The sequence below is a fragment of the Phyllobates terribilis genome, unplaced genomic scaffold, assembly GCF_046119375.1.
Source record: "Phyllobates terribilis strain yellow unplaced genomic scaffold, ASM4611937v1 Scaffold_36__1_contigs__length_13169755, whole genome shotgun sequence".
NCBI classification, from domain to species: domain Eukaryota; kingdom Metazoa; phylum Chordata; class Amphibia; order Anura; family Dendrobatidae; genus Phyllobates; species Phyllobates terribilis.
This window is the reverse complement of record NW_027362796.1, coordinates 11,605,109-11,749,287: the sequence shown is the minus strand read 5'-3', so window position 1 is coordinate 11,749,287 and position 144,179 is coordinate 11,605,109. Positions and strand designations below refer to the sequence as shown.

Below are 144,179 nucleotides of genomic sequence, written 5' to 3'. Positions count from 1 at the left end.
AATGTACAATTTTCATAGTCATGAAAATATAGAAAAATCTTTAAGGTGTGTCCAAACTTTTGGTCTGTACTATATAAGAACAGTTTTTCTCTTCAATGAAGCTTAACAAATCAGCATTATGGTCAAGACTTACAGATGAACATCTTCGTGCAACATTGCGATTGGCCGACACTCATGATTTCAAGCCCAATCTTGACATTCTCGTATCTGGCAAATGCTACCAACTGAGCAGCCAGACTGAATTCTGCGACACTTGAAGTGGAAAACTGGATTGTTAAAATAAGCATGTGGAGTAAGCCGGCAAATTTCCGTTAAGTTTAAACCTAGCAGTATTATAGTAACGTAATGGAGAATTGTTATAGTAGTTCAAATAGATAATTGTTTAACAATAATTTTGTACTGTATTAAATTTGAAAGGAATGCGGCCCGCCAGCTTACAATTTTTTTTAAGTGCGGCCCATTTACTCTATCGAGTTTGAGACCCATGTACTAGTGGAGGTCACGAGTGCAAGGGTTCATGGGCGCCAGTAGTGGAAGACATAGTGCGCGAAACCGAAGAATAAGTAAGCAGACCTGCTGATCAGCACTGCAGTCCTGAGGCCGAGTTATGGCGAAATAGGGAGCGACAGTGCGCCTCCCCAGTCCTGGAGTATATTACAGAGGAAGGAGACTGTGTGGAAAATGCTTCATACTGTAAAGGAAACCTCCAGAACACTTTGTGCCCCCCGATATCCCTTGTATGCCGGGACGTTGCTAGGGTCCTAAAAGATCAGGGGCCAAAGCCCCAAAGTAGGTGTTTCCCCATACAACCTCCCCGCCACTTAAAAGAGGACCTATACATATATAATTACAGTACACCATTGTTACTAACATAAAATACACAACTGAAAGACCAATATTCCCAAAATTACTTCTACACAATGCAATAATAATCCCGCTACACAATGTCCTCTACCATCAACACTACACAGTGAGTACATAGTATTATGATATGACCATTGCCTCTACATAAAAAAACACCCTGTACAAAGACCATCTGACTTCTCACATTTCTATTCCCACCCTGCACAACCTCCCCATGCTGCCTGCTCTTCCGATGTGGAATAGGAACCACAATACTTCAAAAATTATGTCATTACTATGATTACCCTCCACCAATTAATGCTACAAAGACTGTATGCCAGATAGAGGGGACCTATAAAAATAATAGCGTCCCATAGAAAGTAGTAAAGACCCCACTGTGCTGCCTAGCAAGTAATAATGCCAGATATGCTCTTATGAAAGTTTCAATATCTGAAGTGTTCCCTCCAAGCAAAAAATACCGTTGAGTATCCCCTTTAAGTAATAATGCCCCCTTAAATCCACAATCAAACTACACCCAACTACAAAGTTCTTCTTCAAGTCTATGGACGATGATTTCTGGGAGGTGAAAGAAGAAATTTCTGATGATGCACCCATTTAAAATAAATAATGTCCTTAGTGCCCCCATAGCACCCTGTATATTGTATGATAGTCCAACAGCTCACTACACACTGTATGATGGTCCCCACAGCTCCCTATGCACTGTATGATGGTCCCCACAGCTCCCTACGCACTGTATGATGGTCCCCACAGCTCCGTATGCACTGCATATTGGTCCCCACAGCTCCATATGCACTGCATAATGGTCCCCACAGCTCCCTATGCCCTGTATGATGGTACCCACAGTTCCATATGCACTGTATCATGGTCCCCACAGCTCCCTATACCCTGTATGATGGTCCCCACAGCTCCGTATGCACTGCATAATGGTCCCCACAGCTCCCTATGCCCTGTATGATGGTACCCACAGTTCCATATGCACTGTATCATGGTCCCCACAGCTCCCTACGCTCTGTATGATGGTCCCCACAGCTCCCTATGCACTGTATGATGGTCCCCACAGCTCCCTATGCACTGTATGATGGTACCCACAGCTCCATATGCACTGGTATCATGGTCCCCACAGCTCCCTACGCTCTGTATGATGGTCCCCACAGCTCCCTATACACTGTATGATGGTCCCCACAGCTCCCTAGACACTGTATGATGGTCCCCACAGCTCCTTAGACACTGTACGATGGTCCCCACAGCTCCCTAGACACTGTATGATGATCCCCACAGCTCCCCCATGCACTGTATGATGGTCCCCACAGCTCCCTATGCATTGCATAATGGTCCCCACAGCTCTCTATGCTCTGTATGAGGGTCCCCACAGCTCCCTATGCTCTGTATGATGGAACCCACAGCTCCCTATGCACTGTATGATGGTCCCCACAGCTATCTAAGCTCTGTATTATGGAACCCACAGCTCCCTATGCACTGTATGATGGTCCCCACAGCTATCTACGCTCTGTATGATGGTCCCCACAGCTCACTATGCACTGTATGATGGTCCCCACAGCTCACTATGCACTGTATGATGGTCCCCACAGCTCCTTGCTCCTTAGATACTGTATGATGGTCCTCATACTTCCCTATACACTGTATGATGGTCCCCACAGCTCCCTACACACTGTATGATGGTCCCCACAGCTCCTTAGATACTGTATGAGTGTCCCCACAGCTCCCTATGCTCTGTATGATGGTCCCCACAGCTCCCTATGCTCTGTATGATGGTCCCCACAGCTCCCTATGCTCTGTATGATGGTCCCCACAGTGCCCTATGCACTGTATGATGGTCTTCACAGCTCCCTATGCATTGTATGATGGTCTCCACAGCTCCCTATGCATTGTATGATTGTCCTCATAGCTCTCTACGCACTGTATGATGGTCCCCGCAGCTCCTCATGCACTGAATGATGGTCCCCATGGCTCCTTATACACTGTATGATGGTCCCCATGGCTCCTTATGTACTGTATGATGATCCCCGCAGCTCCCTACGCTCGGTATGATGGTCCCCACATCTCCCTATGCACTGTATGATGGTCCCCACAGCTCCTCAGGCACTGTATGATGGTTTCCACAGCTCCCTATGCATTTTCTGATGGTCCCCACAGCTCTCTACGCATTGTATGATGGTCCCTGCAGCTCCTTATGCACTGTATGATGGTCCTCACGGCTCCTTATACACTGTATGATGGTCCCCACGGCTCCTTATACACTGTATGATGGTCCCCACGGCTCCTTATACACTGTATGATGGTCCCCACGGCTCCTTAAGTACTGTATGATACTCCCCACAGCTCCCTACGCTCTGTATGATGGTCCCTACAACTCCCTATGCACTGCATAATGGTCCCCACAGCTCCATATGCACTGCATAATGGTCCCCACAGCTGCCTACGCATTGCATAATGGTCCCCACAGCTCCCTATGCACTGCATAATGGTCCCCACAGCTCCCTATGCACTGCATAATGGTCCCCACAGCTCCCTATGCACTGCATAATGGTCCCCACAGCTCCCTTTGCCCTGTATAAAGGTCCCCACATCTCCCTATGCACTGCATAATGGTCCCCACGCTCCCTATGCACTGCACAATGGTCCCCAAAGCTACCTATGCACTGTATGATGGTCTCCACAGCTCCCTATGCATTGTCTGATGGTCCCCACAGCTCCCTATGCACTGTATGATGGTCTCTATAACTCCTTATAACTGGCATGATTGTCCCTACAACTCCCTATATCCTGTATAATGGCCCTCACAGCCCCATATATACAGTACTGTATGATGGCCCCCGCAGCCCAATATATACTGTATGATGGCCCCCACACCCACTTGTACACTATATTATGGCCCTTACAGCTCCCTTTATACTGTATGATGGCCCCACGGCCCCTTATAAACTGTATTCTGGCACCCACTCCCCATTTTATATAATATGATGGCCCCACTGCCCCTTATATATAGCATGATGACTCCCATAGCCCCTTATAGTATGATGGCACCCACACCCCTTATATATACAGGTGCATCTCACTAAATTAGAATATCATTAAAAAGTTTATTTATTTTAGTTCTTCAATGGTGAAAATGAAACTCATATATTATATAGAGTCATTACAATCAAAGTGATCTATTTCAAGTGTTTATTTCTGTTAATGTTGATGATTATGGCCAGGGGCGCACATAGAAATCATGACGCCCCATAGCAGAAGCTCTAATTGGACCCCCCCACCAAAAAAATAAAGAAATATTTGTCTGTGTCACAGAAGAGCCGATCTCACAACTTTCCAGCCTTTACTTCGCTTTTCTAATGTTCCTCCTACTGAAGTCCTAGATCCCTCTTTCATTGCCCCCATGAAGTATGATGCCAATAAAAGTGCCCCCCAAACACAGTATGATACCCCATGGTGCATTCCTCCACATTAGCCTCTACATGAACAGTATAATTACCTTATTGTACCCCACTTCAACTCCCAAGGCAAAGTATGGTGACCCTAACACAGTATGATTCCCCCAACTGTGACTCCCACACAGCCCTCCATACAGTATAATGGGCCTACATACAGTATAATGGCCCACACTAGCCCTCCAAACAGTATGATGGACCCCACACAAACCTTCACACCGTATAACTGCTTTCATACAGTATAACGGCCCCCCACATAGCCCTCAAAATATCATAATGACCCCACATAGACTTCCATATAGTATAATATGCCACCCATAATCCTCCATATAGTATAATGCACCCTCCAAAATCCTCCATATAGTATAATGCACCCCCCATAATCCTCCATATAGTATAATGCACTCCCCATAGTCCTCCATACAGTATATTTCACACCCCAAAGGGTAAAACGCAGCCCTCATATAGTATAATGCACCACACAGTCCTGCAGTATTATGGGCACCACATACTCACTGATTTTAAAATACCATATGTTTTAAATAAGACGACCCGAGTATAAGCTGAGGCCCCTAATTTTACCACAAAAAAACTGGGAAAACGTATTGAGTGGAGTATAAGCCTAGGGTAGGAAATGCAGCAGCTACTGTAAAATGTCACCATCCTGGTATGTATGGCTCCATCATCACCAATCCTGGTATGTATGGCACCCCTCATCCCTCAATCCTGGTACATATGGTACCCCTCATCCCCCAATCCTGTTATGTGTGGCCCCCTCATCCCCCAATCCTGGTATGTATGGCTCCCTCATCACCAATCCTGGTGTGTATGGCACCCCTCATCCCCCAATCCTGGTACATATGGCACCCCTCATTCCTGAAAACCCCTTTAATCTGACTTTATAGAAAAAGTCTATATCCGGCTACTGTCCTCCCCTCATGAATCACAAAATATGCCAAGTGTGAACAACTTCTGTCCCCAAATGAGGACTTGCAGGCGATCAGTTGATAGTCGGGGATCTGGCAGTGAACACCCTCAGGCCCCACCACTGCTATGTAGCACGTGAGCCTCGGGGGAGCGAGGAGGATAGGTGAGTATTGGGGGGTGGGAGGTTGCGGCGGCAGAGGAGCGGGCACACTCAGTAGCGGCTGCTGTAGCTACCACGTGTGCCCGCTGCTAAAGGGACATGAATATTACCTCTTCTCCACTTCCATGGGCGTGGAGAAGAGGGAATATTCATTCTCTTTAGTAGCGGGCACGGAGGAGCGCTGAGCCGTGGCTCCTGCTTACAGTGCCCGCTACTAAAGAGAATGCATATTCACTCTTGTCAACGCTCATAGTCCCGGCGTGGAGAGGAGTGAATATGCCAACAGGTGAACGGCTCAGCGCTCCTCCGTGCCCGCTACTAAAGAGAATGAATATTCCCTCTTCTCCACGCCCATGGAAGTGGAGAAGAGGTAATATTCATGTCCCTTTAGCAGCGGGCACACGTGGTAGCTACAGCAGCCGCTACTGAGTGTGCCTGCTCCTCCGCCGCAGGAACCTCCCACCCCCCAATACTCACCTATCCTCCTCGCTCCCTCGAGGCTCACGGGCCCCATAGCAGTGGTGTGGCCTGCCATCATTGGCGGTACGCCACTCATTATGGCTTATAGCCAATGAAATCACAAAAGTCATTATCTCAGTAAATTAAAATACTTTATAACATCAGCTTGAAAAATGTTTTTAAAATCCGAAATGTTGGCCTACTGAAATGTGTGTTTAGTAAATGCACTCAATACTTGGTCAGGCTCCTTTTGCATCAATTACTGCATCAATGCGGCGTGGCATGGAGGCGATCAGCCTGTGGCACTGCTGAGGTGTTATGGAAGCCCAGGTTGTTTTGATGGCAGCCTTCAGCTTGTCTGCTTTGTTGGTTTGGTGTCTCTTATCTTCCTCTTGACAATACCCCATAGATTCTCTATAATAGATTCTCTATGGGGTTAAGGTCATGTGAGTTTGCTGACCAATCAAGCACAGTGATACTGTTGTGTAAACCAGGTATTGGTACTTTTGGCAGTGTGGACAGGTGCCAAGGCCTGCTGGAGAATGAAATTTCCATCTACAAAAAGCTTGTCAGCAGAGGGAAGCATGAAGTGCTGTAAAATTTCCTGGTAGACAGCTGCGCTGACTTTGGTGTTGATAAAACACAGTGGACCTACACCAGCAGATGACATGGCTCCCCAAACCATCAGTGATTGTGGAAACTTCACCCTAGACCTCAAGCAGCTTGGATTGTGGCCTCTCCACTCTTCCTCCAGACTCTGGGACCTTGATTTCCAAAGGAAAATTGGAACTCTGGGACCTTGTGGATGGTGTCAATGACTGCCTTCTTGGCATTTGTCAAGTCAGCAGTTTTCCCCATGATTGTGGAGCCTACTGAAACAGACTATGGGACATTTTTAAACACTTAGGAAGCCGTTGCAGGTGTTTTATGTTAATTATTCTAATTTACTGAGATAATGACTTTTGTGTTTTCATTGGCTGTAAGCCATAATCGTCAACATTAAAAGAAATAAACACTTGAAATAGATCTCTCTGTCTGTAATGACTCTATATAATATAGGAGTTTCACTTTTTGTATTGAAGAACTCAAATAAATTAACTTTTTGATGATATTCTAATTTAGTGAGATGCACCTGCATATGATGACTGTTGCCCCCAGTGGAATATGTGCGGTGTCTATTTTGGGATATTTTAGTACACCCATGATGATACTATAGACAGCCATTATACCTGGAATGGCCCCTTCCTTGCGTGCCGTGCTTTTTTTGGCTTACATGTCTAACAATCACATATGTGTTGTGTCCCTTTCCCCATCATCTTATTTTTCTATTGCTGAATAAATATGATAGATTTTATACTCCCTGGACTCCTTTGATGGTCTTTTACCCTGCGGGGTTTTCTTACATATATGGAGTCACTGTGTGGTGGTGATGGTAGAGGACATTGTGTAGCAGGATCATTTTGGCCTTGTATAGTAGTAATTTTGGGAATATTGGTCTTTGTATAGTGTATTTTAGATTAGTAACAGTGGTATACTGTAATTATATATGTATAAATCCTCTTTTAAGTGGCAGGGAGGTTATATGGGGAAACATGTACTTTGGGGCTGGGGTCCCTGATCTCTTAGGACCCCAGCAACGCTCCTGCACTGGGGAAAAGCAGGGTCTGGAGGCCACTTTAATATCATCATTTTATGGATATGACGCCAAAGAAACTAATGAAGTGCTTTGCAAAGTGCCATAATTAAAAAAATAATATGGCGCAATTTTACAAGACCCGTAGCGTCTCCATTTTTCGGGATCTGGGACCGGGTTTATTTTTTGCACACCGAGCTGAAGTTTTTATTGATACCATTTTGGGGTAGATCCGATGTTTTGATCACCCGTTATTGCATTTTATTGCAATGTTGCGGCGACGAAAAAACATAATTCTGGCGTTTAGAATTTTTTTCTCGTTACGCCGTTTACCGATCGGATTAATTCTTTTTTATATTGATAGATCGGGCGATTCTGAACACGGCGATACCAAATGTGTATGTGGGTGGTATTTTTAGAATTTTATTTTGAATGGGACGAAAGGGGGGTGATTTAAACTTTTATATATTTTTTATTTTTTTTTAATATTTTCAAAAACATTTTTTTTTTTACACTTTTTGCTTGCTTCTATAGTCTCATTAGGAGACTAGAAGCAGCAACTGTCCAATCACCTCTGCTACATAGAGGTGATGAGCAGATCAGCTCTATGTAGCAGAAATGCTCCTGTGCTATGAGCGCCGACCACTAGGTGGCGCTCATAGCGTCAGTACATGACAATCACTGGGGTCTGCTGCAGACCCAGAGTTGTCATGCCCACCCATCAGTGACCCGCGATTACGTGACGGGGTCACCGATGGGCGGGGTAAGTGATGCGCTTCCGGCGCAGCGCTGTTAAATGCCGCTGTCAGAGATTGACAGCGGCATTTAACATGTTAACAGCCGCGGGTGGATTGCGATTCCACCCGCGGCTGTTGGGGGCACATGTCAGCTGTATAAATCAGCCGACATGTGCCCGGTTCAGTGGGGGCTCAGCGCCGGAGCCCTCACTGAACCGGGGGTGATAGCCTAGTGCGTACTATTACGCCCCATGCTTTAAAGGGGTTAAATGGAGTATAATATTTGACAGTTCCCAAAAATTTCAGGATGTTTACGGCAGTAATATGGGATCACGTCTGATGACCACGGTTTTAGGCACTGGCCTTGTAGTGTGGTATTGGTCTGCGACCAAGTGTGAATAGGTTCAAGAAAACACAGCTGGCAGACTTTAAATGGAGAGTAGTATTTGGCACGCTCCACAAAATGTCACGGTTATTAGGTAAGGTGTGTATAGGAAAATGTTATTTAAGGAAATAAAATGTACATTTTATTGGGGATTCCACCGCAGTCAGTGATTTTAGTCCAGTGTTTTCCTGTAACTCACATAGCAGTAGAAGACAAAGACAGAAACACAATACACAAATCCCCTGCAGTAAAATAAACCGCAATAGTGCATGAAAATAACAAAGGGGACTTAGTTAACAGAATTGTGATCAAAATAATGTGAAAGCCATCGGTAAAGTTTTAAATATTAGAGTTAGGACTGTCCCATAAGGGTCGCCGTGACGAGGCGGGATGGCTTTCGCATTATTTCAATCAAAATTATGTTAACTAAGTACGCTTTATTATTTTCATGCACTATTGCGATTTATTTATTTACTGCAGGGTGTTTGTGTATTGTATTTCTGTCTTCGTTTTTTTTCTGGCTAGTGGCCATGTGTGAACATGCTCTTACATGCTGCATGCACGACAATTAAAATTCCAGTTCAGGTCTCGAGTGTTTTTCATATAGCAGTAGATTATATGGATTAAAATAAAGGTTCATTTAAATAGCTGTCATGAATTATAACATGGGGCTGTGGGATATTTGCAGTCTGTGACTTTTTTGTTTAGTAATTTATTTCCTGAAGTGTAAACTTGATACATAAAACAGCAGTGTCCGTTATGATGACATCACAAAGCACATGACAGCACCGAGAACATGACATCATAGACCTCACATGACATCATAACTGCTACAGAATGTACAAAGTTCTATTCCTGAGCCATCTTGTGTCACAGCTTGAAGAGGACCAGTCCAGGTAAGTAGCTCATCACTGAACGCTGGGGATCGGGTCACATCGGAAAGGGAGGAGGACTGGCTGCACAGCATTGTGTCACAGCACAAACAGCAGAGTAGGATCAGGAAGAGATCTGCAGTGTGTGCTGTATGGACTGTGTCCTCATCCCCATGATATTTCCAGATGATTATTAGCTGCATTGTTTTCTTTCTTCCTGACCTTCCTCAAGGCTGTTCTGAGATCTGTGGAGTAACTATCATACGTCTGGCAATTATCAAGTGAGTAGACTTTTTGGGATTCAGCAAGAAGGTAGGTGTGCGTGCATGTGACTGTGTGTGTAGGCACAGCATTGAAGGTTTGTGTGACCCCAGATCTAAAGGGAAGTGTGTCTGTGACCCCAGCACTAAAAGGATGTGTGTCTGTGACCCCACCAATAAAGGCATGTGTGTCTGTGACCCCAGCACTAAAAGGATGTGTGTCTGTGATCCCACCAATAAAGGGATGTGTGTCTCTGACCCCACCAATAAAGGGATGTGTGCCTATGACCCCACCAATAAAGGGGTGGCTGTGTGATGGTTTGTGTGTCCCTGCACTAATGGGGTGTGTGTTTGTGTCCTCAACACTGCAGCACTGAAGGGGTGTGTGCACGTGTGTTTGGCACATGTGTACATGTCCCTGAAATGCAGCACTGAAGGGATGTGTGTGTGGCCCCAGCACTGAAGGTGTGTGACTGTGTCTGTTTGTGTGACCTCAGCACCAAAGGGATGTGTGTCTGTGACCCCAGCAATAAAGATGTGTGTCTCTATGGCCCCATCAATAACGGGGAGGCTGTGTGATGGTTTGCGTGTCCCTGCACTAATGGGGTGTGTGCTTGTTTCCTCAACACTGCAGCACTGAAGGGGTGTGTGCACGTGTGTTTGGCACACGTGTACATCTCCCCTGAAATGCAGCACTGAAGGGCTGTGTGTGTGGCTCCAGCACTGAAGGTGTGTGTCTGTGTCTGTTTGTGTGACCTCAGCACCAAAGGGATGTGTGTCTGTGACCCCAGCAATGAAGGGCTGTGTCTCTATGGCCCCATTAATAAAGGGGTGGCTGTGTGATGGTTTGTGTGTCCCTGCACTAATGGGGTGTGTGTTTGTGTCCTCAACACTGCAGCACTGAAGGGGAGTGTGCACGTGTGTTTGGCACACATGTACATGTCTCCAGAAATGTAGCACTGAAGGGCTGTGTGTGTGGACCCAGCACTGAAGGTGAGTGTCTGTGTCTGTTTGTGTGACCTCAGCACCAAAGGGATGTGTGTCTGTGACCCCAGAAATGAAGGGGTGTCTCTGTGACCCCATCAATAAAGGGGTGCATGTGTGATGGTTTGTGTGTCCCTGCACTAATGGGGTGTGTGCTTGTTTTCTCAACACCGCAGCACTAAAGGGGTGTGTGCACGTGTGTTTGGCACATGTGTACATGTCCCTGAAATGCAGCACTGAAGGGATGTGTGTGTGGCCCCAGCACTGAAGGTGTGTGACTGTGTCTGTTTGTGTGACCTCAGCACCAAAGGGATGTGTGTCTGTGACCCCAGCAATAAAGATGTGTGTCTCTATGGCCCCATCAATAACGGCGAGGCTGTGTGATGGCTTGCGTGTCCCTGCACTAATGGGGTGTGTGCTTGTTTCCTCAACACTGCAGCACTGAAGGGGTGTGTGCACGTGTGTTTGGCACACGTGTATATTTCCCCTGAAATGCAGCACTGAAGGGCTGTGTGGGTGGCCCCAGCACTGAAGGTGTGTGTCTGTTTGTGTGACCTCAGCACCAAAGGGATGTGTGTCCGTGACCCCAGCAATGAAGGGGTTGTGTCTCTATGGCCCCATTAATAAAGGGGTGGCTGTGTGATGGTTTGTGTGTCCCTGCACTAATGGGGTGTGTGTTTGTGTCCTCAACACTGCAGCACTGAAGGGGTGTGTGCACGTGTGTTTGGCACATGTGTACATGTCCCTGAAATGCAGCACTGAAGGGATGTGTGTGTGGCCCCAGCACTGAAGGTGTGTGACTGTGTCTGTTTGTGTGACCTCAGCACCAAAGGGATGTGTGTCTGTGACCCCAGCAATAAAGATGTGTGTCTCTATGGCCCCATCAATAACGGGGAGGCTGTGTGATGGTTTGCGTGTCCCTGCACTAATGGGGTGTGTGCTTGTTTCCTCAACACTGCAGCACTGAAGGGGTGTGTGCACGTGTGTTTGGCACACGTGTACATCTCCCCTGAAATGCAGCACTGAAGGGCTGTGTGTGTGGCTCCAGCACTGAAGGTGTGTGTCTGTGTCTGTTTGTGTGACCTCAGCACCAAAGGGATGTGTGTCTGTGACCCCAGCAATGAAGGGCTGTGTCTCTATGGCCCCATTAATAAAGGGGTGGCTGTGTGATGGTTTGTGTGTCCCTGCACTAATGGGGTGTGTGTTTGTGTCCTCAACACTGCAGCACTGAAGGGGAGTGTGCACGTGTGTTTGGCACACATGTACATGTCTCCAGAAATGTAGCACTGAAGGGCTGTGTGTGTGGCCCCAGCACTGAAGGTGAGTGTCTGTGTCTGTTTGTGTGACCTCAGCACCAAAGGGATGTGTGTCTGTGACCCCAGAAATGAAGTGGTGTCTCTATGGCCCCATTAATAAAGGGGTGGCTGTGTGATGGTTTGTGTGTCCCTGCACTAATGGGGTGTGTGTTTGTGTCCTCAACACTGCAGCACTGAAGGGGTGTGTGCACGTGTGTTTGGCACATGTGTACATGTCCCCTGAAATGCAGCACTGAAGGGCTGTGTGTGTGGCCCAGCACTGAAGGTGTGTGTCTGTGTCTGTTTGTGTGACCTCAGCACCAAAGGGATGTGTGTCTGTGACCCCAGAAATGAAGGGGTGTCTCTGTGATCGCATCAATAAAGGGGTGCATATGTGATGGTTTGTGTGTCCCTGCACTAATGGGGTGTGTGTTTGTGTCCTCAACACTGCAACACTGAAGGGGTGTGTGCACGTGTGTTTGGCACACGTGTACATCTCCCCTGAAATGCAGCACTGAAGGGCTGTGTGTGTGGCTCCAGCACTGAAGGTGTGTGTCTGTGTCTGTTTGTGTGACCTCAGCACCAAAGGGATGTGTGTCTGTGACCCCAGCAATAAAGATGTGTGTCTCTATGGCCCCATCAATAACGGGGAGGCTGTGTGATGGTTTGCGTGTCCCTGCACTAATGGGGTGTGTGCTTGTTTCCTCAACACTGCAGCACTGAAGGGGTGTGTGCACGTGTCTTTGGCACACGTGTATATTTCCCCTGAAATGCAGCACTGAAGGGCTGTGTGGGTGGCCCCAGCACTGAAGGTGTGTGTCTGTTTGTGTGACCTCAGCACCAAAGGGATGTGTGTCTGTGACCCCAGCAATGAAGGGGTTGTGTCTCTATGGCCCCATCAATAAAGGGGTGGCTGTGTCATGGTTTGTGTGTCCCTGCACTAATGGGGTGTGTGTTTGTGTCCTCAACACTGCAGCACTGAAGGGGTGTGTGCACGTGTGTTTGGCACATGTGTACATGTCCCCTGAAATGCAGCACTGAAGGGCTGTGTGTGTGGCCCAGCACTGAAGGTGTGTGTCTGTGTCTGTTTGTTTGACCTCAGCACTAAAGGGATGTGTGTCTGTGACCCCAGCAATAAAGATGTGCGTCTCTATGGCCCCATCAATAACGGGGAGGCTGTGTGATGGTTTGCGTGTCCCTGCACTAATGGGGTGTGTGGTTGTTTCCTCAACACTGCAACACTGAAGGGGTGTGTGCACGTGTGTTTGGCACACGTGTACATCTCCCCTGAAATGCAGCACTGAAGGGCTGTGTGTGTGGCCCCAGCACTGAAGGTGTGTGTCTGTGTCTGTTTGTGTGATCTCAGCACCAAAGGGATGTGTGTCTGTGACCCCAGAAATGAAGGGGTGTCTCTGTGACCCCATCAATAAAGGGGTGCATGTGTGATGGTTTGTGTGTCCCTGCACTAATGGGGTGCGTGTTTGTGTCCTCAACACCGCAGCACTAAAGGGGTGTGTGCACGTGTGTTTGGCACACGTGTACATATCCCCTGAAATGCAGCACTGAAGGACTGTGTGTGTGGCCCCAGCACTGAAGGTGTGTGTCTGTTTGTGTGACCTCAGCACCAAAGGGATGTGTGTCTGTGACCCCAGCAATAAAGATGTGTGTCTCTATGGCCCCATCAATAACGGGGTGGCTGTGTGATGGTTTGTGTGTCCCTGCACTAATGGGGTGTGTGCTTGTTTCCTCATCACTGCAACAAGGGGTGTGTGCCCGTGTGTTTGGCACACGTGTACATGTTACCTGAAATGCAGCACTGAAGGGCTGTGTGTGTGGCCCCAGCACTGAAGGTGTGTGTCTGTGTCTGTTTGTGTGACCTCAACACCAAAGGGATGTGTCTGTGACCCCAGAAATGAAGGGGTGCATGTGTGATGGTTTGTGTGTCCCTGCACTAATGGGGTGTGTGCTTGTTTACTCAACACCGCAGCACTAAAGGGGTGTGTGCACGTGTGTTTGGCACACGTGTACATGTCCCCTGAAATGCAGCACTGAAGGGCTGTGTGTGTGGCCCCAGCACTGAAGGTGTGTGTTTGTGTCTGTTTGTGTGACCTCAGCACCAAAGGGATGTGTGTCTGTGACACCAGCAATGAAGGGGTTGTCTCTATGGCCCCATCAATAAAGGGGTGGCTGTGTGATGGTTTGTGTGTCCCTGCACTAATGGGGTGTGTGTTTGTGTCCTCAACACTGCAGCACTGAAGGGTTGTGTGCATGTGTGTTTGGCACACATGTACATGTCTCCAGAAATGCGGCACTTAAGGGCTGTGTGTGTGGCCCCAGAAACTGAAAGTGTGTGTCTGTGTCTGTTTGTGTGACCTCAGCACCAAAGGGATGTGTGTCTGTGACCCCAGAAATGAAGGGGTGTCTCTGTGATCCCATCAATAAAGGGGTGGATGTGTGATGGTTTGTGTGTCCCTGCACTAATGGGGTGTGTGTTTGTGTCCTCAACACTGCAGCACTGAAGGGGTGTGTGCACGTGTGTTTGGCACACGTGTACATGTTCCCTGAAATGCAGCACTGAAGGGCTGTGCATGTGGCCCCAGCACTGAAGGTGTGTGTCTGTGTCTGTTTGTGTGACCTCAGCACCAAAGGGATGTGTGTCTGTGACCCCAGCAATAAAGATGTGTGTCTCTATAGCCCCATCAATAAAGGGGAGGCTGTGTGATGGTTTGCGTGTCCCTGCACTAAGGAGGTGTGTGCTTGTTTCCTCAACACCGTAGCACTAAAGGGGTGTGTGCACGTGTGTTTGGCACACGTGTACATGTCCCCTGAAATGCAGCACTGAAGGACTGTGTGGGTGGCCCCAGCACTGAAGGTGTGTGTCTGTTTGTGTGACCTCAGCACCAAAGGGATGTGTGTCTGTGACCCCAGCAATGAAGGGGTTGTGTCTCTATGGCCCCATCAATAAAGGGGTGGCTGTGTGATGGTTTGTGTGTCCCTGCACTAATGGGGTGTGTGTTTGTGTCCTCAACACTGCAGCACTGAAGGGGTGTGTGCATGTGTGTTTGGCACACATGTACATGTCTCCAGAAATGCGGCACTTAAGGGCTGTGTGTGTGGCCCCAGCACTGAAAGTGCGTGTCTGTGTCTGTTTGTGTGACCTCAGCACCAAAGGGATGTGTGTCTGTGACCCCAGCAATAAAGATGTGTGTCTCTATGACCCCATCAATAACGGGGTGGCTGTGCGATGGTTTGTGTGTCCCTGCACTAATGGGGTGTGTGCTTGTTTCCTCATCACTGCAACACTGAAGGGGTGTGTGCACGTGTGTTTGGCACACGTGTACATGTTCCCTGAAATTCAGCACTGAAGGGCTGTGTGTGTGGCCCCAGCACTGAAGGTGTGTGTCTGTGTCTGTTTGTGTGACCTCAGCACCAAAGGGATGTGTGTCTGTGACCCCAGCAATGAAGGGCTGTGTCTCTATGGCCCCATCAATAACGGGGAGGCTGTGTGATGGTTTGCGTGTCCCTGCACTAATGAGGTGTGTGCTTGTTTCCTCAACACCGCAGCACTAAAGGGGTGTGTGCACGTGTGTTTGGCACACGTGTACATGTCCCCTGAAATGCAGCACTGAAGGACTGTGTGGGTGGCCCCAGCACTGAAGGTGTGTGTCTGCTTGTGTGACCTCAGCACCAAAGGAATGTGTGTCTGTGACCCCAGCAATGAAGGGGTTGTGTCTCTATGGCCCCATCAATAAAGGGGTGGCTGTGTGATGGTTTGTGTGTCCCTGCACTAATGGGGTGTGTGTTTGTGTCCTCAACACTGCAGCACTGAAGGGGTGTGTGCACGTGTGTTTGGCACACATGTACATGTCTCCAGAAATGCAGCACTGAAGGGCTGTGTGTGTGGCCCCAGCACTGAAGGTGTGTGTCTGTGTCTGTTTGTGTGACCTCAGCACCAAAGGGATGTGTGTCTGTGACCCCAGCAATGAAGGGCTGTGTCTCTATGGCCCCATTAATAAAGGGGTGGCTGTGTGATGGTTTGTGTGCCCCTGCACTAATGGGGTGTGTATTGTGTCCTCAACACTGCAGCACTGAAGGGTTGTGTGCACGTGTGTTTGGCACACATGTACATGTCTCCAGAAATGCAGCACTGAAGGGCTGTGTGTGTGGCCCCAGCACGGAAGGTGTGTGTCTGTGTCTGTTTGTGTGACCTCAGCAGCAAAAGGATGTGTGTCTGTGACCCCAGAAATGAATGGGTGTCTCTGTGACCCCATCAATAAAGGGGTGAATATGTGATGGTTTGTGTGTCCCTGCACTAATGGGGTGTGTGTTTGTGTCCTCAACACTGCAGCACTGAAGGGGTGTGTGCACGTGTGTTTGGCACACGTGTACATGTTCCCTGAAATGCAGCACTGAAGGGCTGTGCATGTGGCCCCAGCACTGAAGGTGTGTGTCTGTGTCTGTTTGTGTGACCTCAGCACCAAAGGGATGTGTGTCTGTGACCCCAGCAATAAAGATGTGTGTCTCTATGGCCCCATCAATAACGGGGAGGCTGTGTGATGGTTTGCATGTCCCTGCACTAATGAGGTGTGTGCTTGTTTCCTCAACACCGCAGCACTAAAGGGGTGTGTGCACGTGTGTTTGGCACACGTGTACATGTCCCCTGAAATGCAGCACTGAAGGACTGTGTGGGTGGCCCCAGCACTGAAGGTGTGTGTCTGTTTGTGTGACCTCGGCACCAAAGGGATGTGTGTCTGCGACCCCAGCAATGAAGGGGTTGTGTCTCTATGGCCCCATCAATAAAGGGGAGGCTGTGTGATGGTTTGTGTGTCCCTGCACTAATGGGGTGTGTGTTTGTGTCCTCAACACTGCAGCACTGAAGGGGTATGTGCACGTGTGTTTGGCACACATGTACATGTCTCCAGAAATGCAGCACTTAAGGGCTGTGTGTGTGGCACCAGCACTGAAAGTCTGTGTCTGTTTGTGTGACATCAGCACCAAAGGGATGTGTGTCTGTGACCCCAGCAATAAAGATGTGTGTCTTTATGGCCCCATCAATAACGGGGTGGCTGTGTGATGTTTTATGTGTCCCTGCACTAATGGGGTGTGTGCTTGTTTACTCATCACTGCAACACTGAAGGGGTGTGTGCACGTGTGTTTGGCACACGTGTACATGTTCCCTGAAATGCAGCACTGAAGGGCTGTGTGTGTGGCCCCAGCACTGAAGGTGTGTGTCTGTGTCTGTTTGTGTGACCTCAGCACCAAAGGGATGTGTGTCTGTGACCCCAGCAATGAAGGGCTGTGTCTCTATGGCCCCATTAATAAAGGGGTGGCTGTGTGATGGTTTGTGTGACCCTGCACTAATGGGGTGTGTATTGTGTCCTCAACACTGCAGCACTGAAGGGTTGTGTGCACGTGTGTTTGGCACACATGTACATGTCTCCAGAAATGCAGCACTGAAGGGCTGTGTGTGTGGCCCCAGCACGGAAGGTGTGTGTCTGTGTCTGTTTGTGTGACCTCAGCACGAAAAGGATGTGTGTCTGTGACCCCAGAAATGAAGGGGTGTCTCTGTGACCCCATCAATAAAGGGGTGGATATGTGATGGTTTGTGTGTCCCTGCACTAATGGGGTGTGTGTTTGTGTCCTCAACACTGCAGCACTGAAGGGGTGTGTGCACGTGTGTTTGGCACACGTGTAAAGGTCCCCTGAAATGCAGCACTGAAGGGCTGTGTATGTGGCCCCAGCACTGAAGGTGTGTGTCTGTGTCTGTTTGTGTGACCTCAGCACCAAAGGGATGCGTGTCTGTTACCCCAGCAATAAAGATGTGTGTCTCTATGGCCCCACCAATAACGGGGAGGCTGTGTGATGGTTTGCGTGTCCCTGCACTAATGAGGTGTGTGCTTGTTTCCTCAACACCGCAGCACTAAAGGGGTGTGTGCACGTGTGTTTGGCACACGTGTACATGTCCCCTGAAATGCAGCACTGAAGGACTGTGTGGGTGGCCCCAGCACTGAAGGTGTGTGTCTGTTTGTGTGACCTCAGCACCAAAGGGATGTGTGTCTGTGACCCCAGCAATGAAGGGGTTGTGTCTCTATGGCCCCATCAATAAAGGGGTGGCTGTGTGATGGTTTGGGTGTCCCTGCACTAATGGGGTGTGTGTTTGTGTCCTCAACACTGCAGCACTGAAGGGGAGTGTGCACGTGTGTTTGGCACACATGTACATGTCTCCAGAAATGCAGCACTTAAGGGCTGTGTGTGTGGCCCCAGCACTGAAAGTGTGTGTCTGTTTATGTGACCTCAGCACCAAAGGATGTGTGTCTGTGACCCCAGCAATAAAGATGTGTGTCTCTATGGCCCCATCAATAAAGGGGTGGCTGTGTGATGGTTTGCGTGTCCCTGCACTAATGGGGTGTGTGCTTGTTTCCTCAACACTGCAACACTGAAGGGGTGTGTGCATGTGTGTTTGGCACACGTGTACATGTTCCCTGAAATGCAGCACTGAAGGGCTGTGTGTGTGGCCCCAGCACTGAAGGTGTGTGTCTGTGTCTGTTTGTGTGACCTCAGCACCAAAGGGATGTGTGTCTGTGACCCCAGCAATGAAGGGCTGTGTCTCTATGGCCCCATTAATAAAGGGGTGGCTGTGTGATGGTTTGTGTGTCCCTGCACTAATGGGGTGTGTGTTTGTGTCCTCAACACTGCAGCACTGAAGGGGAGTGTGCACGTGTGTTTGGCACACATGTACATGTCTCCAGAAATGTAGCACTGAAGGGCTGTGTGTGTGGCCCCAGCACTGAAAGTGTGTGTCTGTGTCTGTTTGTGTGACCTCAGCACCAAAGGGATGTGTGTCTGTGACCCCAGCAATAAAGATGTGTGTCTCTATGGCCCCATCAATAACCGGGAGGCTGTGTGATGGTTTGCGTGTCCCTGCACTAATGGGGTGTGTGCTTGTTTCCTCAACACTGCAGCACTGAAGGGGTGTGTGCACGTGTGTTTGGCACACATGTACATGTCTCCAGAAATGTAGCACTGAAGGGCTGTGTGTGTGGCCCCAGCACTGAAAGTGTGTGTCTGTGTCTGTTTGTGTGACCTCAGCACCAAAGGGATGTGTGTCTGTGACCCCAGCAATAAAGATGTGTGTCTCTATGGCCCCATCAATAACCGGGAGGCTGTGTGATGGTTTGCGTGTCCCTGCACTAATGGGGTGTGTGCTTGTTTCCTCAACACTGCAGCACTGAAGGGGTGTACGCACGTGTGTTTGGCACACGTGTACATGTCCCCTGAAATGCAGCACTGAAGGGCTGTGTCTGTGGCCCCAGCACTGAAGGTGTGTGTCTGTGTCTGTTTGTGTGACCTCAGCACCAAAGGGATGTGTGTCTGTGACCCCAGCACTGAAGGGGTGTGTCTCTATGGCCCCATCAATAAAGGGGTGGCTGTGTGATGGTTTGTGTGTCCCTGCTCTAATGGGGAGTGTGTTTCTGTCTTCAACACTGCAGCACTGAAGGTGTGTGTGCACGTGTGTTTGGCACATGTGTACATGTCCCCTGAAATGCAGCACTGAAGGGCTGTGTGTGTGGCTCCAGCACTGAAGGTGTGTGTTGGTGTCTGTTTGTGTGACCTCAGTACCAAAGGGATGTGTGTCTGTGACCCCAGCACTGAAGGGGTGTGTATCTGTGACCCCTTCAATAAAGGGGTGGCTGTGTGATGGTTTGTGTGTCCCTGGACTAACGGTCTGTGTGTTTGTGTACTGAGCACTGCAGCACTGAAGGGGTGTGTGCACGTGTGTTTATTGTATGTGTATAGAGGTGAGTGTGTATTTGTGTCTGTGTGTTTGTGTGTGTATGTATGTGTGTGTTGAAGTGAGTGTGTATGTGTGTGAATGTTCATGTATGTATTAAAGGTAACCCATCACTTCATTTCAGGCCCCTAAACCACCACCATTGTGAAATACCACTGTGTAATGAGTTTATAAAGATGCCCCTGTATAAATCATTCATTTCTGCATTGTGTAGACAATGAGCTTATAATGAACCAACAGTTTATACAAGGACATATTTATTATTCTGTTGGTGCCTTGGTGGTGATTTCATTCCCAGTCCCCTTAAAGGGTTATTTGGGACTTAAGAATTGATGACCTATCTGTAAGATAGCTGATCAGTATGAGATCGGAGGGTCTGACACCTGGCACCCCCACGATCAGCTGAAATCTGCTCCGGCAGGTGCCAGACACATGATAAGCATACTTGATAGGACGCTGCTTCTGGTCTATAGGACGCACACAATACTGAGCAAGATTTTTTGTTGTTAAAAAGTGCGTCATATAGTCTAGAAAATACAGTTAATGACGGTCACTCTTTAACTAAGAAATGCATCTTAACTTATGAAGGACTATATCCATCATAATTCTGCTCCCCGCATTTCTTGCAGGCTCACACGCCGAGTCTGCATCTTTCTCGGCAGATGATGGCTGTGTTATTCAGCCATCATATGCCTGTAACAGTCGCAGGTTGAGCGGAGCTCTGCCCACGACAGTTAGCCTATTAAATCTTGCTATCAGTCTGTGACAGCGGCTGTAACGGGTCCGGGAGGCGGACTGTAACGGGTCCGGGAGGCGGAACCTCTGAGCTACTATACAAGGGGGCGGCCCTTGTAAGGGAGCGGGTGGCAGTCTCTGGGTGAACGGACAGGGAGTTACGGCAAGTGATCAGGGCAGTCTCTGGGTAAGGGGTAGGTACGACCTGTGATGGCAGAGCCTCCGGGTAGGCTAGCAGGCAGGTGGTAGATGTGTGCTCCCAGGTGAGCAAGCGAGAGTCTCTGGAATAGCTGATGGTCACCGCACGTGACAACGGGACCTCCGGGCTGGCAAGCAGGCAGGTAACGGAGATGCGCTCCCAGGTGAGCGGGCAAGAGTCTCTGGAATAGCTGATGGTCACCGCACGTGACAACGGAACCTCCGGGCTGGCAAGCAGGCAGGTAACGGAGATGCGCTCCCAGGTGAGCGGGCAAGAGTCTCTGAGATAGCTGGTGGTCACAGCACGTGACAACGGAGCCTCCGGGCTGGCAAGCAGGCAGATAACGGAGAAGCGCTCCCAGGTGAGCGGGCAAGCTGGTCCATAGACAGACTGACCGGAGTAGTAAGGCAGACCGTCGGACCTCAGGCAAGCAGGCAGGTAGCTGACATGCGCTCCCAGGTGAGCGGGCAGGCTGGTCCTTAGACAGACTGACAGGAGAAGTAAGGCAGACCGTCGGACCTCAGACTGGCAGACAGGTAACAAGTATTCAGGCAGGAATCAGGCAGGTAACTGGCAGGTACTGGCAGGTAACTAGCAGGAAACTGGCAGGTAACTGGCAACGGGACCTGAGGGCTGAAGCACAGGTGAGACACAGGTGCAAACAACATTGCTCGGGCACCTCCATTTTGGAGGAGGTGCCTTTTATATGATGAAGTCCTCCGGCCATTGGCCGGGGACTCTTTAGGGCGGCGCGCGCGGCCCCTTTAAGAGGAGGGGAGCGCGCGCGCGCGCGCCCTAAGCACAGGGGCCGGGAAGGAGCGCGCGCCGAGAGCAGAGCAGGAGGAGGACGCCGGGACGGAGCGCGCGCTGACAGCAGAGCGGGGAGAGGACGCCGGGCAGGAGCGCACGCTGACAGCAGAGCGGGAAGAGGACGCCGGGCACGGAGCAGAGCGGTGAGGGGAGCAGCGTCCCTGCCTAGCAGAGGGCAGGGACGCCAGCGCTACAGCGGCATTTAATGTGCGCCAGCAGGGGGTGCACCATTCCATCTCTTCATTGGCGCACCCGTGACTTGATCACTGAAGATCCCTGTGTCTGTCATCACTGGATTCCTGTGACAGCCAGCCTGTTGCTAGTGTTCATAGGAGACCGTGATTTCTGCTATATATAGCAATGCTGTATATAGCACAAGCAATCAGATGATTGCAGGTTCAAGCCCCCTAAAGAGACGAACAAATACAGTGAAAAGTAAAAAAAAATGAAAAAGTATAAAAGTTCAAATCATCCCAGTTTTCCCCCCCATTAAAAATTAAGAAATATAAAACATTTAAACAATACACATATTTGGTATCGCTGCGTTTGTAAAAGTCAGATCCATCAAAATATAAAATAAATTAATCCATTTAGTAAACGGCGTAACTAGAACATTACATAAAATGCCAGAATTACAGATTTTCAGTCGTTGCAACAAGAAAAAAAAATATAATAACAGACAATCAAAACATTGTATATACCCCAAAATGATATCAATATAACCATCACTTTGTGGTGCAAAAAACTAGCCCTCACGCAGCCCCATTCCCGAAACATGGAAACGCCGCGGCTTTCAGATCTCGGAAAGTGGCGACACAAGCAAATTATTTTTCAGCACTTAAATATAAATCCTATAAATCGTCACTTACGTAGAACAGATGAAGCTTTACTACCTCCTGCTCCAGCTCCAGCACTTCACCGCTGCCGCTGATCTTTAGTCACAGGCTTCAAGGGTGACATCATGACTGCAGCTCTGCAGCCAATCACTTGGCTCAGTGGGCCACGCTGACAGAGCTTCTAAGCTCAGTGATTGGCTGCAGCAATGATGTGTGCTGAAGTTGAGCCATCACCCCTGCAGCCTGTCACAATAGAGCACAGGAAGCGCTGAAGATCCGGAGCTGGAGCAGCAGGAGAAAGTAAAGCTCTGTGTGTTTTCTCTACCACTGGGAACCTCCTATATATTACATAAAAACATTCCTGAAAACCCCTTTAATCTGACTTTATAGAAAAAGTCTATATCCGGCTACTGTCCTCCCCTCATGAATCACAAAATATGCCAAGTGTGAACAACTCCTGCCCCCAAATGAGGACTTGCAGGCGATCAGTTGATAGTCGGGGGTCTGGCAGTGAACACCCTCAGCAATCAGCTGTGTTTTGCTGGACGTAGCGGCCTCTCCAGGACACATGTGGTATTACATGGTGCTCTTTCAGAATAATATGTAATATGTAATACATGATATCTTGAAGTCTTCCAGAAGAAGATATTGGCAGACAGGTAATGACTTATTACCTACCAGCCATTGTCTCCTTTATCACTCGCTAGTTCTTATACACATTTGGATGATGTCACATCTTCGGTGGAAGCCGTATTAGGAACCTCCATCGCAGATTTTATCATACAGGACGAGTTTTCAGCCAACAGCTATTTGGCCATTGTTCACATGACGTAAGCCTATGTTATATACAGCGATATGCAGCAGGATACACGAGATCCAGGGAAATATCCGATCGCCAGAAATGGGGTCAGGAAGGAATTTTTTTCCCCCCTGAATCAGAATTCTTTTGGGGGGGTTTCTTTGCCTTCTTCTGGATATTTGGGTCCCAATGACCCTCAGGTGGTCCCCAATGACCGCAGCTCGTTTTGTGGTCTCCACCGGGGCCAATCTGAGAGTGACTGTGACCATAGTTTAATTTCTTAAAGGACCAGTAATATTTTCATTACAATGTTGCTTATTGCTATTTCAATAAAAAAAATAATTTTATATATATATATATTGTTTTGTGGTTTTTTTTTTCCTGGATTTCACCTTACACAGTGAGAATGATAAGAGTAATCACAAAATATGGGGGCTCCATACACAGAGAGAACTCTGGTACCAAATTCCATGACAATTGTTCTGGGGTTCAGTCTGTGATGGAGCAGTAACATTGTATCCAGGACGTCGTACACACCATGCTACAGAAAGAAGACTGAAGAACGGGACGCAGCCGCAGAATACAGGAGACACAGGGTCTTGTGTAACAGTAAAAAACAGGAAAGATGTTCAACAAGTGGCCGGGGGGCTTCAGGACCAAACCAGGAGGGAGGCCTCAGTCATCAGTGGCCAATATTCCCATGAAGTGGCCACATTTACCAACCGTTCTGCAGCCACTCGTTACCTTTGTCCAACACCTCCGTCGGTCCTTGCAGTTATTAGGCCACCACTGAAATGCTTTTCTGACTACACACAGACACGTACATAGAAACCGTGCATGCCGCCATCACCGGACACAACCAGAGTCCTGGTCCAGACCAGTGGCCTTTCCAATTCAAGTCTACTTGGGTTTAAACAAGGGCACTGTCTCTAAGAGAACCATGTGCTTGCCACTTGGAACAGCAGTAATACAGTAACACCAGGTTAATATTCTTCGGGCACAGAGATGCACAGACAGTGAACCCTCTTAAAAAGAAGAATTGGACTGACATTCCCTAAGCAATAAGTACCCACACAATTGGAGGGACAGATTGCTAGCCCTTGCTGCACCATGGTGTGTGCCCAGTGGTGGCCACTCTTAGTCTAAGTTGGCTCTTCAGATTGCATGGTGATAAAGAACCTGAGGGCCATATACCTTCAAGAAAAAGATCTCATAAGGACACGTTTCCTTGAATTGTGAAGAACACAATAATGTTTTCCATACAATTCTATTGTGTTCTATTCAGGATAAATTTAAAAAAAGTCTGGTCCTTAGAAGTTATAAAATGAGGTCAATACAACCTCAGGTGAACAACAACACATCACAAATTACACAAGGTCATCGAATATTCACCAAAAAATAGACTGAAATGCAGAAACAGTGTGAAAAATTAAAGGGGTTGTCCAATGAAAACAAGCTCCAATCTACAGGAACCCTCATCCCCTTTAGATTGGAACGGTGGTCCGCATGCTAAAATGCTGCTCCATTCATTCTATATGAGGCGGCCATGAAGTGCGCCCGACTTTTTTGGACAGATGAGACAGAGTGGCCTTACAGAGAAGGGTCCTTGGATTGGACGCCGAGTTACGGACCCCAAAGCAGCACTGAATATGATGTACTAGTGGGAGTCACCAGTGCAAGGGTTCAAGGGCGCCAGTAGTGGAAGACATAGTGCGCGAAACCGAAGAACAAGTAAGCAGACCTGCTGATCAGCACTGCAGTGCTGAGGCCGAGTTATGGCGAAACAGGGAGCGACAGTGCGCCTCACCAGTCCTGGAGTATATTACAGAGGAAGGATACTGTGTGGAAAATGCTTCATACTGTAAAGGAAACCTCCAGAACACTTTGTGCCCCCCGATATCCCTTGTATGTCGGGACGTTGCTAGGGTCCTAAAAGATCAGGGGCCAAAGCCCCAAAGTAGGTGTTTCCCCATACAACCTCCCCGCCACTTAAAAGAGGACCTATACATATATAATTACAGTACACCATTGTTACTAACCTAAAATACACAACTGAAATACCAATATTCCCAAAATTACTTCTATACAAGGCAATAATAATCCCGCTACACAATGCCCTCTACCATCAACACTACACAGTGAGTACATAGTATTATATGACCATTGCCTCTACATAAAAAACACACTGTACAAAGACCATCTGACTTCTCACATTTCCAGCACCGTCCCCATCTATTCCCACCCTGCACAACCTCCCCATGCTGCCTGCTCTTCCGACGTGGAATAGGAACCTCAATACTTCAAAAATTATGTCATTACTATGATTACCCTCCACCAATTAATGCTACAAACACTGTGTGCCAGATAGAGGGGACCTATAAAAATAATAGCGTCCCATAGCAAGTAGTAAAGACCCCACTGTGCTACCTAGCAAGTAATAATGCCAGATATGCTCTTATGAAAGTTTCAATATCTGAAGTGTTCCCTCCAAGCAACAAATACCGTTGAGTATCCCCTTTAAGTAATAATGCCCCCTTAAAGACACAATCAAACTACACCCAACTACAAAGTTCTTCTTCAAGTCTATGGACGATGATTTCGGGGTGGGAAAAGAATAAATTTCTGATGATCCACCCATTTAAAAGAAATAATGTCCTGAGTGCCCCCATAGCACCCGGTATATTGTATGATAGTCCCACAGCTCACTACACACTGTATGATGGTCCCCACAGCTCCCTATGCACTGTATGATGGTCCCCACAGATCCCTACACACTGTATGATGGTCCCCACAGCTCCCTACGCACTGCATGATGATCCCCACAGCTCCCTACGCACTGTATAATGATCCCCATAGCTCCCTATACCCTGTATGATGGTCCCCACAGCTCCGTATGCACTGGTATCATGGTCCCCACAGCTCCCTATGCCCTGTATGATGGTACCCACAGTTCCATATGCACTGTATCATGGTCCCCACAGCTCCCTACGCTCTGTATGATGGTCCCCACAGCTCCCTATGCACTGTATGATGGTCCCCACAGCTCCCTATGCACTGTATGATGGTACCCACAGCTCCATATGCACTGATATCATGGTCCCCACAGCTCCCTACACTCTGTATGATGGTCCCCACAGCTCCCTATACACTGAAGGATGGTCCCCACAGCTCCCTACACACTGTATGATGGTCCCCACAGCTCCTTAGATACTGCACGATGGTCCCCACAGATCCCTAGACACTGTATGATGGTCCCCACAGTTCCCCCATGCACTGTATGATGGTCCCCATAGTTCCCTTTGCATTGCATAATGGTCCCTACAGCTCCCTATGCTCTGTATGATGGTCCCCACAGCTCCCTATGCCCTGTATGATGGTCCCCACATCTCCCTATGCACTGCATAATGGTCCCCACAGCTCCCTATGCACTGCATAATGGTCCCCACAGCTCCCTATGCACTGTATGATGGTCTACACAGCTCCCTATGCACTGTATGATGGTCTACACAGCTCCCTATGCATTGTCTGATGGTCCCCACAGCTCCCTATGCACTGTATGAAGGTCTCTACAACTCCTTATAACTGGCATGATGGTCCCTACAATAACCTATATCCTGTATAATGGCCCTCACAGCCCCATATATACAGTACTGTATGATGGCCCCCGCAGCCCAATATATACTGTATGATGGCCCCCACACCCACTTGTACACTATATTATGGCCCCTACAGCTCCCTTTATACTGTATGATGGCCCCACAGCCCCTTATAAACTGTATTCTGGCACCCACTCCCCATTTTATATAATATGATGGCCCCACTGCCCCTTATATATAGCATGATGACTCCCATAGCCCCTTATAGTATAATGGCACACACACCCCTTATATATACTGGTGCATCTCACTAAATTAGAATATCATCAAAAAGTTTATTTATTTTAGTTCTTCAATGCTGAAAATGAAACTCATATATTATATAAAGTCATTACAATCAAAGTGATCTATTTCAAGTGTTTATTTCTGTTAATGTTGATGATTATGGCCAGGGGCGCACATAGAAATCATGAGGCCCCATAGCAGAAGCTCTAATTGGACCCCCCCACCAAAAAAATAAAGAAATATTTGTCTGTGTCACAGAAGAGCCGATCTCACAACTTTCCAGCCTTTACTTCGCTTTTCTAATTTTCCTCCTACTGAAGTCCTAGATCCCTCTTTCATTGCCCCCATGAAGTATGATGCCAATAAAAGTGCCCCCAAACACAGTATGATACCCCCATGGTGCATTCCTCCACATTAGCCTCTACATGAACAGTATAATGACCTTATTGTACCCCACTTCAACTCCCAAGGCAAAGTATGGTGACCCTAATACAGTATGATTCCCCCAACTGTGACTCCCACACAGCCCTCCATACAGTATAATGGCCTACATACAGTATAATGGCCCACACTAGCCCTCCAAACATTATAATGGCCCCACACAGCCCTCCAAACAGTATGATGGACCCCACACAAACCTTCACACCGTATAATTGCTTTCATACAGTATAACGGCCCCCCACATAGCCCTCAAAATATCATAATGGCCCCACATAGACTTCCATATAGTATAACATACCACCCATAATCCTCCATATAGTATAATGCACCCTCCAAAATCCTCCATATAGTATAATGCACCCCCCACAATCCTCCATATAGTATAATGAACTTCCCATGGTCCTCGATAGAATATAATGCACTCCCCATAGTCCTCCATACAGTATATTTCACACCCCAAAGGGTAAAATGCAGCCCCCATATAGTATAATGCACCACACAGTCCTGCAGTATTATGGGCACCACGTACTCACTGATTTTAAAATACCGTATGTTTTAAATAAGACGACCCGAGTATAAGCCGAGGCCCCTAATTTTACCACAAAAAAACTGGGAAAACGTATTGAGTTGAGTATAAGCCTAGGGTAGGAAAGGCAGCAGCTACTGGAAAATTTCACCACCCTGGTATGTATGGCACCCCTCATCCCCCAATCCTGGTACATATGGCACCCCTCATCCCCCAATCCTGGTATGCATGGCCCCCTCATCCCCCAATCCTGGTATGTATGGCCTCCTCATCCACAAATCTTGGTATCTGTGGCCTCCTCATCCCCCAATCTTGGTATGTGTGGCCTCCTCATCCCCCAATCCTGGTATGTATGGCCTCCTCATCCCCCAATCCTGGTATGTGTGGCCTCCTCATCCCCCAATCCTGGTATGTGTGGCCTTCTCATTCCCCAATCCCCTGGTATGTGTGGCCCCCTCATCCCCCCAATCCTGGTATGTATGGCCTCCTCATCCACCAATATTGGTATCTGTGGCCTCCTCATCCCCCAATCTTGGTATGTGTGGCCTCCTCATCCCCCAATCCTGGTATGTGGGGCCTCCTCACCCCCCCAATCCTGGTATGTGTGGCCCCATCACTGCACACTGTCTGTCATCAATGTATTCCTGTGACAGCCAGACTGTTGCTAGTGTTCATAGCAGACCGTGATTTCTGCTATATATAGCAATGCTGTATATAGCACAAGCAATCAGATGATTGCAGGTTCAAGCCCCCTAAAGAGACGAACAAATACAGTGAAAAGTAAGAAAAAAAATGAAAAAAGTATAAAAGTTCAAATCATCCCAGTTTTCCCCCCATTAAAAATTAAGAAATATAAAACATTTAAAAAATACACATATTTGGTATCGCTGCGTTTGTAAAAGTCAGATCCATCAAAATATAAAATAAATTAATCCATTTAGTAAACGGCGTAACTAGAAAATTACATAAAATGCCAGAATTACAGATTTTCAGTCGTTGCAACAAGAAAAAAATATATAATAACAGACAATCAAAACATTGTATATACCCCAAAATGATATCAATATAACCATCACTTTGTGGTGCAAAAAACTAGCCCTCACGCAGCCCCATTCCTGAAAAATGAAAACGCCGCGGCTTTCGGATCTCGGAAAGTGGCGACACAAGCAAATTATTTTTATTATTTTTTTTTACAAATTTCTGAATTTTTTTTCATCACTTAAATATAAATCCTATAAATCGTCACTTAAGTAGAACAGATGAAGCTTTACTACCTCCTGCTCCAGCTCCAGCACTTCACCGCTGCCACTGATCTTTAGTCACTGGCTTCAAGGGTGACATCATGACTGCAGCTCTGCAGCCAATCACTTGGCTCAGTGGCCCACGCTGACAGAGCTTCTAAGCTCAGTGATTGGCTGCAGCAATGATGTATGCTGAAGTTGAGCCATCACCCCTGCAGCCTGTCACAATAGAGCACAGGAAGCGCTGAAGATCCAGAGCTGGAGCAGCAGGAGAAAGTAAAGCTCTGTGTGTTTTCTCTACCACTGAGAACCTCCTATATATTACATAAAAACATTCCTGAAAACCCCTTTAATCTGACTTTATAGAAAAAGTCCATATCCGGCTACTGTCCTCCCCTCATGAATCACAAAATATGCCAAGTGTGAACAACTCCTGTCCCCAAATGAGGACTTGCAGGCGATCAGTTGATAGTCGGGGGTCTGGCAGTGAACCCCCTCAGCAATCAGCTGTGTTTTGCTGGACGTAGTGGCCTCTCCAGGACACATGTGGTATTACATGGTGCTCTTTCAGAATAATATGTAATATGTAATACATGATATCTTGAAGTCTTCCAGAAGAAGATATTGGCAGACAGGTAATGACTTATTACCTACCAGCCATTGTCTCCTTTATCACTTGCTAGTTCTTATACACATTTGGATGATTTCACATCTTCATTGGAAGCCGTATTAGGAACCTCCATCGCAGATTTTATCATACAGGACGAGTTCTCAGCCATCAGCTATTTGGCCATTGTTCACATGACGTAAGCCTATGTTATATACAGCGATATGCAGCAGGATACACCAGATCCAGGGAAATATCCAATCGCCAGAAATGGGGTCAGGAATGGTATGTGTGGCCTTCTCATCCCCCAATCCTGGTATGTGTGGCCCCCTCATCCCCCAATCCTGGTATGCATGGCCCCCTCATCCCCCAATCCTGGTATGTATGGCCTCCTCACCCCCCAATCCTGGTATGTGTGGCTCCATCACTGCACACACAAAAAATAAACACTTATACTCACCTTCCTTCCTCACCTCTGCTCCAGAGCTGCTGTGTTCTGTCTGCCAGCAGCTCATGTTGGTATCTGAGCAGCGCGCGCTCTCAGTTGTCGAGGTGAGCTGCTGCTGCTGCCGGCATATTCACTTCTCTCCACGCCGGGACTATGAGCGTTGACAAGCGTGAATATGCATTCTCTTTAGTAGCGGGCAATGTAAGCAGGAGCCACGGCTCAGCGCTCCTCCATGCCCGCTACTAAAGAGAATGAATATTCCCTCTTCTCCACGCCCATGGAAGTGGAGAAGAGGGAATATTCATGTCCCTTTAGCAGCGGGCACACGTGGTAGCTACAGCAGCCGCTACTGCGTGTACCCGCTCCTCCGCCGCCGCAGCCTGCCACCCCCCTCCCCCAATACTCACCTATCCTCCTCGCTCCCCCGAGGCTCACGGGCCCCATAGCAGTGGTGTGGCCTGCCACCATTGGCGGTACGTCACTGATTATGGCTTACAGCCAATGAAATCACAAAAGTCATTATCTCAGTAAATTAGAATACTTTATAACATCAGCCTGAAAAATGTTTTTAAAATCCGAAATGTTGGCCTACTGAAATGTATGTTCAGTAAATGCGCTCAATACTTGGTCAGGGCTCCTTTTGCATCAATTACTGCATCAATGCGGCGTGGCATGGAGGCGATCAGCCTGTGGCACTGCTGAGGTGTTATGGAAGCCCAGGTGGCTTTGATAGCAGCCTTCAGCTCGTCTGCTTTGTTGGGTTTGGTGTCTCTTATCTTCCTCTTGACAATACCCCATAGATTCTCTATAATAGATTCTCTATGGGGTTAAAGTCATTTGAGTTTGCTGACCAATTAAGCAGAGTGATACAGTTGTGTGTAAACCAGGTATTGGTACTTTTGGCAGTGTGGACAGGTGCCAAGTCCTGCTGGAGAATGAAATTTCCATCTCCAAAAAGCTTCTCGGCAGAGGGAAGCATGAAGTGCTGTAAAATTTCCTGGTAGACGGTTGCGCTGACTTAGGTGTTGATAAAACACAGTGGACCTCCACCAGCAGATGACATGGCTCTCCAAGCCATCACTAATTGTGGAAACTTCACACTAGACCTCCAGCAGCTTGGATTGTGGCCTCTCCACTCTTCCTCCAGACTCTGGGACCTTGATTTCCAAAGGAAAATTGGAACTCTGGGACCTTGTGGATGGTGTCAATGACTGCCTTCTTGACATTTGTCAAGTCAGCAGTCTTCCCCATGATTGTGGAGCCTACTGAAACAGACTATGGGACATTTTTAAACACTTAGGAAGCCGTTGCAGGTGTTTTTTGTTAATTATTCTAATTTACTGAGATAATGACTTTTGTGTTTTCATTGGCTGTAAGCCATAATCATCAACATTAACAGAAATAAACACTTGAAATAGATCACTCTGTCTGTAATGACTCTATATAATATATCAGTTTCACTTTTTGTATTGAAGAACTCAAATAAATTAACTTTTTGATGATATTGTAATTTAGTGAGATGCACCTGTATATGATGACTGTTGCCCCCAGTGGAATATATGCGGTGTCTATTTTGGGATATTTTAGTACACCCATGATGATACTATAGACAGCCATTATACCTGGAATGGCCCCTTCCTTGCGTGCCGTGCTTTTTTTGGCTTACATGTCTAACAATCACATATGTGTTGTGTCCCTTCCCCCATCATCCTATTGTTCTATTGCTGAATAAATAGGATAGATTTTATACTCCCTGGACTCCTTTGATGGTCTTTTACCCTGCGGGGTTTTCTTTCATATATGGACTCGCTGTGTGGTGGTGATGGTAGAGGACATTGTGTAGCAGGATCATTTTGGCCTTGTATAGTAGTAATTTTGGGAATATTGGTCTTTGTATAGTGTATTTTAGATTAGCAACAGTGGTGTACTGTAATTAAATATGTATAAATCCTCTTTTAAGTGGCAGGGAGGTTATATGGGGAAACATGTACTTTGGGGCTGGGGTCCCTGACCTCTTAGGACCCCAGCAACGCTCCTGCACTGGGGAAAAGCAGGGTCTGGAGGCCACTTTAATATGATCATTTTATGGATATGACGCCAAAGAAACTAATGAAGTGCTTTGCAAAGTGCCATAATTTTCACAATTCTGAAAAAAAAATTGTAAGTTTAGTTCCACTATAAGTGATGTTAATTCTGTTATGAGAGCTAACCTGAGACAATTTATCAATGCGGTGTGTGAATTGTCACATTAAGCTTTGCTACATCTATACATAGTGAAGTTCAGGATCAAAATGCTGCAGGTCCCATCTCTTCTACATAACAATCCCATGGAAATAAAGCTGATCATTTTATCAGATGGGATCATTAGAACTTACCTGGTTGGATCCTTTGTTTCTGGTGGTTTCTTTCCCAGGTCGTCATTAAGGCCCTTTACAATAAGCTCCAAAAACTCATCGGACTTTCTGAATCTTTCAAGCGTTTTCTCCATCACAGAAAGGACAGAAAGGAGGCGCTTATCCTGGCAGAAGAGAATCACAGATATATTGTTCTACATCTTCCAGATGTTTGGATTTATCTACAGACTAATGATTAATCTCGCATGAAGAATGATAATATTATAACAGATCACAATTTTTGGGTAAAATTATTCAATTTTAAAAAAATATATATAGCAATTACATTATTCTGACAAGAGCAATTTTTTGTTTTTTCCTCCCTTTTTCCCAAAAAATATAACTTTGTTTTTTCATTAACAGACTGAGGGCTTGTGTTTTGTGGGACTAGTTGTTGTCTGGAATGACAACATTCAATTTACCACATAAAGTATTGAAAAATGGGGAAAAAAATCAAAGTAAGGTTATTATTTTTGTTTGGGTTTTTTTTATGAACATTTAAAAAAAATGTGGTTTGTGAGACCATTTTCATCTTGCGAAGACCTAATTTTATAAAATGATCCCATTGATGGAGTTGTCGGCTTTCTCTTGTGGAGAGATCAGTAGTTACAAGTTTCTGATTGCATTTTTGGGAGGGTAGTAGAGTGACCCCAAAAACCACAACCATGGCACTTTACTGTCCTTTACAGCATTGACCCGACGTGTAATAGATTTATATATTATGAAAGATTGGACTTATGTCAATGCAGCAGAAACAAATATTGTTTTACGCTTTTTCTTTTTTATAGTTGGCCAGAAAACCGCAGAACCTTAAGCAGAAAATGACATGAATGAGAACATCTGCCCGGCTTGTACCGGATCCGGGGGTGTTACGTACAAGGCGAAGGTCCCAGAATAAGGATTTGCTTCATTTTGGTGCAGAGTTTCTAGTAGTTTCTGGTTACTACTGTTACAGGCAGATGCCGTCTGCATAATACAGCCAGCACCGCCTCAACCCCTCCATGCATGTGGACCCCGGCACAAACACTCAGGTCCATCCTTTTATGCTAAGACATTAATAATTCTACAGTTATCACACACAACTTATACACAGAAACCTCCCAACCGTCCCCGATCCAATGGGACTGTCCGGCTGTCGCTGGAGGTCGGGGCTGTGTCCTGACGAGCTGTGTTCTGTCAGGACAGTCAGTGTAGTACAAGAATGTCTCATGCCGAGCTGCTGTGATCGCTCCTGGAGAGGGGCAGCATCCGCTCCGTACACCTCGTACACACGCGGCTCCGCTCCGCACGCCTCGTACAAGCCCGGCTCCGCTCCGTAAACCTCGTACACACGCGGCTCCGCTCCGTACACCTCGTACACGCCCGGCTCCGCACGCCTCGTACACACGCGGCTCCGCTCCGTAAACCTCGTACACGCCCGGCTCCGCTCCGTACACCTCGTACACGCGCGACTCCGCTCCGCACGCCTCGTACACGCGCGGCTCTGCTCCGTACACCTCGTACACACGCGGCTCCGCTCCGTACGCCTCGTACACACGCGGCTCTGCTCCGTACACCTCGTACACACGCGGCTCTGCTCCGTACACCTCGTACACGCGCGGCTCTGCTCCGTACACCTCGTACACGCGCGGCTCTGCTCCGTACACCTCGTACACACGCGGCTCCGCTCCGTACACCTCGTACACACGCGGCTCTGCTCCGTACACCTCGTACACACGCGGCTCTGCTCCGTACACCTCGTACACACGCGGCTCTGCTCCGTACACCTCGTACACACGCGGCTCTGCTCCGTACACCTCGTACACGCGGCTCTGCTACATCCACACTGTAAACCCCTCCTGACCCCACACATAAACTTCAGCTCATCCAGCACCATGACAACCAGCACAGCAGAGTCCTGCATCCACTGAGGCCCCTGATCATGTGACCCGTGACTCCTCCCCTCCTGTGACCTCATCACAGCTCCTGTGCGCACAGAGCAGCCATATATGTGGTGGCGGCTCTGCAGGTGGAGGTATGTGGAGATCCCCCATTACTGGGCGCAGGGGGCATTAACCCCTTCAGCACGGAGGCTCTTTTGGGGTCTTGTGTTGCCCCTTTATAAGAATCATAAGGTTTTTGTTCTGTTTCCTGTAATAGATACATACGACCCAACTATGGAGACAGGAAGGGAGGAAACGTATTGTTCTCATAGTACAGGACCCCTTTACTGCCCCACAGTGTAATGCCCCCATTATGCCCCTTATGCAGGATGTATGATGCCCCCACACAGTGTAATGCCCCCATTATGCCCCTTATGCAGTATGTAGCCCCCCACAGTGTAATGCCCCCATTATGCCCCTTATGCAGTATGTATGATGCACCACACAGTGTATGCCCCCATTATGCCCCTTATGCAGTATGTATGATGCCCCCACACAGTGTAATGCCTCCATTATGCCCCTTATGCTGGATGTATGATGCCCCCACACAGTGTAAAGCCCCCATTATGCCCCTTATGCAGTATGTATGATGCATGGCCCCCTCATCCCCCAATCCTGGTATGTATAGCCTCCTCACCCACCAATCCTGGTATGTGTGGCCCCATCACTGCACACACAAAAAATAAACACTTATACTCACTTTCCTTCCTCACCTCTGCTCCAGAGCTGCTGTGTTCTGTCTGCCAGCAGCTCATGTTGGTATCTGAGCAGCGCGCGCTCTCAGTTGTCGGGGTGAGCTGCTGCTGCTGCCGGCATATTCACTCCTCTCCACGCCGGAACTATGAGCGTTGACAAGCGTGAATATGCATTCTCTTTAGTAGCGGGCACTGTAAGCAGGAGCCACGGCTCAGCGCTTCTCCGTGCCCGCTACTAAAGAGAATGAATATTCCCTCTTCTCCACGCCCATGGAAGTGGAGAAGAGGGAATATTCATATCCCTTTAGCAGCGGGCACACGTGGTAGCTACAGCAGCCGCTACTGCGTGTGCCCGCTCCTCCGCCGCAACCTCCCACCCCCCCAATACTCACCTATCCTCCTCGCTCCCCCGAGGCTCACGGGCCGCATAGCAGTGGTGTGGCCTGCCACCATTGGCGGTACACCACTGATTATGGCATACAGCCAATGAAATCACAAAAGTCATTATCTCAGTAAATTAAAATACTTTATAACATCAGCTTGAAAAATGTTTTTAAAATCCGAAATGTTGTCCTCCTGAAATGTATGTTCAGTAAATGCACTCAATACTTGGTCAGGGCTCCTTTTGCATCAATTACTGCATCAATGCGGCGTGGCATGGAGGCGATCAGCCTGTGGCTGCTGAGGAGTTATGGAAGCCCAGGTTGCTTTGATAGCAGCCTTCAGCTCGTCAGCTTTGTTGGGTCTGGTGTCTCTTATCTTCCTCTTGACAATACCCCATAGATTCTCTATAATAGATTCTCTATGGGGTTAAGGTCATGTGAGTTTGCTGACCAATTAAGCAGAGTCATACTGTTGTTTTTAAACCAGGTATTGGTACTTTTGGCAGTGTGGACAGGTGCCAAGTCCTGCTGGAGAATGAAATTTCCATCTCCAAAAAGCTTGTCGGCAGAGGGAAGCATGAAGTGCTGTAAAATGTCCTGGTAGACGGCTGCGCTGACTTTGGTGTTGATAAAACACAGTGGACCTACACCAGCTGATGACATGGCTCCCCAAACCATCACTGATTGTGGAAACTTCACACTACACCTCAAGCAGCTTGGATTGTGGCTTCTTCACTCTTCCTCCAGACTCTGGGACCTTGATTTCCAAAGGAAAATTGGAACTCTGGGACCTTGTGGATGGTGTCAATGACTGCCTTCTTGACATTTGTCAAGTCAGCAGTCTTCCCCATGATTGTGGAGCCTACTGAAACAGACTATGGGACATTTTTAAACACTTAGGAAGCCGTTGCAGGTGTTTTTTGTTAATTATTCTAATTTACTGAGATAATGACTTTTGTGTTTTCATTGGCTGTAAGCCATAATCATCAACATTAACAGAAATAAACACTTGAAATAGATCCCTCTGTCTGTAATGACTCTATATAATATATCAGTTTCACTTTTTGCATTGAAGAACTCAAATAAACTTTTTGATGATATTGTAATTTAGTGAGATGCACCTGTATATGATGACTGTTGCCCCCAGTGGAATATATGCGGTGTCTATTTTGGGATATTTTAGTACACCCATGATGATACTATAGACAGCCATTATACCTGGAATGGCCCCTTCCTTGCGTGCCGTGCTTTTTTTGGCTTACATGTCTAACAATCACATATGTGTTGTGTCCCTTCCCCCATCATCCTATTGTTCTATTGCTGAATAAATAGGATAGATTTTATACTCCCTGGACTCCTTTGATCGTCTTTTACCCTGCGGGGTTTTCTTTCATATATGGACTCGCTGTGTGGTGGTGATGGTAGAGGACATTGTGTAGCAGGATCATTTTGGCCTTGTATAGTAGTAATTTTGGTAATATTGGTCTTTGTATAGTGTATTTTAGATTAGCAACAGTGGTGTACTGTAATTAAATATGTATAAATCCTCTTTTAAGTGGCAGGGAGGTTATATGGGGAAACATGTACTTTGGGGCTGGGGTCCCTGATCTCTTAGGACCCCAGCAACGCTCCTGCACTGGGGAAAAGCAGGGTCTGGAGGCCACTTTAATATGATCATTTTATGGATATGACGCCAAAGAAACTAATGAAGTGCTTTGCAAAGTGCCATAATTTTCACAATTCTGAAAAAAAATTGTAAGTTTAGTTCCACTATAAGTGATGTTAATTCTCTTATGAGAGCTAACCTGAGACAATTTATCAATGCGCTGTGTGAATTGTCACATTAAGCTTTGCTACATCTATACATAGTGAAGTTCAGGATCAAAATGCTGCAGGTCCCATCTCTTCTACAGAACAATCCCATGGAAATAAAGCTGATCATTTTATCAGATGGGATCATTAGAACTTACCTGGTTGGATCCTTTGTTTCTGGTGGTTTCTTTCCCAGGTCGTCATTAAGGCCCTTTACAATAAGCTCCAAAAACTCATCGGACTTTCTGAATCTTTCAAGCGTTTTCTCCATCACAGAAAGGACAGAAAGGAGGCGCTTATCCTGGCAGAAGAGAATCAGAGATATATTGTTCTACATCTTCCAGATGTTTGGATTTATCTACAGACTAATGATTAATCTCGCATGAAGAATGATAATATTATAACAGATCACAATTTTTGGGTAAAATTATTCAATTTTAAAAAAATATATATAGCAATTATATTATTCTGACAATACCAATTTTTTGTTTTTTCCTCCCCTTTTTCCCAAAAAATATAACTTTGTTTTTTCATTAACAGACTGAGGGCTTGTGTTTTGTGGGACTAGTTGTTGTCTGGAATGACAACATTCAATTTACCACATAAAGTATTGAAAAATGGGGAAAAAAATCAAAGTAAGGTTATTATTTTTGTTTGGGTTTTTTTTATGAACATTTAAAAAAAATGTGGTTTGTGAGACCATTTTCATCTTGCGAAGACCTAATTTTATAAAATGATCCCATTGATGGAGTTGTCGGCTTTCTCTTGTGGAGAGATCAGTAGTTACAAGTTTCTGATTGCATTTTTGGGAGGGAAGTAGAGTGACCCAAAAACCACAACCACAACCACAACCCTGGCACTTTAATGTCCTTTACAGCATCGACCCGACGTGTAATAGATTTATATATAATGAAAGATTGTACTTATGTCAATGCAGCAGAAACAAATATTGTTTTACGCTTTTTCTTTTTTATAGTTGGCCAGAAAACCACAGAACCTTAAGCAGAAAGTGACATGAATGAGAACATCTGCCCGGCTTGTACCGGATCCGGGGGTGTTACGTACAAGGCGAAGGTCCCAGAATAAGGATTTGCTTCATTTTGGTGCAGAGTTTCTAGTAGTTTCTGGTTACTACTGTTACAGGCAGATGCCGTCTGCATAATACAGCCAGCACCGCCTCAACCCCCTCCATGCATGTGGACCCCGGCACAAACACTCAGGTACATCCTTTTATGCTAAGACATTAATAATTCTACAATTATCACACACAACTTATATACAGAAACCTCCCAACCGTCCCAGATCCAATGGGACTGTCCGGCTGTCGCTGGAGGTCGGGGCTATGTCCTGACGAGCTGTGTTCTGTCAGGACAGTCTGTGTAGAACAAGAACGTCTCATGCCGTGCTGCTGTGATCGCTCCTGGAGAGGGGCAGCATCCGCTCCGCACGCCTCGTACACTCCCGGCTCCGCTCCGCACGCCTCGTACATGCCCGGCTCCGCTCCGCACGCCTCGTACACGCCCGGCTCCGCTCCGTACACCTCGTACACGCCCAGCTCCGCTCCGCACGCCTCGTACACGCCCGGCTCCGCTCTGTACTCCTCGTACACACGCGGCTCCGCTCCGTACACCTCGTACACGCCCAGCTCCGCTCCGTACGCCTCGTACACGCCCAGCTCCGCTCCGCACGCCTCGTACACGCCCGGCTCCGCTCCGCACGCCTCGTACACACGCGGCTCCGCTCCGCACGCCTCGTACACACGCGGCTCCGCTCCGTACTCCTCGTACACACGCGGCTCCGCTCCGTACGCCTCGTACACACGTGGCTCCGCTTCTTACGCCTCGTACACACGGCTCCGCTCCGTACACCTCGTACACACGCGGCTCCGCTCCGTACACCTCGTACACACGCGGCTCTGCTCCGTACACCTGGTACACACACGGCTCTGCTCTGTACACCTCGTACACACGCGGCTCTGCTCCGTACACCTCGTACACACTCGGCTCTGCTACATCCACACTGTAAACCCCTCCTGACCCCACACATAAACTTCAGCTCATCCAGCACCATGACAACCAGCACAGCAGAGTCCTGCATCCACTGAGGCCCCTGATCATGTGACCCCTGACTCCTCCCCTCCTGTGACCTCATCACAAGTCCTGTGCGCACAGAGCAGCCATATATGTGGTGGCGGCTCTGCAGGTGGAGGTATGTGGAGACCCCATTACTGGGCGCAGGGGACATTAACCCCTTCAGCACGGAGACTCTTTTGGTGTCTTGTGTTGCCCCTTTATAAGGATCATAAGGTTTTTGTTCTGTTTCCTGTAATAGATACATACGACCCAACTATGGAGACAGGAAGGAAGGAAACGTATTGTTCTCATAGTACAGGGCCCCTTTACTGCCCCACAGTGTAATGCCCCCATTATGCCCCTTATGCAGTATGTATGATGCCCCCCACACAGTGTAATGCCCCCATTATGCCCCTTATGCAGTATGTATGATGCCCCCCACAGTGTAATGCCCCCATTATGCCCCTTATGCACTATGTATGATGCACCACACAGTGTAATGCCCCTTATGCAGTATGTATGATGCCCCCCACAGTGTAATGCCCCCATTATGCCCCTTATGCAGGATGTATGATGCCCCCACACAGTGTAATGCCCCTTATGCAGTATGATGCCCCCCACAGTGTAATGCCCCCATTATGCCCCTTATGCAGTATGTATGATGCACCACACAGTGTAATGCCCCCATTATGCCCCTTATGCAGTATGTATGATGCCCCCACACAGTGTAAAGCCCCCATTATGCCCCTTATGCAGTATGATGCCCCCCACAGTGTAATGCCCCCATTATGCCCCTTATGCAGTATGTATGATGCCCCACACAGTGTAATGCCCCCATTATGTCCCTTATGCAGGATGTATGATGCCCCCACACAGTGTAATGCCCCCATTATGCCCCGTATGTAGGATTTATGATGCCCCCACAGTGTAATGCCCCCATTATGCCCCTTATGCAGTATGTATGATGCCCCACACAGTGTAATGCCCCCATTATGTCCCTTATGCAGGATGTATGATGCCCCCACACAGTGTAATGCTGCCATTATGCCCCTTATGCAGGATGTATGATGCCCTCATTATGCCCCTTATGCAGGATTTATGATGCCCCCCCAGTGTAATGCCCCCATTATGCCCCTTATGCAGCATGTGTGATGCCCCACACAGTGTAATGCCCCCATTATGCCCCTTATACAGTATGTATGATGCCCCAACACAGTGTAATGCCCCCATTGGGTTCATGGATAACTGGGCCGACTTCTCAGTTGGCTACAGGTTCTACGCTAGGGACGGGCTGCACCTCAATGGGGAAGGTGCAGCTGTGCTGGGGGAGACAATGGCTAGATGGTTGGAGGAGTGTTTAAATTAGGGATTGGGGGGGGGATTCATTTTATTGGTGGGGAAGATAGTGCAGATAGTGACCTGGGCACAAATAAAGAATTTGGGGGTGGGGTTAGGACAGTCAGTATAGTAAGAAGGAATAGAGGTACAGAGAGATACATAAAATGCATGTACACTAATGCCAGAAGCCTCACCAACAAAATGGAGGAATTAGAATTAATTTTGTTGGAAAATAATTATGACATGATGGGGATATCTGAGACATGGCTGGACGAGAGCCATGACTGGGCAGTTAATTTACAGGGCTATAGTCTGTTCAGAAATGACCATACAAACAAGCGAGGGGGGGGAGGTGTTTGTATGTTAAATCATCCTTAAAACCCTTCTTGCGGGAGGATATATGTGAATCTAATGGAAATGTAGAGTCCCTGTGGGTGGAGATAAGGGGAAGGGGAAAAATTAATAAATTGCTGATAGGGGTTTGTTATAAGTCTCCAAAATTAATGGAAGCAGCGGAGAATATCCTCATAAAGCAAATAGATGAAACAGCGACTTAAGGAGAAGTCATTTTTATGGGGGACTTCAACTACCCTGAAATACATTGGGGGACAGAAACCTGTAGTTCAAGCAAAGATAATATGTTTTTGACAACCATGAGAGATAATTACTTTTCACAACTGGTTCAGGACCCAACTAGAAGGAGGGCACTGCTAGACCTAATATTAACCAACAGGCCAGACCGCATATCAAATATACGAGTTGGGGGTCACTTGGGTAATAGTGATCACAAAATAATAAGTTTTCATGTATCCTTTAATAAGATAAATCCTCTTTTAAGTGGCAGGGAGGTTATATGGGGAAACATGTACTTTGGGGCTGGGGTCCCTGATCTCTTAGGACCCCAGCAACGCTCCTGCACTGGGGAAAAGCAGGGTCTGGAGGCCACTTTAATATGATCATTTTATGGATATGACGCCAAAGAAACTAATGAAGTGCTTTGCAAAGTGCCATAATTTTCACAATTCTGAAAAAAAATTGTAAGTTTAGTTCCACTATAAGTGATGTTAATTCTCTTATGAGAGCTAATCTGAGACAATTTATCAATGCGCTGTGTGAATTGTCACATTAAGCTTTGCTACATCTATACATAGTGAAGTTCAGGATCAAAATGCTGCAGGTCCCATCTCTTCTACAGAACAATCCCATGGAAATAAAGCTGATCATTTTATCAGATGGGATCATTAGAACTTACCTGGTTGGATCCTTTGTTTCTGGTGGTTTCTTTCCCATGTCGTCATTAAGGCCCTTTACAATAAGCTCCAAAAACTCATCGGACTTTCTGAATCTTTCAAGCGTTTTCTCCATCACAGAAAGGAGGCGCTTATCCTGGCAGAAGAGAATCAGAGATATATTGTTCTACATCTTCCAGATGTTTGGATTTATCTACAGACTAATGATTAATCTCGCATGAAGAATGATAATATTATAACAGATCACAATTTTTGGGTAAAATTATTCAATTTTAAAAAAATATATATAGCAATTATATTATTCTGACAAGACCAATTTTTTGTTTTTTCCTCCCCTTTTTCCCAAAAAATATAACTTTGTTTTTTCATTAACAGACTGAGGGCTTGTGTTTTGTGGGACTAGTTGTTGTCTGGAATGACAACATTCAATTTACCACATAAAGTATTGAAAAATGGGGAAAAAAATCAAAGTAAGGTTATTATTTTTGTTTGGGTTTTTTTATGAACATTTAAAAAAAATGTGGTTTGTGAGACCATTTTCATCTTGCGAAGACCTAATTTTATAAAATGATCCCATTGATGGAGTTGTCGGCTTTCTCTTGTGGAGAGATCAGTAGTTACAAGTTTCTGATTGCATTTTTGGGAGGGTAGTAGAGTGACCCAAAAACCACAACCATGGCACTTTAATGTCCTTTACAGCATTGACCCGACGTGTAATAGATTTATATATAATGAAAGATTGTACTTATGTCAATGCAGCAGAAACAAATATTGTTTTACGCTTTTTCTTTTTTATAGTTGGCCAGAAAACCACAGAACCTTAAGCAGAAAGTGACATGAATGAGAACATCTGCCCGGCTTGTACCGGATCCGGGGGTGTTACGTACAAGGCGAAGGTCCCAGAATAAGGATTTGCTTCGTTTCTAGTAGTTTCTGGTTACTACTGTTACAGGCAGATGCCGTCTGCATAATACAGCCAGCACCGCCTCAACCCCCTCCATGCATGTGGACCCCGGCACAAACACTCAGGTACATCCTTTTATGCTAAGACATTAATAATTCTACAATTATCACACACAACTTATATACAGAAACCTCCCAACCGTCCCAGATCCAATGGGACTGTCCGGCTGTCGCTGGAGGTCGGGGCTATGTCCTGACGAGCTGTGTTCTGTCAGGACAGTCAGTGTAGTACAAGAACGTCTCATGCCGTGCTGCTGTGATCGCTCCTGGAGAGGGAGCACGCCTCGTACATGCCCGGCTCCGCTCTGTACTCCTCGTACACACGCGGCTCCGCTCCGTACACCTCGTACACGCCTGGCTCCGCTCCGCACGCCTCATACACGCGCGGCTCCGCTCCGTACGCCTCGTACACGCGCGGCTCCGCTCCGTACGCCTCGTACACGCGCGGCTCCGCTCCGTACGCCTCGTACACGCGCGGCTCCGCTCCGTACGCCTCGTACACGCGCGGCTCCGCTCCGTACGCCTCGTACACGCGCGGCTCCGCTCCGTACGCCTCGTACACGCGCGGCTCCGCTCCGTACGCCTCGTACACGCGCGGCTCCGCTCCGTACGCCTCGTAAACGCGCGGCTCCGCTCCGTACTCCTCGTACACGCGCGGCTCCGCTCCGTACGCCTTGCACACCCGCGGCTCCGCTCCGTACTCCTCGTACACGCGCGGCTCCGCTCCGTACGCCTCGTACACGCGCGGCTCCGCTCCGTACGCCTCGTACACGCGCGGCTCCGCTCCGTACGCCTCGTACACGCGCGGCTCCGCTCCGTACGCCTCGTACACGCGCGGCTCCGCTCCGTGCGCCTCGTACACGCGCGGCTCCGCTCCGTACGCCTCGTACACGCGCGGCTCCGCTCCGTACGCCTCGTACACGCGCGGCTCCGCTCCGTACGCCTCGTACACGCGCGGCTCCGCTCCGTACGCCTCGTACACGCGCGGCTCCGCTCCGTACGCCTCGTACACGCGCGGCTCCGCTCCGTACGCCTCGTACACGCGCGGCTCCGCTCCGTACGCCTCGTACACGCGCGGCTCCGCACGCCTCGTACACGCGCGGCTCCGCACGCCTCGTACACGCGCGGCTCCGCACGCCTCGTACACGCGCGGCTCCGCTCCGTACGCCTCGTACACGCGCGGCTCCGCACGCCTCGTACACGCGCGGCTCCGTACGCCTCGTACACGCGCGGCTCCGCTCCGTACGCCTCGTACACGCGCGGCTCCGCTCCGTACGCCTCGTACACGCGCGGCTCCGCTCCGTACGCCTCGTACACGCGCGGCTCCGCTCCGTACGCCTCGTACACGCGCGGCTCCGCTCCGTACGCCTCGTACACGCGCGGCTCCGCTCCGTACGCCTCGTACACGCGCGGCTCCGCTCCGTACGCCTCGTACACGCGCGGCTCCGCTCCGTACGCCTCGTACACGCGCGGCTCCGCTCCGTACGCCTCGTACACGCGCGGCTCCGCTCCGTACGCCTCGTACACGCGCGGCTCCGCTCCGTACGCCTCGTACACGCGCGGCTCCGCTACGCCTCGTACACGCGCGGCTCCGCTCCGTACGCCTCGTACACGCGCGGCTCCGCTCCGTACGCCTCGTACACGCGCGGCTCCGCTCCGTACGCCTCGTACACGCGCGGCTCCGCTCCGTACGCCTCGTACACGCGCGGCTCCGCTCCGTACGCCTCGTACACGCGCGGCTCCGCTCCGTACGCCTCGTACACGCGCGGCTCCGCTCCGTACGCCTCGTACACGCGCGGCTCCGCTCCGTACGCCTCGTACACGCGCGGCTCCGCTCCGTACGCCTCGTACACGCGCGGCTCCGCTCCGCACGCCTCGTACACGCGCGGCTCCGCACGCCTCGTACACGCGCGGCTCCGCACGCCTCGTACACGCGCGGCTCCGCTCCGTACGCCTCGTACACGCGCGGCTCCGCACGCCTCGTACACGCGCGGCTCCGCTCCGTACGCCTCGTACACGCGCGGCTCCGCTCCGTACGCCTCGTACACGCGCGGCTCCGCTCCGTACGCCTCGTACACGCGCGGCTCCGCTCCGTACGCCTCGTACACGCGCGGCTCCGCTCCGTACGCCTCGTACACGCGCGGCTCCGCTCCGTACGCCTCGTACACGCGCGGCTCCGCTCCGTACGCCTCGTACACGCGCGGCTCCGCTCCGTACGCCTCGTACACGCGCGGCTCCGCTCCGTACGCCTCGTACACGCGCGGCTCCGCTCCGTACGCCTCGTACACGCGCGGCTCCGCTCGTACGCCTCGTACACGCGCGGCTCCGCTCCGTTCCGTACACGCGCGGCTCCGCTCCGTACGCCTCGTACACGCGCGGCACCGCTCCGTACGCCTCGTACACGCGCGGCACCGCTCCGTACGCCTCGTACACGCGCGGCACCGCTCCGTACGCCTCGTACACGCGCGGCACCGCTCCGTACGCCTCGTACACGCGCGGCTCCGCTCCGTACGCCTCGTACGCCTCATACACCCGCGGCTCCGCTCCGTACGCCTCGCACACGCGCGGCTCCGCTCCGTACGCCTCGCACACGCGCGGCTCCGCTCCGTATACCTCGTACATACGAGGATCCGCTCCGTACACGCGCGGATCCGCTCCGTACGCCTCGTACACACACGGCTCCGCTCCTTACGCCTCCTACACGCCCGGCTCCGCTCCGTACGCCTCGTACACACGCAGCTCCGCTCCGTACGCCTCGTGCACGCGGTTCCGCTCCGTACGCCTCGTACACGCGCGGCTCCGCTCCGTACGCCTCGTACACGCGGTTCCGCTCCGTACGCCTCGTACACGCGCGGCTCCGCTCCGTTCGCCTCGTACACGCGCGGCTCCGCTCCGTACAACTCGTACACGCGCGACTCCGCTCCGTACAACTCGTACACGCGCGGCTCTGCTCCGTACACCTCGTACACGCGCGGCTCCGCTCCGTACACCTCGTACACGCGCGGCTCCGCTCCGTACACCTCGTACACGCGCGGCTCCGCTCCGTACCCCTTGTACACGCGCGACTCCGCTCCGTACCCCTTGTACACGCGCGACTCCGCTCCGTACACCTCGTACACGCGCGGCTCCGCTCCGTACACCTCGTACACACGTGGCTCCGCTCCGTACACACGTGGCTCCGCTCCGTACACCTCGTACACACGCGGCTCTGCTCCGTACACCTCGTACACACGCGGCTCCGCTCCGTACAGACGCGGCTCCGCTCCGTACGCCTCGTACACACACGGCTCCGCTCCGTACACCTCGTACACACGCGGCTCTGCTCTGTACACCTCGTACACACGCGGCTCTGCTCTGTACACCTCGTACACACACTGCTCTGCTCTGTACACCTCGTACACACGCGGCTCTGCTCCGTATACCTCGTACACGCGCGGATCCGCTCCGTACACGCGCGGATCCGCTCCGTACACGCGCGGATCCGCTCCGTACACGCGCGGATCCGCTCCGTACACACGCGGCTCTGCTCCGTACGCCTCGTACACGCGCGGCTCTGCTCCGTACGCCTCGTACACGCGCGGCTCTGCTCCGTACGCCTCGTACACGCGCGGCTCTGCTCCGTACGCCTCGTACACGCGCGGCTCTGCTCCGTACGCCTCGTACACGCGCGGCTCTGCTCCGTACGCCTCGTACACGCGCGGCTCTGCTCCGTACGCCTCGTACACGCGCGGCTCTGCTCCGTACGCCTCGTACACGCGCGGCTCTGCTCCGTACGCCTCGTACACGCGCGGCTCCGCTCCGTACGCCTCGTACACGCGCGGCTCCGCTCCGTACGCCTCGTACACGCGCGGCTCCGCTCCGTACGCCTCGTACACGCGCGGCTCCGCTCCGTACGCCTCGTACACGCGCGGCTCCGCTCCGTACGCCTCGTACACGCGCGGCTCCGCTCCGTACGCCTCGTACACGCGCGGCTCCGCTCCGTACGCCTCGTACACGCGCGGCTCCGCTCCGTACGCCTCGTACACGCGCGGCTCCGCTCCGTACGCCTCGTACACGCGCGGCTCCGCTCCGTACGCCTCGTACACGCGCGGCTCCGCTCCGTACGCCTCGTACACGCGCGGCTCCGCACGCCTCGTACACGCGCGGCTCCGCACGCCTCGTACACGCGCGGCTCCGCTCCGTACGCCTCGTACACGCGCGGCTCCGCTCCGTACGCCTCGTACACGCGCGGCTCCGCTCCGTACGCCTCGTACACGCGCGGCTCCGCTCCGTACGCCTCGTACACGCGCGGCTCCGTACGCCTCGTACACGCGCGGCTCCGCTCCGTACGCCTCGTACACCCGCGGCTCCGCTCCGTACGCCTCGCACACCCGCGGCTCCGCTCCGTAAGCCTCGTACACCCGCGGCTCCGCTCCGTATGCCTCGTACACGTGCGGCTCTGCTCCGTACGCCTCGTACACGCGCGGCTCCGCTCCGCTCGCCTCGTACAAGCGCGGCTCCGCTCGCCTCGTACACGTGCGGCTCCGCTCCGTTCGCCTCGTACACGCGCGGCTCCGCTCCGTACGCCTCGTACACGCGCGGATCCGCTCCGTACACACGCGGCTCCGCTCCGTACGCCTCGTACACGCACGGCACCGCTCCTTACGCCTCGTACACGCTCGGCTCCGCTCCGTACGCCTCGTACACGCGCGGCTCCGCTCCGTACGCCTCGTACACGCGCGGATCCGCTTTGTACGCCTCGTACACGCGCGGATCCGCTTCGTACGCCTCGTACACGCGCGGATCCGCTTCGTACGCCTCGTACACGCGCGGATCCGCTTCGTACGCCTCGTACACGCGCGGATCCGCTTCGTACACCTCGTACACGCGCGGATCCGCTTCGTACACCTCGTACACGCGCGGATCCGCTTCGTACACGCGCGGCTCCGCTCCGTACACCTCGTACACGCGCGGATCCACTCTATACACATGCGGCTCCACTCCGTACGCCTCGTACACACACGGCTCCGCTCCTTACGCCTCGTACACACACGGCCCCGCTCCTTACGCCTCGTTCACGCCCGGCTCCGCTCCGTACGCCTCGTACACACGCGGCTCCACTCCGTACGCCTCGTACACACGGCTCCGCTCCGTACGCCTCGTACACACGCGGCTCCGCTCCGTACGCCTCGTACACGCGCGGCTCCGCTCCGTACGCCTCGTACACGCGCGGCTCCGCTCCGTACGCCTCGTACACGCGCGGCTCCGTTCACCTCGTACACGCGCGGATCCGCTTCGTACACCTCGTACACGCGCGGATCCACTCTATACACATGCGGCTCCACTCCGTACGCCTCGTACACACACGGCCCCGCTCCTTTCGCCTCGTACACACACGGCCCCGCTCCTTACGCCTCGTTCACGCCCGGCTCCGCTCCGTACGCCTCGTACACACGCGGCTCCGCTCCGTACGCCTCGTACACACGGCTCCGCTCCGTACGCCTCGTACACACGCGGCTCCGCTCCGTACGCCTCGTACACACGCGGCTCCGCTCCGTACGCCTCGTACACACGCGGCTCCGCTCCGTACGCCTCGTACACGCGCGGCTCCGCTCCGTACGCCTCGTACACGCGCGGCTCCGTACGCCTCGTACACGCGCGGCTCCGTACGCCTCGTACACGCGCGGCTCCGTACGCCTCGTACACGCGCGGCTCCGTACGCCTCGTACACGCGCGGCTCCGTACGCCTCGTACACGCGCGGCTCCGTACGCCTCGTACACGCACGGCTCCGCTCCGTACGCCTCGTACACCCGCGGCTCCGCTCCGTACGCCTCGTACACGCGCGGCTCCGCTCCGTACGCCTCGTACACGGGCGGCTCCGCTCCGTACACCTCGTACACGGGCGGCTCCGCTCCGTACACCTCGTACACGCGCGGCTCCGCTCCGTACGCCTCGTACACGCGCGGCTCCGCTCCGTACGCCTCGTACACGCGCGGCTCCGCTCCGTACGCCTCGTACACGCGCGGCTCCGTACGCCTCGTACACGCGCGGCTCCGTACGCCTCGTACACGCGCGGCTCCGTACGCCTCGTACACGCGCGGCTCCGTACGCCTCGTACACGCGCGGCTCCGTACGCCTCGTACACGCGCGGCTCCGTACGCCTCGTACACGCGCGGCTCCGTACGCCTCGTACACGCGCGGCTCCGTACGCCTCGTACACGCGCGGCTCCGTACGCCTCGTACACGCGCGGCTCCGTACGCCTCGTACACGCGCGGCTCCGCTCCGTACGCCTCGTACACGGGCGGCTCCGCTCCGTACGCCTCGTACACGGGCGGCTCCGCTCCGTACGCCTCGTACACGGGCGGCTCCGCTCCGTACGCCTCGTACACGCGCGGCTCCGCTCCGTACGCCTCGTACACGCGCGGCTCCGCTCCGTACGCCTCGTACACGCGCGGCTCCGCTCCGTACGCCTCGTACACGCGCGGCTCCGCTCCGTACGCCTCGTACACGCGCGGCTCCGTACGCCTCGTACACGCGCGGCTCCGTACGCCTCGTACACGCGCGGCTCCGTACGCCTCGTACACGCGCGGCTCCGTACGCCTCGTACACGCGCGGCTCCGTACGCCTCGTACACGCGCGGCTCCGTACGCCTCGTACACGCGCGGCTCCGTACGCCTCGTACACGCGCGGCTCCGTACGCCTCGTACACGCGCGGCTCCGCTCCGTACGCCTCGTACACGCGCGGCTCCGCTCCGTACGCCTCGTACACGCGCGGCTCCGCTCCGTACGCCTCGTACACGCGCGGCTCCGCTCCGTACGCCTCGTACACGCGCGGCTCCGCTCCGTACGCCTCGTACACGCGCGGCTCCGCTCCGTACGCCTCGTACACGCGCGGCTCCGCTCCGTACGCCTCGTACACGCGCGGCTCCGCTCCGTACGCCTCGTACACGCGCGGCTCCGCTCCGTACGCCTCGTACACGCGCGGCTCCGCTCCGTACGCCTCGTACACGCGCGGCTCCGCTCCGTACGCCTCGTACACGCGCGGCTCCGCTCCGTACGCCTCGTACACGCGCGGCTCCGCTCCGTACGCCTCGTACACGCGCGGCTCCGCTCCGTACGCCTCGTACACGCGCGGCTCCGCTCCGTACGCCTCGTACACGCGCGGCTCCGCTCCGTACGCCTCGTACACGCGCGGCTCCGCTCCGTACGCCTCGTACACGCGCGGCTCCGCTCCGTACGCCTCGTACACGCGCGGCTCCGCTCCGTACGCCTCGTACACGCGCGGCTCCGCTCCGTACGCCTCGTACACGCGCGGCTCCGCTCCGTACGCCTCGTACACGCGCGGCTCCGCTCCGTACGCCTCGTACACGCGCGGCTCCGCTCCGTACGCCTCGTACACGCGCGGCTCCGCTCCGTACGCCTCGTACACGCGCGGCTCCGCTCCGTACGCCTCGTACACGCGCGGCTCCGCTCCGTACGCCTCGTACACGCGCGGCTCCGCTCCGTACGCCTCGTACACGCGCGGCTCCGCTCCGTACGCCTCGTACACGCGCGGCTCCGCTCCGTACGCCTCGTACACGCGCGGCTCCGTACGCCTCGTACACGCGCGGCTCCGTACGCCTCGTACACGCGCGGCTCCGTACGCCTCGTACACGCGCGGCTCCGTACGCCTCGTACACGCGCGGCTCCGTACGCCTCGTACACGCGCGGCTCCGTACGCCTCGTACACGCGCGGCTCCGCTCCGTACGCCTCGCACACCCGCGGCTCCGCTCCGTAAGCCTCGTACACCCGCGGCTCCGCTCCGTATGCCTCGTACACGTGCGGCTCCGCTCCGTACGCCTCGTACACGCGCGGCTCCGCTCCGCTCGTACAAGCGCGGCTCCGCTCGCCTCGTACACGTGCGGCTCCGCTCCGTTCGCCTCGTACACGCGCGGCTCCGCTCCGTACGCCTCGTACACGCGCGGATCCGCTCCGTACACACGCGGCTCCGCTCCGTACGCCTCGTACACACACGGCACCGCTCCTTACGCCTCGTACACGCTCGGCTCCGCTCCGTACGCCTCGTACACGCGCGGCTCCGCTCCGTACGCCTCGTACACGCGCGGATCCGCTTCGTACGCCTCGTACACGCGCGGATCCGCTTCGTACGCCTCGTACACGCGCGGATCCGCTTCGTACACCTCGTACACGCGCGGATCCGCTTCGTACACCTCGTACACGCGCGGATCCGCTTCGTACACCTCGTACACGCGCGGATCCGCTTCGTACACGCGCGGCTCCGCTCCGTACACCTCGTACACGCGCGGATCCACTCTATACACATGCGGCTCCACTCCGTACGCCTCGTACACACACGGCCCCGCTCCTTACGCCTCGTTCACGCCCGGCTCCGCTCCGTACGCCTCGTACACACGCGGCTCCGCACGCCTCGTACACACGGCTCCGCTCCGTACGCCTCGTACACACGCGGCTCCGCTCCGTACGCCTCGTACACACGCGGCTCCGCTCCGTACGCCTCGTACACGCGCGGCTCCGCTCCGTACGCCTCGTACACGCGCGGCTCCGTACGCCTCGTACACGCGCGGCTCCGCTCCGTACCCCTCGTACACACGCGGCTCCGCTCCGTACCCCTCGTACACACGCGGCTCCGCTCCGTACCCCTCGTACACACGCGGCTCCGCTCCGTACCCCTCGTACACACGCGGCTCCGCTCCGTACCCCTCGTACACACGCGGCTCCGCTCCGTACCCCTCGTACACACGCGGCTCCGCTCCGTACCCCTCGTACACACGCGGCTCCGCTCCGTACCCCTCGTACACACGCGGCTCCGCTCCGTACCCCTCGTACACACGCGGCTCCGCTCCGTACCCCTCGTACACACGCGGCTCCGCTCCGTACCCCTCGTACACACGCGGCTCCGCTCCGTACCCCTCGTACACACGCGGCTCCGCTCCGTACCCCTCGTACACACGCGGCTCCGCTCCGTACCCCTCGTACACACGCGGCTCCGCTCCGTACCCCTCGTACACACGCGGCTCCGCTCCGTACCCCTCGTACACACGCGGCTCCGCTCCGTACCCCTCGTACACACGCGGCTCCGCTCCGTACCCCTCGTACACACGCGGCTCCGCTCCGTACCCCTCGTACACACGCGGCTCCGCTCCGTACCCCTCGTACACACGCGGCTCCGCTCCGTACCCCTCGTACACACGCGGCTCCGCTCCGTACCCCTCGTACACACGCGGCTCCGCTCCGTACCCCTCGTACACACGCGGCTCCGCTCCGTACCCCTCGTACACACGCGGCTCTGCTACATCCACACTGTAAACCCCTCCTGACCCCACACATAAACTTCAGCTCATCCAGCACCATGACAACCAGCACAACAGAGTCCTGCATCCACTGAGGCCCCTGATCATGTGACCCCTGACTCCTCCCCTCCTGTGACCTCATCACAGCTCCTGTGCGCACAGAGCAGCCATATATGTGGTGGCGGCTCTGCAGGTGGAGGTATGTGGAGACCCCATTACTGGGCGCAGGGGGCATTAACCCCTTCAGCACGAAGACCCTTTTTGGGTCTTGTGTTGCCCCTTTATAAGAATCATAAGGTTTTTGTTCTGTTTCCTGTAATAGATACATACGACCCAACTATGGAGACAGGAAGGAAGGAAACGTATTGTTCTCATAGTACAGGACCCCTTTACTGCCCCACAGTGTAATGCCCCTTATGCAGTATGTATGATGCCCCCCACAGTGTAATGCCCCCATTATGCCCCTTATGCAGGATGTATGATGCCCCCACACAGTGTAATGCCCCCATTATGCCCCTTATGCAGTATGATGCCCCCCACAGTGTAATGCCCCCATTATGCCCCTTATGCAGTATGTATGATGCACCACACAGTGTATGCCCCCATTATGCCCCTTATGCAGTATGTATGATGCCCCCACACAGTGTAATGCCTCCATTATGCCCCTTATGCTGGATGTATGATGCCCCCACACAGTGTAAAGCCCCCATTATGCCCCTTATGCAGTATGATGCCCCCCACAGTGTAATGCCCCTTATGCAGTATGTATGATGCCCCACACAGTGTAATGCCCCCATTATGTCCCTTATGCAGGATGTATGATGCCCCCACACAGTGTATTGCCCCCATTATGCCCCGTATGTAGGATTTATGATGCCCCCACAGTGTAATGCCCCCATTATGCCCCTTATGCAGTATGTATGATGCCCCACACAGTGTAATGCCCCCATTATGTCCCTTATGCAGGATGTATGATGCCCCCACACAGTGTAATGCTGCCATTATGCCCCTTATGCAGGATGTATGATGCCCTCATTATGCCCCTTATGCAGGATTTATGATGCCCCCCAGTGTAATGCCCCCATTATGCCCCTTATGCAGCATGTGTGATGCCCCCATTATGCCCCTTATACAGTATGTATGATGCCCCAACACAGTGTAATGCCCCCATTGGGTTCATGGATAACTGGGCCGACTTCTCAGTTGGCTACAGGTTCTACGCTAGGGACGGGCTGCACCTCAATGGGGAAGGTGCAGCTGTGCTGGGGGAGACAATGGCTAGATGGTTGGAGGAGTGTTTAAATTAGGGATTGGGGGGGGGGGAATTCATTTTATTGGTGGGGAAGATAGTGCAGATAGTGACCTGGGCACAAATAAAGAATTTGGGGGTGGGGTTAGGACAGTCAGTATAGTAAGAAGGAATAGAGGTACAGAGAGATACTTAAAATGCATGTACACTAATGCCAGAAGCCTCACCAACAAAATGGAGGAATTAGAATTAATTTTGTTGGAAAATAATTATGACATGATGGGGATATCTGAGACATGGCTGGACGAGAGCCATGACTGGGCAGTTAATTTACAGGGCTATAGTCTGTTCAGAAATGACCATACAAACAAGCGAGGGGTGGGGAGGTGTTTGTATGTAAAATCATCCTTAAAACCCTTCTTGCGGGAGGATATATGTGAATCTAATGGAAATGTAGAGTCCCTGTGGGTGGAGATAAGGGGAAGGGGAAAAATTAATAAATTGCTGATAGGGGTTTGTTATAAGTCTCCAAAATTAATGGAAGCAGCGGAGAATATCCTCATAAAGCAAATAGATGAAGCAGCGACTTAAGGAGAAGTCATTTTTATGGGGGACTTCAACTACCCTGAAATACATTGGGGGACAGAAACCTGTAGTTCAAGCAAAGATAATATGTTTTTGACAACCATGAGAGATAATTACTTTTCACAACTGGTTCAGGACCCAACTAGAAGGAGGGCACTGCTAGACCTAATATTAACCAACAGGCCAGACCGCATATCAAATATACGAGTTGGGGGTCACTTAGGTAATAGTGATCACAAAATAATAAGTTTTCATGTATCCTTTAATAAGATGTGTAGTAGAGGGGTTACAAGGACACTAAACTTCGGGAAGGCAAATTTCCAATGGTTGAGAGATGATCTTAGTGCAATAAACTGGGATGATATCCTGAGACATAAAACCACACAAAGCAAATGGGAGACATTTATTAGCATCCTGAATAGGACCTGTGCACAATATATACCCTATGGGAATAAACATGCTAGAAATAGGAGGAAACCACTATGGCTAAATAGAGCTGTAAGGGGCGCAATAAGTGACAAAAAGAAAGCATTTAGAGAACTAAAGCGAGTAGGTAGTGATGAGGCAGTAAATACAGAAAATTAAATAAATTCTGTGAAAACCAAATCAAGGCAACAAAGATTGAGACAGAAAGGCTCATTGCCAGAGAAAGTAAAAATAATCCCAAAATATTCTTTAACTACATAAATAGTAAAAAAACTAAAAAATGATAGTGTTGGCCGCCTTAAAAATAGTCTGGGTGAAATGGTGGATGAGGATGAGGAAAAAGCCAATATGCTAAATTATTTTTTTTCAACCGTATTTACACAAGAAAATCGCATGACAGAAAACATGATCAGTATTGACAAAAATTCTCCATTAAATGTCACTTGGATAACCCATCAGGAAGTACGGCGGCATCTAAAAATCACTAAAGTTGACAAATCCCCGGGCCCGCATGGGATACACCCGCGAGTACTGCAGGAATTAAGTAATGTCATAGATAGACCATTATTTTTAATCTTTAAAGATTCCATAATAGCAGGGTCTGTACCACAGGACTGGCGTATAGCAAATGTGGTGCCAATATTCAAAAAGGGGACAAAAACTGAACTTGGAAATTATAGGCCAGTAAGCTTAACCTCTACTGTGGGTAAAATCCTGGAGGGTTTCCTAAGAGATGCTATACTAGAGTATCTGAAGAAGAATAACCTTATGACCCAATATCAACATGGGTTTACGAGGGACCGTTCCTGTCAAACTAATCTGATCGGCTTTTATGAGGAGGCAAGTTCTGGACTGGACCAAGGAAATGCAGTGGATGTTGTGTATATGGACTTTTCAAAAGCTTTTGATATGGTTCCACACCAAAGGTTGATACATATATTTTCCCCTATCCCCATTGTTCTCATTTTATGTATGTGTCTTAAGAACTGGCTCAGTGATAGGAAACAAAGGGTGGTTATTAATGGAAGACACTCAGACTAGGTCTCAGTTAACAGTGGGGTACCACAGGGGTCAGTATTGGGCCCGCTTCTTTTTAACATATTTATTAATGACCTTGTAGGGGGCATACAGAGTAATATTTCAATATTTGCAGATGACACTATACTCTGCAGGGTAATCAATACAGAGGAGGACAATTTTATATTACAGGAGGATCTATGTAAACTTGAAGCTTGGGCTGATAAATGGCAAATGAGCTTTAATTTGGATAAATGTAAGGTAATGCACTTGGGCAGAGGAAATAAAATGTATAATTATATGCTTAATTGTAAAACACTGGGTGTATTGGTGGACGACAAGCTCACGTTTGGTGGCCAGTGTCAGGCAGCTGCTGCAAAGGCAAATAAAATAATGGGATGCATTAAAAGAGGCATAGATGCTCATGAGGAGAACATAATTTTACCTCCATACAAGTCACTAGTGCATCCACACTTAGAATACTTTGTACAGTTCTGGTCTCTGGTGTATAAGAAAGACATAGCTGAACTAGAGCGTGTGCAGAGAAGAGCGACCAAGGTTATTAGAGGACTGGGGGGTCTGCAATACCAAGACAGGTTATTACACTTGGGGTTATTTAGTTTGGAAAAACGAAGGCTTAGGGGTGATCTTATTACTATGTCCCAGTATATGAGGTGACAATACAAAGAACTTTCTACTGATCTGTTTACTCTGAGGCCTGAGACAGAGACAAGGGGGCATCTTCTACGTCTGGAGGAAAGAAGGTTTAATCATAATCACAGACTCGGATTCTTTACTGTAAGAGCAGTGAGACTATGGAGCTCTCTGCCGCATGATGTTGTAATGAGTGATTCACTACTAAAATTTAAGAAGGGCATGGATCCCTTTCTTGAAAAGTATAATATTACAGGTTGCACTAACAGCCTGTAGTACTGTAGTATGGCTGAAGGGGATTGGCTATTGATAAACTCAAAACAATATAAAATACTAAGCAAAATAAACGGGATCAGAGATTCTTTTGAATCCTCCCATACAGAGCACTGTTGTCTCCGTCTGGTTCCCTGTTGATTTGCGCAATCAACATAATAATTTGACACTCACTTGGTCAACCGTGAAGGGCCATTGCCCTCCCTCAACAATATATACTAGATTCCTTGATAGGGCGTTGATCCATTGAACTAGTCTGATTGTCGTATGGAGTCAGGAAGAAATTTTTTTTAATGTCGAGCTTAGTGTTTGCCACATGTTTTTTTTTTTTGCCTTCCTCTGGATAAACATGTTAGGCTATGGGTTGAACTAGATAGACTTAGTCTTATGCTTCTACTAGGGGTTCAGTCTCTCTGCCCTTATCCATATGTATGTCACTTGACAAATGGTAAGGTTTTTAATATTAGTTAGGACTGTCCCTTAAGGGTTGCCTTAAAATGGCGGGATAGCTTTTACATTATTTTGATCAAAATTATGTTAACTAAATACCCTTTATTATTTATTATTTTTTTGCACTGTGCGATTTATCCATTTACTTTCAGTTATTTGGGTATTTTGCTTGTTTTTGGTTTTTCTCTGTCTAGTGGCCTTATGTGAACATGCATTTACATTTTGCATGCACATCAATTTACATTTCAGTTCAGACTCGCAGGTTTTTTTTCTGGATCAACATGTTAGGCTATGGGTTGAACTAGATGGACCTAGTCTTCCTTCAACCTTAAACAAAAAAAACAAAAAAACTATGTTACAGAAAACGGTGCAAAAATAAAAATAAGAACTATTCTTGTACTGCTGTCTGTTTGTTCATTCTACCTTACAAAAATCGGAATAAGGTTCAACTCACATTTATCCTGCGCTCTCCACTGAGACCTTACGTCGGGATTTCCATGTAAATTACCCAAAACCGAGATTCAGACAAAACCCCGGACGGAACCACTCACTTATGAGGCCGATGAAGTCACTTTGGACTCGTCTCTGTACCAGTGGTCTTCCATTATTTTAAGCTTCTTTTTAGCGCACAAGTGTGGGCGACCACAGATCTGTGCACACCTAAAAAGATGGATACCACCGGAGCTGATGCCAAACAGAGCGCAAAGTGTCTCCATCTGCCTCTTTATGGTGGGTGGGTCTATTAAGGGTTTCGTTTGAATCGCATTTTTGTGGAATTTACACGGAAACCCCGCGGTAAGTGCTCAGAGTTGAGCACAAGTTTGTGATTACAGCCTTATTCTGGAAGCTATCAAAAAATCTATTATGTGTCCCAAAATGTTACCAATAAAAAACCCTAATTTATCCCGCACAAATCCAGCCCCACTGAGGTCCATTATCTGTCACTGGAACTAATAGGGGGTTCCCACGTTACTGGTAGAACAAACTCTGAAAAGCGACATGGCTCCCTTCCCCCTCGATTAAAATCCATTGGATTCTGCTCTCCCAAATCCAAATGCCCCTCCTTCTGAGCCACACTGTGCCTAAACCACAATAAGCGGCCACATGTTTGACATTGTCATAGTGGGGGGAGAGCACTTAACAGTTTATGGGTGCGTATCGCCAGAAGCACAAGCTGGGCACAATGTATGAGGGCGCTACAATATATGGAGGCACTACACTGTATGGGGGCACAATGTGTGGGCATTAAACTGGAAGATTTGCAATTCTCCAAAAAAAGCCTGACTTGGATTTTACAAAATAGTCACTGCAGCCGTAGATGAATTCATTGAGAGGTGCAGTTTCTACATTGGGGTTACTTTTGGGGTTTTTCTGCTGTTCTGACACCTTCAGGTCTCTGCAAATGTCGCCTGTAAACTATTCTACCAAAATCTGTGCTGCAAAAGCCAAATGGCACTCCTGCCTTCTCAGCCCTGACGTGTGGCCTTAAAGTATTTCTGATGACATATGGGGCATCACTGTGTTCGGACGAAATTGTGCAATAAATTATGGGGTCCAGTTTCACCTATTAACCCTTGTGTACCTGAAAATTTGAAGCAAATACAATAATAATATTTTTACCACTAAAATATAATTTCCATGTTTCAGTGTTGTATCATTGCGTTCGGAATAAATTATGTAGCAAATTATGGGATCCATTTTCACCTATTATCCATCGTGAAAATTACAGATTTGGGGCTAAAACAATATTTTTGTGAAAAAAATGACAATTTTCCAAATGACGACCTAATGTTATCAAATTATGTGTAGTACCTGTGTGTTCAAAATGCTCACTATACCCATGGATAAAATCCTTGAGGGGTGTAGTTTCCAAAATGGGGCCACTTGTTGGGCTTTTCCACTGTTTAGGCACATCAGGGGCTCTCCAAACGCGAAATGACACCCGCAGACAATTCCATCAAAGTCTGCATTCCAAAACGTCACTCCTTCCTTTCTGAGCCCTGCCGTGCGCCCAAACAATAGTTTTCCTCTATATAGGGGGTATCAGCATACTTGAGAGATTGAACAACAAATTTTGGGATTCAATTTCTTCTGTTACCCTTGTGAAAACAAAGACATTTGGGGCTACAATTATATTTTTGTTGAAAAAGTTGAATTTTTTTATCTTCACTTCTCTATGCTCTAAACTTCTGTGAAGCACCTGGGGGTTCAATGTGATCACCACATATCTAGATGCATTCCATGAGGGGTGTACTTTCCAAAATGGGGGGACTTATGGGGGGTTTCCACTATTTAGGCACATCAAGGGCTCTCCAAACGCAACATGGTGTCCGGTCTTATTTCCAGCCATTTTTGCTTTCAAAAAGTCAAACTATGCTCCTTCCCCTCCGAACCCTGCCGTGCACCTAAACAGTGGTTTTCCTCCACATATGGGATATCGGCATGCTCAGCAGAAATTGCACAACACATTTTGTGGTCCATTTTCTATTATTATTTTGTGAAAATAAAAAAAAATTGGGTCTGAAGTAAAATTTATGTGAAAAAAGTTAAATGTTTATTTTTTACTTCCACGTTGCTTCAGTTCCTGTGAAGCATGTGACATAACTCTGATTTAGGGGCATAAGAATTCAAAGTTTGAAAATTGCAAAATTTTCTTCAAATTTCCAATTTTTTTTTACAAATAAACGTAAGTCATATCGAATAAATTTTACCACTATCATGAAGTACAATATGTCGCTAAAAACAATCTTTGAATTAGTAGGATCAGTTGAAGCGTTCCGGAGATAATGCCTCATAAAGTGACACTGGTCATAATTGTAAAATTTGGCTTGGTCAATAAGGTCAAAATTGGCTCCGTCACTAAGGGGTTAAACAACTCTCTTTAGTGCGATCATACAACATACAAGCCTCTGCTTTCTCAGATGATGCACTCTTCTACTGTAGTGCTGTGTACTATCACTGCTTGTCATGTAACCCTACCGGCCCCATACACAAGAGATAAGTGTTGGCTGAATGGTCATTTGGCAGACGGCTATCTCTCCTGACTCTCCCATACACACAAATATTCCAGCTTTCCTGTGATCTGTATGAGAGTCGCCTCCAGACTCCTCTAGTGGAGGATTTTTTACAGGAAGAACAAACGGATTAGCCTCTGAAATTCAGGATGCCAAATCCTTCTCTGCCCTGACATCAGCTGTCAGGAGGCCCCCAAATACATTATATAGTCAACCAAACCCCGAAATCAGTGCTTTCATGCAACTTCAGTCTAATGTGCTTATATTTGACCACATACAGTACAGACCAAAAGTTTGGACACACCTTCTCATTTAAAGATTTTTCTGTATTTTCATGACTATGAAAATTGTACATTCACACTGAAGGCATCAAAATTATGAATTAACACGTGGAATTGTATACTTAACAAAAAAGTGTGAAACAACTGAAAATATGTCTTATATTCTAGGTTCTTCAAAGTAGCCACCTTTTGCTTTGATGACTGCTTTGCATACTCTTGGCATTCTCTTGATGAGCTTCAAGAGGTAGTTGCCAGAAATGGTTTTCACTACACAGGTGTGCCCTGTCAGGTTTAATAAGTGGGATTTCTTGCCTTTATAAATGGGGTTGGAACCATCAGCTGTGTTGTGCAGAAGTCTGGTGGATACACAGCTGATAGTCCTACTGAATAGACTGTAAGAATTTGTATTATGGCATTAAAAAAGCAGCTAAGTAAAGAAAAACGAGTGGCCATCATTACTTTAAGAAATGAAGGTCAGTCCGTGCGAAAAATTGGGCAAACTTTGAAAGTGTCCCCAAGTGCAGTTGCAAAAACCATCAAGCGCTACAAAGAAACTGTCTCACATGAGGACCGCCCCAGGAAAGGAAGACCAAGAGTCACCTCTGCTTCTGAGGATAAGTTTATCCGAGTCACCATCCTCAGAAATCGCAGGTTAACAGCAGCTCTGATTAGAGACCAGGTCAATGCCACACAGATTTCTAGCAGCAGACACATCTCTTCAACAACTGTTAAGAGGAGACTTTGTGCAGCAGGCCTTCATGGTAAAATAGCTGCTAGGAAACCACTGCTAAGGACAGGCAACAAGCAGAAAAGACTTGTTTGGGCTAAAGAACACAAGGAATGGCCATTAGACCAGTGGAAATCTGTTCTTTGGTCTGATGAGTCCAAATTTGAGATCTTTGGTTCCAACCACCGTGTCTTTGTGTGACTCAGAAAAGGTGAACGGATGGACTCTACATGCCTGGTTCCCACCGTGAAGCATGGAGGAGGAGGTGTGATGGTGTGGGGGTCCTTTGCTGGTGACACTGTTGAGGATTTATTCAAAATTGAAGGCATACTGAACCAGCATGACTACCACAGCATCTTGCAGCGGCATGCTATTCCATCCAGTTTGCGTTTAGTTGGATGATCATTTATTTTTCAACAAGACAATGACCCCAAACACACCTCCAGGCTGTGTAAGGGCTATTTGACCAAGAAGGAGAGTGATGGGGTGCTACGCCAGATGACCTGGCCTCCACAGTCACCAGACCTGAACCCAATTGAGATGGTTTGGGGTGAGCTGGACCGCAGAGTGAAGGTAAAAGGGCCAACAAGTGCTAAGCATCTCTGGGAACTCCTTCAAGATTGTTGGAAGACCATTTCCGGTGACTACCTCTTGAAGCTCATCAAGAGAATGCCAAGAGTGTGCGAAGCAGTCATTAAAGCAAAAGGTGGCTACTTTGAAGACCCTAGAATGACATATTTTCAGTTGTTTCAAACTTTTTTGTTAAGTATATAATTCCACATGTGTTAATTCATTCAGTTTTGATGCCTTCAGTGTGAATGTACAATTTTCATAGTCAAGAAAATACAGAAAAATCTTTAAATGAGGTGTGTCCAAACTTTTGGTCTTTACTGTATATTAATTGGGTACTGCCAAATTACATAGACATCCAAAAAGACAGAGCGTATATAAACCCAATAGAGTAAAACGTAAATGTTTATGAATCAAACTTTACAAAGACAAAAATATATTAAAATTCAAGAGTAGGGGATACAAAACAGAGTGACACCTCACCCAGTATAAATTAGAAATGGTACCCCTGAGTATGTCACAATTACAAAAATTCATGTGATATAAAAAGAGATTAGTTACTTACCGGTAACGGGATTTCTCGGAGACCATGACAGCACCACGAGAGTGGGAATCCGCCCACCAAGGACAGGAAACCTACAGGCTTAAAAGGGGGCGGCCCTCCCTCTCGCCTCAGTTTGGATTACAGAGCATTGAGAGGACCGCCCGGTTAGTAGACATAGCAATATAATCATGAAACAAACAGTATATACATTTTCTTACAACACCAATGTGTGAGAATAAAGAATGAAAACAGATAAGAAGTGCTCCCAAAAAGGGGTGAAGGGAGGGAATATAAGGGTGCTGTCATGGTCTCCCGAGAAATCCCGTTACCGGTAAGTAACTAATCTCTTTATCGGTCGACCATGACAGCACCACGAGAGAATTGCAGAGATGAAGATTCTAGGTAGGGACCACCGCTTGGAGCACCCTTCTCCCAAATGTGAGGTCAGACAAAGCACCCAGATCTAGTCTATATTGCTTATAGAAGGTAGATGGAGAAGACCAGGTAGCAGCCTTACATATGTCCTCCATCGAGACGCCAGACCTCTCTGCCCATGAGGTTGCCACCGCCCGGGTAGAGTGAGCTTTCAGGCCACGCGGTGCTTCCTCTCCGCTGGATACATAGGCTAGTGTAATGGCCTCCCTAGTCCATCTAGCTATGGTGGATCTAGAGACCTTAAGCCCCTTCCTAACCCCATGATAGGAGATAAACAGGGAACTATCTCTCCTAAAGGGCTGAGTGACAGCAATGTACCTAACCACACACCTTCTCACATCTAAAGCATGGAAATCTGCTTCTCTCTGATTACTAGGGTTCGGGCAAAAAGAGGGTAATATTACTTCCTGAAGTCTATGAAACCGGGAAGCTACCTTAGGCAAGTATGCTGGATCTGCTCTAAGAATTATTCTGTCGTCCAGGACCTGGGTGAAGGGAGGGCCAGAGGACAGAGCCTGAATATCACCAATCCTCCTAGCAGATGTTAGGGCTACAAGAAGTGCTGTTTTGAGGGTAATAGATCTCAGGTTTAGGTCCCATGGAACGACATTAGTTTTGGTAACCGGCCTGGACCTACCTACTGCTTTTATAAAGCGGGAAATCCAATAGTTTTCTGCGAGGACACAGTTATAGAGAGCACCTAGTGCCGACACTTGGACCTTCAAGGTGCTCGTTGCTAACCCCAGCTCGAAGCCCCTTTGTAGGAACTCTAAAATCTTCCCAATTGGCGCTCCCTTATCCACTTAAGATTTAGAAAAGGATAAAAACTTGTTCCAAATTTTTGCATAAATTTTGGTAGTGACAGGCTTTCTACTACGTAATAAAGTAGATACTAGACTCTGGGAAAAACCTTTTAGTTCTAGCAGGGACCTCTCAAATTCCACGCCATCAAGTGGAGGCCCGGAGCTCGCGGATGGAGCACTGGACCCTGGCTGAGGAGATCCGAAACGTGGGGCATGACCCAAGGGTCCGAGACGGACATGATCCTCAGGCATGAGAACCAGGGCCTTTTGGGCCAAAAGGGGGCGATCAAGAGGACCCTTGCCTTGTCCTCTCTGATCTTTCTTAGCACCATAGGCAGAAGGTTTAACGGTGGGAAGGCATAGGCCAGACTGAAGTTCCAAGGGATTTGGAGAGCGTCTTCTGTCAGGGGCTTTTCTCTCGGATCTAGGGAGCAAAAAACCTTTGTCTTCCGGTTTTGCTTTGTGGCGAAGAGATCCACCACCGGAAGACCCCATTTCCGGACTAATAGGGAAAAAATGTCCTGTTTTAGTTCCCATTCGCCTTGCCTTAAAAAATGACGGCTTAAGAAGTCTGCCTTTGAATTTTCTTTCCCTTTGATGTGGAGGGCTGTCAAAGAGAGGAGATGGCGTTCCGAGATCTGAAAGAGATGATCCGCCACTCTCATTCGCGATCCAGCACGAGTACCCCCCTGATGGTTAATATAAGCTACTGCTATATTATTATCGGACAGGATCCTAATGTTCTTATTGTGAAGGAATGGTAAGAAATGATTAACAGCCCTATCAACTGCCAGTAGTTCCCTGGTATTAGAGGAAAGAGCTCTCTCAGCGTCCGACCAGAACCCCTGGGCAATCATATCCCCCAAGTGAGCTCCCCGTCCATGTAGACTTGCGTCAGTTGTAATTATTTCAGATATTCTGACCACCCAGGGAACTCCTTGAGATAAATTTTCTAAATTCACCCACCACTGTTGAGAGTCAATAGACAAAGGAGATAAGAACATCCGTCTCTCCAAGTGCCCACGTAACGAGACCTCATTCTGCAGGACGTCCCACTGTAAAACTCTGGAGTGGTATTGTGCCCACATTATCCCCGGCAGACAAGATATTAGGGTACCAAGTAAGGACATTGCAGCCCTAAGGGACATGACCAGGTTCGCAAGAGCTCCTTCCACCAGCCTTTTGACCTTCTGTTTTTTGGCTTCTGGAAGGAAACACATCTGGAGGTCTGAGTCTAGCATGATACCTAGGAACTGCTGTACTCTCGAAGGGACTACCCTGGATTTCTCCAGATTTAGAATCCAGCCCAGGTCTTCCAGAATATAGGAGACCAATTTAAGATGGGAGACACATTGAGAGGCTGAGTCCCCAATGATCAAAAAATCATCTAAGTAAGGGATAATTAATACATTATGTTCCCGTACATGAGCCATCACCTCCGCTATCACCTTCGTAAATACTCTAGGGGCTATAGCGAGACCGAATGGCAAGGCCGCAAATTGGAAATGTCTGATTTCATCCCCTATGACCAAGGCCACTCTAAGGTATTTTTGGAAGCTTCTGTGTATAGGTATATGGTAATGTGCATCCTTTAGATCCAAAACTACCATGTGACAGCCTGAAAACAATAGTTTTCTAGTAGACTTAATGGACTCCATTTTAAAGGTGGGAATTAACAAAAATTTATTCAGGGCCTTAAGGTTAATAATACACCTAAAGGATCCGTCAGGTTTAGTGACCAAAAATAACGGTGAGTAGAACCCCAGTCCCTTTTCTGCTATCGGGACCTCGACTAAGACGTCCTTATGGACCAGATTCAGGACCTCCACTTGTAGGGCCATCTGCTCCCGTGTTGAGGACCGGTTTGGGGTCAGGACTAACCTCCCACGAGGGACTCGCTGAAAGTCGAGTTTCAGGCCGGAACCTACCAGACCAAGGATCCAATTATTAGAAGAAATATTTGTCCAGGCAGATAAGAAGCCCAATAACCTCCCCCCTACCTGGGCCGCGAGTCATTGGCTCGCTTTTCGGGGGCCTTGGCTAGCAGAAGAGGATCCGAACAGGAGCCCTTTACCTTTCGGTCTACGGTCTTCCCATTTATCCTGACCCTTCTGGCGCTTATTACATAGAAACCTTCTTTTCTGAAAAGGACGTTTGTACGTGGGGGCAGATAGGTTAGGAAAGCCCCTTTTTTTGTCACTTGCTCTATCGAGTAGCTCATCCAGAACCGACCCAAAAAGATGTCCCCCTTCACAAGGGATAGCGCAGAGTCTTGTCCTCGCATGAATGTCCCCCGGCCAACATTTTAGCCACAAGGCTCTCCGGGCCGAGTTAGACATGGCGGCCGACCTTGCTGCTAATCTTGACAGAATCTGCCGATGCGTCCGCTAGAAAGGCTGCCGCCCCCTGAAGAAGAGACATGTCCGCCAAGATTTCCTTTCCGGGGGTATTGTTTTTAAGATGGGCTTCAAGCTGGTCCAGCCAGATCATTAGGGAACTGGCGGTACAAGTAGCTGCCACCGCGGGTTTTAGGGCTCCCGCCGAAGTCTCCCAGGTCCCTCTAAGGAAAGAATCAGCCTTTCTATCCAGGGGGTCTTTAAGAGCTCCCATATCATCAAACGGAAGGGAGGAACTCTTAGAGACTTTGGAAATGGCCACATCTATCTTGGGGGCTTTTTCCCAGTAGGAAGAGGCCGATTCCTCAAAGGGGTACTTCCTTTTGAAGAATGGAGGTAGAGCGCCCTTCCTTTCCGTTTTTTTCCATTCACTAAGGATTAAGCCCTGAATCTTTTCGTTCAACGGAAAACTCCTTATCTTCCTTTGACCCAGCCCCCCGAACATAACGTCCTGGACTGACTTCTCCTGCCTGGCCTCTGTGATGCCCATAGTGGACCGAACCATTTTAATCAATCCGTCCACTTCACCAAGGGGGAAGCAATTTTGTCCCACACCACTATCAGAGGAGGAAGCTGAGGAAAAGGCTGCATTATCTGAATCCGACTCATAGGGAGAGGATAGGGGGTCATCCAAGACTAAGGGGATCTGACAGTCTGAGTTCACTTTCTCTTTAACTCTCTTGGAGAGGACCTTGCGAATCTCTGTTTTAACTAAGGTTTTTAAACCAGAAGTTAGAGCAGGACCCTCTTCTGCCAGTGTCTGGTTTATGCATAACTGACATAGCTTTTTAAGGTATCCGTCAGGAAGAAGAGACTTGCATAGCGCACACTGTATATGCCTTGCCTTGGCTTTACATTTCTTCCCCTGTTAAAATTTAGAACGGGAGAAGGGATACCATATTACTAAGTGAACCTACTCGAAGATCACTTACCCAGGCGGCTCAGGAAGAAAAAACAGCTGGTACCTGATTGGAGGAAGGACCCTTCTCAGCCGGGGGACCTTCCCTAGAGGCTGCAGATTCGTCCGTTCTACCGGAGGTATGGTGACCAGACCTTGCCCCCGAGCTCCGTTTTCCTGAGGACCGGCTACCAGAACCACGTGCGCGATGCGTTTTTTGGGGCTTCCCAGACAGCCGCTGAGATGGTGAAGATGGCGGCTGCTCCACCTGCTGCTGCTGCAACTGGACACCTTCAGACTCCATAATGAAAGAGTGAAGCTTTGGGAAGCACTGAGCCATGTTACCTGATAGTTTAAATAGGTATTGACTCCTCCCCTCTAGCAGCGCATCAGCACACTTTTTCCATTTTTTATTTTTTTTGAATTTCGCGCTCTTTTGCCACCGTCACATGATCGCCGAGTCGCGGTGACGTCATCGGGCCGCGACTTACCGAAACCCGGAAGTACGCGCCGCACGAGCTTCGCACAGGACGCATGCTGTCAGCGCTCCCTCAGGTAAGCTGCGCTTTAGCGATGCCCCGCGCTGCGTTCACCCAGGGCAGGGCGAGGGGACACAATCGCCTTGGCCCTCGCCCCCCCTCCCCATACTTACGGAGGGTGATGGTGGGCTGTCACCCCCACTCGGGATGCAGACCCCACCGCACTTTTGGGGCTCAGCCAGGGCCTACACTCCCACTGGAGGTGCACCTGGCTTGAGGCAGAAAAGGGGATGCCACCCCAGACAGGGGCGCAGCCCCACTGCAAAAGGAACCCCCAGTGCTCAGGATGCTGTGCCTCTCCCATATAGGGGCGCACGAGCATAGGCCAACGCTGGAGCTGCCGTCCCCAGACGGGCGCAGGATCGACAGCCGTCGCTATCCACGTTCTTTCGCCTGCGACCGGCTTCCTCCATCAAGGACAGGAAACCAAACTGAGGCGAGAGGGAGGGCCGCCCCCTTTTAAGCCTGTAGGTTTCCTGTCCTTGGTGGGCGGACTCCCTCTCTCGTGGTGCTGTCATGGTCGACCGATAAATAATAAATAATTATAGTGTAGCCACCAAGTGGATAGTATATAACATTGTGGTTCTATTACAACATATTCCTAGTACAATGAAATATATAAAAATTAATCAGACCCACAATGGTAACAGGACAATGGATCATGCACTACTAGAGTAGTTTAAGTAACAAAAAAACAGAATTAAATCTATAAGGAATATGTATATATTAATAAGTAAATGCTTATAATACAGCATATAGATAAATGCATAAAGTGTCTTGCGTGCAATAGACATACCAGCTAAAAAGCTGAAGGGGTTAAAAGAACTACCATATAAATCTATAAGAGCATAGATAAATGTATCTAGGATAGTCGCAGCCACTGGGTAGGAGGAAGCCCCGATGCGCACCTTCTTCCTGGGGGCGTGTGTTTTAGTCTAATGTGTTTGGAGGCGTTAAAAAGTAACTTATTGGACGTTGCCTCTGACCCGGCCTATTAGACTTTCGTACATTGCAGGCCCAGACACCATTATTAGGCATTTAAGTATCGTAGTAACGAGGCAGCCCCATACTATTGAGTACTTGGAGAGGAGGGGCATTGAGCCGAACTCTGTCAAACATTCTTAGATGCCATGTTTGCATTTGCAGCAAGTGGTTAAACTGCCAGGGTTGGTGTAGCAGCCATACCTGTGCCATCCCTGCGGTGTACATCTGTTCTGGTGCTCAAAAGGCAAATTTTTAACATGTTAAAAAGTAACAAAATGTGTCTTGTGCTTTTTGCATGTTTTTTTTCTAATTACAAGAATTGGAAATGTATGTGAAAAAGGAGATGATACAGAGGGGATTAAGGCTAAAAAAAATGGCCTCAACCCTGTATGATGAGACATTTCAAGCAGAGTGGAACTGCATCCTTAGCGATTGTTCATTGAAGTTGATGGGTTAATCCTGAAATATGAGGAGCTGGAACTTACTTTTTATTTCTGTTTTAGTTTTTGTATCCAATCCTCATTGGAAAAATTTGTGCACAACAAGGATTTGACTAGCAGTAATGACAAACTGAAAGCTAATTTAGCGAAGATGGAAGATTTTTTTCTGAACATCCACAAAATACATCTACTAGCATGCCAGAAAACGGAGGAAGGGGGTCCACAAACACAAGCGGAAACAGATATACCACCCGGAACAGAAACCACCGCTATTTAAGCTACCAATTTGGAATTTGTCCAGTTTTGTGTTATCAGAGGAACAATTCTGACTTTTAGTGAAAGGCCTAAGTTTTGCCCCTACCAATGAGTTTGATGTATTTAGAGCAATTTTGGATGTTTATAGACTGGCGCGGACCCTTACTGTGAAATGTCATTTTGATAGCTCTGATAATGATGTTGAAAATATTACTGATGTTGCAACAGTTAATTCTGATATTACTCCTAACAAATCTTTTTCAGAACAAAAGGTGTTATTATAATTGAAATCATTGGAGAGGGAATCTATGAAGTCTGATACCTCTCTGAATAGTCTGTTTCATAGGGGAAATCCATCCTTTAATCCACTTCAATCACGTTCCATGGTTTTAGACCACTTTCAGGATCTTATTGAAAACGATTTGGTTTCTCTAAAAAAATGAAATCACTCATAAGGGAAATAAAAATAACAATCTAACTAGAAAAGAAAAAATTGCCCTGAAGGAACTCAAAACTAATATGAATTTGACAGTGCGACAAGCAGACAAGTGGGGCACAATAGTGGTATTAAAATCTATTTAGCTCAAGCTCAATTTGATTGCTTTAAGAAAAAAGAAACACGGATGTGTATTTGGAACTAACCAGAGACCACACCAATGATTTCAATATGGAATTATATATATTGCTACAAGAAGGATTGAGTACAGGAGCCTTGGATAAAAAAAACTTGCGGAACAGCTCTATGTGGAACAACCTTTCATACCTATATATCAATTTCCTAAGATCCACAAAAACATATTTCCACCACCACTCAGACCAATAGTAGCGGGCTTAGGTTAGAGACTTAGAGACTGGGTGTGTGGATAGATTTCTATCTTCAACCACTAGTGCACGAAATTCCCAGCTACATTAGGGACTCTAAATTTGTGGCTACTGTATTTGAAGATTTTTCTATAGCAAGAAAATTATCACTGGCTATCATGCGATGTTATACCCACGTGGTCAAAATTGTTAGTACCCCTCGTTTAATGAAAGAAAAACCCACAAAGGTCACAGAAATAACTTGAATTTGACAAAAGTAATAATAAATTAAAAATCTATGAAAATGAACAAATGAAAGTCAGACATTGCTTTTCAACTCTGCGTCCACAGAATTTTGAAAAAAATTAAACTCTTGAAATAGGCCTGGACAGAAATGATGGTACCCCTGAAAATAATGTGACAAAAGGGACATGTTAAATCAAGTTGTGTCCACTAATTAGCATCACTGGTGTCTACAATCTTGTAATCAGTCAGTGGGCCTGTATATAGGGCTACAGATACTCACTGTGCTGTTTGGTGACATGTTGTGCACCACATTCAACATGGACTAGAGGAAGCAAAGGAAAGAGTTGACAAGCATAGGAAAATTTATGACAAATCAAAGAGACGGATAATACAAATGGTAACAAAAGAGCCCAGGATAACTTCTAAATAGATTAAAGGTGAACTTCAAGCTCAAGGAACATCAGTGTCAGATTGGCCCATCCGTCGTTGTTTGATCCAAAGTGGACTTCATGGGAGACGATCAAGGAGAACACCATTGTTAAAAAAAAAAAAAATCATAAAAAAAACCAGACTGGAATTTGCCAAACTACATGTTGACAATCAAGTAGTGCAAAAGCAGAAATAAAGGTAGCACTCACCAGTGGTTCCAGGGATGTCCTTTATTTGTACTCACAGTACATATTAACTAGCGAACCCTTTGAAGCTCCGGAAGGGAGCGAAACGGCCATCGTCCTCTCTCTCACTCCCCCGCACACCCTCAGGCATCTCCGTCCGATGCCGCTAGTTAATATGTACTGTGAGTACAAATAAAGGACATCCTTGGAACCACTGGTGAGTGCTACCTTTATTTCTGCATTTGCACTACTTGATTGTTCACTTGGACATGCACCACCATATATCCAGGAGTTTCACCATATTGAAGGAAAAGTGTATTTAAAGCAGAGGTGGTGCCAGATATCTTCTCTACTATTACCTACATGTTGACAGGCCACAAAGTTTCTGGGAGAATGTCCTATGGACAGATAAGACAAAAAATGAACTTTTTGGCAAGGCACATCAGCTCTATATTCACAGACGAAAAAATGAAGCATATCAAGAAAAGAACACTGTCCCTACTGTGAAACATGGAGGAGGCTCTGTTATGTTCTGGGGCTGCTTTGCTGCATCTGGCACAGGGTGTCTTGAATCTGTGCAGGGTACAATGAAATCTCAAGACTATCAAGGGATTTTAGAGAGAAATGTGCTGTCCAGTGTCAGAAAGCTTGGTCTCAGTCGCAGGTCATGTGTCTTGCAACAGGATAATGACCCAAAACACACAGCTAAAAACACCCAAGAATGGCTAAGAGGAAAACATTGGACTATTCTGAAGTGGCCTTCTATGAGCCCTGACCTAAATCCTATTGAGCATCTTTGGAAAGAGCTGAAACATGCCGTCTGGGAAAGGCAACCTTCAAACATGAGACAACTGGAGCAGTTTGCTCATGAGGAGTGGGCCAAAATACCTGTCGAGAGGTGCAGGAGTCTCATTGACAGTTACAGGAATCGTTTGATTGCAGTGATTGCCTCAAAAGGTTGTTCAACAAAATAATAAGTGAAGAGTACCATCATTTCTGTCCAGGCCTATTTCATGAGTTTAATTTTTTTTAATTCTGTGGAAGCAGGGTTGAACAACAATGTCTGACTTTCATTTTCAGAGATTTTTAATTTATTACTTTTGTCAGATTCAAGTTACTTCTGTGACCATTGTGGGTTTTTCTTTCATTAACCCCTTCATGACCGGTCAATATGGCCATGTGAGGGCTTATTTTTTTGGGAACGAGTTGTACTTTTAAACACCATTACTAGTTTGACCCTATTGTGTACTGGAAAACGGGGAAAAAAATTCCAAGTGAGGTGAAATTGCAAAAAAAATGCAATTCCACAGTTGTTTTTTCTTTTTTTTCTTTCCACATTCACTGAATGCTAAAACTGACCTGCCATTCTTATTCTCCAGGTCATTATGAGTTCATAGACACTAGTGTTGAGCGAGCACTAAAATGCTCGGGTGCTTGAAGCTCGGGCCGAGCTCACCGTGATACTCGGGTACTCGACCCGAGCAACGAGCCCAATGTTAGTCTATGGGAGACCCGAGCATTTTTTGCGGCGGCACCCCCGGCAGTCTGTAGAAAGCCTAAAAAGTGACCAAAACGATAGTGACCGTGCTCAAAAGACAGGGGGGCAGCAAGGGGATCGTCCCTGGAAGCATTTCTGACCCCCAGGTCACTGCTGTCAATAACGTGGTCAGAGGTATTAAGCCACTTTTACGGGCTCACAATAAAACGTTCAAAAACTAAACTCAAACGGTTTTCCTGTGAAATATGTTAAGGAATTTCCTTTCCAGGGTAAAGACTTGTGTATAAGGTAAAATAAATAACCAAAGACAAAAATACTCCTCCACACCTTGGGCTATGTTCACAAGTAGCATTTTTCATGCGTTTTTGCACTTTTGCATTGCTTTCAACCGTGACAAATGCATTCACCGGGAAATGTCATTTTAACATTTTACAACCTTATCTGGCCATGTGCTGTGTGACACATGCATACAGTGCTGAAAAGACATGGGAACAGCATGGAGAAGACCCCTGGAAGCATCTCTGACACCCATGTCACTGCCTAAAAGTGTGCCCATCAGAAGTCATCCTTGCCGCATCAGAAGATGCAGACTTGCAACTATCCCCGTGCAAGTCCTTGTCCCAGGGCAGTGTTCAGTTGTACCTCCCACATTCCTTGCAATGCAAGCACAAATATGCAGCCAACCACCCACCCACTCGCATGCTGCAATACCATACTGCTAGCTTGCTTGCACTTGAAATTGGGCCTTTTAGGCATGTGGAGACAGACACCGGCCACCATGTCATGGCTGCGTCAGCGGCCCTTTTATCCATACTCAGTCCCCAGCCGCCCGGCGGCCGGGTGTCCACACTCAGGCCCCAGCCGCCCCGCGGCCGGGTGTCCACACACGGTCCCCAGCCGCCCCTATTTGTCCCGGTGCGCCTTATACACAAGAGCGCATACCAAAACATTACCTGTGCCCTCCCCAGTGCATTTAGTGGGAAGGACAGCCTAACCACAAACAAGTGGACAAGTGAATGTGGCCAGGGATGGTCCATCTCACTGACCATAAACGGTCCCCAGCCGCCCCTATTTCTCCTGTTACCGACCCACACACTTTTCTTAGACTGGCCTGCTTTAGGGCCGCATTGGACGAGCCCACCAGAGAACCCGACTCCTCCTGTGGGCCCTTGCTTCTCCATCAGAGGAGTTGAGAGTGCCAAGGTGAGGAGCATGATGATGATAGAAGTTAGCATCTGCTTTGTTTTCTTGGAATGCAAGCGCATGTATGTAGCAGCGGCTAGGCCTGAGGTGGTCAGCGTTTTGGCGCATATCTTACCTCCTCCGAGGATTGCTGGATGTTTTCCTGCTACTATCCCAGTTCTATGACTCCCGTTAAAACAAAGCTTCAGGTGATAAATGATGGATGAGGTGGTGGCAAAGGAGAAAGAGCAGGACGAACAGGGACCATTCACATCAATATCAGGCCAGTCAACCACACATGTCTTGTAGGATATGTTTCTGTAACAAACTGAGCTGTTCGGCTACACAGTTATAGGGCATACAGTGAGTGCAATGCCCATTGCCTACCAAAAATTTCGAGGCACTCCAATGCCCCTTTGAAGTGACATGGAGGTCAGAGGGCCTTAACTAAACCGTTTTTGCCATTTATAGCAACTGGGTCTCCTGTACACTGTTGGCCTAAGCAGTGCATGGAAGGCTTTCCAAAAATTATGAGGAACTGCAATGCCCCTTGAAACACGTGGATTACAGCATGCTAAAAACCTTCTACCCATTATTGGGGAGTGGGTCTCCCTTAGTTTTCACCTTTGCATTGAAAAGCAAAAGCTGACTAAAATTAGGAGGAAATGCAATGCACGTTGGAAGAGTCGTGGAGGTTAGAGGTAATTAAAAACAACATTTCAATGCCCCTTGGAAGAGCTGTGGAGTTCAGAGTGGTTTAACAAGACGCTTTTAATGCCCCTTTGAAGAGACGTGGAGGTCACAGTAGCTTAACAAGATGGTTTTAATGCCCCTTGGAAAAGTGGTGGAGGTTACAGTGGAATAAAAAGACAATATCAATGCCCCTTGGAAGAGTGGTGGAGGTCGCAGTGGAATAAAAACACAATATCAATGCCCCGTGGAAGAGACGTGGAGGTCACAGTAGCTTAACAAGACGGTTTTAATGTCCCTTGGAAAAGTGGTGGAGGTCGCAGTGGAATAAAAAGACAATATCAATGCCCCTTGGAAGAGTGGTGGAGGTCGCAGTGGAATAAAAAGACAATATCAATGCCCCGTGGAAGAGACGTGGAGGTCACAGTAGCTTAACAAGACGGTTTTAATGCCCCATGGAAGGGTGGTGGAGGTCACAGTAGCTTAACAAGACGGTTTTAATGCCCCTTGGAAAAGTGGTGGAGGTCACAGTAGCTTAAAAAGACGGTTTTAATGCCCCATGGAAGAGTGGTGGAGGTCACAGTAGCTTAACAAGACGGTTTTAATGCCCCTTGGAAGAGTGGTGAAGGTCGCAGTGGAATATAAACACAATATGAATGCCCCTTGGAAGAGTGGTGGAGGTCACAGTAGCTTAACAAGACTGTTTTAATGCCCCATGGAAGAGTGGTGGAGGTCGCAGTAGCTTAACAAGACGGTTTTAATGCCCCTTACAAGAGCCATACAGTACAGCATCTTAAAAATATTATTCCCATTATTGGGGAGTGGGTCTCCCATAGTATTTGCTTATGCCTTCCAAACAAAAGCTGCCAAAAATTAGGACGGAGGAACTCGCAATGCTGGCAACACGGACCACTGTCACCCTGGTAGTATAGTGGTGGTGGAGGCTGAGGATAAGGAGAAGAGCAAAAAACAGCTGAAATGAGGAAGCGTATACCCATGTGTGGGTGTGAAGTGGTGCATGAGAATACACCTCCCGAAATAACACCGTGGATTTGACTTTATGTTACTCTGCTGTCATTTGGTGGTGATGAGAAGTCTGGCCCAATCCAGCCCTTGTTCATTTTGATAAGGGTCAGCTTGTCAGTATTGTTATTTGACAGGCGAGTACGCTTATCAGTTATAATTCCCCCAGCTGCACTAAAAACACGCTCCGATAACACGCTAGCGGCAGGGCAGGCCAGGACCTCCAAGGCGTACAGATCAAGTTCATTCCAAGTGTCCAGCTTGGATACCCAATAATTAAAAGGCACAGAGGAATCACGGAGGACGCTGGTACGGTCGGCAAGGTACTCCCTCACCATCTTTTGAAACTTTCCACTCCTTGTGAGAGTACCCCGCGCCTCAGGGTCTGTCCGAAGGGAGGGTCTGAGAAAACTGTCCCAGAATGTTGACAGTGTTCCCCTGCCTCTGCTGGATTGGAGTTGCTTCTCTCTCGCATGTACGCCTTGGTTGGGCAACGAACTGTGACCTCTGCCGCTAGCGTGTTCAGATGGGAATTTTTTTAACAGTTCTGCAGCAAGGGCCTTCTGGTACTGCCCCATTTTTGTAGACCTCTCCTCCTCAGGAATAAGAGAGTAAAAGTTCTCCTTGTTCTCCTTGTAGCGGGGGTCTAAAAGTGTCGCCAACCAGTAATGACTGTCACCCAACATTTTGACAACGCGAGGGTCACAGTTAAGGCAGCGTAACATAAAGTCAGCCATGCTTGCCAGACTGGTAACGGGCAAGACTTCCGTGACCTCACCAAGTTGACGACTGACCATGCTCTCCTCCTCCTCCTCCCCCTGTCCTCAGGCCACCCACGCTGAACCAACGGTATGACAGTTGTACAGGTACTACCATCTACAGCGCATGATACCAGCTCCTGTTCTTCCTCCTCCTCCTCTCCCTCATTGTCCCCCAATGCACATTGGGATGAGATGAGGCTGGGCTGTGTGTAATCGCCCGCTACAGCTTCTTGATCCATACTCTGGCTGCAATGCCTCCTCTTTAATTCTCTGCAGAGAGCGTTGCAAAAGACAGACAAGTGGGATGCTGACGCTAATGATGGCGTCATCGCCACTCACCATCTTGGTGGACTCCTCAAAGTTTGTCAGGATGGTACATATATAAAAGGGGAAGAGCGAGAACTCAAAAAATTGATGATCCATCACAATTGTATATAAAGGTATAAATTTTATTAGAACATCACAATTGGGGTGAATAAACAAAGGCTGGTCGCCGAAACGCGCGTCGGGGTTGGTGCGCACGTGACAGTCTATTCTGAGGTAATTCCTGCTGTATATGGTGATATCCACCTGCCCACAGGCTGATTATTGTAATGTGATATATGTGATAGACATGATTTATATTAAGTACTGTAATGTGATATATGTTTCATAGCATTAGTGTGCAGGGCAATGTGAACAGATGCCTACCATGTTAGGAATACCTACTACACTATGAATATTGGTAATCTGATTATTGTACATCTCATGACAATCATAGTTGTATGAAATTTCTGTCTCCACTGTGTGCATCATTTTAATCCACAGTGTGACTTTGTATGTGTTTATTCACCCCAATTGTGATGTTCTAATAAAATTTATACCTTTTATATACAATTGTGATGGATCACCAATTCTTTGAGTTCTCGCTCTTCCCCTTTTATGCATGTCATTGTTTGGTCCGAGGTGGGTGATACAATACAATGGAATATAACATATATAATAAGTGTATTACATATTTACTGCCCAAATCTGTCAGATTTCTCTTTCTAGGATGATACATATGTCAGACATCCAGGTCCACTCCTGAGGTCTTATGTGTGGAGTCTGACCTGAATATCGACGGCCTTGTTGCAGCTGGTACTCCACAACTGCTCTCTTCTGCTCACAAATCCTTTGCAACATGTGGAGGGTAGAGTTCCAACGTGTGGGGACATCACACACCAGTCGGTGTGCCGGAAGCTGCTAACGCTGCTGCAATACAGCAAGGGCGGCGGAAGTTTTAGCTGACTTGTGAAAATGAGCTGACAGGCGGCGTACTTTGACGAGCAGATCTGGCAACTCTGGGTACGATTTAAGAAACCGTGGAACCACGAGGTTAAGCACATGAGCCAGGCATGGTACGTGTGTGATCTCGCCTCACCTCAGAGCCGCCACCAGGTTACTGCCATTGTCACACACGACCATGCCTGGATGTAGGTTCAGCGGTCTCGGCCACAGATCTGCCTGCTCTTTCACAGCTGTCCACAACTCACAAGCAGTTTGAGGTTTCTCACCTAAGCTTATGAGTTTCAGCACAGCCTGTTGCCGCTTGGCGGAGGCAGTACTGCAGTGCTTCCAGCTTGTAACTGATGTGGTGATATCTGAGATGGAGGCTGAACATGAGGAGGAGGAGGATGATGAAGCGCAGGAGCTGTACACTGTGGGGGCAACTCTGACTGACATAGGGCCCGCAATCCTCGGTGTGGGGAGGATGTGTTCCGTCCCAAGATCCGACTGGGTCCCGGCTTCCACTATGTTTACCCAGTATGCCATCAGGGAGATGTACCGTCCCTGGCCACAAGCATTTGTCCACGTGTCCGTTTTCAGGTGGACTCTCCCAGTAACTGCGTTGTTCAGGGCACGGCAGATGTTTTGGGACACGTGCTTGTGTATTGCGGGGATGGCACACCGGGCAATATAGTGTCGGCTGGGGACCGAGTACCGAGGGACGGCCACCGCCATAAGGTTGCGGAAGGATTCCGTCTCCACCAGCTTAACAGGCAGCATTTCCAACGCAAGCAGTCGTGAAATGTGCAAATTTAGGACTGTGGCCTGTGGGGCGTTGGCTGCGAATTTCCGCTTTCGTTCAAAGGTCTGGGATATGGACAATTGAACGCTGCGGTGGGACGTGGACGTTGATGCTGTTTCTTGAGAAACTGCCATAACAAGTGAAGACAGAGTAGGGGGCATCTTTGCATGCAGTATGGACAGGGGATTGCCTTGCACACACAACAGGGGGTTCTATTGCACGCACAACAGTGGAAGAAGCAGTGGTGACACCCGCTGACACTGGTCGTGGACCCTGGGGTTCACCCCACAAAGTCGGGTGCTTTGCTGCCATGTGCCTGATCATGCTGGTGGTGGTCAGAGGGGTAGTTTTGTCACCCCTGCTGATGCTGGCCTGGCAGGTGGTACAAATGGCTTTTTTGGGGTTATCAGCAGAGTCTTTAAAAAAATTCCAGACTCTGGAAGACCTACAGGTTGTACTGGCAACGTCCTTTATGTTGGTGTTATGGGGAACTGTTGCTTGCCTTCTGTATGCGGCCACCACACTGCTTCTTCCTGCCTGTTGGGGTACTCTGCCTCCCTCACCCTGTGTGCTGCTGGCCTCGCTCTGCATGTCCTCCTGCCACGTTGGGTCAGTTACTAGATCATCCACCACCTCCTCCTCTTCCACTTGCGCACCACGATCCTCCTCCTCACTTTCTGGCAATTGTCTCGTCATCGTCCACCTCTTGTGACAAATTGCCAGCGTCGACTTCCTGTGGCCGTGGCTGTTCAAATATTTGGGCATCGCTAAATGGGATCTCCCCTTCCACAACTTCAAGCGGAGCAGGCGAGGGGCACAAATCTGGAAATGGACCAGTGAACAGCTCTTCAGAGTGTCCCAGTGTGGGATCAGTTGCTGTCTGACGACACTCGGCATGGTGGGAGGAAGGAGCATCAGGGTGAGGAGGAGTATGCGGTCGAGACTCACGGCGACTAACATTTGACCGTGTGGAAGACCGACCTTAGCTGGTGGTGGCCAGGTAACTGGAAGTATTATCTGCTATCCAATTAATAACCTGTTCACACTGATAAGGTCGCAATACTGGTGTTGTTCTGTGTTTCCCTAGTAATTCGGTCAAGAACTGGGAGTGAGAAGATGTGGCTGTTGGTTGTGGCACATTTTCACCTATCAACGGAAAAAGGGTAATAAAAAGTAGATTACAACCGTGGAAGAGGAAAACCACAGTTCTATTTCTCTGGCCTACACCCGACTCTTTTAAACAATCTGAACAATCAGGGAGGAACCGTTACTGTTTTTCTTAATGGAAAAAATACCAAAAGCTGGATAATAGAGATTTTTTACCATGGAACGGCAAAACAACAGTTATAATTTACTGGTGTATACCAGACTTTTTTAAATATATATACTTGCGGCTGAACAGTGTGCGACACACTCAAACGGTTTTTTTTTTATGTAAAAATGGCCCAAAAGTGGATAATACAGAGGTTTGAACTGTGGAACTGCAAAACCACACTTCTGTTTCTCTGGCCTACACCAGACTCTTTTAAACAGATATATTTGTGTCTGAACTGTCACAGACACACTTTTTTTTTTTGGGGGGGGACACCAAAAGGTTAATAAGACGGGTATTTGTACAGTGTGAAGGAGGGAAAAAAAAGAGGATTTAGATGAGAAAAAAGGATTTTTCCTGGCCCCCCGAGACCTGGAGCTAAGTCCAGAAATTTCAGCAACAGGAGCACACAGGACTGTAATGCAGCTGGTATAACCACTCCGTCTCCTATACAGCCTGCCTGCCTGATATCTGAGATGGATATTAGTCCTGAGAAGGACTGTTTGTTTGATCTGGCAGCCTTTAGAGACCCTACACTAACTATTTTGCAGTATAAATCTCTCCCTAGCTCAGCAGCACTTTCCCTACACTAGCTAATCCCGGGCGTCTGTGTCCAAGATGGCAGCGCCCGGTTTTAAATACTCGAGGTGACGTTGTGCGGCCAGCCAATCACTGTAATGCCCACAAACAACATGGCTGCGGCATTACAGTGACTGGCTGGCAATCCCTGCATGTTCATTGGCTCTGTAAAGAGCGCCAAACATGCTGGGTGGAGACCCGAGCTCCCGCCCGAGTAACCCGGAAATGCTCGGTGCTCGCCGAACATCCCGAGTAGCGTGATGCTTGGGCGAGTACCGAGCAGTGTCGAGCATGTTCGCTCAACACTAGTAGACACCAAACATGTATAGGTTCTTTTTTATTTAAGTAGTGAAATTCCAAATTCCAAAAAAAAAAGGCGCAATTTTCCGAGACCCGTAGCGTCTCCATTTTTCGGGATCTGGGGCCGGGCGAGGGCTTATTTTTTGCCTGACGTTTTTATTGATACCATTTTGGGGTAGATCCGATGTTTTGATCGCCCATAATTGCATTTTATTGCAATGTTGCGGCGACCAAAAAAGCGTAATTCTGGCTTTTGGAATTTTTTTCTTGTTAAGCCGTTTACCGATCGGATTAATTATTTTTTTATATTGATAGATCGGGCGATTCTGAACGCGGCGATACCAAATATGTGTGTGTGGGGTTTATTTTTTATTATTTTATTTTGAATGGGGCAAAAGGGGGGTGATTTAAACTTTTTATATTTTTAAAAACACTTTTTTACACTTCTTGCTTGCTTCTATAGTCTCTATAGGAGACTAGAAGCAGCAACTGTCTGATTGTCTCTGCTACATAGAGGCGATGAGCAGATCACCTCTATGTAGCAGAAATGCTCCTGTGCTATTAGCGCCGACCACTATTTGGCACTTATGGCAATCTTTTCATGACAACCACTGGTGTCTGCTGCAGACCCTGGGTTGCCATGCCCACTCATCAGTGACCCGCGATTACATGACGGGGTCACCAATGGGCTTGGTAAGTGACACACTTCCGGCGCGGCCCTTTTAAATGCCGCTGTCTGAGATTGACAGCGGCATTTAACTGGTTAACAGCCGCGGGTGGATCGCGATTCCACCCGAGGCTGTTGCGGGCACATGTCAGCTGTAAGAATCAGCTGAAATGTGCCCGGTTCAGTGCGGGCTCAACGCCGAAGCCCGTGCTGAACCGGGGGTGATGGCCTGGGGCGTACTCATATACCCCAGGCCAGTAAGGGGTTAAACGAGGGGTACTAACAATTTTGACCACATGTGTAGCTCTATATTCATCCATACCACACAGTGTAGCATTAACTAGCCTGAGCTATTACTTGGATACCTATAGCACGTATACAGTAGAAATAAAAGATTTCATTAACATGTCAGTTAAATTTCTTCTGGATCATAATTATTTCTGCTTTGACAATCAAATTTTTTTTTTTCTTACAAAGGAGGGGAGTAAGTATGGGCAGCAAATTTTCACCGTCATTGGATTAATGTCCAAATGGGAGGAGCAACACATTTACCTTGAGAGCAATATTTACAGCCCAAAAAATCATATGGTACGGTCGATTTATCGACGAACTCCTCCTGATATGGGGAGGCACACAGGAGGAGGCGTTGAAATTTGCACAAAATCTCAACAGCAATGATTTCAATTTGAGATTCACACTTTGTTTTGAAACCCCATAAAACACTGTACATGGAAATTGTGGTATCAAATAACTCCTGTCTTTGTGTTCTTACAAACAAGCTTTTATAAATGCCTCAAACTTCGAAGTGTGAATCAGACCTGAGATCTAACGTGATAGAAGATGACAGTCCGGTGAAGACGGGAAACATATAGACGGCCGGTTGTGATGTAGTCAGTGACAGACTCTGGCCAAATATGTATCTAGAGCCGTAGTGGAAGATGAAGATTTTGTCTTAATCATAAAGTAGTTATTTCTCATATCACGTGTAATCAATATCTCCTGCAGTATTGCTAATGCCGATTCCAGTGTTGGTAAATGAGATTAGAATTAGCAATAAGGAAGATGAGTCTATGGGAAAGGTATTCACTTGCAGATTCTGAGGAAGAAACTACTTGTTGTCTGTGGCCTAAAATATATAGGCTTTATTAGTAGATGTAAAGAAGAAAACTAGATACTGTAAAACATAAATCTCCTCAAATGTTTCCCTTATTATCTCCAGTAATTGTATTATTACACAGGGTTTTTGTGCCGTTACATCTGCTCAACTTCACATTCAGGTCTCTACAATATCGGATCCTCTCAGTGAATATCTTCTATATAAGAGAATTTTCCAGAATTACGCATCAAAGATGAATATGGACACAGACAAGATGGCTGAGAAAATAATGCACCTCACCCTAGAGATCCTCTTCTGGGTTACTGGAGAGGTGAGAGATTCTGATGACATCACATTACATCATTCTTATGTATGGAAATAACAGACAGAACTGGAGAGGTGAGGATTCTGGAAATATTCGTAGTGAGATTTATGAATGTGTCTCTCCATAATCAGGATTACACAGTAGTGAAGAAGACCTCTAGTGAACGCTGTCAGGACCCTGTGTCTGAGGGATGGAGAAGACCCCTGAGCCCAATCACGGAGCTTCCACCTCACCACCTGATACATGAGGACATCAGTGACCAGAAGATCCTAGAACTCACCTACAAGATGATTGAGCTGCTGACTGGAGAGGTGACACTGCTAGGAATGAGGAATGCTGGGACATTTTATAGTAAAGCTATGAAGGGATTGGAGGGATAACTATCATTGTATGTGTCAGGTTCCTATAAGATGTCAGGATGTCGCTGTCTATTTCTCCATGGAGGAGTGGGAGTATTTAGAAGGACACAAAGATCTGTACAAGGACGTCAAGATGGAGGTTCCCCAGCCCCTCACATCACCGGGTAATAGACAGGACTGAATACACACAGCCTTTAATTGTCTATATGTAAAGAATGAATTCAGTCCCTGTATGTGCTTCCTCTAGATCTATCCAGTAAGAGGACAACACCAGAGAGATGTCCACATCCTCTTCTGCCACAGGACTGTAAACAAGAAGATCCCAATGTTCCTCAGGATCATCAGGTAGATGGAGAGAAGGTGTCATGAGATCTCCCCTGTGATGTGTATACGGCTGTGAAGGTCTTGTGTTCGGTCTTGTTTTATCCACCAGAGTTGTATGGTTTGTACTTGTATAATGAGAATGGTGGAGATGGCTGGATTAGAGCTGATCATTAGTGATGAGTGAGTGTATTCGCTATACGCACGGATAGTACAGTGTTCAGGTTACTTGTTATATTGCGAGCATTTGTGTTCGCCTCGCTATATTCGAATGTCCTGCTCTGCAGTTTTGGCGCCTCCTTTGCAGCCACTAAACATTCTGGGCTTCATAACCATTCACAGTAATGCTTCAGACATCTTGGTTGTGGCATTACTGTGATTGGCTGGCCACCCAGCTTCATAGGGTCTATTCAAGCCCTGTCGTCGCCATTTTGTGCACATTGCATCTGGAGCCTGCATTCTATAAGCATGCGGAGAGATTGCTGAGCTGCTAGGGAGAGTGTTTAGGCCTCTTGATAAAACAAAAGCCCTTTTAAGGGCTACCTGCAGTGTATGCTAGTTCTGTGTTTAAAGGAGCCGCTCACTAGCTCCATAGTACCTTCAAAAAAATAGCTCTTTTCAGAGCTGAAGACACACAACAAAGTCAGAGTACAAGGAGGGAGAGATTGTGTATTAGGTAGGGAGTGTATTAAGTAGCGTTCTACCAGTGTCCATATTAAAACAGCTCCTGTCAGAGGCAAAGCAATATTTTGCCAGCACACACAGAAGTAGCATTTTGTGCTGCCTTTTTTTTTTTTTTTTTTTTTTAGCACCAGTCTGTTTTCCCTGCTGTTTTAGGGGTCAGAGCCTGCCTTCTGTCCAAATTAGTCCACTAAAAAAAGTGTTTTGTGCCCTACACAAAGCAGTAGTCCAAACATTTCCTACTGCCTGCAACAAAGCACGCACCAGGCCATTTGAACCACTATTTTGGCTGTGACAGCTAGCTTGGCTTGTGCCATCAACATCTGAAAATCTGTCAACAAAACCCAAAATGCCAAAAAAGTCTGTTGTTAAGGGATGTGTCAATGGTGCGTGAGAAGGCACTCAGTCTGTGTCAGGTCAGAAGCAGCTTGATGCATCCACTATGTTCCTGGAAAAATTTCCCAGTCTGGAACGTAAACGTGTGTGGAAGCCACAAGAGTGAGAGCAGATTCTGAAAAGAGAGCAGATAGCAGAAAAGGCCTCTAAGCATTTGTCAGGCAACAACAAATCTTCCACGACCACACAGTCTACTGTGGATACACAGAAGACTGGCCCATCCAATCCTGAAGCTGGTTCTCCTTCCTCCAACCATTATCAGTCACAGGAGACATATGACCCCAAGCTTGGCCACTCCGAGGATCTGTTTGGTATGTATCCTTTGGTTGGCTCTGGACTATCACTGTGCAGCATTGAAGAGGGACAAGAGGAGGTGGCGTGCATTGATGCTTATGTATTTGAGGACCTATGGCCAGAAGAAAGACACTTGGCGGAACATTATTTTTTGTCTCCAGAGGTGGAGGCTGATGATGATGAGACACAGTTGCTATCAGGTCAGCCTACAATGTCAACTGGGAAGGAGGATGAGATGGAAGACGAGGTAGTCGATGATGAGTCCACTGATCCGACCTGGACCATTGGCATGCGTAGCCATGACAGCAACACAGAGGAAGATGGATATGTAGCACCAACACAGGCACCAAGGGGTCATGGTTTGCCCAGAGTGAGAACTGGGTCAACTGTTCCCAAGAGCACCCCCGCTGTCCGCCAAGTCAGGGTAAGGGGGTGTTCAGCTGCTGTGTGGAATTTTTTTTTCTGAAAGTCCTTCAGAGAAAAACATTGTAGGCTGTAGCATCTGCCATACCAAGTTGAGCAGAGGCCAGGGCAAAGGCAACCTACATTCTCACAAGGCTCAAGTTCGATGCTTGCAAACCTATTCAGGAGACATAAATACAAAACAAAAGACATCAGCCCACCACCTGGATATAGGAGTACTACCGGACTAAGGCACCCTGAAGGAAAAGCCCCTCCAGAGACGGGCCGCCCTCTGGGAAGCCAGTCTTTCATACTCCAGAGAACGTACCTTCACCAGGTCACCTAGGATGTTCCTACAAACTTCATCTGCACTTAGGATTTTACTCTGCGTCAAAACTAAAACTCGTGCTTTCCACGTGAAATACTTGACCACTACACTTATTATGAATAAAGTGGTTCGGTACCTTCTCCCATGGTCTCCGAACGCTCCATAGGCCCACCCGGCATAGGACAGAGTAGCCAGCCGTGACCAACCAATGGATCTCCTGCCCTGTTGTACACCTCTGTATTAAAGCGACAATGAAGCAGGAAGTGCTCCATGCTTTCCAGCATGTTAGCACAAGCCTCACAGGGGGCAATTCCTCGGAGCTCCTGTACTTCAAATTGCCCCTTACACACAGCTTACCTTGGAAGCAGCACCAAGTCAAGTCCCAGTACTTCTTGGGGATCCTGCTAGAATTTAACAAACTCAACCCAACCTCCAGATCCCGACTTGGGCAGTTCTTGAGGACCAATGGACTCTGAAAATGAGAAAGCAAGACCCTCCTATCAAGGAGTTTCCTCGGGAGGGACCTCACTCCCCATATTCCCAGACCCCACCGGTGGATCATTTTGAGAACAGGGATAACATAAGCCGGGAGATGCCCATGCAGTGTGCGAGGATCTTTCAATCTTCCCCCTGAAGATTGATGGCTAAAACCATCCCTTGCAGGATAATACCCATGGAGGAGCCCTCTCCTTCCAGAGGTTTGCCACGTTAACTTTCAAGAAGGTGTTCACTAGGAACACCACGGGGTTCACCATATCCAACCACCCTAGTCTCCTTGTGCGGTAAGTGACCTCCCGCTTGACTAGGTTCAGTCTATTCCCCCATAACATCTGGAAGAACAGACTGTAGACCCGTGTCCAGAGAGGCTTTGGCAAGACACAGACGCTGCCCAGGTAGATTAGCAAGGGGAGCAGGAAAGCTTTGCACAGGTCAACCCTTTCCCTCAGGCTCAAAGACCAACCCTTCCATTGGTCCACTCTTTGGGCGACATCTTTGATTCTGGCCTCCCAGTTTTTCATGAGGTAATCACCCTTGCCGAATTCAGTGCCCAGGACTTTGGCGTGTTCTTGGGGTTCGGGGAGGGTGGCCAGAAGATCAAACATGGGATCTCCGCCTCCCAGCCAGAGACTTTCACACTTATCCTGGTTGACCTTGGACCCGGATGCCTCAGAGTAGCGCTCCACTTCTGACATCACCACCATTGCCTCCTCTTGCGAAGAAACAAATACGGTAATATCGTCCGCATAGGCCACTACCCTCAAGATAGCCTCCGGCGCCGCCCTGCCCATCCGCACCCCTGCCAACGATCCACAATCGATCCTTCTGAGGAAGGGATCAATTGCAAAGGCGTGAAGCAAAGGGCTAAGAGGGCAGCACTGACGGACACCAGATCCTACCCTGAAAGGTTGTCCAATCCACCCATTTGTTTCAATTGACATTTCTCGTGTTGGAGCCATGATTCATGTCAGTCCACTTGGTGCAACAGCTCTCCAAGGTGTGATCACTCCTTTTTAGATGCAGACTAACGAGCAGATCTAATTTGATGCAGGTGTTAGTTTTGGAAATGAACATTTACAGGGTGATTCCATAATTTTTTCCTCAGAATTGAGTGACTCCATAATTTTTTCCCTCTGCTTGGTCTGAAAAAAATTACCCTTACTGAGTACCACATTTTTAATCTTGATTTCTTTTAGTGTTCCTTAAAAGCCTAAAGTTGCCATTTGAAATGAATTTAGTTTTGTGCCATGTCTATGATCTGCTTTTTTTCAACATTAAACAACTGAATGAACATCCTCCGAGCCCGGTGATTCCATAATTTTTGCCAGGGGTTGTACAATGGTATCGTTTAAGAGGGCCTTTGTGGATCAGTTGCTGAAAATATCACCTTCAGATAATGATGGTGGCATAGGTACCAGCTCTTTTCAACACCAAGGGATAATGGGGAGATACACGAACCCAAGCTCCAACGGAGGTGGGGGGAAAATGTGCCCAAATTGGCCAATTTTAAATAAACCAGCAAAACTGCAAGGGCTATCTGTGCCTATAAAAATGCCAAGGAGGGATAAGTTGCAGAACATGGTCAAGGATTACTTTTAAGTGACCATACGTGTGTCCTTTCTGACGCTTCAGTTCCCTTTAATTATTGGGTGTCTAAGCTGAACACTTGGCCCGACCTCTCTTTATATGCCTTGGAGGTGCTGGCCTTCCCGGCTGCTAGTGTGGTGTCTGAGCGTGTTTTCAGTTCCGCTGGGGAAATCATCACTGATAGGCGCACACGCCTCTCCATGGAAAATGCAGACAGACTTACTCTGATTAAATTCAACAAGGACTGGATATCTCCACAGTTTGTAATCCCTCCAGATGACAGCAAGCCAACCTAAATTCACCAAACATGCAGATTCATGCTACTGCTGTTAACCTCACCCCCTTCTCATAAAAACCAGATTCCTTCCTTTGTCAACCATGACTCAGCCCATAGGGCTAATTTTTACAAACTATGCACATTGTGCAGTGGACAAACCAGGACAGTATTCCTACTCCAGCCTAACTACTATTTGTGATTGGAGACCCTTGGGATGGTGGCTTCCTGCGTCAACCATGATTCAGCCCATTGGGCTAATTTTTACAAACCCTATGCACATTGTACAGTGGTCCTACCAAACTAATATTTGTCATTGGAAGTTTGAGGCCCTAGTCACAGGTTGTGCCGCATTGTGACTGAGATAGGGAATACATATTCAATAGAAATGTACTGTCAGTCACCCCATTTGGCAAAAAACATGCCTGGCTTGTGCCACATTGTGACTGAGATAGAGGATACATATTCAATAGAAATTTACACTGACTGTTGATGACCGACTGATGGCCCTCTGAAAATTTGAATTGAGGGCCATAACTACTACAGTACTCCATTGTAGATAATGTTTGACAAGGGATGCCCTTGTCAAGGAATGTCCCTGCACTTATGACACAGCCCCCAGGAGTAATTTTTGGAAGTACGATGCACATTCTGCACTGGACCAAGTAGTACAATATCAAGAAGTCTTCTCCTTCTATATAATCTGGGGAATATTAACAATCAAAAATAACTGAGCCATTTGGAGAAGCTTCACCAATCCATCCTCGAGGGAAGCACCATATATCCTTTGTCCATTGACTTGCACAAGTGATATACAGTGCCTACAAGTAGTATTCAACCCCCTGCAGATTTAGCTGGTTTGATAAGATGCAAATAAGTTAGAGCCTTCAAACTGCAAACGAGAGTAGGTTTTATGAACAGAAGCATAAATCTTACAAACCAAAAAGTTATGTTGCTCAGTTGAATTTTATTAAATTTTAAACATAAAAGTGTGGGTCAATTATTATACAACCCCTATGTTTAATATTTTGTGGAATAACCCTTGTTTGCAATTACAGCTAATAATCGTCTTTTATAAGACCTGATCAGGCCGGCACAGGTCTGTGGAGTTATCTTGGCCCACTCCTCCATGCAGATCTTCTCCAAGTTATCTAGGTTCTTTGGGTGTCTCATGTGGACTTTATTCTTGAGCTCCTTCCACAAGTTTTCAATTGGGTTAAGGTCAGGAGACTGACTAGGCCACTCCAACACCTTGACTTTTTCCCTATTGAACCAGGCCTTGGTTTTCTTGGCTGTGTGCTTTGGGTCGTTGTCTTGTTGGAAGATGAAATTACGACCCATCTTAAGATCCTTGATGGAGGAGCGGAGGTTCTTGGCCAAAATCTCCAGGTAGGCCGTGCTATCCATCTTCCCATGGATGCGGACCAGATGGCCAGGCCCCTTGGCAGAGAAACAGCCCCACAGCATGATGCTGCCACCACCATGCTTGACTGTAGGGATGGTATTCTTGGGGTCGTATGCAGTGCCATCCAGTCTCCAAACGTCACGTGTGTGGTTGGCACCAAAGATCTCGATCTTGGTCTCATCAGACCATAGAACCTTGAACCAGTCTGTCTCAGAGTCCTCCAAGTGATCATGAGCAAACTGTAGACGAGCCTTGACATGACGCTTTGAAAGTAAAGGTACCTTACGGGCTCGTCTGGAACGGAGACCATTGCGGTGGAGTACGTTACTTATGGTATTGACTGTCCCCACTGCCATGAGATCTTCCCGGAGCTCCTTCCTTGTTGTCCTTGGGTTAGCCTTGACTCTTCGGACAAGCCTGGCCTCGGCACGGGAGGACACTTTCAAAGGCTGTCCTGGCCGTGGAAGGCTAACAGTAGTTCCATAAGCCTTCCACTTACGGATGATGCTCCCAACAGTGGAGACAGGTAGGCCCAACTCCTTGGAAAGGGTTTTGTACCCCTTGCCAGCCTTGTGACCCTCCACGATCTTGTCTCTGATGGCCTTGGAATGCTCCTTTGTCTTACCCATGTTGACCATGTCTGAGTGCTGTTCACAAGTTTGGGGAGGGTCTTAAATAGTCAGGAAAGGCTGGCAAAAGAGATCTTTAATCCACACATGTGAAGCTCATTATTCTTGGTGCCTGAACTACTTCTTAATACTTTAGGGGGACCAAACAGAATTCTTGTGGTTTGAGGGGTTGAATAATAAATGACACTCTGAATTAACTTTTTACGTTTTAAAAAAAAAAAAAAAAAAATTTGCTGCAGTGCATTTCCCACTTCCAGGCTGATCTACAGTACAAATGTCACAATGCCAAGTTAATTCCGCATGTGTCAACCAGCTAAATCTGCAGGGGGTTGAATACTACTTGTAGGCACTGTATTTGAGCTCGTCATCCAGTTAACTAGTGCAGCTTTATTTTTCCGGTTCACTAAGTTCAGCCATACCTGAAGATCGCAGGCTGCACTCACTGCTACCTACTAGTACTCCATTTCTCTTGGATATTTTCTCTGTAGTCTCTGCCCCTAAATGAGTTAAATAATACAGTGAGGGCCCTACAATATGAGTAAGTGATGGCACTCTCAGATGTACACGAGGGACCTCCAAAATCTCTAGAGTAGGGCACTTCAATATGTATGTTACAGGGCCACACGAGGGCTCTCACAAAACTCAGCTTTCCTGCCTACTAAAAGGCCTCTGAACATTTGAATTTAGGGCCGCAGTATCACATGGTGGTGGTGGTGGAAGAGGAGGAGGAGGGTCAAGCCCAACGCTACAATGGGCACATTGTAAACTGCTATTGAATATGTATTCCACTATCTGAGTGTCAATGATGGAGGGACCGCCCAAATGTCTAAGTAACAGCTGTCCCTCCAAGTCGCATGTTACAGAGCCACCTGAGGCCTCTCAAGTAAAAGATCTACATACCTACTAGTACTTTCTAGCTGTGCTTGTAAAGTGCTGGGGAATAGCGAACTGAAAAATGATTTATGTCCGAGGGACCTACAAAATGTATAACTCAGGGCCCTCCCAATTGTAAAAGGCGAAAAAAAGCCACAACATTATGTGTGAACAAAGGCTAAAAGGATATTTTTTAGGTTTCTCTAGTTTATATAGCCTTATATACAAGTGATTGTGCAGGAAAAACTGTTTCATAATCTTTTTGGCCTGTTAAATGCAATTTAGGTTAGGTTTGGTAGTTGTTCTTGTGTGTCTGTAAAGTGGCGTAATACTGCGACAAACTTATTCCCAGAAACCATATGTGAGTCAGAAATGCAGGCATATTCTCCAGGCTCTTCCCATTCTGTTTCATCACTTTCCTATCCATTCCTGCCTTTTCCTCAGGCCCCCAGACCTCTTTGTAGGGTCCAGCATTTCCCATTGACTTACATTGTACTCGCTATTTGGAATGAATACGCGATTATTGCAAAGTACTCATTATGAGTATAGCGATTACGGATATTACGGTACTCGCTCATCACTACTGATCATATATGTGACTTTTCCATCTGTCTGTGACTTGTACAATATTTGTTTCAGGGTGAAGATCTGAACCATATTAAAACTACAAAGACATATGTGAGGGGTGATGAGCGGTGTAAAGAGGAGATTCCTACAGATAACCGTCCAGGTGAGTAGTAACCACTAAATGCAGAGAAGTCACAGATTCTTCTCAGTCACCGGCTGTGGCTGGTTTACTGGTCATGTAGTCCAGCTGTATCACGATCGTGTGATCACCATTTTGCCTCTAAACCAAAACATTGTCCTCCACCAAAAACAGTTCAAATGACTTTGGGCATTGAAATCCCTTTTCTATAGAACTTACAACTAGTGTTGAGCGATACCTTCCGATATCAGGAAATATCGTATCGGATTGGATCGGGCCGATACCCAAAAAGTATCGGATATCGCCGATTCCGATACCGGAAACCAATGCAAGTCAATGGGACACAAATATCGGAATGAAAATAAACCCTTTCTTTCCTTGTAGGTTAATTCTACATGAAGTAAAACAACTAAGAATAATGTAGAATGACATGAAAAGCCGGCAATTCATCAGCGGCATACACCGGTACCCGACAATTTACAACAGAAAGAATAGAGCTTCACACATAGATTAGATAGATAGAAACATGTCAGTCACATATATATGAAGTACAGTGACAGTGTTGCTTACTGTACTTGTCATTTAGTGTAAAGGATTTATTAAAAAAAATATTAGTGTTTTCGTGCACCGTCTCTTTAAAAAAACCGGCCGGCAATTCAGCAGCGGTACCCGACAATTTATAACAGACAGAATAGAGAATCACACATAGATTAGATAGATAGAAACATGTCAGTCACATATATATGAAGTACAGTGACAGTGTTGCTTACTGTACTTGTCATTTAGTGTAAAGGATTTATTAAAAAAAATATTAGTGTTTTCGTGCACCGTCTCTTTAAAAAAGCCGGCCGGCAATTCAGCAGCGGTACCCGACAATTTATAACAGAAAGAATAGAGCTTCACACATAGATTAGATAGATAGAAACATGTCAGTCACATATATATGAAGTACAGTGACAGTGTTGCTTACTGTACTTGTCATTTAGTGTAAAGGATTTATTTAAAAAAATAATAGTGTTTTCATGCACCGTCTCTTTAAGAAAGCCGGCCGGCAATTCAGCATCTGTACCCGACAATTTAGAACAGAAAGAATAGAGAATCACACATAGATTAGATAGATAGAAACATGTCAGTCACATATATATGAAGTACTGTGACAGTGTTGATTACTGTACTTGTCATTTAGTGTTAAAATAAAGGATTTATTTAAAAAAAAATTGGCGTGGGGTTCCCCTTAATTTTAGGCTCTAGCGGAGGTTAAGCAGACAGCTGGGGCAAATGTTTGAAGCCTGGGAAGGGGGTAATACCCACGGAGCTTCCCAGGCTACTAATATCAGCCCGCAGCTGAATACCTAGCCTTTACTAGCTATTAAAATGGGGGAACCCCCCCAAAAAAATAACGTGGGGTCCCCCCTAATTTAATAGCTAGCACAGGCTAGGCAGACAGCTGGGGGCTGATATTAATAGCCCAGGAAGGGTGCCATGAATATTGGCCCCCTCCCAGGCTAGAAACACCAGCTGTCAGCCGCCCCAGAAATGGCGCATCCATAGGATGCGCCAATTCTGGCACTTAGCCTCGCTCTTCCACGCTGCCCTGGTGCGGTGGCAGGGGGTAATAGGGTTGGGGTTGATGTCAGCTTATAATGCCAGCTGACATCAAGCCCAGGTTAGTAATGGAGAGGCGTCTATAAGACACCCCCATTACTAACCCCATAGTCAAAGTTAAAAGAAAACACAAACACCCAGAGTAAAGTCCTTTAATTGAAATAAAGACACAATTCTTTATTGTTCTAAATTAAACCATACTTACCATCACGCCCATTCCAGCTGAAGCCAACGATCTCCTGCAATAAAAGAAAAATAATAAAGCAACCTCATCCTTACCTTTCGATGGTTCCCAGGACAGCTCCAGCTCTGCTACATCGAGATGACAGGCTGGACCGCAGCAGAAAGCTGCCATCCAGCCTGTCATCCCGCAGACACTGAGAAGCGCAGGCATGCTTGCGCTCCTCAGTGTCTCTCTGTGACGTCATCCAGATGAGCCGAGTTCATGTCCAATGAACTCAGCTCACCTCATGCACGTCACTGACAGCGTGGGAAAGTTCTCCTGCACTCAGCGCTTCAGCGTGAGAATTCTCTCACGCTGTCAGTGACATACATGAGGTGAGGTCATGTCCAATGAACTCAGCTCACCTCATGCACGTCACTGACAGTGTGGGAAAATTCTCACGCTGAAGTGCTGAGTGCAGGAGAATTTTCCCACGCTGTCAGTGACGTACATGAGGTGAGCTGAGTTCATTGGACATGACCTCGGCTCATCTGGATGCCGTAACAGCCAGACACTGAGGAGTGGAAGTATGCCTGCGCTTCTCAGTGTCTGCGGGATGACAGGATGGATGGCAGCGTTCTGCTGCGGTCCAGCCTGTCATCTCGATGTAGCAGAGCTGAAGCTGTCGTGGGAGCCATGGAAAGGTAAGGATGATGTTGCTTTATTATTTTACTTTTATTGCAGGAGATCGTTGGTTTCATCTGGAATGGGTGTGACGGTAAGTGTGGTTTAATTTAGAACAATAAAGAATTGTGTGTTTATTTCAATTAAAGGACTTTTTTCTGGGTGTTGTGTTTTTTTAAATACTTTACTAGAAATTCATGGTGGTCATGTCTAATATTGGCGTGACCCCATGAATTTTGGGCTTAGGGCCAGCTGATAATGCCAAGCTGGCCTTAACCCCTTTATTACCCAGTGAGCCACCGCACCAGGGCCCTGGATGAGTTGGGTACAGCGCCAGAAGATGGCGCTTCAATGAACGCGCCATTTTCTGGGGCGGCTGCGGACTGCAATTTGCAGCGGGGGTGGCCCAGAAAGCTTGGGTCTCCCTGCGCTGCGGATTCCAGCCCCCAGCTGCCTAGTTGTATCTGGCTGGGCACAAAAATAGGGCGAAGCCCCACACATTTTTTTTTTAAATTATTTCATGAAATTCATGGAATAATTAAGAAAAAAAGGGCTTCCCTATATTGTTGTGTCCAACCAGGTACAAATAGGCAGCTGGTGGTTGGGGGCAGCCCATTCCTGCCTGCTGTACCTGGCTGGACACAAATATAGTGCGAAGCCCCACGTCAATTTTTTTTTAATTATTTCATGAAATAATTTTTTTAAAAAAGGGCTTCCCTATATTGTTGTGTCCGGCCAGGTACAAATAGGCAGCTGGTGGTTGGGGGCAGCCTGTTCCTGCCTGCTGTACCTGGCTGGACACAAATATAGGGCGAAGCCCCACGTCAATTTTTTTTAAAATAAATCCTTTATTTTAACACTAAATGACATTTGAGGAGTTAATAAAGATGCAGTCCCTAAATTATTATTTATTTTTTAATTAATTTTTCCCAAAACTTTTGACGTGGGCTTCGCCATATTTTTGTATGCCAGCCAGGTACAGCATCCAGCTTCTATGAACGTGCCATTTTCCGGGGCGGCTGCGGACTGCAATTTTCAGCGGGGGGGGGGGGGGGGGGCAGAAAGCTTGGGCCTCCCTGCGCTGCGGATTCCATCCCCCAGCTGCCTAGTTGTACCTGGCTGGACACAAAAATAGGGAGAAGCTTCACGTATTTTTTTTTTTTTAATTATTTCATGAAATTCATGAAATAATTAAGAAAAAAAGGGCTTCCCTATATTGTTGTGTCTGGCCAGGTACAAATAGGCAGCTGGTGGTTGGGGGCAGCCCGTTCCTGCCTGCTGTACCTGGCTGGACACAAATATAGTGCGAAGCCCCACGTCAATTTTTTTTAAATCATTTCAGGAAATTCATGAAATAATTAAAAAAAATTGATGTGGGGCTTCGCCCTATATTTGTGTCCAGTCAGGTACAGCAGGCAGGAACGGGCTGCCCCCAACCACCAGCTGCCTATTTGTACCTAGCCGGACACAACAATATAGGGAAGCCCTTTTTTTCTTAATTATTCCATGAAATTCATGAATTTAAAAAAAAAAAACGTGGAGCTTCGCCCTATTTTTGTGTCCAGCCAGGTACAACTAGGCAGCTGGGGGCTGGAATCTGCAGCGCAGGGAGGCCCAAGCTTTCTGGGCCCCACCCGCTGCAAATTGCAGTCCGCAGCCGCCCCGGAAAATGGCGCGTTCATAGAAGCGCCATCTTCTGGCGCTGTACCCAACTCATCCAGGGCCCTGGTGCGGTGGCTCACTGGGTAATAAAGGGGTTAAGGCCAGCTTGGCATTATCAGCTGGCCCTAAGCCCGAAATTCATGGGGTCACGCCAATATTAGACATGACCACCATGAATTTCTAGTAAAGTATTTAAAAAAAACACAAACACCCAGAAAAAAGTCCTTTAATTGAAATAAACACACAATTCTTTATTGTTCTAAATTAAACCATACTTACCATCACGCCCATTCCAGCTGAAGCCAACGATCTCCTGCAATAAAAGAAAAATAATAAAGCAACCTCATCCTTACCTTTCCATGGCTCCCACGACGGCTCCAGCTCTGCTACATCGAGATGACAGGCTGGACCGCAGCAGAACGCTGCCATCCAGCCTGTCATCCCGCAGACACTGAGAAGCGCAGGCATACTTCCACTCCTCAGTGTCTGGCTGTGACGGCATCCAGATGAGCCGACAATGAACTCGGCTCACCTCATGTACGTCACTGACAGCGTGGGAGAATTCTCCTGCACTCAGCGCTTCAGCGTGAGAATTTTCCCACGCTGTCAGTGACGTGCATGAGGTGAGGTCATGTCCAATGAACTCGGCGCACCTCATGCACGTCACTGACAGCGTGGGAGAATTCTCACGCTGAAGCGCTGAGTGCAGGAGAATTTTCCCACGCTGTCAGTGACGTGCATGAGGTGAGCTGAGTTCATTGGACATGACCTCGGCTCATCTGGATGCCGTCACAGCGAGACACTGAGGAGCGCAAGCATGCCTGCGCTTCTCAGTGTCTGCGGGATGACAGGCTGGATGGCAGCGTTCTGCTGCGGTCCAGCCTGTCATCTCGATGTAGCAGAGCTGAAGCTGTCCTGGGAGCCATGGAAAGGTAAGGATGAGGTTGCTTTATTATTTTACTTTTATTGCAGGAGATCGTTGGCTTCAGCTGGAATGGGCGTGACTGTAAGTATGGTTTAATTTAGAACAATAAAGAATTGTGTCTTTATTTCAATTAAAGGACTTTTTTCTGGGTGTTTGTGTTTTTTTTAAATACTTTACTAGAAATTCATGGCGGTCATGTCTAATATTGGCGTGACCCCATGAATTTCGGGCTTAGGGCCAGCTGATAATGCCAAGCTGGCCTTAACCCCTTTATTACCCAGTGAGCCACCGCACCAGGGCCCTGGATGAGTTGGGTACAGCGCCAGAAGATGGCGCTTCTATGAACGCGCCATTTTCCGGGGCGGCTGCGGACTGCAATTTGCAGCGGGGGTGGGGCCCAGAAAGCTTGGGTCTCCCTGCGCTGCAGATTCCAGCCCCCAGCTGCCTAGTTGTACCTGGCTGGACACAAAAATAGGGCGAAGCGCCACACATTTTTTTTTTTAATTATTTCATGAAATTGATGGAATAATTAAGAAAAAAAGGGCTTTCCTATATTGTTGTGTCCGGCTAGGTACAAATAGGCAGCTGGTGGTTGGGGGCAGCCCGTTCCTGCCTGCTGTACCTGGCTGGACACAAATATAGTGCGAAGCCCCACGTCAATTTTTTTTTAATTATTTCATGAAATAATTTAAAAAAAAAGGGCTTCCCTATATTGTTGTGTCCGGCCAGGTACAAATAGGCAGCTGGTGGTTGGGGGCAGCCCGTTCCTGCCTGCTGTACCTGACTGGACACAAATATAGGGCGAAGCCCCACATAATTTTTTTTTAATTATTTCATGAATTTCCTGAAATAATTTAAAAAAAATTGACGTGGGGCTTTGCACTATATTTGTGTCCAGCCAGGTACAGCAGGCAGGAACGGGCTGCCCCCAACCACCAGCTGCCTATTTGTACCTGGCCAGACACAACAATATAGGGAAGCCCTTTTTTTCTTAATTATTCCATGAATTTCATGAAATAATTAAAAAAAAAAAAACGTGGAGCTTCTCCCTATTTTTGTGTCCAGCCAGGTACAACTAGGCAGCTGGGGGCTGGAATCTGCAGCGCAGGGAGGCCCAAGCTTTCTGCCCCCCCCGCTGAAAATTGCAGTCCGCGGCCGCCCCGGAAAATGGCGCGTTCATAGAAGCTGGATGCTGTACCTGGCTGGCATACAAAAATATGGCGAAGCCCACGTCAAAAGTTTTGGGAAAAATTTATTAAAAAATAAATAATAATTTAGGGACTGCATCTTTATTAAGTCCTCAAATGTCATTTAGAGTTAAAATAAAGGATTTATTTTAAAAAAAAATGGCGTGGGATCCCCCATAATTTTAGTCTCTAGCGGAGGTTAAGCAGACGGCTGGGGCAGATGTTTGAAGCCTGGGAAGGGGGTAAAACCCACGGAGCTTCCCAGGCTACTAATATCAGCCCCCAGCTGAATACCTAGCCTTTACTAGCTATTAAAATGGGGGACCCCCCCCCCAAAAAAATGACGTGGGGTCCCCCCTATTTTAATAGCTAGCAAAGGCTAGGCAGACAGCTGGGGGCTGATATTAATAGCTCAGGAAGGGTGCCATGAATATTGGCCCCCTCCCAGGCTAGAAACACCAGCCATAGGATGCGCCAATTCTGGCACTTAGCCTCGCTCTTCCACGCTGCCCTGGTGCGGTGGCAGGGGGTAATAGTGGTGGGGTTCATGTCAGCGCCAGCTGCCATGAAGCCCAGGTTAGTAATGATGGGCGTCTATAAGACACCCCCATTACTAACCTACAAAGTGTTAAAAAGAAAAAACACACTACACCCAGAAAAAAATAATTTATTTGAAATAAAACACCATTTTATTTAATTCTTAGTTTACTAAAAAAAAATAGTTACCTGTCCACGTTCCTGCGCTGATCTCCCATGCACAGCTGTCACATCTGGAGATGGTGACAGCTGTGCATGGCTGCTGTAAGCTCACGCTGCCGGGAACACGTCCGCTCCCGGCAGCGGGAGCCACTGACTGAGGTTACCGGAGTGCATTCAGGCAGCGCAGCTCCGGAGACCTCCTTTACGGCAGTGCTGTACCGTGGGAATTTCTCACGATACAGCAGTGCCGTAAAGGAGCTAACCGGAGCAGCGCTGCCTGAACTCCGGTGAACCCTTACGGCCCCGTCATTCTAGCGGCGGCAGCGGTTCAGAGCGGTCACATTCTATGTGGCTGCTCTGAACTGGAGATCATCGTGGGACACTCGTGGACTGCTACGGAGGGGTAAGGATAAGGTTGTGGTTTATTATTTTATATTTTATTACAGGAGATCGATGGCTTCGGGGAATTAGGTCTCTAGGTGAGTATAGGTGTAGTTTTTTATTTTTTACTTTATTTTAGGTGGCGATCGGCGGGGACAGGTAATGTATGAACTAATTTCTTTTAGGTAACCACTGGCCACCAATGACATGTATCTAACATTTATTGGGGACACAGTAGGGCAATTTATATAGCAGGATCAGGCTGATGGGAACTACTGCTCCCATCGAGCTGATCCTGCTGGCACGAGTGGACGGGGGGACAGACATAGGCCGATGGGAGTAGTAGTGTCACATCGGCCTATGTCTGCCTGCACGCACACACACCCCGCACACACACACACCCCGCACACACACACACCCCGCGCACACACACCCCGCACACACTAATCATGACGGGTCTGGGGGGTGTGGCTGACCTGTGCGGCCGTGGGAAAGTTGATGTGAGTTCATGCAGTCAAGCATGAACTCACATGAACCCTCTGAGGGCACCGCGGCTACTTCAAATGAACAGCTGATCGGCATCACCTGATACCTCAGCTGTTCATTTGAAATAACCGGCGGGAAAGCGCAGCACAGAACGGGAAAGCCGGCGGTGAAGTCTTTTCACTGCCGGCTTCCCCGCCCGGGTCCTTCGCTCCTTGGTGCTGCGCTCCCCGCCCGGTCCTAATTTACGATTGGGATTGGAGGTGGCGAGGGGAGCGGAGGATCGGGGTGGGAGGCTGCGGGGAAGCAGTATGGGGCTGTGTGATTGTTTAAAAGCCGGTGGCTTTTTACCGCCCGCCGGCTTTTAAACAATCAGGAGAATTCTCCCACGCTGGGATGGCATTCTGATGACAAGCTGGATCGCAGCTGAGCGCTGCCATCCAGCTTGTCATCCTTCACAGACACTGCAGAGCGCAGGCATTATGGGAACTTCCGATTCCGGTATTCGATATTATAAAAGTATCGGAATTAAGTATCGGAATTCCGATACAGTGAATATCGGCCGATACCCGATATTTCAGTATCGGAATGCTCAACACTACTTACAACCTGGAAGATCCACCTACCAACTGAAATTAGAAGATCCTGACTGTTACCTGCCCAGATCTGTAAACTACCAATGCAAATGACAGCATATGTAGAAAGTGCTGACAAGTTAGAAAATCACTTGAAGAAAAATATTATGATGGGCCTGTGAGAGAAAGCAGAGGGTAATGACGCTGTTGGCTTCTTAGAACCCTGATATCTTATTAGATGAATCTTCCTTCTCTCCCTTCTGTGCTGCTGAATGTGCTCATATGGTCCCTACAAGACCAGGTCCAGTCTTTATGACCAAACCTCGCTTTTATGATAGGCAACATTAAACGTGCAGTGAGGGCCAAGTGTGAATTTCTGTATAATAACAACGGAGTTTCCCTTTACCCTGACTTTTCAATTTATTTTTAAACCAAATAACTTCAAATAGATAAAGTATACAAAAACGTCACAACTTTGCCATGATATATCTCTAAGCTGTGAGTGGCTGATGGCTGTAAAAAATGTATTCATGCTTGCAGGAGATATGTTGGCATGACTCGAGCCCTGGTTTCATGGATTCACTCCACGTCATAAATTATATTATCGATCCTAAAGAATTTACATACAATTTATCCTGAAATGGGGAGCATTACTACTTTCTCTACTCTTCTGGTCAGGACTCATAGTAGCTCCAACGGTCTACCATAAATAAGTGCAACTCTGATTTAGTGTTGGAGTCCCCCTCTCCCAAACATACATTCTTGCTGGGGATGTAAAGTGTTTTTTTTTTATTCTGTCTTCTTTTTTTATACAGGTTCATTCTGTACGATAGTTTGATTGTGTTGGGATTGGCCTGCCTCACTTATGTGAGTCTGTAACTCAATGGTAGTCTTCCAAAAAAGGTCTCCATTGTCTCATCCAAATGCCCGAGTTTTACATTTAAGACACCTCAGCTCTGCACTATTATAAAAAGTTTGCATTAAATGTATATTTCTTCTTGATACTCATCTGACAGAAAATATTGGCCCTTACTATAGTTTAAATTGCCAGGAGCTACCAAGATGCATACTCTTAATTATCCCAGAGAGGTTTCACCACTAGTTGCTTTTTTTTTTATCTTTCCATTAGATGTGTTATTGTCTATAGTCAAAGTTTTGCCCATCACCCTTTAACCCCTCTACATTGATCTGTACTTACACAAAGACCCCTAGGATTGGACTTAATGTTGCCTGCTGTTCTGTGGTGTGAGATGACAAGAAGAATAGTCAGGTTGCCGGATGAGAACAAGGAGGGCAGAGAAAATACGAAATCAGAAGACAGTAGTCAGTAAACGGGCTGGGATCACAAGAAGAAACTAAGAAGAAAATACACAACACGGGAGCTGAACACAGAGGACCTAACCAGCGGAGAACAAGGCTGTATCAGGCTGCTTCCGGCATTATGCGTGAGCTTTAATAGGGTGTGGTGCTTTCCATTTGAGTTAAGTAGGGATCATATTTGACTTTGGAAGAGCGGATTTTGCTGTATTGGTTTATGGAAGCCATGTTTCTTTTCAAGAGTTTTTGAGCCACTAATCATGTGGAAACCTCTGTTTTTCCATTGACAGATGAAGGGCCTGAGTGGAGGCTTGTTTTTTGTGAGATGAGTAGAAATTTTTATTGGTATTATTTTCGCATATTTCATATTTGGGAGGCAGAATGAACAAACAGTTGAACACCAAGCTCTACTGGTTCATGCTATGAGATTTTCTATCAGACTGTCTTGGTGAATAATTCAATATTTTTACATAACTTGCCATTTGTACCAACAGTTTAAGTAGAACTGTTCAAAAATATAAATTTCAAGAATATTTTATACAAATATAATTTTTTTTTACTTAGCAGATAACTGTACTAGGAGATCAGAGGGACGGCTGACATCTTCAATTTTCAAATCAGATGAGCTGGAGATCTCACAGGATACAATTGAAGGGAATGCTGTTACTCCAAATTTACCATCATCCCTTCACAGCAAAGATCTGTCATCTTATCCTTTCAAACAGGTCCTATCTTCTGATTCATTACCGACTACTAAGGAAAATCAAAGTCACACAATAAGCATTAAAAAACTAACTGCTCCTAAAGCTAAGAAGCCATTTTCACGGTCAGTATATGGAAATAGTTTTCCCCTCAAAAAGTTTTTTCTTAAACATCAAAAAATTCACACAGCAAAGAATAGATTTCCTTGTTTCAAGTGTATGAAATGTTTTAATAGGAAAGCAAGCCTTCTTAGTCACCAGAGAACTCACACAGGGGAGAAGCCTTTTTCATGTTCAGAATGTGGGAAATATTTTTCAGAGAAATCAAGTCTTATCAAACATCAGATAATTCACACAGGGGATAAGCCTTTTTCATGTTCAGAATGTGGGAAATGTTTTAACCGGAAAGCGCATCTTGATAGACATCAGAGAACTCACACAGGGGAGAAGCCTTTTTCCTGCTCAGAGTGTGGGAAATGTTTTTTCCGGAAAGCGCATCTTGATATACATCAGAGAACTCACACAGGAAAGATGCCTTTTTCATGTTCAGAATGTGGGAAATGTTTTAACCAGAAATCAGATCTTGTTACACATCAGAGAACTCACACAGGGGAGAAGCCTTTTTCCTGTTCAGACTGTGGGAAATGTTTTAACAACAAATCAGCTCTTGTTAGACATCAGAGAACTCACACAGGGGAAAAGCCTTTTTCATGTTCAGAATGTGAGAAATGTTTTACAGGGAAATCAAATCTTGTTAGGCACCAGAGAACTCACACAGGAGAGAAGCCTTTTTCATGTTTAGCATGTGGGAAATATTTTACAGAGAAATCAAGTCTTACCAAGCATCAGATAATTCACACAGGGAAGAAGCCTTTTTCATGTTCAGAATGTGGAAAATGTTTTAACCGTAAAGCGCATCTTGATAGACATAAGAGAACTCACACAGGAAAGATGCCTTTTTCATGTTCAGAATGTGGAAATGTTTTAACCAGAAATCAGATCTTGTTACACATGAGAGCACTCACACAGGGGAGAAGCCTTTTTTATGTTCAGAATGTGGAAAATGTTTTAACAACAAATCAGCTCTTTTTAGACATCAGATAACTCACACAGGGGAAAAGCCTTTTTCCTGTTCAGAATGTGGGAAATGTTTTACAGGGAAATCAAATCTTGTTAAGCACCAGAGAACTCACACAGGAGAGAACCCTTTTTCATGCTCAGAATGTCGGAAATATTTTACAGTGAAATCAAGTCTTATCACACATCAGAGAATTCACACAGGGGAGAAGCCTTTTTCATGTTCAGAATGTGGGAAATGTTTTAACCGGAAAACGCATCTTGATAGACACCAGATAACTCACACAGGAAAGATGCCTTTTTCATGTTCAGAATGTGGGAAATGTTTTACCCAGAAATCAGATCTTGTTACACATCAGAGAACTCACACAGGGGAGAAGCCTTTTTCATGTACAGAATGTGGGAAATGTTTTAACCAGAAATCAAATCTTCTTAGTCACCAGAGAACTCACACAGGGGAAAAGCCTTTTTCCTGTTCAGAATGTGGGAAATGTTTTAACCGGAAAGCGCATCTTGATAGACATCAGAGAAGTCATAGAGGGGAGAAGCCTTTTTTATATCCTTAATGTGGAAAATGTTTTACTTGAAAAGACACACTTTTAGCAAGAAAAAATCTTGCTAATAAATGAGTGCATACTATAGACTGGAGGTAGCTTCCTTTGACCGAGAACAATGAGAGACAGTGTCCTTCCTGATCAGTGAGAGAACTGCTCTCTCCTCCAGCCCCACACTTAGCTGATTGGTGCAGAGGAGAGGAAGGTACTGGGACCTGTACAGAGGCTGCACTTCCTTACTGAGCAGCTGAAGAACCTAGCTCAATGACCTTTCAGATTATGTAACACTGTTTTACATATTTTTAAAAGTTGTCAGGTTCTGCTATGAACTGAGCCATTTCTTAATGAGTTTGACCTCCTGAATTTAAATTGGACAATTGAGTTTTCCTTTTACTGCTACATATAATTAATGATAAAAGCTTCAGTACTTTGAAACATTATTATTCTTGTAAATATACAGATGCAGAATATTTTGTTATGCCACTTTCCTGATATTTATTTAGAGAAAACTTAGAACAATTCAAATAACTAAAACCTGTCTAAACCTTATTGCGAATTTTAAACAGTTACAGAAATTGCACTACAAAATTAGTCCTCATTCAGTGACAACTGTTTTTTGCTTGTTTCTTGTACTCCTGTATCGGATCATCTATTAAAATTATGCAACAGTAATCTGCAAGTGTTGATGGATTTCCTTTTTCCTTGATATCTTTTCTCCATAGCTGCAATATCTTGGTTACATCTCTCACAACCCTCGTCTCTCACTACTCCACAGTTTGGTGTAAGAAAAGTCTAGAATGTAAGAAATTAATCATTAAGGACATGTTACAGCCAAGATCCTTATATGTTTTGAGGAGAAATGACACCAACTCTTCATAGTTACTGTATCTGCCCTTGAGTTTCCCAAAACGTTAGTTACCACAAATGCAAATCTAGACCATACAGCCTTTTCCTTGCCCTGCAACAACTGAAGAAACTCCTCATCTTGAAAAAGCTTAAAAATCTGAAGTCCAATAAAGACTCCTTCTTTTATTTTTATATTTGCTTCACTTAACCTTGGAAAATTATCAATCAGATGCATGAATGCTTTTACATTTTTATCCATAGCCTTTGCAAAGTTCTTCATTAGGCCCAACTTGATAAGATTTTGTTACCACCATTGCCTAGGTGGATCCTCAACTTCTGGATGGAGGACAGTTTACTCCCTTTCTGAAGTAAATGTCAGAGAGGCCAGTCCCTTTTTTTTGTAGCAATATTCTCTTGCATGACTATCCCACTCACACAGAAAGCAGCAGTACTTTCATGCAACAACCCTGACGACATATGTGAACAAGCAGATGTAGGAGCTTGTAAAGATCTGAGGTTGTAGGTTGTAAGTAATCACCTAGGCAGGTTAACGATGCAACAACATTTTATTGATCACAGCCACGGTAACAAAGCAATTCCAAGAAAATGGCCAAAATACCGTTCTCTCAGTCCTCAAATTCCCAATCTGGGTTCAGTAGTTCCACTGGCTTTGTATAAGCCCATACTCACTGTCTCCCAACTTTAGGTTGGCCCACAGATTTCGTATCTCCAGCCACTATAGTCTGTAGCCACAGTCCATGATCCTCTAGACGACAGATAAAACGATGAAAGCACATGTATCCCGTAGCAGCAGTCCTTGTAAGAAAGTGTAAATCCAAAGAACATAATCCATAATGGTAACATGTTTATCCATTCATCCTTCCAAGTCCACGGTCTCCATCCTCTTCCTTTCAATCCTTCCACACAACTCTCCCTCAAACATGTCTGTCCTTTCTTCCACTGGGCTCAGTCCCCTCCCAGGTCAGAAGTGATCACATGCTCCCCCCTTAAACATTCACTGTTAGCTAAAAACAATGAAAAATAGTCTAGAAGCCTTCATCTGATACTGCATGTAAGACCCACTGTGATGACTGCTCCACTGTGTCTCAATCTACAGTCCCCTAATGAGATTATTGGCTGTTGAGACAATGGACTCCTGAGATAAAGATGAGATTAGTGGAATGCTGGACATTTTACAAGTGAATCTAGTGCACATACAGACAAGTTAGCAGAACTATATAAAACATAACAAGTAAATCACTAATACACAATAATAATATTAACAAAAATGGTGGTCCGTTGCTGGAAAAGTATTATAGTCTTTAGAAAGTGGGCAGCTCCTCACAGAGCTCCTGCCAAGCATCTAGCTATTTATCCTATATAAGACCTGACGACCGTCCTGAAAATTGTCATACATCTACCAGTTAACTTTCTGAGTGTGGAGGTACTTTGCTCCAGGGAAAAAAAATGACCAGGAAAAGCCACACAAAGACTGTGGGACAAGCAGGCTCTCAGCTCAAAGATGACACCACGGTTGTCATGCTGGAGACAGATTGAGCAGGGGAGACGAGGCGGAGGGAAGTGGTGGCCAGGCTGTAGCAATTTGCTTGAACAGAAACGCAGGTCTCATCAGGTGACAGTGGCCTTCTTATAGCAGCTACCCACACCTGTGCATGGGTTCCAAGTGGAGGAGTTGGGTGTGCAGGAGATGGGAGAGGCAGCCGCATTGAAGGGGATGAAAAGACCACAAAATTGCATGTGGTACAATACTCACTGCCCGACGGCCTAATCTGCACCAATGGGACATACATGTACCTGAGGAACCTACTTTAAAAGACGTTTTCATTGCAGTGGTACATTGTAAATTCTCTCCATCTGCTTTCAATGTACATTTTGGTGGTCTTAAAGATGAGATAGCAGGTATACGACACTGTGACGGGAGCTAGTTACCCCATCTGCAGATGTCCAATCTTCTTCTGCAGGCCCCTGACAAAGGCTTTTCTTACACTGGGATATATAAAATATAACTATCACACAGTGTTTTATAGAGAATCACACAAGCTATTTTTAGCACCCATTGTTCTCACCAAATAATACCCACAGTAGGCTCCCAGACAGCAGTTATGCAACAACCCATTAATCAGCACATTGTCTGTTTGCCACTGCTAAGAGAGCACAGGAAGGTGGGGGCCAGGATTGCTTCGGTCACATCACAGAATGTCCAACAATATGTGATCCACAATATTCACCCCACTTTATAACATTATGTCCCATTAGCTGCATAGGCTCTACGACAACCCCCATGTGGCAAAATCTTGGAGTACGGGGTTGATCCGTCACAATGCTCCCCCTTCCCGGACAGGATCGGCCTGCCCAGTCTACTCCCCGACGGATCAGCTGGAGGAGGTCCACGATTCATGAGGTTGGTAGCAGGTCAGTTTGTCGGTTTAGTCCATCGGCGTTACCATTTTGCTTGCCGGGTCTATAGTGGATGGTGAAGTCTAACGGTTGTAGCGCCAAACTCCACCGTAGTATTCTGACATTGTCCCTGGAGACCCGATTAAGCCATACCAGGGGGTTATGGTCCGTTATGAGGGAAAACTGTCTTCCATACAAATATGGTTGGAGCTGCGTGGCAGCCCATACTACTGCCAGGCATTCCTTTTCGACGGCCGCATAGCTGACTTCTCGAGGCAGTAATTTCCGACTCAGATAAGCTATTGGGTGTTCTTGGCCGTCCGGCCCGACTTGGCTCAGTACTGCCCCCAACCCAAACATAGATGCGTCTGTGTGAACAGGTAAAGTTTAGTTGGATCGGGTGCGGCCAATATCGGGGTATTTGTGAAAGCGTCTTTTAGCTGGCGGAAGGCTTCCTCACACTCGGGGGTCCAGGTTACCTGGCGGGGGAGGTTCTTAAGTGTCAGATCAGTGAGGAGCTTGGCAATGCTGCTGTAATTGGGGACATATTTCCTATAATACCCTGCTGTCCCTAGAAAGGCCATGACTTGGGTTTTAATACGTGGGGTGGGCCACTTGGCTACGGCCTCAATCTTGGCGGGTTCCGGTCGTTGTTTTCCACCCCCCACCCAATGTCCTAAATACTGCACCTCTGCTTTGCCTACATGACACTTGTTGGGGTTCAGGGTGATTCCGGCTTTGTGGATCCTATCCAATACTGTCTCTAGGTGATTTAGATGCTCATCCCATGTCGCGCTGTAGACGGCGATGTCATCCAGGTAGGCACAAGCATAGTCCTGGAGACCAGAAGCCGGTCAGCCAGCCTCTGGAAGGTCGCGGGGACATTCTTCATCCCAAATGGCATAAACCGAAACTGGAATAAGCCAAACGGGGTGAGAAATGCAGACTTGGGAATAGCATCAGGACTTAGGGGGATCTGCCAATAGCCTTTGCATAGATCGATGGTGGTCAAATACTTTGCCCCAGCCAGCCGGTCTAACAACTTGTCCACACGCGGCATGGGATACGCATCCATCACAGTTTTCTCATTTAGCTTTCGATAGTCTACACAAAACCTGGTAGTCCCATCTTTCTTAGGCACTAACACTACAGGGGACGCCCAGGGACTATCTGACTCCTCAATGACCCCTAAACGCAACATCTCCTGTATCTCTTGTCGCATCCCTTCTCGTACAGACTCCGGGACGCGGAAGGGGGGGTTGTCTCAGGGGGGTCTGATCTTGTGTCTCAACCTTGTGTTGTGCAAGTCGGGTGAATCCCGGTCTCTCTGAGAACATCCTCTGCCGCTGCCTCAGCAATGCCTCGGCCTGCTCTCCCGGGCCCCTAGGTTTTCTCCTAAGTGTACCTGGTCCCAGGTTTTCGACTGAGTCCTCTCACCTAAGACATCAGGCAAGGGGAGTTCGGCTAAATCCTCTGTTTCGGGTGCGCAGATGGCAGCTACCTTTTCAGGGCGCTCCCGGTAGGGCTTCAGCATATTCACGTGGAACATGCGGATAACCCTGGGGTCGTCACAATCGGCGACATTGTAAGTGGTGTCGGCTATTTTCCCCACTACCCGGTAAGGCCCCTGCCATGCGGCCTGGAATTTGTTCTGCCTAACCGGTTCTAATACCAGGACCTTCTGTCCTATCTCGAAGGTGCGTTCTCTAGCCCTCTGATCTTACCATACGAGCTGGCGCCATTGGGCTGCCTGCATGTTCACGCGCACAGCCTGAGTCAACTCCTGCAGGCGGTCCCGGAGTTCCAGCACGAAGGGCACGATAGGGGTTCCTGCTATGGTTTCCTCCCCTTCCCAGAGTTCCCGCACTAAGTCTAGAGGCCCCCTCACCCGCCTCCCATATAACAGTTCAATTGGGGAGAACCCCGTAGATTCTTGGGGCACCTCCCGATTGGCGAACAGGAGGTGCGGCAAGAATTTCTCCCAGTCCCTGTAGGTCCTGGTGAACGTCCCAATGAGTTGTTTTAACGTTCCGTTAAAGCACTCACACAACCCATTGGTCTGCGGATGGTATGGGGCGCTTCTAATGGACTTTACACCACACAGTCTCCACAGTTGGTTGGTCACCTCTGCCGTAAATTGGGTGCCCTCATCCGAGATAATCTCCCGGGGAAATCCAACCCGTGAGAAAACCTGGAGCAGAGCAGCCGCCACCGTCTCTGCCAGTATGTTAGGTAAGGCAACCGCCTCTGGATACCGCGTGGCGTAATCTATCACTGTCAATATATACCTTTTCCCTGATGGACTGGGTTTGGCTAACGGCCCTATCAGATCGACCGCTACTCGGCTAAATGGCTCCTCCACAATGGGAAGGGGATGTAATATGGCCTTGCAGCGATCTCCCCTCTTGCCAATGCGCTGGCAACTGTCACAGGTCTGGCAGTACTGACGAACATCATGGGATAACCCTGGCCAAAAGAAGTTTTGTGTCAGACGATGCCTGGTGTGGCTAACTCCGAGGTGCCCCGCCAAGGGTATGTCATGAGAAATTCGCAGCAACTCCTGCCTATACTTTTTGGGAACTACCAGCTGTCGTTTTATAGTGGGGCTCGTCCCTGAGTGAGTTTGCTCTGTAACCCCTGTAGAGGAGTCCCTGATGCCATATAAACTGTTCACCTTCCAGTACCCCTCTCCCCTCCTGTGCCTTCCCGCGATAACCCTGCAATGAGGGATCCTCTAGTACCTCCCTCCTAAATTCTGCTGGGGTGTCCCATGAAATGTGTCTGGCTATGGGAATACGCGAAGGGCTGTAGTGTCTTACCTGGGCCTCCTCCGAGTGTGATTCCGCCTCCGCAGCTCGAGCTTGTCTCTGGGTAGTCACAGGATATGTCTCAGCCAGGGGGGCGACCGAGAAGGAAGACAACATGGGCCCCAAGTCATTTCCCAGCAGGACATCTGCAGGCAAATCCTTCTTCATGCCGGTCTCGACAAGGCCATCCCCGACCCCTCCAGTTCAGGTGAATCTTGGCCGTGGGCAGTCGATGTATGGCTCCCCCAGCTACTCGGACCGCCACTGTCCGACCCGTCTTTTGGCCTTGGGCGAGATGTGACTTCACAAGGGTCAGAGTAGCTCCAGAATCTCTTAATCCCTGCAGCCGTTTCCCATTATTCCACACCGACTGTCGATGTTGTTGTCGATTATCTGCCTGGGCTGCCTGCACAGGGTCCACTTCATGCAGCACTCCCTCTATCTCTTCCATCCCATAATTAGCCATAGCCACCGATGCCGGGTTGGCTTCGCCTTGGTAGCAGTGTACAGCGGCCTGGTTGAAGGTAGCCATTTCCGGTTTTGGCCACTGGGTGCGCTGGGTCCGGTTGGGACAGTGTCTCTGCAGGTGACCCAGCTGATGGCAGGTGTGGCATCACACCCCAGGAGGACTCTGGTAGGCCGGGGTATTGGTGGGTCCCCCGCCAAGCTTCTGTTTAGGGGCCTCCAGACCCATGGGAGGGCCCCTTGAGACAGTTTTGGACCCTGACAATTGGGCCCTCCTGGCATCATAATGTTCATCGGTCAGCCGTGCGGCCTCCTCAAGAGTCGTCGGTCCCGAAGCCAATCTTGCGTCTCGGGAGTTAACCCAGTAAAGAATCGTTCTAACGCGATGAGCTGTAGGACATCCTCCTTCGTGTCTGCTTTGCTACCTTGTACCCACTGTAGCAGTGACCACCATAGTTTACAGGCCCATTCTGCGTGGGTATTCGTTTCCCGTTTTGTGGTTTTGCGGAACTTTTGACGGTATGCCTGTGGTGTTAGTGCATACCGGGCCAAGATCACTTCTTTGACTCGCTTATAGTCCATACAGTCCTTATCCGATACAGTGCGATAGGCATCCGCTGCCCGGCCTGTCAGTTTTCTGGCCAGAATCTGGACCCAATCCTCCGGCTCCACTTTATGAAGGGTACACTGCCGCTCAAAGTCCTGCAGAAAGCCATCAATGTCTTCCTCTGCCTCCCCCAACTGTCGGAAGGCATTGTATTGGATCTTTTTGTGGCTTACTCCTGCTGGTACCGGGGAGGAAGCCAGGGCTCCCCCTGCTCGCTGTATCTTCTCTCTCCGCTCCGCCATCTCCATCTTGGCTAGCTCTATCTTGGTCCGCTCTGCCATCTCCATCCTGGCTAGCTCCATCCGCTCTGCCCTCTCCATCTCCATCTTTTCATCCAGATCAGTACGTATCAGCCATCACCTTATCTATGATCTGTACTGCCGGGTTGGGAGCATAAAGTGCCAGTCTGCTCTTTACCTCCCTCTGGAATTCAGTCTCTTCCACGTTCCCGTTGGAGGTTGTTGCATTGTCGAGCTCCATAATGGCTGCTATCAAATCCGCTTTTGTTTTGTTGCTGGCGGTTAACCCTCTAGCTTCCACAAGGTTCTTCAGCGTATTCCTCTTTAGCTTCCGGTAGATGTCTTCCATTCAGTCCTTGGTTCCTGAAGAAGATGGACCGCATCGCACCGCTGCCACCAGTGTGACGGGAGCTAGTTACCCCATCTGCAGATGTCCAATCTTCTTCTGCAGACCCCTGACATGGAAAGGCTTTTCTTACATTGGGATATATAAAATATGACTATCGCACAGTGTCTCCAAGATGGACTAACTTTTATTCTCACAAGCAGGTTTTATAGAGAATCACACAAGCTATTTTTAGCACCCATTGTTCTCACCAAATAATACCCAGAGTAGGCTCCCAGACAGCAGTTATGCAACAACCCATTAATCAGCACATTGTCTGTTTGCCACTGCTAAGTGAGCACAGGAAGGTGGGGGCCAGAAGTGCTTCGGTCACATCACAGAATGTCCAACAATATGTGATCCACAATATTCACCCCACTTTATAACATTATGTCCCATTAGCTGCATAGGCGCTACGACAACCCCCATGTGGCAAAATCTTGGAGTACGGGGTTGATCCGTCACAGACACAAACTGCAGAAAATAGAGGAGGGGCAGTGGAAGGCAGAGTTAGCGCCATTGAGGACCAGATAGCCAATAAAAGCAAGGAGAACAGGCTTGCAGAACAGCAAATATCAGCACAGCTGGCAGAAACATAGAATCATAGAATGGTAGAGTTGGAAGGGACCTCCTGGGTCATCTGGTCCAACCCCCTGCTCAAAGCAGATGAACTTGAAAATAGGTCAAGGCTCAATGATATACCACTTATTGGTGTACCTGAAAAAATAGAAGGCTCCTTTCCTACTGAATTCTTTGAAAACTGGCTGAAATTAATAATCAGGCTTGAAACCTTAACCCTCCTATAAGCTGTAGAACGAGCTCATAGGGTGCTCATCTTCCTCCTGGGCTTCCACAAAGACCTGTGCTGGCTAAAGTTTTACGCTACCTGGACAGAGATATTATCCTGCGACAGGCAAGGGATCACCCAGATGTAACAATCAATGGGTCCAAAATCTAGATCTTTCCAGATTATTCTATAGAAGTGCAGAAACAAAGAGACAGATTAATTGATATAAAAAAACATCTGAGAGATCTGCACGTTCCATATTCAATTATTATATTTAATAAACGTTTCTGAATTGACGTCTTCAATAAACCAGCAGCACGGGAATTATCCACAAATTTCTCCACATCCTGATATTCATCGGTTTTGACAAACCCATGAATCTGCAGCAGCTGAACATCAAACTTAAAACGCCAAAGAAAAGAATACCGATCAGGTTAGCACAATATGATTCAAATACTCTTAAATGTTTGTTGGGTAAGACCCTATTTGCACTACTTTCTCCCTAGTGTTTTATCTTGGATACAGCAGCAGTACATTGGAATCGGCTCCCGGTCTGGCAATTGTCAAAGGAGAGCCCGGCTGCAGAGGGAATTATCTATATATCTACATCATGGAATACTTTTACAATCGACTATCATCAAGGTAACGGCTCATGTTACAAACTATTAGACAAACAGAAGGATCCATTATGGACATGGACAGTTCTACAAACATTTCCTAATGAAAATACGTTTACACTTGAATGGGACTCTAATTTAAATAATTGTATGCACATTATGTTAATGTTGCGGGTTCGGGTGGTGGAACCTCTGTGCTGCGGTGCAAGGAGGGACCAGAGGGGCATGACTAAGTACCTACTCAAGGTCGCACGGCGGCTCAATCGACTCCGTGAACCAGGGAGGGACCGAGCTGGGGGACCAGGTGCCACTCTGGGACTGACTGTAACATACCTGGCGGCGTCCTTGCATGGTGGTCCATCTCCCACTGTGCAAGAGGGCGCACTTGATCTCCTGTCCAGAATGTCTCTCTGGCTTCCCTCCATGCTGTCTGTTTGTGTCTGTTTCTGCTGCTTAAGGGCGGCGCCCGATCACTTCCTGCCTTTTGTACCTGCTGTGGGTCACACCCCTTGTGCGTCCTCAGCCTATTGCTGTCTGTCACCTGGTATATAGCTCAGCAGCTCCCTTCTATCCCTGCCTGAGCATAGTGTTTCCTTCAGTGTGTGCTTGCACTCTGAAGGTGCCAGGTCCCGTCTCTTGTCTCCTGCTTTTTGTATCAGTTCCCGTGTCTGAACTGAGTCCTGTATGTCTCCTGCTTTGCGGTATCAGCTCCCGTGTCTGAACTGACTCCTTTCTGTGTTCTCTTGTCTGTCCTGTCTGAACACGCTCCTAGCCTGTTCCTCTCGCCTTCTAGTGGCCGTTTTCCTAGACCCGCTCCTGTGTCTGGTCTGTCCTGTCTGAACACGCTCCTTGCCTGTTCGTTTCGCCTCTCTGGGGGCCGTATTCCCAGACCCGCTCCTGTATCCCTCTGCAGTGTCGGTCTCCTCCGTACACTCAGTTCCAGTCTGAACTCTCTCCTGTCCTTTCCCTGTTTTGCCTCTATGTCCGTTCCCTTCCTTTTTCTGCAGAGTCTGAACTCGTACCTAACTCCTGCTTGTTGTCTCTGCAAGTACTGTGTGAGTATCTGGCTCTGTCTTTCCCTTCCTGTCTGTTCCGTGTGTACAGAGCCCTGTCCTCCCTTCTCAGCCTTGTCTGCACTCTAGCTGTGCTTGCCTGTAACCCTCTGCCTGTATTGTTCCTGAGTCCCGGTGTGTACTGGGTCCTATCCCGCCTGTGTTCCTACCTGCTAGTGCCTCCCTGTCTGCACTCTAGCTGTGCTTGCCTTTACCCCCCTGCCTGCATACCCGCCTGCCTGCATACCAGTCGTGCCTGCCTATACCCTCCAGTCTGTGTGCCAGCCTACCAGCCTGTTCCTGTATTCCCCTGTGTGGGTCAACAGCCGTGTCCGGGGTCTGTCCTGGAGTAGCACCTGGTCCCTCTGCTCGGTTCCTCCTTGGTGCACTGGCGTCGTATGCCGTCGTGCGACCCTGGTCGGATCGGGTGAATACTTAGTCACGCCCCTCCAGGCATTCACTCTCCGGCACGGTCCAGTGGAATCACTACCAATCACACGCACACGCCGCTTAGCCCGGGCGTGTGCACAACAGCATGCTCAGGCCATGGTTCCCGTTGAGCCCCACGGCCTTCGCTCTTTGAGAAGTTTTTCCAGCGAATACATGCATTAAAATAAAATAAATAAATTTTTTTCCCCCTTTAGCTGAGTTCCAGGCGAATTACGCACCCGTCCAGATGGATCTATCAGCCCTCGTTCCTGCGGATCCGCCACGTTACTATGGGGATCCAAGACAGTGTCGTGCATTTGTGGAGCAATGCATGCTACACTTTAAGGCCTACCCTCTCTATTTTCCTTCCGATTGGGCTAAAGTGGCCTTTATGATTGACTACCTAGCGGGTGATGCCTTGAAATGGGTCACCCCCCTATGGGAAGCATGGGATCCTGTCATCCTTGACCTGCAGGCCTTCCTGGTGGCCTTTCGTATGGTCTTCGAGGACCCTAACTCTGAAGCCCCTGCTGAAGCTTCACTTCCCAATATCCCGGAGCAGCCCCGACGGGTAATGTGTGTGGGTAGCGCAATAGTCCTCCAGCCCAATGAGACTACTGCCCACCCAGAATCCTCACAGGGTGACTACGCTTTCCGGAATACTTCTCTCAACCTCAAGAGGCAGTCCAGACGTGCTAGACTTAGAGGCAAGCCGTCACGCCAGGGTCTGTCCTCCCTGAGACCTCCTGACCCCAACCTTGAAGTCCCTACTGAAGCTTCATCTCCCTGTATCCCGGAGAAACCCCAATGGGTAATGTGCGTGGGTAGTGCACCAGTTCTCCTGGCCGAAGAGACTTCTGCCCATCCAGACTCCACACAGGAGAACTTCCTGCACCCGGCATCAGATGCTTCTTTCTCTTTAACCGGTGTGCATGTCCAAGGATGCTCCAAAGCTGTGGTTACCTCAGAGTCTGTGCACCTCTACTACCTGGCGGAGGATCCCCTGTTGCCTCCTGAACCCTCCGGGATACCACTCGATGACAAATGGAGAGAGACTTCTCTACACCCGGTACTCAATACTTTGTCCGCTTCGTCCTGTGAGCCTGACAATGGGTACCCCAAAGTGGTAGTTACCTCCGAGTCTCTACACCCCTCCGACCAGGCGGAGGATCTCCAGTTGTCTCCTGAACCCTTCGGGGTGCTACCTGGTAGCGAAAGGACAGAGACTCTCCTATACTCTGTACCTGATACCTCGCTCGCTTCGTCCAGTGAGTCCAACTTAGTGTACTCCGAAGCAGAGGTTACTCCTGAGTCTCTACACCCCTCCGACCAGGCGGAGGACCTCCAGTTGTGTTCAGAATCCTTCGGGGTGCCACCTGGTGGTGAATGGACAGAGACTTTCCTATATCCTGGATCTGATACCTCGCTTGCTTCGTCCAGTGAGTCCGACCTAGTGTACTCTGAAGCAGAGGTTACCCGTGAGTCTCTACACCCCTCTGACCAGGCGGAGGACCGCCAGCTGTCTCCAGAACCCTTCGGGGTGCCACCTGGTGGTGAATGGACAGAGACTTTCCTATACTCGGTACCCGATACCTCGCCTGCTTCCTCCAGTGAGTCCGACCTAGTGTACTCTGAAGCAGAGGTTACCCGTGAGTCTCTACACCCCTCTGACCAGGCGGAGGTCCGCCAGCTGTCTCCAGAACCCTTCGGGGTGCCACCTGGTGGTGAATGGACAGAGACTTTCCTATACTCGGTACCCGATACCTCGCCTGCTTCCTCCAGTGAGTCCGACCTAGTGTACTCTGAAGCAGTTGTTTTCTCTGAGCCTCTGCACTCTTCTGACCCGGCGGAGGACCTCCAGTTGTTTCCTGAATCCTCCGGGATATCACCAGATAACAAAGAGACAGTGACTTTTCCTCATTATGTACCTGATAACCCGTCTATTTCTTCCTGTGAGCTTGACAAGATGTACCTCGAAGCAGAGATTACCCTTAAGTCTCTGTCCCCCTCCAACCCAGTGAACGACTGGCCCTCGAATTCCCTGCGGAAGATTCTGGCAGGCCTGAAGAAGAGGGGGCGTAAGGGGGGAGGTACTGTAACATACCTGGCGGCGTCCTTGCATGGTGGTCCATCTCCCACTGTGCAAGAGGGCGCACTTGATCTCCTGTCCAGAATGTCTCTCTGGCTTCCCTCCATGCTGTCTGTTTGTGTCTGTTTCTGCTGCTTAAGGGCGGCGCCCGATCACTTCCTGCCTTTTGTACCTGCTGTGGGTCACACCCCTTGTGCGTCCTCAGCCTATTGCTGTCTGTCACCTGGTATATAGCTCAGCAGCTCCCTTCTATCCCTGCCTGAGCATAGTGTTTCCTTCAGTGTGTGCTTGCACTCTGAAGGTGCCAGGTCCCGTCTCTTGTCTCCTGCTTTTTGTATCAGTTCCCGTGTCTGAACTGAGTCCTGTATGTCTCCTGCTTTGCGGTATCAGCTCCCGTGTCTGAACTGACTCCTTTCTGTGTTCTCTTGTCTGTCCTGTCTGAACACGCTCCTAGCCTGTTCCTCTCGCCTTCTAGTGGCCGTTTTCCTAGACCCGCTCCTGTGTCTGGTCTGTCCTGTCTGAACACGCTCCTTGCCTGTTCGTTTCGCCTCTCTGGGGGCCGTATTCCCAGACCCGCTCCTGTATCCCTCTGCAGTGTCGGTCTCCTCCGTACACTCAGTTCCAGTCTGAACTCTCTCCTGTCCTTTCCCTGTTTTGCCTCTATGTCCGTTCCCTTCCTTTTTCTGCAGAGTCTGAACTCGTACCTAACTCCTGCTTGTTGTCTCTGCAAGTACTGTGTGAGTATCTGGCTCTGTCTTTCCCTTCCTGTCTGTTCCGTGTGTACAGAGCCCTGTCCTCCCTTCTCAGCCTTGTCTGCACTCTAGCTGTGCTTGCCTGTAACCCTCTGCCTGTATTGTTCCTGAGTCCCGGTGTGTACTGGGTCCTATCCCGCCTGTGTTCCTACCTGCTAGTGCCTCCCTGTCTGCACTCTAGCTGTGCTTGCCTTTACCCCCCTGCCTGCATACCCGCCTGCCTGCATACCAGTCGTGCCTGCCTATACCCTCCAGTCTGTGTGCCAGCCTACCAGCCTGTTCCTGTATTCCCCTGTGTGGGTCAACAGCCGTGTCCGGGGTCTGTCCTGGAGTAGCACCTGGTCCCTCTGCTCGGTTCCTCCTTGGTGCACTGGCGTCGTATGCCGTCGTGCGACCCTGGTCGGATCGGGTGAATACTTAGTCACGCCCCTCCAGGCATTCACTCTCCGGCACGGTCCAGTGGAATCACTACCAATCACACGCACACGCCGCTTAGCCCGGGCGTGTGCACAACACTGACCTTGTATAAGAGCAGGTGACTCCCATGGGTCAGATGGCAGGAACTGACCGGTACAGCGGATGAGCACGGCAGGAAGGCTGATGGGTGGTCCGGGTAGACAACCTAGCGGGCACGACAGGTAACAGGCAAGTGCTTCCAGGTAAGCAGGCTGGTGGGCACGACAGGTAACTGGCAGGTGCTTCCAGGTAGGCAGGCAGGCGGGCACAACAGGTAACTGGCGAGCAGGACTGATAGGCAGACAGGCTAGCAGGACTGACAGGCAGGCTGGCGAGCAGGACTAACAGGCAGCGGGACCTGAGGGCTGAAGCAAGTGTTAGCATACAGAACAACAACCATTGCACATGCACCTCCATTTTGGAGGAGGTGCCTTATATATGGGAAGTCCTCCGGCCATTGGTTGGGGACTCTTTAGGACGGCGCACATGGCCCCTTTAAGAGGGTCACTCCCTCTTAAAGGGGCCACACGCGCTATCCTAAAGAGTCCCCGGCTAATGCACCGTGCCCAGGAAGCTGCGTGCCGCAGCAGCAGGGGGACCAGAAGACGCCGGACCAGGACCGCGGCGGTAAGGAGGACGGCGTCTCTGCCCCCTGCTACAGTACCCCCCACCTTTACGCCCCCTCTTCTTTAGGCCTGCAAGAAATTCTTTAAGAAGATGAGGGGCATGGATGTTCTCCCTGGGTTTCCAAGACCTCTCTTCTGGGCCAAACCCCTTCCAATCCACCAGAAAAAAGGTTTTTCCTCTTACCCTTTTGGTGGCCAAAATGTTCTCTACCTCACAGACGTCCTCAGCGGAGACCGGAGCTGGGGTGGTACCTGGATCGTCAGAGAAAGAATTAAGGACAACTGGTTTGAGGAGAGATACGTGGAAGGAGTTGGGAATCCGTAGGGTGGCCGGGAGTTTTAGCTTGTAAGCCATGGGATTGATTTGGTTCAAAACCTCGAATGGGCCGATGAACCGCGGACCCAACTTATACTATGGTATTTTGATACGAACATATTTAGAGGAGAGCCAGACCTTGTCTCCTGGACGGAATTGAGGTGGATCCAGACGTCTGTTATCAGCATGTCTCTTCATCCGCTCGGAGGACTGAAGAAGTGCAGATCTAGTGTCCTCCCAAATAGAAAATTCACTGACAAGAGACTCCGCAGCATGATTGTCCACTGAAGAAGAGACGGGAAACGGAATCCGGGGGTGTTGACCGTAGACCACAAAGAACAGGGATTTGGAAGTAGACTCGCTCTCATGATTGTTATAGGAGAACTCGGCCCAGGGTAGGAGCTCAACCCAATTGTTATGGTGAGCGTTGACGAAGTGCCGAAGAAAGCTGGTAAGGACCTGGTTGATACGTTCCACTTGACCATTGGATTGAGGGTGATAAGCAGAGGAAAAATCCAAGGAGACATCCAGAAGCTTGCACGTAGCTCTCCAGAAGTGCGAAGTGAACTGGACCCCGTGATCAGACACAATGTGGAGGAGTAGGCCGTGGAGACGAAAGATATGATGGATGAAGTCCTTAGCGAGCACAGATGCAGATGGGAGATCAGGCAGAGGGATGAAGTGGGCCATTTTAGAAAAGTGGTCAGCGACCACCCAAATGACAGTACAACCGGCAGAAACAGGGAGACGAAGGCCTCCTCCGCTTCGGAAGTCCACTCCCTGGGGTTTGCTCCCTTATGGGTGAGTGTGGAGATGGGAGCGGTCCGGGAGGAGAAATGTGGGATGAAGAGGCGGTAATAATTTGCGAAGCCCAGGAATCGCCTTCAACCCCTCCGGTAAGGGCCACTTTAAGACGGCAGAAACCTTCTCGGGATCCATCCGCAAACCAGTCTCGGAGATAATATAGCCCAGGAAAAGAAAGGAGGTCTGCTCGAAGAGGTATTTCTCAAATTTTTCATATAGGCGATTCTGCCGGAGCCTTAGCAGAACCTGACAAACATCCCTCCGGTGTGTGGGCAGGTCCGGAGAGAAGACCAGGTAAACCCCCACGCAAGATTACAGGAGATCACGGAAGATGTCATTAACCAGCTCCTGGAAGACGGCTGGGGTATTACAGAGACCAAAGGGCATCACGCGGTATTCATAGTGACCGTCCCAGGTGTTGAATGCCGTCTTCCACTCGTCTCCCTGGCGGATCCGGACCAAATTGTACGCCCCACGAAGATTGAGCTTGGTGAAGATCTTCGCGCCTTTAAGGTGGTCGAACAGCTCCGAGATGAGAGGCAGGGGGTACTTTTTCTTGATAGTAATCTGATTAAGACCCCTGTAATCGATACAGGGACGTAGTGAGCCATCTTTCTTCTTAACAAAGAAGAATCCTGCTCCAGCCGGGGAGGTAGATTTCTGGATGAATCCCCTAGCAAGATTCTCCTCTATGTACTCAGACATGGCCCGGGTCTCAGCCAGCGACAAGGGGTAGATTCGCCAACGGGGAGGAGAAGCACCAGGTACCTGGTCGATGGGGCAATCATATGGCCTATGAGGTGGTAGAGTCTCTGCTTCCTTCTTGTTGAAGACGTCCACATAGGACCAGTAAGGTGCCGGCAGACCAGGTAGATTAGCCGGGGTAGATGGGGGTCGAACTGGACGAACCGGAACCAGGCAGGACTCATGGCATTCCTGCCCCCAACAGAGCAGTTCACCTGAACTCCAATTCAGGACGGGTTCATGTCTCCGAAACCAGGGAAGACCAAGCAAGAGGGAGTGAGAGAGACCGGACAGCACATGAAAGGAGATCTTCTCCGAGTGCAGCATTCCCACCTGAAGGGTTACAGGCTCTGTGATGAGCAAGATGGTCTCCGGAAGAAGTCTCTCATCAATGGAAGCGACCGCCAACGGTTCAGCCAGACGTATGGTAGGAATTTGATACCGCTCCACAAGGGCCTGAGAAATGAGATTCCCAGCGGCTCCGGAATCCAGGTGAGCGGTCTCAAAGAAGCGGGTCTCACCACAGGAAATAGAAACAGATAGAGTCAAGGACGGAGAGGATTTACTCTTGTCTAGGACGACCTCTCCAAGCGGTCCTAGACACTGGAGTTTCCCGGCTTCACCGGACAGGAACGGATCAGATGCTCCTTACTGCCACAGTAGAAGCAACTCCCCTCGGCTCTGCGCGTCTCCTGGCACGACTTGACCATCTTGGTTTGGTCAATTTGCATGGGTTCAGGTGAGCATGCCCGGGGAATTGCTGGTTGGGAGGCAGGCTTTTGGAATACAGGAGCGAGACACGGAAATCTTCTCTCCTGGGTAGTCTCCTTAGCTCGTTCCAAAAAATGGATGTCAATCCGGGTAGCTAATAACAAGGGGTCGTCCAGGGTGGAAGGGATGTCACGACCGGCTAGCTTATCCTTGATCCGTCCAGAAAGACCCTCCCAGAAGGTGGACACTAGGGCCTCATTGTTCCAGGCAAGCTCTGATGCGAGGGTACGGAAATGTATGGCATACTGGCCCACGGTGAGACTCCCTTGGTGGAGACGAAGAACTGAGGAGGCAGAAGAAGTTTTTCGTCCAGGCTAATCGAAGACTTTCCGGAAGGCAGTGAGGAAAGCCGGAAGATCGGATACCAGGGGATCCCCTCTTTCCCACAGATGGTTTAGCCATGCCAATGCCTCCCCGGTGAGGTGAGACATGATGAACGCCACCTTGGCCCGGTCGGAGGGGAACTGATGTGCCAGGAGTTCAAAGTGCAGCGAGCACTGATTTAGAATACCCTGACATAAGACTGGGTCACCACCAAAACGTGGAGGCGCAGAGCGCCGGGGGCCAGAGCCGGATGCCATAGTGCTAGTAGGTTGAGGCGCCGCCGGAGCGGGTGCCGCTCTGCTAGAGACAGACACAGATGGGGTGGACAGCGTGTCCAGACCGGAGTTGACAGACCGCAGGTAGGTCAGGATAGTTTCCTGTTGGGATCTCTGACGTGAAATCTCCTGGTACAGGTCAGAGAGCAAAGGAGCCTGGGGGCTACCGGGTTCCATGGGCTGTGCAAACTGTTGCAGGTCCGGGTGGTGGAACCTCTGTGCTGCGGTGCAAGGAGGGACCAGAGGGGCATGACTAAGTACCTACTCGGCCTGACCAAGGTCGCACGGCGGCTCAATCGACTCCGTGAACCAAGGAGGGACTGAGCAGGGGGACCAGGTGCCACTCTGGGACCGACCTTGTATGAGAGCAGGTGACTCCCACGGGTCAGATGGCAGGAACTGACCGATACAGCGGATGAGCACGGCAGGAAGACTGATGGGTGGTCCGGGTAGACAACCTAGCAGGCACGACAGGTAACAGGCAGCTGCTCCAGGTAGGCAGGCAGGCGGGCACAACAGGTAACAGGCAGGTGATTCCAGGTAAGCAGGCTGGTGGGCACGACAGGTAACTGGCAGGTGCTTCCAGGTAGGCAGGCAGGCACAACAGGTAACTGGCGGGCAGACTGGCGAGCAGGACTGACAAGCAGACAGGCGAGCAGGACTGACGGGCAGACAGGCAGGCTGGCGAGCAGGACTGACAGGCAGCGGGACCTGAGGGCTGAAGCAAGTATTAGCACACGGAACAACAACCATTGCACAGGCACCTCCATTTTGGAGGAGGTGCCTTATATATGGGAAGTCCTCCGGCCAGGGACTCTTTAGGACGGCGCGCGTGGCCCCTTTAAGAGAGAGGGAGCGCGCCCTAAGCCCGGGAAGCCGCGTGCACCAGCAGGGAGGCCAGAAGACGCCGGACCAGGACCGCGGCGGTAAGGGGGAGGGCGTCTCTGCCTGGCAGGGGGCAGAGACGCCGATGCTACAGTTAACATGTTTACATAAAAAGAGAACACAATTGTGTGAAACTACAACTGAAAAAGTTCTATCTTTAGCTAAGGACTGTGAAGACCTGGGGTCTTCCATTGGAATAATACTACTCAGACAACACAGTGTGAGGGTAAAGCAGTGTGGCAATATTTTATTGAACCAAAAACGGACATTAAACAGAACAGTCCCAGTAAATACCCAAGATGGTACAACATTACACAGTCTCGTCCTTCCGCTGACCCGCCAGCGATAGAACTGCAACTTTGGGACTTCCAGGGCCAACTAACTCAACCAGTGGCCCCCGCTTTTGGCGGATGCCCACAGAGAGGAGGTAGCAGCAAGCTTTGGAAGCTGACAGTACATCGAGGTACAAGGCTAAAAGACCCAAGGGTCCAACTCTGGCCTCGCCGAGAGTTTCTATGGGTTCCAGGCGACCTGGCGACCCCAAACATATCCATGGGGCCAGGTGACTTCATCCTCCCAACCTGGTCTCCCCAAATGTATCTATGGGTTCTCTGATGGTCAATGGAGCAGATCCATATCCTTCCAGTCAGGGCCGTACATCTTTAGGCGGAATCATGTAGAATCCAAATCTGTGTCTCTCTGGATTGAGCTATGCTACCAAGCTGATGCCCTGAAGACTCTGACTGATTTTTGATTCTCTCTTTCAATTCTCACTGCTACAGAGGCATATGTCCCTTAAATAGTTACAGTTGTCCTTTCACGTACGCATCCACAGGTCAAGGATTAGGGAGGGTATTATTCCACAGGGCTCATGTCTCATTGTTTGAGCATTTAATCAATATATATAGTTGATATAGCAGGGGTTCTTGTAAATCAACATCTAGATGGCTTTAGTACAATATGCAATTAGCATAGTAACAAACATCATTGTTTAAAAACCAAGAGACGTCAACATTCAGCTTTATACAAATAATCGTATGTCCTTCTTGACCAGCCACAGAAATACACATACATTCACAAACACAATACTGGATTTCTCTTGCCTTAACAAATGTAGACTTCTGGCTGATTAAGATAAAAAGCTGTTTTGTCACAAGGACCTATTAAGGTTTGAATCTTATCCAAAATATAAAAAAATAAATTCTAACACTATCACATCCATATTACAATTGGAACATAAGCCAATAATGAATAAATTGAAAAAAATGCAACGAGACAGGGATGATTATCATATAAAAAGAAAGAATCACAAAGTGTGCCCTGAGTGATTGAACAAAAATCTAAAAATTCTCTACTTATGCAATTAAAGGACAAGGCTAATGAATGTACTGATACAAATAAAAAAATATTGAAAATAATAAGATCGAACCGAAGATAACAAATAACAAAATAATTGTCCTACCAAATAGAATTGAACCTTTATCAATTTCAACAGTTGAATCTACAAAAAGCACTGTGAGCAGGAGAACAATTTTGACAAACGCTCCTCCTATACAAAATTCAAACACACTACTTTCATCTTCTGAATGGAAAACCTCTACCTTCATTTCGGTTCTTAATGCAAAACAAATCTAGACAACATTAGACTACAAATAAATAGAATGAATGAAGAAAGGGAAAGAGCTTGTCTAAGTTAAAATAAAATGGAGATGACTCGCCCCCTGGGCCGTGGGGCACTCGGATCCGGGCAATAGGGAAATGGTCGGAGTAGTAGTGGCAACCCGGTTCCGTGGCTCAGGGTGGTCAGGCCAGTGGTAGTCCGTTATGTGCTGATGATTATGTCCGACTACACCACCCGTGGATTTGCGGTCATTAGGAACCGCCGCTGCAAGGCAGACCGCTGGGGCTGATGATGTATGCAGCTGGGATGGTGTGACTCCCCACGGGAAGAGTGCGGCCCCAGGGCAGTATAATGGATGGTGGGAGTGATGGTGGTGAGAGTCCCAGTGCCGTTAGTGCTGGAGGAGCAAGGAGCACACAGACAACAGGTTGCAGTCCAGGGTCTTTACTAGAACAGGTAAACTGGCCCACAAACAGTCCCGGCTAGGAGGGGACCTGGATGTCTGAGAGCAATGGGAAATTGGCCCTGGTCAGGGTGAGGGTGTAGGCCTACCGTGCTTTCTGCGCTCCTTCTGGCTATCTCCTCCTTATAGGGTAACAGCCCATGTTTCCGAGCTCTCCGTGTATTCTCGCCTGTATGGCCTGCGACGTGGGTTCCTTTCTGCTCCCAGCCTGGTACGACTTTGCTGGTCCCATCTGTTGTGGCAGAGCCTCCAGGCTTCTTAGACCAAGGAATATACAGTCCCCTACGGACTGGTTATCTGCTGTAGGATGTGGAATCCTCCCAGCCTCAGACACCAAAGTCTGGTAAATTAAGTCCTTTATCTGCCAAGACAGGCTCACTTTGCCTCTTGTCTCTGGCTTGTGGCTCTCCTCCTGCCACACTTCCTCTTAGGTGCAATACAACTTTCTGTCCCTGCTCTGCTCTGGGACAAGTCTCAGTCCTGAGACAGGTCGTCCAGTTCTCCCTAACCCTGCCCCCAGCACCAGCTTTTATAGGGGCAGCCAGCTCCCCCTACTGGCCTGAGACAGGAGGTACTGCATGCTAATGTTCCCCTGACTAGAGAACCTCCCCCTTGCTCTCAGACATAGCTTTATTACACTTGTGGCATCCAGGCCAGGGTGACACAGAGACAACTAGAGGTAATAAATTAAAGTCTAATTCCACCTAATGAAATTGAATCTCTTGCTCTAATCGAATTCTCAGATCCCATTTCTACTCCACTACTGGACCTCTCAATATATGACACTACATCAGACATTGTTTCCTCTACAAAAAAAACAAGCAATATTATCATAGTGGACAATACCACAACTGGTACTAAAGGTCTGGTTGCTTTTTTACCTCGGGCTGTATCTCCTAAGAAAGGGCAATTAACAAACACTTCTCCCCCAAACCAGGGAAAAGAAAAAAACTACTAGAGGAATGCAAAAAAAAGAAAAGAGGGAAAATAAACCTACCCCAAGCCCCAAACAATAATGCTCACAAATATTTTTAATCTGTCAGACTACCTTTTATAAAATGATGATAAATTAATATTATCAAAAGGACTTTCTTTTTGTGCCACAAACAAACCCAAAGACTTTGATCTGTTTTTACATCTTCAGGTATTTACGAGGAACATGACACTGAAAAGACATTCATAGGCAATTTCTCGCTTATGCATTAAGTGGACCCTATCTTTTACCATATGCGTTTCAGAAATACATAGTATAGCTGGATGGAACTGTTTTAAATACGTAAAAACCGCACATCTCTTAGTGGCTTCCCCATCAACCGGACATTCCACGATATCACATCTAGCGTACCCTTCCTGGTATAATGCGCCCCATTCTGGTCCCCTTCCTGGTATAATGTGCACCATCCTGGTCCCCTTCCTGGTATAATGTGCTCCATCCTGGTCCTGTTCCTTGGATAATGCGTCCCATCCTGGTCCCCTTCCTGGTATAATGCGCCCCATCCTGGTCCCCTTCCTGGTATAATGCGCCCCATCCTGGTCCCCTTCCTGGTATAATGTGGCCCCATCCTGGTATAATGTGCTCCATCCTGGTCCCCTTCCTGGTATAATGTGGCCCCATCCTGGTCCCCTTCCTGGTATAATGTGCACCATCCTGGTCCCCTTCCTGGTATAATGCGCCCCATCCTGGTCCCCTTCCTGGTATAAAGTGCACCATCCTGGTCCCCTTCCTGGTATAATGTGCTCCATCCTGGTCCTGTTCCTTGGATAATGCGCCCCATCCTGGTCCCCTCCTGGTATAATGTGCTCCATTCTGTTCCTGTTCCTTGGATAATGTACCCCATCCTGGTCCTGTTCCTTGGATAATGTACCCCATCCTAGTTCTGTCCCTTGGATAATGTGCCCCATCCTGGTCCCCTTCCTGGTGTAATGTGCACCATCCTGGTCTCCTTCCTGGTATACAGTAACTCATCCTTGTCCCGTTCTTTGGATAATGTGCCCCATCCTGGTCAGTAGTGTAGCAGTCCTATGTATCTTCAAACTCAATTTGACAGGTGTCACGCCCCTATCAAAGTGTATCAGTGTGTAGCCGCACCCCTCCTCCCCCTCCCCTGTATTGTATCTTGTTCAGCATTTCATATGAATTTTATATGACTTTGATGTTGCTATCAGAGTATTTACTCTAATTTGATAGTGTGATTCTTAGGTCATATATTTTATATGTTTGTAAAAACCAACACTGCTAATCACCAAGCACTGATCACATTTCACTGATGAAGATTCTCATTTTATATGAGTTTTATAGCCCCAAGAGTTTATTCTTATTTGATAGGCTGATTCTTATTGCTTGGGCATATTATGTATGTGGCCAAGTTATAATTATCATTTTATATGAGTTTTATATCCCCATACTGTTTATTTGATAGTGTGGATCTTATTGCTTGGGCATATTATCTATATGGCCAAGTTACAACTACCCCCAAGTATATAAAGTGTGTGTTTTATACGGATGTAAAAGCAAAGACACAGTAAAAGTATTAAAAGATTTTATTGTTCTAAAAATAAATACATCTCAAAGACATTTCAATAATATAAAAATCCTTACAGAATAGTATAAAAAGTATCACAAGTACAATTAATATACATCATTACAATTCTTACAACATAATATAAAAAGTGTTACATTCACATGTACCAAAATGCATATAATAATAATAATAATATACATCATTACATTTCTTGCAGATTAATATAGAGTTTTACAATTCAGTCAGATCATTTATCCAATACATCACTTACATCGTGAGCCACATGGATTGTAGTAATGGTAGAGACCTTTTTTTAGGCAGCGAAGTTCCTTGTGTGATACCTAATGATGGAGAGTGTAAAGATTGAATTGTGCGGGTTGGTGTGGATAGCGTCCGGGGTGTAGATACATCGCTACCTTCACTGATGGAGATTTTTAATCCATCTAAAAGCTCTCTAGTAGCGGGATTGCCCACAACTGTAGATGGAATATTTAGCTCGGCCATTGCCTGCATAAATGGATCCCAACCCCGAGGCAGATTCCTGCTGGTCAGGGCATGACTCTGTGTTGTACTACGTACCAAATCCAGCAAGTTAGATCCTGGTATTACAGTTCCTTTGAAAATAAATTTGCTTTTATCATTCCAGGATGTAACATTTTTATTCTGCAGTAGCCTGTTTAGTAAAAATTCAGCCTTCTTTTTCTATCGTTGGTTTACATGGCTTACAATTTCAGTGACCTCTTGATTTTTATCAGGGCCTGTATTCGGCAATTGTTGCTGATCAGATTCAGGAGCTAACGAGATATAAAGTGGTTACTTCTTTTGAGCTGTGCTTCGCATGTACCAAGTATCGTTGTAGCACGGAACTATACATGTTAATTTTCACATCATCGGGTATGTCACGACGTTGTAAAACCGCGATTAATTTCATCATCAAGACGACGAATAACACTCTCTCGTATGTTATCTGTATTAGGGGTTCTTAGTTTGACTAGATCCTGTTTGAGAACGAGATACATTTTCTCTGTATGCCCCATTATTTGTATGTGAGCAGACTTGTTATTATCGGTATTGCAAAACCTAAACCCGCCGGTCTGCTTTAGTAGGTGTTTCTTTTTCTTTATGGGCTGCGATCTATCACTCAGGGTTCTTATAGCTTTACACCACTTCTTTAGTATATTTTTTTGTCACTCTTTCAGGGGTATTCGCCCTTTTAAAATGTTTAAAGCAATTTCACCTATGGCTGTAATTAAATATCTGCTTGCATTGCGCAAAATAGATTTTCTGACAGCAGGTGTTGCCTTCACCAGCATTTTAGAAGAGCCCAGTTACGACGGAGTCTCTCAGACATCTTTACAACACTATGGCCGCAGTGTAGAATGCCTGATTCCATGTAAAATTCACTTTTTAGAACTATTTTTCTTTTGAACATAGACAGCGGGCAATGCTGGTGGAAACGACCCCGTCCTTAAGCGAAGATCCTCAGGGGTATTAGCTCTCAAGTCTAACAGCAAATACCCATAAGGTTCCCTCGTAGCATCCTCAAAAGCTTCCAAGAAAAAACGTGTTTTTCCGGGGTACATCTGACGGGCTAGAGTTAAAATTTGTAATTTATCTTGTGGATTTTTAATAAGCACCATGTACTTTGTGTTTAAAGCTATTGTGCGGCTTTTCTTACCCTGACAAAATATGTTTTGTACCAGGTAGAAAATGCTGAGATTTCTGTGGTGAACGTACTTGGTAAATGCTTTTTCTATCTTGCAGTTTTCGCTAGCGCTCTCCATGAGATCATCAACAATAGTCAAATTTACCTTGTCAGGCGGGAATAAACCATCATCTACGAATGTATGCGGCAGACCCTCCACAAATCTGATGTGGGGAAAAGAGAGAGAGATTTCATCATATAGTTTTTGCCAGCATGAATAAAACCAAACAATATTATTGGGTTTGTGAGAAAAATGAGTTTCAATATTATGTAACAGCTGTTTTATAAAATAGCTCTTTCCAGAATTAGACGGGCCGGCTAGAATACAGGAGAATGGGTGTTGTAGCCGCGGATCCATCACAAGCCCCAACTAATAGCCAAATGGCAGGGTGGTCTAATAGGCGCCGCTTTGTATAAACGCACTTTTGTGTTTTGAACAGCGGTCTTGTTTCAATGTTCCAGTACTTTTATTTCTCACAATGCCCGGCTGTTCTACAACAATACGCTTCTGTGTTTCTGTCTCAGAATTACGCGGGTAGTCCAGAACTAAATCTTTCAGACTGCTAAAATTAATAGATTGAGTGTTACCGACATTTAGTGTTATGCCCTTAACTTTTAAGACAGTTTTACCAGTGTTGAGTTTGTATCCGTAAGTTTTGGGACCCGCAGATACAAACTCTGTGATGTGAGTGTCATCGAGTATCTCACTGGTCAGCTCGCCCAGGTAATCGCCTAAAGTCGGCTGCCACTCACCTTCCCTCTGCACAAAAATAACTGAATCTGTGTCGTGATAAAGGCACCTCTCCTGCAGCTGGTCCAGCAGAGAATAGAGCTCTAGCCGGGCATACGCGGTTGTAAAACACGCTATAAAAATGTTTGTGTTTTTGTTGACGGTATGATGGCCTTTTGCATATTTCCAGTTAATGGTCGCAGTTTCATCATTGTAACGGGTCCGGGAGGCGGACTGAAACGGGTCCGGGAGGCGGAACCTCTGAGCTACTATACAAGGGGGCGGCCCTTGTAAGGGAGCGGGTGGCAGTCTCTGGGTGAACGGACAGGGAGTTACGGCAAGTGATCAGGGCAGTCTCTGGGTAAGGGGTAGGTACGACCTGTGATGGCAGAGCCTCCGGGTAGGCTAGCAGGCAGGTGGTAGATGTGTGCTCCCAGGTGAGCAAGCGAGAGTCTCTGGAATAGCAGGTGGTCACGGCACGTGACGGCGGAACCTCCGGGCTGGCAGGCAGGTAGGTAACGGAGAAGCGCTCCCAGGTGAGCGGGCAAGAGTCTCTGGAATAGCTGATGGTCACCGCACGTGACAACGGGACCTCCGGGCTGGCAAGCAGGCAGGTAACGGAGATGCGCTCCCAGGTGAGCGGGCAAGAGTCTGGAGTAGCTGGTGGTCACAGCACGTGACAACGGAGCCTCCGGGCTGGCAAGCAGGCAGATAACGGAGAAGCGCTCCCAGGTGAGCGGGCAAGCTGGTCCATAGACAGACTGACCGGAGTAGTAAGGCAGACCGTCGGACCTCAGGCAAGCAGGCAGGTAGCTGATATGCGCTCCCAGGTGAGCGGGCAGGCTGGTCCTTTAGACAGACTGACAGGAGTAGTAAGGCAGACCGTCGGACCTCAGACTGGCAGACAGGTAACAAGTATTCAGGCAGGAATCAGGCAGGTAACTGGCAGGTACTGGCAGGTAACTAGCAGGAAACTGGCAGGAAACTGGCAGGAAACTGGCAACGGGACCTGAGGGCTGAAGCACAGGTGAGACACAGGTGCAAACAACATTGCTCGGGCACCTCCATTTTGGAGGAGGTGCCTTATATATGATGAAGTCCTCCGGCCATTGGCCGGGGACTCTTTAGGGCGGCGCGCGCGGCCCCTTTAAGAGGAGGGGAGCGCGCGCGCGCGCGCCCTAAGCACAGGGGCCGGGAAGGAGCGCGCGCTGAGAGCAGAGCAGGAGGAGGACGCCGGGACGGAGCGCGCGCTGACAGCAGAGCGGGGGGAGGAGGCCGGGCACGGAGCAGAGCGGTGAGAGGAGCAGCGTCCCTGCCTAGCAGAGGGCAGGGACGCCGGCACTACAGTACCCCCCCCTTTAGGCCCCGCCTTTTTTAGGCCAGACAGAAATTTAGCTAGGATGAGAGGGGCATGGATGTTCTCCCGGGGCTCCCACGTTCTCTCCTCAGGACCAAACCCCTTCCAATCTACCAGGAAAAAGGTCTTTCCTCTTACCCTTTTGGTGGCAAGAATGTTCTCTACCTCAAACTCGTCCTCAGCAGAAACCGGAGCAGGAGGCGTACCTGTAGACTTGGAAAAAGAGTTAAGTACCACAGGTTTGAGGAGAGACACATGGAAGGAGTTAGGGATCCGTAAGTTGGCCGGGAGTTTCAATTTATAGGCCACCGGGTTGATCTGACTGATGACCTCCAGTGGGCCGATGAACCGAGGCCCTAACTTATAGGAAGGGATCTTGAGCCGGACATATTTGGACGAGAGCCAGACTTTATCCCCAGGGCGGAATTGAGGAGGGTCCAGACGTTTTTTGTCAGCGTGTCTTTTCATACGCTCGGATGACAGAAGGAGTGCGGACCGGGTACTCTCCCATATGGAGGAAAATTTGTTAACAAGAGATTCCGCAGCCGGATTGTCCGCCGAGGTGGAGACGGGAAACGGGATCCGAGGATGCTGACCGTAGACTACAAAAAACGGGGATTTGGAGGAAGACTCGCTCTCGTGATTGTTGTACGAGAATTCGGCCCATGGCAGGAGATCCACCCAGTCAGAATGGTGGGCATTAACGAAGTGCCGAAGGTAACTGGTCAGGTTCTGATTGATCCGCTCCACTTGACCATTAGACTGTGGGTGGTAAGCGGAGGAGAAGTCCAGGGTGACGTCCAGCAATTTACAAGTGGCTCTCCAGAAACGGGAAGTGAACTGTACCCCACGATCCGACACGATGTGACGGGGCAGGCCATGAAGACGGAAGATGTGGCGGATAAAGTCTTTAGCCAGCTCGGGTGCAGACGGAAGACCTGGCAGTGGAATGAAGTGAGCCATCTTGGAGAAGCGGTCAGCGACCACCCAAATGACCGTACAACCGGCAGAGACGGGCAGATCAGTAATGAAGTCCATCGCTATATGCTGCCAGGGGGCAGCAGGTACTGGCAGAGGTAGGAGGCGGCCGGCCGGCAGGTGTCTCGGAACTTTGTTGCGGGCGCAGGACACACAGGCAGAAACAAAGTCTATTACATCCTTGTGCAGGTTAGGCCACCAGTAGTGCCGGGTAATAAGCTGGAGGGTCTTTTTCTGACCGGCGTGGCCAGCTAGTTTAGACGAATGACCCCAGTGAAGAATCTTCTCCCGATCAGGTACTGGTACGAACGTCTTACCAGGAGGAAGACGATTTAGACTCACGGGAGCCACCTGCATTACTCTGGCGGGATCGATGATATGTTTCGGATCCTCCTCGAGATCAGACACCAGAAAGGATCGAGACAAGGCATCCGCCTTGACGTTTTTGTCAGCCGGGCGAAAATGAAGGACAAAATCAAAACGAGCAAAAAACAAGGACCACCGGGCTTGGCGCGGGTTAAGTCTCTGGGCATGCTGGAGGTAAGCCAAGTTCTTGTGGTCAGTGTAAATTATTACCGGGTGAAGAGCCCCCTCGAGCAGGTAACGCCACTCCTCCAATGCCAGTTTGATGGCCAATAACTCTCGGTCTCCTATGGAATAGTTGCGCTCAGAGGAGGAGAAGAGTTTAGAGAAGAAGCCACAAGTTACCATCCTCCCGGAAGATGATTTTTGAGTAAGTACCGCTCCGGCTCCAGAGGAGGAGGCGTCAACTTCCAGGAAGAACTGCTTGTTGCCATCTGGGCGATGCAGCACCGGGGCGGAAGAGAAGGCCTGTTTAAGGGAAAGAAAGGCCTCCTCTGCTTCGGGTGGCCACTCTTTGGGATTAGTACCTTTACGGGTGAGCGCAGAAATTGGGGCCGTCCGGGAAGAGAAGTGTGGTATGAAGAGGCGGTAGTAGTTGGCGAAGCCCAGGAAACGCTGAATGGCCTTCAACCCCTCCGGTCGGGGCCATTTCTCGATGGCAGACAGTTTCTCAGGATCCATTTGAAGGCCGGTCTGAGAGATAATGTAGCCCAGAAACGGAAGCGAGGTCTGCTCAAAGAGGCACTTCTCAAATTTAGCGTAGAGATGGTTCTACCTTAGCCTGAGCAGGACCTGACGAACGTCCCTCCGGTGAGTCTGGAGATCCGGAGAGAAGACCAAGATGTCGTCCAGGTACACCACTACGCAGGAGTAGAGAAGGTCCCGGAAGATGTCATTGACCAACTCTTGAAAGACGGCAGGAGCGTTACAGAGACCAAAGGGCATTACCAGGTATTCATAGTGGCCGTCCCGGGTGTTGAATGCCGTCTTCCATTCATCCCCCTGACGAATACGAACCAGGTTGTACGCCCCACGAAGGTCCAGTTTGGTGAAGATCCTAGCCCCCCTCAGACGATCAAATAATTCTGGAATGAGCGGAAGGGGGTACTTATTCTTCACCGTGATCAGGTTTAGGCCTCTATAGTCTATACAGGGACGGAGAGAGCCGTCCTTCTTTTTGACGAAAAAGAAGCCTGCTCCCGCCGGGGAGGTAGATTTCCGGATGAATCCTCTGGCCAGATTCTCCTCAATATATTCGGACATTGACCGGGTCTCAGCAGCGGATAAAGGATAGATACGCCCACGGGGAGGAGTAGTACCGGGTAGCAGATCGATGGGACAGTCGTATGGTCTATGTGGTGGTAATGTCTCTGCCTCCTTTTTATTAAAGACATCTGCATAAGACCAATAAGGAATCGGAAGTCCAGGTAGATTAGCTGGGGTAGGAGAGGGACGGACGGGATGGACGGGAACCAGGCAGGTTTTATGACAGTCTTGTCCCCAGCGAAGGACCTCTCCGGTTTGCCAGTCTAGCACGGGTGCATGTCTCTGGAGCCAGGGCAGACCTAGCAAGAGGGCGTGAGAGAGTCCAGGCAGAACATGAAAGGAGATACTTTCAGAATGCAGCATTCCCACCTGCAGGGTAATGGATTCGGTGATGAGTTGAATGGGGCGAGGTAAGAGGCCCCCATCCACGGCAGCGACAGACAAGGATACAGCCAGAGGTTTGGTGGGGATGCGGTATTTCTCAACCAGGGACTGTGAAATAAGGTTCCCGGCTGCTCCAGAGTCAAGTTGGGCTAGTTCGAAATAACGGTTCTCCCCGTAGATGATCGAAACTGACAACAGCAGGGATGGAGAGGATTTATTCTTGTCTAGGTGGACCTCTCTGAGCGAACCTAGACACAGGCGTTTCCCGACCTCTCCGGGCAGGCACGGATCCGGTGCTCCTTACTGCCACAGTAGAAGCAGCTCCCCTCGGCACGGCGTGAGTCCTGACGGGTTTTGACCATCTTGGTCTGGTCGACCTGCATAGGCTCAGGAGAGTGTACCTGGGGAGAGATGGAGGGAATGACGGGTTTCTGGAAAGTAGGAGCTAAACGTGGAATCCTTCTCTCACGGGTGACCTCTTTGGCACGCTCCTGAAACCGTAGGTCAATTCGGGTGGCAAGAGTTATTAAGTCATCGAGAGTGGTAGGAATGTCCCGACCGGCAAGTTCATCTTTAATACGGCCGGACAGACCCTCCCAGAAGACGGAAACCAGAGCGTCGTTATCCCAGGCCAGCTCCGAGGCAAGGGTACGGAACCGTATGGCATATTGGCCCACGGTGAGACTCCCCTGACGGAGGCGTAGCAACGATGATGCAGATGAGGTCTTCCGTCCGGGTTCGTCGAAGACTTTCCGGAAAGCCGTGAGAAAAGCAGGCAAGTTGGACACCAGGGGGTCTCCTCTCTCCCATAGAGGATTCAGCCAGGCCAGGGCCTCCCCGGTGAGATGGGACATGATGAAGGCAATTTTGGCCCGGTCGGAGTTAAACTGGTAGGACAAAAGTTCAAAATGCAGGGTGCACTGATTCAAGAAGCCCCGAGCCTGGACGGGGTCGCCTCCGAAGCGAGGAGGTGCAGAAAGCCGGGGTCCGGGGTAGGATACCATAGTATTAGTGAGCAGCGGAGCCGCCGGATTGCAAGATATGGCACTGGCGGAGGTTGTTGGTGGATCAGACAGAGTGTTCAGGCGAGTATTAACATTCCGCAGGTGACCCAGGATGGCCTCCTGTTGGGACCTCTGACGGGACAGTTCAAGACAGAGGTCCGAGAGCGAGGGAGCTTGGGTGCCACCGGGTTCCATGGCCCGAGCAAACTGTAACGGGTCCGGGAGGCGGACTGAAACGGGTCCGGGAGGCGGAACCTCTGAGCTACTATACAAGGGGGCGGCCCTTGTAAGGGAGCGGGTGGCAGTCTCTGGGTGAACGGACAGGGAGTTACGGCAAGTGATCAGGGCAGTCTCTGGGTAAGGGGTAGGTACGACCTGTGATGGCAGAGCCTCCGGGTAGGCTAGCAGGCAGGTGGTAGATGTGTGCTCCCAGGTGAGCAAGCGAGAGTCTCTGGAATAGCAGGTGGTCACGGCACGTGACGGCGGAACCTCCGGGCTGGCAGGCAGGTAGGTAACGGAGAAGCGCTCCCAGGTGAGCGGGCAAGAGTCTCTGGAATAGCTGATGGTCACCGCACGTGACAACGGGACCTCCGGGCTGGCAAGCAGGCAGGTAACGGAGATGCGCTCCCAGGTGAGCGGGCAAGAGTCTGGAGTAGCTGGTGGTCACAGCACGTGACAACGGAGCCTCCGGGCTGGCAAGCAGGCAGATAACGGAGAAGCGCTCCCAGGTGAGCGGGCAAGCTGGTCCATAGACAGACTGACCGGAGTAGTAAGGCAGACCGTCGGACCTCAGGCAAGCAGGCAGGTAGCTGATATGCGCTCCCAGGTGAGCGGGCAGGCTGGTCCTTTAGACAGACTGACAGGAGTAGTAAGGCAGACCGTCGGACTTCAGACTGGCAGACAGGTAACAAGTATTCAGGCAGGAATCAGGCAGGTAACTGGCAGGTACTGGCAGGTAACTAGCAGGAAACTGGCAGGAAACTGGCAGGAAACTGGCAGGAAACTGGCAACGGGACCTGAGGGCTGAAGCACAGGTGAGACACAGGTGCAAACAACATTGCTCGGGCACCTCCATTTTGGAGGAGGTGCCTTATATATGATGAAGTCCTCCGGCCATTGGCCGGGGACTCTTTAGGGCGGCGCGCGCGGCCCCTTTAAGAGGAGGGGAGCGCGCGCGCGCGCGCCCTAAGCACAGGGGCCGGGAAGGAGCGCGCGCTGAGAGCAGAGCAGGAGGAGGACGCCGGGACGGAGCGCGCGCTGACAGCAGAGCGGGGGGAGGAGGCCGGGCACGGAGCAGAGCGGTGAGAGGAGCAGCGTCTCTGCCTAGCAGAGGGCAGGGACGCCGGCACTACAATCATCAATGAATTGTAACATTGAAATGTCATAGTAAGGTAGAAACACATGCTGAAAAAGCTCATCGGGGTTGCTAACAATGCTGGTACCATGGTAAGTATGATTGATTCAAAGCCAATAGCTTGGTCTATTCTTGACAAAGAATGATGGGAGGCGAAGTAACAGGAATATTGTCTGACATCAGGGTGCCGTATTCTCCATAGGTCCACTATGCCTACCTCCTCTAGCAGATAATGTAGAGATGTATGTTGTGCATTTTGAAAAATATTTCCAGTATGGAATTTATCCCAGAAAGGGTGGAGGTAGGTGGTAAACTCCCCTCCCCCTGCGAGGTTGGGATTTAGGAGGATGTTAGTTTTAGATCAGTTGCAGAATGGAGGGCATGGGAGGGGTGATAGACAGAAATGAGGGATGAGATATAGGGTGGTGCAGAACTGTGGAGGGCTTTATGGGTGAGAGAGATGAGTTTGTATTGTATTCTGTGGTGAATGGGTAACCAGTGCAATGACTGGCACTGGTTAGAGGCGTTGGTGAAGCGGCCTGATAGAAATACGACCCTGGCTGCTGCATTCAGAATGGATTGGAGAGGAGAGAGTTTGTTTAGAGGGAGATCGATTAGAAAAGAGTTGCAGTAGTCCAGACGAGAGTGAATAAGAGCGACAGTAAGAGTTTTTGCAGTATCAAAGGTGAGAAAATGTGGGATTCTGGAGATGTTTTTAAGGTGCAGGTGACATGAGTGAGTGAGTGATTGTAGCCCAGTCAAGAGAGCTTGTAAAAGAACTTCTACATGATGTTTCAAGGATGGAAAGAGACTGCCATCTACTGGCCAGACGCAGTCAAGCGGAACCAAGATATGCAAGGGAAGTTGCAGGGAGAGCAAGTTCAGACGCTGGACTTGATCAGGTGACTTCCAGGAAGGAGTTCCGGAAAATAAGAGGCCAGCGCGCCAAACCTGTGGGGTCTTTGGCGCCAAGCAGCAGAAAGGAGCAGATGTGTTCCCTGCGTCCTGAGAAACCCCCCGTGACAGGCCTAAGCCAGAGGCCTGTGAGGTGCCACAGCCGGGCACCGGTAAAAGAGCTCCGGATATCTCGTGGATGTTACCTGAGTGCTGTGCCTGCTGAGGAGACTAGGAACCTAATTGCGGTGCTGAGTGAGTTCGCGGAACCCGACGTCGCCCACCGACAGACGAGGCCTGGACCCCCCTATCCAAGGCTCGAGAGACTGCCTCCAACAGCCAAGCAGAGAGGAGTTGAGAGACGGTTGCCCCAGGAAAGTCACGCCAGCGGAAGCGGAGGAGCTGCATACGTGAACAGGGCCGTCACTTCCACTGTTCACCCATAGTACCGGGGACAATTGGGTTTAGATACTCAGGTTGGGAGGGAAGCGGTTGGGACTAAAGGAGCACAACGTGATCTAATTGAATTTATGCGGAAGAGACTCACAGCCTAGCGTGAATAACCGATGACCCCCGCTAGGGCCAAATGTACAGTTAAAGAACTTACGTGGTGTCTCCCATGACTGAGGGCATCACCCTACTTAAGAGACTTCGCCTTACTTAAGAGACTTCACCTTACTTAAGAGACTTCACCCTACTAAAGAGACTGCACCTTACTTAAGAGACTTCACCTTACTTTGAGAGGCTTCACCTTACTTTGAGAGACTGCGTCTTATTTTGAGAGATTTTGCCTTTTGCTGATATATTGAATTACTGTTCATTACCCTTATTACTAATCCCTTGTTCAGAATACCTGTTGCATAAAATTGTTTATTTTCATCTCAGACTGTTCTCGTCTTGTGTCTCTGTGCATTGCATTCCCGCACCTGCATCACATTTGGCGTAGTCGGCAGGATGCAACATTCAGATGCAGAGATGGGGGATCAGTCTGTTGCTGGGTCCGGTTGTACCCATATACCCCTGGGGGCTATGCTCAGCCATCTTCCCAAGTTTTCAGAGGATGGCATGTCACTGTGGGACTGGGTAGAAAGACTGAGAAGTATGCTAAGGATGTACCCCCTTGATCCCCTAGCCCAGGCGGAGCTGGCCCTCCTAACCCTTGATGGAGAGGCCCGACAGACTGTGATGTACCGCCCACCTGGGGACCGTGACACCGTGGATAAAGTGATAAAAATTTTTGAGGACATGCACGGTGACACTACAGATTTGGGACACTTGCGCTTACGGTTGTTCCAGCGGGTCCAAAGGGAAAATGAGACAGTAAATCAGTATGTTAATGCGTTGCAGGAAGTGACGGCCCATATCACTAAGAAAGCTCGAGATGGGAACCGAGGACTGGGACCATTGGATGAGGTGTTGCGTGACCAACTGATTGCCGGCTTGAAAGACCCTTCCCTGAGGCAGATCCTGAAGGAGCGGCTGCGATTGAGCCCTGATATGGGCTTCCTGGAGGTAGGGGCTGAAGCTGTAGTCCTGGAGAGAGAAGTTCCTGTTCTCAAAGCCACAGTTAGAAGTCAAGAGGCAATTGCTCCTGGATTCACCAACCAAGAGCCTGATTGGGTACGGGAAATACGTCAGGAAATTCGAGACATTCGGGGTGAGCTGAATGCTATTAGAAAGCCCCCTACTGCCCCCTTGCCGACGGACCGTACTGCTCAACGCGGACGGAGACCAGAACTAGAGAGACGTTCCTACCCGGCCCCAGCACGGCATGTACCCGACCTATCGGCAGAAAGAGGACCGGAGTGCTGGACTTGCGAAGGTAGGGGGCATATCTCCAAAGACTGTCCCAACCGAGAAAGGAGGAGGAGGGGACAGCCATTAAACTAAAATGCCCCACGGTTGTGGAACATACCGTGGGGTCTCGTGCTTCAGAGAGTAGAAGAGGGAGCTCTGAAGACATTGTCTCCGAGAGGCCCGTCATCTGGGCTGAATTCAATGGGCAGCGGATCCGCTGTTTGATGGACACCGGGTCTCAAGTGACCACTATGCCTGAGACGTATTTCCAAAGTCACTTTCCTGAAGTCACTCGTTCCTGCCGGGAACCCGCTGTCAAATTGGTGGCGGCCAATCAACTACCTATCCCAGTAGCGGGAGTAGTATGAATGTCCATGCGGGCATGTGGAAAGGACCTCGGTCGAAAAGGGATCGTACTAACCACAGGGCCCGGAGGCGATGGGCCCATTGTAACCCTGGGCATGAATGTGCTGAAAGAAGTCGGACAGTTCCTGGCTGAGGGCTGTAGCAAAAACAACTGGACCCGCACCACTCGAGACCCAGCTAGCAAGAGAGTGTTCCAACACCTCGTGCGGGTCAGCCAGATTCAAAAATTGCCTGCTACCTCTCAGTACCTTGGCAAGGTATCGATACCGCCCGAAGCCACAATGACACTGCCGGTGGGACAGACTGTACTCACGTTGCCGGTGCTGGCACATGTGTCCTTAGAGGGCGTGGACATTCAAACTGAACCGATGGAAGGAGAAGAAGCGCCCTCTGGACTCCTGATTGCTCGAACCCTGGCCACCGTGCGGCACGACCGAGTACCCGTGCGCTGCATCAATTTAGGTGGCACCAGTTTACAGTTGTTGCCCCGACAAGAGGTGGCGCGAGTGTACATAATGCCAGAGGCCCTTACTAGAGCGGACGCTATAGGGCTGGCACCTGTGGAAGGAAAACCATGTACCCTGGAGGTGTCCCTCAACAGCCAGGAGAATGGAAGAGAACCGTTGGCTGGACGCCACCTTCTGGAAGAAATGGAGGCTAATCTGATTGAGTTTTCTGCTGGACAAGTAAGGCAGATCGAACAACTTCTACAGCGATATCAGGGAGTGTTTGCACAGCATGAAGATGATTTCGGGTGCACTCGGGACATTCAGCACGAAATACCCACCGGAAATACTGCTCCCATCCGAGAGAGATATCGGCAGATCCCGCCTCAAATGTACCAGGAGGTGAAAGAGCTGTTGGCCCACATGTTACGGAACGGTGTGATCCGTGAAAGTCAGAGCCCCTGGGCGGCTCCGATCGTGCTGGTCCGAAAGAAGGATGGTACCCTGAGATTTTGCGTGGACTATCGAAAGCTGAATGCCTGTACTGTCCGGGACTCCTATCCACTCCCCTGAATCGAAGAGTCTCTATCTGCACTAGGGAGCGCCAAATTCTTCTCTTCCCTCGACCTGGCCAGTGGCTATTGGCAGGTCCCAGTAGCTGAGAAGGATCATCCGAAGACCGCTTTTATTCTCCCTATGGGCCTGTTTGAGTTCAATCGGATGCCGTTCGGACTAACAAATGCGCCAGGGACCTTCCAACAGCTGATGGAGAGATGCTTGGGGGACCTCAACTTTGAAGCCACTTTAATATATCTGGACGATATAATTATCTATTCCGCTACGTTTGAGGATCATCTCCGCCGATTGGAACAAGTGTTAGAACGGCTTCAGAGACACGGCCTGAAAATTAAGCCTCGAAAGTGTCGTCTCTTCAAACGAGAAATTGAGTATCTGGGGCACATTGTGTCCAGTGCAGGAGTACACCCCACTGCAGAGAAAGTAGCTGCCGTGCAGAAGTGGCCCACGCCCGCCAGCCTAAGGGAACTGAGGGCGTTCCTGGGGCTTGCTGGATACTACTGCAGATTCATTAAAGACTTCGCTAAGATTGCGATCCCGCTCAATGAATTGCTGAGAGGAACAGCTGGGGGAGTCAAGCGACAGCCCATCCAGTGGGGCTCACGACAAGAAGAGGCATTCCGAGCATTGAAAAGTGGCGCTAACAGATGCCCCAATCTTGGCCTACGCCGACTTTTCGCAGCCTTTCGTGTTGTACACCGATGGAAGCTTGCATGGACTGGGAGCAGTGCTGGCTCAAGTACAAGGAGGAAAAGAGCGAGTGATCGCGTATGCCAGCAGGTCACTCCGAGATACGGAGAAGAATCCGGAGAACTACAGTTCGTTTAAGCTGGAACTACTAGCACTGGTGTGGGCCATGACCGAGAAATTTGCTGAGTACTTGTCAGGGTCAGAAGTGCAAGTGCGGACAGATAACAACCCTTTGGCCCACTTGGAGAACGCCAAACTGGGCGCGTTAGGACAGCGGTGGGTCGCAAGGATGTCCAAATAACAGTATAAGATTGACTATCGGTCTAAGGCCCTGAACACCCATGCCGATGCCCTGTCCCGGGTCACTCAGGCGGGGCCGAAGTAGGACAGAGATGAGGAGCTCGAAGGCGACGAGATTCCGGATTTCAGCCAGTTCATCGCTGCCCAAGAGACCAGAGAGGAGCCGAAGCCCACTCAGATTCTGGGCCGTTCAAGAGACGAATGGATACATCTGCAGCAATCCGATCCGGAGTTAGCAAAATTGAGGGAATGGGTCGCCCTTAATCCAAGACCCGACCAGGAAACCAGAGCCGCTTCACTTCCAACTACCCTACAAATCCTAGGTCAGTGGGAGAGGCTTCTCCTGAAGGACGGCTTGCTATGCCGAAGAATCCAGCTGCCTCGAGAGTTTGATGTTACCTGGCAGGTGGTAGTTTCAGGAGCGCTAGTAACACAGCTAGCCCAAGAAGCTCATAGAAGAGGTGCTCACTTCGGAGTAGAAAAGACCTTTCGGTGGTTGCAACGGCTGGTGTATTGGCCTCAACTGCAACAAGAAGTCGAGGGAGTCTGCCGAGCATGTCGCCAGTGTGAGTTGAATAAGCCCCCGGAACAAAGAGCTCCCATTCAGACCATCCGAACTTCTGCCCCCTTGGAGGTCTTGATGATTGATTACTTGATGATAGGAACTTCATACAATGGTTATGGACACTGTTTGGTCATGACTGATCACTTCACCAAGTTCGCAGTAGTGACGCCTACTAAAGACCAGACGGCAGAAGCCGCAGCTATGGCCATCTGTCAAGATTTCATCCGGATTTATGGGTGCCCGAAGTGAATACATTCTGACCAGGGGGCCTGCTTCCAAGGGCGAGTGATGGATGAGTTGTACCGCATCTATGGAATCGATCGTTTCCGAACAACGCCCTGCCACCCGCAAGGGAACGGCGCATGCGAGCGCTTTAACCGAACCCTGTTGCAAATGTTGCGAACCCTGGAAGCGGACAAAAAGATGAAGTGGCCCGAATATGTGTCCGAGCTGGTGTGGGTGTATAATGATCGAGTTCATAGGACCACCGGCTACACCCCTTACATGTTGCTGTTTGGAAGAAGTGGCAGAGAAATCACTGAACTGGAGCTAGACTCAGAAGACCCCGGCCCGGCCGGTAGCCCAAGTACCTGGATTCGAGAACACCGGTGTCGGCTCCATACAGTAAGAAGACTGGTTGCTCAGAAGTTTCAGGAAGTAGAGCATGCAGTTCGGCCCTCTACGACAGGTGGATCACTTCAGCTAGGAGACCGAGTGCTGGTGAGGGCTAAACGATTTGGAAGTAAACTGGACCATCGTTGGGAGGTGATACCATATCGGGTGGTGAAGAAAGTTCACCCAGACAACCCAGTCTACGAGGTTAGGCCCGAAGGGGATGACGCCGCGACACCCAGGGTGTTGCACCGTAATATGCTGCGACCTTGCTCCTCTGAAGCAGAAGTCTGTAACGGAGTTGGACCCCCAGACGTATTGGTTGAAGTGCCACATGCAGTAACCTTAGGGGATGAAGAAGGATGGGCCACAATGCAGTTGGGCCCATCAGAACCGTTGATGCCAACCCCGAGTGGAATTCCAAATGAGTCGGGAAATGATTTGCAATCCCCAGTGGTTGATTCCTCGGATCTCCCGGAGTCACCTCCGCAAGAAGAGCTCCGCAGAACTGAGCGGGCTAATGCCGGAATCCTTCCTAACCGGTATGCTCAGGAAGAGTTCATCTGGTCTCAAATCCAACAGAAAACGCAGGAGTGTGCCCAACTCCTGTCTGAGCTTGCACTGCCTGGAAGGAGGCATCAGTTCTGCGAGAAGCCAACTCGCCCGAGGACTGGTGAGCAAAAAGGAGGGAGGAATGTAGCCCAGTCAAGAGAGCTTGTAAAAGAACTTCTACATGATGTTTCAAGGATGGAAAGAGACTGCCATCTACTGGCCAGACGCAGTCAAGCAGAACCAAGATATGCAAGGGAAGTTGCAGGGAGAGCAAGTTCAGACGCTGGACCTGATCAGGTGACTTCCAGGAAGGAGTTCCGGAAAATAAGAGGCCAGCGCGCCAAACCTGAGGGGTCTTTGGCGCCAAGCAGCAGAAAGGAGCAGATGTGTTCCCTGCATCCTGAGAAACCCCGCGTGACAGGCCTAAGCCAGAGGCCTGTGAGGTGCCACAGCCGGGCACCGGTAAAAGAGCTCCGGATATCTCGCGGATGTTACCTGAGTGCTGTGCCTGCTGAGGAGACAAGGAACCTGATTGTGGTGCTGAGTGAGTTCGCGGAACCCGACGTCGCCCGCCAACAGACGAGACCTGGACCCCCCTATCCAAGGCTCGAGAGACTGCCTCCAACAGCCAAGCAGAGAGGAGTTGAGAGACGGTTGCCCCGGGAAAGTCACGCCAGCGGAAGCGGAGGAGCTGCATACTTGAACAGGGCCGTCACTTCCACTGTTCACCCACGGTACCGGGGACAATTGGGTTTAGATACTCAGGTTGGGAGGGGAACGGTTGGGACTAAAGGAGCACAACGTGATCTAATTGAATTTATGCGGAAGAGACTCACGGCCTAGCGTGAATAACTGGTGACCCCCGCTAGGGCCAAATGTACAGTTAAAGAACTTACGTGGTGTCTCCCATGACTGAGGGCATCACCCTACTTAAGAGACTTCGCCTTACTTAAGAGACTTCGCCTTACTTAAGAGACTTCACCGTACTTAAGAGACTTCACCTTACTTTGAGAGGCTTCACCTTACTTTGAGAGGCTTCACCTTACTTTGAGAGACTGCATCTTATTTTGAGAGATTTTGCCTTTTGCTGATATATTGAATTACTGTTCATTACCCTTGTTATCCCTTGTTCAGAATACCTGTTGCATAAAATTGTTTATTTTCATCTCAGACTGTTCTCGCCTTGTGTCTCTGTGCGTTGCATTCCCGCACCTGCATTACATGATTGTATATGGGGGATAAAGGAAAGTTGTGTGTCAAATATGACTCCAAGACATCGAGCTTGCTGCTTGGGGGTTATGGTGGCGCAACCAAAGAAAATTGAAAAGTCAGGTATAGGTAGGTTAGTAGAGAGAGAAAAAACAAGGAGTTCAGTTTTGGAGAGATTCAGTTTCAGATAGAGGGAAGACATGATGTTAGAGACAGCAGACAGACAATCACTGGTATTTTGTATTAGAGTGGGGGTGATGTCAGGTGAAGAGATGTATAGTTGGGTGTCATCAGCATTGAGATGGTACTGGAAATCAAATCTGCTGATGGTTTGTCCAATAGGAGCAGTATACAAGTAGAAGAGGAGGGGACCTAGGACTGATCCTTGTGGAACCCCGATAGTAAGAGGAAGATTAGAGGAAGAAGAGCCAGCAAAAGATACCGTGAAGGAGTGGTCAGAGGTAGAAGAACCAGGAGGGAGCGGTGTCCTTGAGGCCTATACAGCGGAGCATAGTGTGAGGAGCTGATGATCTACAGTGTCAAAAGAGAGATCCAGGAGAAACAGCAGGGAGTAGTGACCATTAGATTTAGCTGTTAGTAGATCATTAGAGACTTTAGTGAGGACAGTTTCAGTAGAGTGTGAGGAGCAGAAAGCGGATTGTAAAGGGTCGAGAAGAGAGTTATCTGAGAGATAGCGGATTAGGCGGGAATGGACCAGGCGTTCCTGGAGTTTAGAGATGAAGGGAAGATTAGAGACCGGTCTGTAGTTAGCAGTGCAGTTCTGGTCCAGGGATGGCTTTTTCAGTAAAAGGGTTATGAT

At 48.8% G+C, this 144,179-nt stretch overlaps 1 protein-coding gene across 2 annotated transcripts; it reads left to right on the top strand.

The window, feature by feature from the left end:
* Positions 1 to 38,617: 38,617 nt before the first annotated feature.
* On the top strand, positions 38,618 to 102,523 carry LOC141182851 (uncharacterized). 2 transcript variants are annotated; one of them, XM_073660979.1, is made up of 8 exons: positions 38,618 to 38,765; positions 43,004 to 43,234; positions 82,002 to 82,151; positions 82,277 to 82,456; positions 82,545 to 82,668; positions 82,752 to 82,849; positions 90,832 to 90,922; positions 101,147 to 102,523. In XM_073660979.1, exons 2-8 carry the CDS (start codon positions 43,205 to 43,207, stop codon positions 102,382 to 102,384), a joined length of 1,911 nt encoding a protein of 636 aa, XP_073517080.1. In that variant the 5' UTR covers positions 38,618 to 38,765; positions 43,004 to 43,204; the 3' UTR covers positions 102,385 to 102,523. The 2 variants fall into 2 exon arrangements, with proteins under 2 accessions (XP_073517080.1, XP_073517079.1); XM_073660978.1 differs by having other exon boundaries at positions 101,144 to 102,523.
* Positions 102,524 to 144,179: the final 41,656 nt, after the last annotated feature.

What these genes read in the sequence shown, in the direction of transcription:
- LOC141182851 (XM_073660978.1), top strand. Translation starts at nt 43,205, where the DNA reads ATGCATGTGGACCCCGGCACAAACACTCAG. An exon ending in TTGAGCTGCTGACTGGAGAG is followed by an intron (nt 82,457 to 82,544) that starts GTGACACTGCTA and finishes TGTATGTGTCAG; the next exon opens with GTTCCTATAAGATGTCAGGA. An exon ending in CCAGCCCCTCACATCACCGG is followed by an intron (nt 82,669 to 82,751) that starts GTAATAGACAGG and finishes TGCTTCCTCTAG; the next exon opens with ATCTATCCAGTAAGAGGACA.